General features: G+C 28.3%; 14 protein-coding genes across 25 annotated transcripts; 12 read left to right on the plus strand and 2 right to left on the minus strand.

The window, feature by feature from the left end:
• Positions 1 to 10,188: 10,188 nt before the first annotated feature.
• On the plus strand, positions 10,189 to 23,126 carry LOC123270270 (probable phosphorylase b kinase regulatory subunit alpha). 9 transcript variants are annotated; one of them, XM_044736258.1, is made up of 12 exons: positions 10,189 to 10,193; positions 15,117 to 15,632; positions 16,732 to 17,707; positions 17,762 to 17,871; positions 17,964 to 18,111; positions 18,559 to 18,737; positions 18,802 to 18,952; positions 19,026 to 19,052; positions 19,118 to 19,413; positions 20,513 to 20,726; positions 20,794 to 21,602; positions 22,824 to 23,126. In XM_044736258.1, the coding sequence occupies exons 2-12, from the start codon at positions 15,150 to 15,152 to the stop codon at positions 23,049 to 23,051; spliced, it is 3,621 nt and encodes a 1,206-aa protein (XP_044592193.1). In that variant the 5' UTR covers positions 10,189 to 10,193; positions 15,117 to 15,149; the 3' UTR covers positions 23,052 to 23,126. The 9 variants fall into 9 exon arrangements, with proteins under 9 accessions (XP_044592193.1, XP_044592192.1, XP_044592191.1 ...); XM_044736257.1 differs by lacking the exon at positions 10,189 to 10,193 and adding an exon at positions 14,895 to 15,068 and having other exon boundaries at positions 15,146 to 15,632; XM_044736256.1 differs by lacking the exon at positions 10,189 to 10,193 and adding an exon at positions 14,895 to 15,064 and having other exon boundaries at positions 15,122 to 15,632.
• A 27-nt stretch (positions 23,127 to 23,153) lies between these two features.
• LOC123270272 (39S ribosomal protein L28, mitochondrial) lies at positions 23,154 to 29,349 on the minus strand. Its single transcript, XM_044736263.1, has 5 exons — positions 29,238 to 29,349; positions 28,945 to 29,111; positions 24,542 to 24,800; positions 24,300 to 24,443; positions 23,154 to 23,450 (listed from the first exon to the last, which is right to left on the minus strand). Exons 1-5 carry the CDS (start codon positions 29,259 to 29,261, stop codon positions 23,211 to 23,213), a joined length of 834 nt encoding a protein of 277 aa, XP_044592198.1. The 5' UTR covers positions 29,262 to 29,349; the 3' UTR covers positions 23,154 to 23,210.
• Positions 29,350 to 34,625: 5,276 nt separating this feature from the next.
• Positions 34,626 to 35,886, plus strand: LOC123270331 (multiple epidermal growth factor-like domains protein 6). Its single transcript, XM_044736331.1, has 3 exons — positions 34,626 to 34,828; positions 35,393 to 35,760; positions 35,823 to 35,886. The coding sequence occupies exons 1-3, from the start codon at positions 34,696 to 34,698 to the stop codon at positions 35,877 to 35,879; spliced, it is 558 nt and encodes a 185-aa protein (XP_044592266.1). The 5' UTR covers positions 34,626 to 34,695; the 3' UTR covers positions 35,880 to 35,886.
• A 191-nt stretch (positions 35,887 to 36,077) lies between these two features.
• On the plus strand, positions 36,078 to 41,240 carry LOC123270330. The gene is made up of 4 exons (XM_044736330.1): positions 36,078 to 36,422; positions 39,197 to 39,367; positions 40,753 to 40,900; positions 40,978 to 41,240. The coding sequence occupies exons 1-4, from the start codon at positions 36,333 to 36,335 to the stop codon at positions 41,172 to 41,174; spliced, it is 606 nt and encodes a 201-aa protein (XP_044592265.1). The 5' UTR covers positions 36,078 to 36,332; the 3' UTR covers positions 41,175 to 41,240.
• Positions 41,241 to 46,877: 5,637 nt separating this feature from the next.
• LOC123270333 lies at positions 46,878 to 49,797 on the plus strand. Its single transcript, XM_044736332.1, has 4 exons — positions 46,878 to 47,094; positions 47,174 to 47,359; positions 49,350 to 49,500; positions 49,602 to 49,797. The coding sequence occupies exons 1-4, from the start codon at positions 47,017 to 47,019 to the stop codon at positions 49,733 to 49,735; spliced, it is 549 nt and encodes a 182-aa protein (XP_044592267.1). The 5' UTR covers positions 46,878 to 47,016; the 3' UTR covers positions 49,736 to 49,797.
• Positions 49,798 to 51,312: 1,515 nt separating this feature from the next.
• Positions 51,313 to 67,697, plus strand: LOC123270334. 3 transcript variants are annotated; one of them, XM_044736335.1, is made up of 4 exons: positions 51,313 to 51,547; positions 61,899 to 62,078; positions 62,157 to 62,307; positions 67,589 to 67,697. In XM_044736335.1, the coding sequence occupies exons 1-4, from the start codon at positions 51,470 to 51,472 to the stop codon at positions 67,672 to 67,674; spliced, it is 495 nt and encodes a 164-aa protein (XP_044592270.1). In that variant the 5' UTR covers positions 51,313 to 51,469; the 3' UTR covers positions 67,675 to 67,697. The 3 variants fall into 3 exon arrangements, with proteins under 3 accessions (XP_044592270.1, XP_044592268.1, XP_044592269.1); XM_044736333.1 differs by lacking the exons at positions 61,899 to 62,078; positions 62,157 to 62,307; positions 67,589 to 67,697 and adding exons at positions 51,619 to 51,798; positions 54,757 to 54,907; positions 55,006 to 55,344 and having other exon boundaries at positions 51,332 to 51,547; XM_044736334.1 differs by lacking the exon at positions 51,313 to 51,547 and adding an exon at positions 61,601 to 61,818.
• LOC123270329 lies at positions 63,451 to 65,437 on the plus strand. 2 transcript variants are annotated; one of them, XM_044736328.1, is made up of 2 exons: positions 63,451 to 64,680; positions 64,754 to 65,437. In XM_044736328.1, the coding sequence occupies exons 1-2, from the start codon at positions 64,146 to 64,148 to the stop codon at positions 65,230 to 65,232; spliced, it is 1,014 nt and encodes a 337-aa protein (XP_044592263.1). In that variant the 5' UTR covers positions 63,451 to 64,145; the 3' UTR covers positions 65,233 to 65,437. The 2 variants fall into 2 exon arrangements, with proteins under 2 accessions (XP_044592263.1, XP_044592264.1); XM_044736329.1 differs by having other exon boundaries at positions 64,778 to 65,437.
• Positions 67,698 to 69,575: 1,878 nt separating the features above from the next.
• On the plus strand, positions 69,576 to 72,300 carry LOC123270566. Its single transcript, XM_044736683.1, has 4 exons — positions 69,576 to 69,835; positions 69,915 to 70,094; positions 71,900 to 72,050; positions 72,158 to 72,300. The coding sequence occupies exons 1-4, from the start codon at positions 69,764 to 69,766 to the stop codon at positions 72,250 to 72,252; spliced, it is 498 nt and encodes a 165-aa protein (XP_044592618.1). The 5' UTR covers positions 69,576 to 69,763; the 3' UTR covers positions 72,253 to 72,300.
• A 5,081-nt stretch (positions 72,301 to 77,381) lies between these two features.
• LOC123270379 lies at positions 77,382 to 82,719 on the plus strand. Its single transcript, XM_044736396.1, has 4 exons — positions 77,382 to 77,541; positions 77,614 to 77,793; positions 81,928 to 82,078; positions 82,171 to 82,719. Exons 1-4 carry the CDS (start codon positions 77,464 to 77,466, stop codon positions 82,254 to 82,256), a joined length of 495 nt encoding a protein of 164 aa, XP_044592331.1. The 5' UTR covers positions 77,382 to 77,463; the 3' UTR covers positions 82,257 to 82,719.
• Positions 82,720 to 87,724: 5,005 nt separating this feature from the next.
• Positions 87,725 to 89,794, plus strand: LOC123270761. The gene is made up of 4 exons (XM_044736909.1): positions 87,725 to 88,006; positions 88,901 to 89,077; positions 89,156 to 89,306; positions 89,635 to 89,794. The coding sequence occupies exons 1-4, from the start codon at positions 87,926 to 87,928 to the stop codon at positions 89,715 to 89,717; spliced, it is 492 nt and encodes a 163-aa protein (XP_044592844.1). The 5' UTR covers positions 87,725 to 87,925; the 3' UTR covers positions 89,718 to 89,794.
• Positions 89,795 to 90,475: 681 nt separating this feature from the next.
• LOC123270715 (putative ankyrin repeat protein RF_0381) lies at positions 90,476 to 95,182 on the minus strand. Its single transcript, XM_044736871.1, has 2 exons — positions 94,180 to 95,182; positions 90,476 to 92,403 (listed from the first exon to the last, which is right to left on the minus strand). Exon 2 carries the CDS (start codon positions 92,399 to 92,401, stop codon positions 91,244 to 91,246), a length of 1,158 nt encoding a protein of 385 aa, XP_044592806.1. The 5' UTR covers positions 92,402 to 92,403; positions 94,180 to 95,182; the 3' UTR covers positions 90,476 to 91,243.
• Positions 95,183 to 97,989: 2,807 nt separating this feature from the next.
• LOC123270709 lies at positions 97,990 to 101,001 on the plus strand. The gene is made up of 6 exons (XM_044736867.1): positions 97,990 to 98,132; positions 98,190 to 98,476; positions 99,491 to 100,119; positions 100,174 to 100,278; positions 100,559 to 100,717; positions 100,789 to 101,001. The coding sequence occupies exons 1-6, from the start codon at positions 98,071 to 98,073 to the stop codon at positions 100,849 to 100,851; spliced, it is 1,305 nt and encodes a 434-aa protein (XP_044592802.1). The 5' UTR covers positions 97,990 to 98,070; the 3' UTR covers positions 100,852 to 101,001.
• A 1,596-nt stretch (positions 101,002 to 102,597) lies between these two features.
• LOC123270711 (odorant receptor 67c-like) lies at positions 102,598 to 106,607 on the plus strand. The gene is made up of 6 exons (XM_044736868.1): positions 102,598 to 102,927; positions 102,985 to 103,271; positions 105,128 to 105,756; positions 105,811 to 105,915; positions 106,199 to 106,357; positions 106,429 to 106,607. Exons 1-6 carry the CDS (start codon positions 102,866 to 102,868, stop codon positions 106,489 to 106,491), a joined length of 1,305 nt encoding a protein of 434 aa, XP_044592803.1. The 5' UTR covers positions 102,598 to 102,865; the 3' UTR covers positions 106,492 to 106,607.
• A 270-nt stretch (positions 106,608 to 106,877) lies between these two features.
• LOC123270652 (odorant receptor 13a-like) lies at positions 106,878 to 110,138 on the plus strand. Its single transcript, XM_044736790.1, has 6 exons — positions 106,878 to 107,116; positions 107,182 to 107,468; positions 108,225 to 108,853; positions 108,944 to 109,048; positions 109,113 to 109,271; positions 109,920 to 110,138. The coding sequence occupies exons 1-6, from the start codon at positions 107,055 to 107,057 to the stop codon at positions 109,980 to 109,982; spliced, it is 1,305 nt and encodes a 434-aa protein (XP_044592725.1). The 5' UTR covers positions 106,878 to 107,054; the 3' UTR covers positions 109,983 to 110,138.
• Positions 110,139 to 113,769: the final 3,631 nt, after the last annotated feature.

The following is a 113,769-nucleotide window of genomic DNA, read 5'->3' on the forward strand; positions in this document are numbered from 1 at the left end:
AAATATATCAAAAATGCATGTGGGTACTCAAATGAAAGCTCTTGATGAGTGTAACATCAAGATGAGCTTATATCTTTAAAAACATCGATATTTAAGAAAGTACAGTGCAATTTAGCAAACGTGACGGAAAAATTGCTAGTTATTATTAAGGCTGAAAAAAAAAAATTAATAATAATAACAATAAGTCAAAAATTATTATGATTTTTATTACATTGAAGATAATAATGACAAATGATTTTGTAACTTTTATTATTAAAAATATTTATAATTTAATTATAATATTTATAATAATACCAACGAAAAAATTAATAAAATTGTAGAACTGAAATATAAATACATCAATAGTTGTTGATATTATAAATATAATAACAAGGCAATTAATCATGTCGACATTTAAATTTGATAAATTGCTTGACGTGTGTTTTAAAATTAACCTTAAGTATAATATTAATGTCTGTTATAATTAAGACGTCACAAAAAAACCTACAAAAAAAATTTACGATGTCGTAAGCTTCAGAATCTTAAAACTGTATCTGTCACAAAATAGTTAAAAAAAAACCGACGTGGAAAATGTTATTGGTAATTAACAATGACGTAGTTTTCTAAAACACACGAAGGAAGAGTTAACTTAAAGAGTCAAGGGTTCTAAGTTTAAGTTTAAGGTTCTAAGTTCCAAGAGACTAGAGATAAATATACTCAAACATGTGTAACTAGTTTCCGGTCTCTCACTCCGCTCGTTATCTCCAGTGTGTTACATGTTACGTGTATAACATTTTCGGAGAGATAATAATGGATTGGAAGGAATTTAACACGGGAATTTAGTTATTTATTGTTATTATTTAAGTGTAAAATGTTAAATAGATAGATAAGAAATTGAAAGAATTATGTCGATTTTTTTTACCTTTTGGAATTGTTTCTCTGGCATCGATGACCAGCGAGCATATTTTACCTCGTTATAATTATAATATATTATAAAGAGGATGAATTTAACTAATTGTAAGGATTGGCCTGGCTAGACTTTAATTATTAGACCGTAACGTGAAAAAAAAATAAAATTGTTTTGTTCGGAACAATTTATGTGTAAAAATAGCAACTATTTAAATGAAAAAAATTTTTTATGAGTTCAGCGATTATTTTTTTTTTTCCTAACCACGTGCATTTTTTATCATTTATATGTACAGTATGACTATCACGTACAATTTAATTTGACAAAATGGTGAAATATCGATTTTCAAGCGATAATAGAGCATATTTTTGCGCTCGCGCTTAAAGCATGCCAAAATGGTAATAATAATAATAAAAGTTAAAAAATCATTTGTCATTATTATCTTCAATATAATAATAATCATAATAATTTTTAAATTATTATTATTATTAATTTTAGTTTTCAATCTCAATAATAATAAGTAGCAACCTTGCAGTCACTACGTGACTGCCGTGACTAGTGAATTGTAAATAAATAAAATTTTGCTTTATAAAATAATGACTTTTGTTAAATTGCACTGTACTTTCTTAATTATTGACATTTTTTAAGATATAAGCTCATCTTGATGTTACACTCATCAAGAGCTTTCATTTGAGTACCCACATGCATTTTTTATATATTTTTCATATATAAATATATGATATATATAAATATGAAAAATATATCAAAAATGCAAGTGGGTACTCAAATGAAAAGTATTGATGAGTGTAACATCAGGATGAGCTTATATCTTTAAAAATGTCAATATTTCACAAGATACAAGGTCATTTCTTAATTATTGCCATTTTTTAAGATATAAGCTCATCTTGATGTTACACTCATCAAGAGCTTTCATTTGAGTACCCACATGCATTTTTTATATATTTTTCATATATAAATATATATGATATATATATAAATATGAAAAATATATCAAAAATGCAAGTGGGTACTCAAATGAAAAGTATTGATGAGTGTAACATCAGGATGAGCCTATATCTTTAAAAATGTCAATATTTCACAAGATACAAGGTCATTTCTTAATTATTGCCATTTTTTAAGATATAAGCTCATCTTGATGTTACACTCATCAAGAGCTTTTATTTGAGTACCTACATGCATTTTTGATATATTTTTCATATATACTTATATATTAATATATATAAATATATAAAATATATGAAAAATTGATGTGGGTACTCAAATGAAAGGTCTTGATAACTCTAACATCAGGATGAGCCTATATCTTTAAAAATGTCAATAATTCAAAAGATATAAGGTCATTTCTTAATTATGTATCTAGAGATAATGCAGCCTAAATAATTATCATAATAAATTATCAAAAAAAATTTTTTTTTGATTAAATTTGTGCTGTATTCTTAATAAAAAAACAATCCAACCCCAGAGGATTGAAAAACAATTTTCGTTCTCTTCATTATTAACTTCTGTCCGAGAAGCCACGGTAAGTCCTGAAAATTGTAAAAGAAAATCATAAACTAGAAAACGAAACCTAAAACATTCAGCTGCCATCTCGAGTAATTTTTTTTTATTTTCATTTAATACGCAACATTATTATTATTATTATTATTATTATTATTATTATTATTATTATTATTGTTATTGTTATATCATTATCAGCCTTTACGACCATATTTCTATTTCTATATCTAATATTTTTATCTCCGTGTAACAAGACTGACAAGGGCTTGATCCTTGAGAGGATTCTAGATCCTAGAACACTTTTATTCTTCAGCTGAATAAGAACTGAATTTTTCGTCGCTGGTGATAGATAATATAGCGCAGATAGAGCAGGACTCTAAATCCCTAGGTCAGTGATCGAATCTGCACCCTCGGCTTGTATATTGTATATCGAGTCTCAGTTTCTGGGCAATGTACCCCAATAATCCGAACCGAACTCTACTTCAGCGATTCCCTTTGTAAATCTTCTGTTTCTATTTGCTGTTTTCGTCTCTAATTCGAGCTCGGTGATCGATACTGTCTTATATGCTGTCGCTGTCGCGTTCGATCCCCTATCGGAGGGGATGAAACGGAAGATTACTCACTATTTCAAGGGATTTAACTTTGAAAATGATCCACGTCAGCATGAGAACTAATCAGCTGCGCTACAGAGTACGGATTAGTATTTGATGCTCATTATCACTTGAATTAATTCTATAGCTAATTTTCTCTTCAGAGAGATTTGTTGAGAGGTTCATTTATCTCAAATTTTATTACTTAACGTTAGTTAATTGAAATAAAAAATGAAAATTCGTCAGACATGCTGAAAAAAATTTTTTAGTTTTATAATTTTTTTAAATTATTATCATTAAGAGAATAAAAAAAATTCTGTGTCCAAGATAGTCATATGATCTTGTATCTTGTAAACTATTGACATTTTTAACGATATAAGCTCATCCCGATGTTACACTCATCGAGACCTTTCATTTGAATACTCACATCAATTTTTTATATATTTATATATATTTGTATAAATGACCTTGTATCTTATGAAATATTGACATTTTTAAAGATATAAACTCATCCTTATGTTACATTCGTCGAGACCTTTCATTTGAGTACCCACATCAATTTTTCATATATTTTATATATTTTATATATGTATATATGAAAAATATATCAAAAATGCAAGTAGGTACTCAAATGAAATCTCTAGATGAATGTAACATCAGGATGAGCTTATATCTTTAAAAATATCAATAATTATGAAACTACCTTGTATTTTATGATATATTGACATTTTTAAAGATATAAGCTCACCCTGATGTTACACTCATCAAGATCTTTCATTTGAGTACCCACATCAATTTTTTATATATTTTATATATTTGTATAAATGACCTTGTATCTTATGAAATATTGACATTTTTAAAGATATAAACTCATCCTTATGTTACATTCGTCGAGACCTTTCATTTGAGTACCCACATCAATTTTTCATATATTTTATATATTTATATATATTTTATATATGTATATATGAAAAATATATCAAAAATGCAAGTAGGTACTCAAATGAAAGCTCTTGATGAGTGTAACATCGGGATGAGCTTATATCTTTAAAATATATATTATATATATTTATGTATATATGAGAAATATATCAAAAATGCATGTGGGTACTCAAATAAAAGCTCTTGATGAGTGTAACATCAAGATGGGCTTATATCTTTAAAAACGTCAATACTCAAAAAAGTACAGTGCAATTTAACAAAATTCATTATTTAACAAAGCAAAATTTTATTTATTTATAGTTCAGAAGTGACTGCAAGGTTGCCAGTTTGTATTGAATTATATTTTTAAAAAAAATTATTTTTCATAAAAATTATCAGTTAAAAAAATTCTTTTTTTAATCAAAAATATACTGTAAAAATAATTTTTTATTTTTTACCTAAAAAACAAAATTATTTAAAATTAAAATAAAAGAAATTTGAATAAAAAATGGATTATTCTTTTTCAATATAATAATTTTACTTCAAAAAAAAAATCATCTGCCTCGTTTATCAAATTTACACTAAAACCCATTTTGACGGATAATTACACGCCGACGCTTTCAAAAAGTAAACTTAATATTAAAAAAAAAAAAAAATATTTCCACCTGCCATTTAGCACCGGAATTTTTTAAACAATAATTACTCGCGTCTCTATACAGGTGAACGTCCTGCAACCTGTAATTAAATGAAGAAGACTAAGTGGACAGCTACTTAATTCAGAATAAGAATTACCAATGACTATTCCGTTTGAAGATTATTGTGCTTCTAAGCCTAAAAGGGGGCGGTAACAATCGATTATCAGCGAGATAGAACAAACCACTAAAATTATCTTTTATATATAATAATAAATAAATAAATAATTTAATAAATTAATTATAAATAATTCAGAGTAAAATATCAGAACAAGGACAGTGCAATAATTTTAGCCGGACTTATGACAGTGTACTTTATATTTATGGATAGGACGGGGAGTTTATATAAGTAAGTATATTTATGTTTAATATCGCACTGGAAGTAGAGAATGGAGACAAAAGTTTGTATTTTGTATTCAATTTCATTTTTTATTTTTATTTCTATTCTTTTTAAACTTTCGTTACATTGTCTTGTTATTTTTCCGCTCTTTTTTACTCCGATGTTCTAGTTATAGAAACTTTTGTATATTTTTGTAACTGAACCAAAGTTTTTCATCAGTTGTGTATAATAAAAATACAGGATAAGAATTAATGAAAAAAAAAAAAATAAATAAATAAATAAATAAGTTTAACAGTTTACTTTTTTCATTTTGTTAGATAACTATAAGTGGAAAATATTATATTATAGTTATTATTAAGAAAAAAAAACTTTTCTAAGTCACAATATGCCTTCAGCACTTTTAAATAAAAATTATCAATTAAAGTAAAAGTTATAATATAAGTATTATTTTTTATTCTAAGATTTAATTACAACTAGCAACTTTGCAGTCACTATGTGACTGCCGTGACTCGTGAATTTTAAATAAATAAAATTTTGCTTTATTAAATAATTACTTTTATTAAATTGCACTGTACACTGATAAAAAAATTAACTTGACTCAAGAGCCAAAATCTTGAACTAAGAATACCATTTTGAAGAAAATGATTTTCTTGAGTCAAGAGAATAAATTCTTGAGTCAAGAAGTGATTCTTGATTTAAGTAAATTTTTCTTGTCCCAAGAATTTATTCTCTTAACTAAAGAAAATCATTTTCTTCAAAATGGTATTCTTGATTCAAGATTTTGGCTCTTGAGTCAAGTTAATTTTTTTATCAGTGTACTTTTTTAAATATTGACGTTTTTAAAGATATAAGCTCATCCTGATGTTACTCTCATCAGGAGCTTTCATTTGAGTACCCGGATGCATTTTTGATATATTTTTTATATATACATATATGTAATATATACGCGGAAAAAAAATTGAAGGAATTTTTACTATTTCACTATCGTAATTTTTATTAAATTAAATAGTAACGGTGGACTGTACTTCTCATTTAGTAATTTTTACGATCTACTATTGTAAATTTTATTCAACAAATAACACTACCAACAGACTTAAAAAGTTCAATACTATAGAGCTAATTATACAAGATGTGTTATTGAACTTTACAATTAAACTATTGTAAAAATTGACACAAGGTTTTTTTTGAATCAATTTTAGAGAGGGAAAAGGTAGGAGGTTCGACGGATTGGTACCAATACAGTAACCGAAAAAAGAAATCGGAATTTTCGTCCTATCCGGGAATCGAACCCAGAACTCTTTGTTGGCAGCCAGAGACTCTCCCTCTATGCTATCTGAGGTAAACTAATATGCGTGTCCTTCAACATTTACATAAACTCGAAGTCTAGCGCTGTGCACGGTCATCGCTCACACTAATTGACAAACATTCCAATTCAACTATTGTAAAATTTGTTATAGTTCTATTGGAAAGATACAGAGGCAGCACTGGAAATTTTAATTCTTACTTTTTACAATAGTAATATCGTATTTTTTCTAATCGTAAATTGTAAAATTTCATGCATAAATAGTAAATTTTCTTCTAAAATATTTGAAAATTAATAGTAATGAAAGTATAGTCCAGCTTTACAATAGTTGTATCGTAAATTTTCCCAGAAATTTTTTTCCGTGTATAAATATATAAAATATATGAAAACTGATGTGGGTACTCAAATGAAAGGTCTTGATGAGTGTAACATCGGGATGAGCTTATTTCTTTAAAAATGTCAATAGTTCACGAGATACAAGGTCATTTCTTAATTATTGATATTTTTTAAGATGTAAGCTCATCCTGGCGTAACACGCATCAAGAGCTAGGCATATCAAGCTAGCAGTGACAGAGCCCATCTTGGACGGTCATTATTATTGACTTCTCGGAATCTAAACAAGCAACAATATTCTAAATAGAGCAACTAATTAGCAACAAAAAAGCAACAAATTTAGCACCTCAAATAAATTTTGTTGCTTGAATAATAAGTCAATACCTGATGGATGAGTCCATGCTAGCTTGATAGAGCTTCAAGAGCTTTCATTTGAGTACCCACATGCAATATGATATATTTTTTATATAAGGTACCCGCGGGTAATAAGGCCTGTCGGGTAATAAGGCCTAAGTGATGGAAATGCTATTTAAAATAACCGCTTCCGCTAAAGGCTTCTCTAGTAGAAGCGTCTAGCATAGAAATGTCGCTACAAGTTTATAGAGTCCCGATACAATGTTCCCTGTCTTCTATATTTCATCATCCGTCATTTGCTAAAGTAGCGCGGAAAAATTCCTAAAAAACGGTTTGAGTAAATGGTAAACATTTTTTATAATTTTATATTTAATAATTTAAAATTATTGTTCTAATTTTTATCAACATCTTAAGAAGTATTGTTGCTAAATTTAAGTGATGATTGATCTATAATACCAATTTTATTGATTTTCGTATAACTATTTCCAGTATGTTTAACCCGCAGGCCTTATTATTCTACCGTAGTAAAATAAGGCATATTCGCAAGGTTTTTGAAAAAATTCAATTTTGTGTTTGTTTATGGTGAAAATTACCATTACTTCATTATATTGTGTAGCTAATGTATTAATATAAAAATTAACGTTACATTTCAATAATTAAATGCAATATTTTCGATTATTTTCAAAATGTCCCTTAGCTAGGCCTTATTACCCGCCGGTACCTTATACATATATCTATATATATATATATATATATATATATATATATATATATATATATATATATATACAGGGTGTCCCAAAAGTCACGGATGCCATTGTAGCATCTGATGAAAAAATAATTCTGAGACGAAAAGTCCTTAGCCATTTTTCAATTAACCGCATAGATAATTAATTATTAATTAAAAATAACGTCTCTTTATTTGTTAGAGAGAGAGCGCCAGTGTCCAGTAAAGTATGTGCCAAACAAAGACACAACTAACTGTATGACTAACTAGTTTCTATAGCTAACGTAGTCACACATATTTACTTACACATTCACACGTGCAAGCGTCTTCGTTGGAACGCACTTGATTTGACACTAGTGCTCTCTCTCTAACGCATAAAAGGACGTTATTTTAATTAATAATTAATTATCTATGCGTCTGATTAAAAAATGGCTAAGGACTTTTCGTCTCAGAATTATTTTGTTTATCAGATGCTACAATGGCGTCCGTTACTTCTGGGACGCTCTGGGACACCCAATATAATATATATGGGTGATTCTTTGTAAGGACGTTTTTTGCTGTCCCAAGCATTTTTTTATTAGAAAAATTGTTATTTTGTTACTAAAAAAAATTTATTACGAAAGTAAAAAAACATTTCTATTTGGAGTATTGAAAACTAAAATGAAATAAATTTTGGTTTATTGCTATAAATTGGTAAACCACCTTAATAACAGTCCCCTGGGCTGTCCCATTCCCAAAATTAAAACTTTAAGATTCAATTTTAAGTTATTCGTCCATAATATATAATTTGGTTCATAATGTTTATAAACTTAATAAGTTAACTAACAATCTTCTTCAATAAAAAGTACCGAAAATTAATTTGTTTCATTAAATTCATTAAACCAAAGTTTGTCCCAGGCATTTTAAGAACAGTCCCCTGCCAGAAGTTCAAAGCCAAAAAAAAAATCCAGCGTGTTATTTTACCTTTTGTAAGGTTAATAAGGACCTAACTAGCCTTGAGTTAATAACCATAGGGCTGTTAGCGCTTTATCGGGGTTTTATTTAGTGTCAAAGCACCGTTTGTGCTGGAAATATGTGTTTGGGCCACTTCAAAACTCAGTCCCCTGGCAACTATTTTTATTTATAATTTATTTATAAAATTCGATCCATAAGTCTTAATATTATTCTAATTAATGTAAACATTGATTGAGAACTTGAAAAGTTGAATGCATTGAAATAGTTTGCTTGATTTTTCTCAATTTGATAAAAAAGAAACAGTCCCCTGTCATGTTATATGGCAAAAGATACATAAATATCGAAAAAGCAAAAATTAATTCGGCTGTTTATTTATTATGATTAAGCTGATAGTTTTGTAGCCCTTGTTAATTTTTTTTCTAATAAAATCAAAAATAATTTATTCGGACTATTTTGTACAGATTTAAGACGCCCTTACAGAGAATCACCTATATTTAAATAAAATTTTGCTTTATTAAATAGTGATTAAATAAATTTTAAAAATTAAATTAAAAAAATCAACCAAATGACTACTTACAATATTTATCTGCGGCTATTTATCGCCTCTAAAATAAAATAATTACCAAACCACGTGTGCGGAGGATTAGGAGTCTCGAATTACATAAAAAAAAACCAAAAGAAATATTTAACAGACCGCATCTCGCGTAGTAATCTCTTTAGTAGCTTCTTAGATTTCCTGAGGCATAAAAACCCGAGAAAAAGAAGAAAAATGTAATAAAAAAGTGTCAAGGGCTATTTCTAGTGTTGAGAAGCATATACATAGGCTTCTGCGCTAGTGTTGTGTATATATATTCTATTCATTGGAGGGTTAGAAAAATACTTTTAGTTCGGGAGTTAATTTATAACGTACGAACCTTTAGATTATCTATACTGGTCACTTTTGCATTTCCTGACGATATTTTTTATGAGCTACTAAGGAATAGAAATAGATTTTATCTTGTTACGTGGTTTTATTTTTTTAACACGTGTTCTGGAATTAAATTAATTAATTTAAATATTTCAAACTTTTAAAATATTATTGCCGTAAATAAAAAATATTTATTTTTAATTATTAATTTAAAAAAAAAAGATTTGAGCAATCAAGATGCAAAAAGAATAGCCTGTAGTTAAGTTTCAAATGGCGATTGAGCGCAAACAAAGCTTCAATTCTTTTCTTTTCTTAAAAAAAAAAATAAAAAATGGGCAAACAATGCGGAATAATAAGCGACAGTTGCAAGAATTTATATTGAAAGTATTCGAGCTATAAAGGTGATTAAAAATAAAAGGTTTGGTGAAATATGCCACGCCTAGATTATTTCTTCCGTCTGTTGTATTCTTCCTTTGAATTTTCATCCGTTTCGTATTTTTGAGTTTGTGTTTTATATTTATATTCTAAGCCCTACGGTCTAGAGAATTTTACTCACCAGACCTGCTTTACCCGCTCCTCCCATGGGGTTTTTAATAACAGGCTACGATTTTTGCCCGAAAATATCGTTAGATTTTTGAAAATAAATATTTTAAGTGATAAATAAAATTGTTAATTTTTTTTTAGAAGAAAAAAATAATTTGGGTTTGTAAAATGAATAATAATTACAATTTAAGTGTTTTTTTTATAAATAATTTTCTTTAAAATTTTTTTATCATCTGTATTAGTAAGAGAATAAGTAAAATGCTCTATCTCTAGATACATAAATAAAAAATGACCTTGTATCTTGGGAAATATTGACATTTTTAAAGATATAAGCTCACCCCGATTTTACACTCATCAAGAGCTTTCATTTGAGTACCCGCATCAATTTTTCATATATTTTATATATTTATATATTATATATATGTATACATGAAAAATATATCAAAAATGCAAGTAGGTACTCAAATGAAAGCTCTTGATGAGTGTAACATCGGGATGAGTTTATATCTTTAAAAATGTCAATATTTAAGAAAGTACAGTACAATTTAACATAATTAAGAAATGACCTTGTATCTTGAGAACTGTTGACATTTTTAAAGATATAAGCTCACCCCGATGTTATACTTATTGAGACCTTTCATTTGAGTACCTACATCAATTTTTCACATATTTTATATATTCATATATATTACATATATGTATATATGAAAAATATATCAAAAAAGCAAGTGGGTACTTAAATGAAAGCTCTTGATGAGTGTAATATCGGGATGAGCTTATATCTTTAAAAATGTAAATAATTAAAAAATGACCTTGTATCTTGTGAACTATTGCCATTTTTAAAGAGATAAGCTCGTTTTGATGTTACACTCATCGAGACCTTTCATTTGAGTACCCACATCAACTTTTCATAAATTTATATATATATTATATATATGTATATATGAAAAATATATCAAAAATGCAAGTGGGTACTCAAATGAAAGCTATTGATAAGTGTAACATTGGGATGAGCTTATATCTTCAAAAATGTCACTAATTAAGTAAGTACAGTGCAATTTAACATAATTAAGAAATGACCTTGTATCTTGAGAACTGTTGACATTTTTAAAGATATAAGCTCACCCCGATATTATACTTATTGAGACCTTTCATTTGAGTACCTACATCAATTTTTCATATATTTTATATATTTATATATAATACATCTATGTATATATGATAAATATTTAAAAAATAATGAGATTTTATGAGATTTGGCAAATTTTTATGAAATTTCAATTGCAAAATTTTCTAAAACAAAATTAAAATTTTTTACATTCAATTTAAAAAAAAATAAAAATTTCACATAATTTAATAAAATCCACAATATAAAAAAATTTATTCGATAATAATTCAATAATGTACAAGAAAAGTATACCCCGATGATATTTATAGTCAAACAGATGTATAATGACGAGGATTATTCGACTAACCGAGGAAATAGGTATGATTAGAGAGTGACTTAGTGACTACTTTATATTTTGAAAAATAGGATGTAACGATGGTTAGATCACGTAATGATGTTGTGTCCCGGGCTTGTTAATATTATAAGACGGTGATTTTTAGAAAACAGCTGGAAGCCGAATGTACGGGGGACTAACGTAGGTAGAAGAAAAGTTAACTTATAGACCTAGTGTATAGACTTATAGCCTACAGCCTACGCTAGAGATACAATAAAACCGAAGAAGCGCAATAAGAAGAAAAGCGACAGAAGATATAGAGGAGTGTTTTTGATGTTGTAGATCTGGTAGTTTTTAACTTCAGGCTTAACGTTTTAGGTCTAACTTTTAATTTCGAAGTAGGTGGGTCCAAATGTCTTGTAACATCTATAAAATTGATGTAGTACACCCGGTTTATTATTTATAGGTTAAATAATCATGGAGATTTTTGTTATTTATGTGAAAATCTTGGAACGTAGTCTTTACGGAACGTGATAAATAAATACGGTAATTAAAAGTTACAGGAGTTGATGGATATGTTACAGTATACATTTTCTTACGGTTTGAAAAGTTTTTTTTTTCGTTAAAAAATCAAAAAAAAATATTCAAATAAATTATCTATGTTATTAAGAGAATAAGAAAAATTTTGTGTAATAAGACACAAACACAAGACATTCAGAATAATTTAGAAACTACCTTGTATCTTGTGAACTATTGACATTTTTAAAGATATAAGCTCATCTTGATGTTACACTTGTCGAGACCTTTCATTTGAGTACCCACATCAATTTTTCATATATTTTATATATTTATATATGGGTGATTCTCTGTAAGGACATCTTAAATCTGTACAAAATTGTCCGACCAAATTATTTTTGATTTTATTAGAAAAAAAATTAACAAGGGCTACAAAACTATCAGTTGCTGTTACGTGAATGTGGAACGCTTCACGTAATAATTACCGTAACTCCTATTCTTTCCCGCTTCACAGCATTATTTACATTTATAAAAATGCTTACCGTAAGATGGACGGTGTGGCTTAATGTATATAGAATAAGCGAAAGGAAATTTAGTAAAGACCGGATAGCTCAAATGGTAGTGTAGCCGACATGTGTTCGGAAGGTTCTGGGTTCGAATCCCAGTCCGAGCTATCTAATAATTTTTTCTCGCATATTCTATAAACTCACATTAAGAAGATCCTCTCCACATTCCTTTCTCAATCCTTTCCTACCAATATCCTGTTACGTGAATGTGGAACGCATTACGTAATAATTACCGTAACTCCTATTCTTTCCCGCTTCACAGCATTATTTATATTTATATTAAATCTAATTGTAAACCTTTAATTAGTTAAGTAATCTTGTAACCTATGTAAACCAATGTAATTGAAATATTGATGGCTTTGAGGGAGCTTAGGTTCCAGAGCCAAATAAATTTTTTATCTATCTATGAGCTTAATCATAATAAATAAATAGCCGATTTAATTTTTGCTTTTTTGATATTCGTGTATCTTTTGCCATATAACATCACAGGGGACTGTTTGCCAGGAGACTGTTTTTTTCATCAAATTGAGAAAAATCAAGCAAACTATTTCAATGCATTCAACTTTTCAAGTTCTCAATCAATGTTTACATTAATTAGAATAATATTAAGACTTATGGATCGAATTTTATAAATAAATTATAAATAAAAATAGTTGCCAGGGGACTGAGTTTTGAAGTGGCCCAGAGACATATTTCCAGCACAAACGGTGCTTTGACACTAAATAAAATCCCGATAAAGCGCTAACAGCCCTATGGTTATAAACTCAAGGTTAGTTAGATCCTTATAAACTTTACAAAAGGTAAAATAACACGCTGGATTTTTTTTTGGCTTTGAACTTCTGGCAGGCGGCTGTTCTTAAAATGCCTGAGACAAATTTGGTTTAATGAATTTAATGAAACAAATTAATTTTCGGTACTTTTTATTGAAGAAGATTGTTAGTTAACTAATTAAGTTTATAAACATTATGGACCAAATTAGATATTTTGGACGAATGACTTAAAATTTAATCTTAAAGTTTTAATTTTGGGAATGGGACAGCCCCGGGGACTGTTATTAAGGTGGTTTACCAATTTATAGCAAAAAAATCAAAATTTATTTCATTTTAGTTTTCAATGCTCCAAATAGAAATGTTTTTTTACTTTCGTAATAAATTTTTTTTAGTAACAAAATAACAATTTTTCTAATAAAAAAATGCTTGGGACAGCAAAAAACATCCTTACAGAGAATCACCCATTTATTATATGTATGTATATATGAAAAATATATAAAAAATGCATGTCGGTATTCAAATGAAAGCTCTCAATGAGTGTAACATCGGGATGAGCTTATATCTTTAAAAATATCAATATTTAAGAAAGTACAGTGCAATTTAAAATTCCTTATTCAATAGCAATTCAATTGAACCTGTCACATCTCTTTAATATAAAATAATTAAAAAGCTATGTATAAATAATTACAACAATATCCCCTTGACGATAAGAGACTCATTTATAATAAATGCATTAACTTACTACTATCAAGAATGTAAAAGCATATTCTATGAAAAATGTACAAATACAAGATCTAAGTTACTAGTTCTACCAAAAATAAACAAAACTATTAGTACACAGAATGCTTATTATGTAGCAATTAAATATTATAACAAACTCCCTGCTGATATGAAAACTATAGACTGTAGTAAAAAATTGTAAAAAAAAAAGTTAAGTTACTGGATAAGAAACCTTAATGGTTAACATGCTTAAAAAATGTAATGGAAAATGCGAGTATTTGATTGGATATTTCTTTTTCTGATAATTATTTATAATTTTGTATTTCTTTCTCTCTAAATTTATTACTTTTTGTACTTATTATCTCTTTGCATTGTATTATCGACAAAAATTTTGTAAAAAGTACATGTACTATAAAATTGTTATTTTTGTACTGGTTCTATACACAGGTGCCTTTACACCTCGATAGAATTCCTTACCAGATAAATAAATAAATAAATAAATAAATAAAAATAAAGCAAAATTTTATTCATTCATAGTTCCCATAGTAACTGCGAGGTTGTTAGTAATTTATCATTTTTCTAACAAACTTGAACTATCTATTTTTAAATAAAAATTTTACATCAAAAAGATGCCTTAAATTTTCTTTCCTATTATCAAAATTAACAGATAATAAGAGTTCAAGCAGTCAGAAAGTAAAGAAATAAACTCCGTAGATATGGCTACTCACTTGTTAATCCTGGCGCCATCTTTGGAAAATTATCCACACTTTGTACCCAAATCTTCAGTTCGTTATCATTTATCTAAATAGAAACAAAACACTGTCTATTTATACGTAACATTTGACATTCGTTTAACATTGTCTGACAATAATAAAGATTTAGAAAAACAATAAGACGAGTTAGATTAATGTGTGGATTAACAATTAGATAGAAGAGTAACAAGTAACAAGTGTTGTGATGAGTGTGTAAATAATATTTCAAGGTAACCTATTAAATAAAGCAAATCTGTTCTGTAAATTTCCATCATAGTTTAGCGAAGTGTTTTGTCTATTTTAGTGATCAGAAAAATGCGTAGCAGAAGCGACTCAGGAGTCAGGCTGGATTACTACCAGCGGGTGATCCAGAAGGTGATAATGAACCACCAGAACCCGGTGACAGGTTTGTTTCCTTTGAGCGAAGACCTGGACCATGCTTGGATCCGGGACAACGTGTACTGCATCCTAGCGGTCTGGGGGCTGTCAATGGCTTACAAAAAGATCGCAGATGTTGATGAAGACCGGGCGAAGACTTACGAGCTGGAGCAAAGCTGCGTGAAGCTGATGCGAGGGCTTCTGATGGCGATGATGCAGCAGAAGGACAAGGTGGAGAAGTTCAAGATCACCCAGAATCCTTTAGACGCGATTCATGCTAAGTATTCTTCAACAACTGGTCAAGCTGTGGTGAGAGACAACGAGTGGGGACATCTGCAGATTGATGCTGTGTCTTTGTATCTGCTGATCTTAGCTCAGATGACAGCTTCAGGGTTGCAAATCATCTTCAACTTAGATGAGGTAAGGATCCTTTTGATAGATTGGTAACCGGTCAGAAAATGCAAGGCAATAATGTCCATGGTAATAATCTTTGAAAATAATATCCAATTGCAAGTAAATCCAAAGTAAAAATGTCCAAATGATGATGATCCAGATTCAGCTGCCCAATTTCAAAACACTGTAACTGACAATTTTAAGATTTTTAAAAATTTTTCTTGTTAAAAAAAAAAGCGCGCCTAGTTGATAAAAAATTTGATTTATGAATAAAAAATACTTGAATGTAAATATTATTAAGAAAAAATACTTGCCATTAAGGTCAAAAAGTTATTAAAAATGCAGCAATACTAAAAAAAGTCAGGTATAAAAAATTTGCAGTTACTGTGTTTTAAAATTGGACAGCCGAGATGATGATGATCATGATAATGATGATGATAATGATGATGATGATGATAAGGTTGATGATGATGATGTCCTAATGATGATGATAATGTTGATAATGATGATGATAATGATGATGATGATGATGATGATGATGTAATAATGATGATGATGATGATGAGAATGTTGATAATAATCATGATGATGATCATTATGATGATCATGATGATGATAATGATGATGACGATCATGATGATAATAATGATGATGACGATCATGGTGATGATTATGATAATCATGATGATGATGATGATGATGATCATGATGGTCATGAGTATGCAAAAAATTAGAGAGGGTCCAGGGGCAGGGCCCCGGTGGGGGTTAGGAGACGAAGCCTCCCAGTTAAAAAGTCAAAAGGCCGGTTGGGGAAAGAAAAAATAATTAGTGGTCCAAGGGCTTTGATATTAAAAATTATTAATAAATATTTTTTGATAGTATATATTGGAACGAGATGCTTTTACTATTGAATATTAATAATAAATATTTTTTAATTGGATATTTTTACTATTGAACATTCATAATAAATAATATTTTATTGAATATATTTGAATTGTATATTTTTACTATTGGACATTATTCAATTGGATAATTTTGCTGGATATTTTTTTATTGGATTTTATTACAATGGATATAATAACCTAGAACCGATAGATTGTCTGCCTTCTAACCAAATTTGCTCTAGGTCGCCTTCATCCAGAACTTGGTTTTCTACATAGAGTCCGCGTACTGCATTCCAGATTACGGAATTTGGGAGCGCGGTGACAAGACCAACCACGGACTGCCTGAGCTAAACGCCAGCAGCATCGGAATGGCCAAAGCAGCCATGGAAGCAATGAACGAACTGGACCTGTTTGGCGCCAGAGGCGGACCTACATCAGTGATCCACGTTCTAGCGGACGAAGCGCAGAAGTGCCAAGCTGTTTTACAATCAATGCTTCCAAGAGAATCCAATTCTAAAGAACTGGACAGTGGATTGCTCTGTATCATAAGCTACCCTGCGTTCGCCGTTGATGAACCAAATCTGATCCAACTGACCCGGGACACTATCACCAAGAAACTTCAAGGAAAATACGGATGCAAGAGGTTCCTCCGTGATGGCTACCGCACGCCTAAGGAAGATCCCAACAGGCTGTACTACGAACCTTGGGAATTGAGGATGTTTGAGAGTATCGAGTGTGAGTGGCCTTTGTTCTACTGCTACCTCATCTTAGATTACTGTTTTCAAGGAAACAATAGAGTGGTGACAGATTATATGAATTCTCTGGAGAAGATTCTGGTCAAAAAAGAAGATGGGATAAATTTGGTGCCAGAATTGTACGCAGTAGCGCCTGAAAATGTAGAAGCTGAATACGCTGAACCTGGAAGCCAGCCAAGGCTACCTTTAGGACGCTGTCCCTTCAAGTGGGCCCAATCCTTGTATATTCTGGGGAAGCTTCTGCAGGAAGGATTTTTAGCTGTTGGAGAACTGGATCCACTTAACAGAAGACTCTGCAGTGAAAAGAAGCCAGATGTTGTTGTCCAGGTTGTGATTCTTGCTGAAGATGATGATGTTAGGGAGAAGATTGCTCAGCATGATATCCATGTGCAAACTATTGCCGAAGTGGCGCCTATTGAGGTCCAGCCTGCTAAAGTTCTCAGCCATTTGTACACTTATTTAGGTAAGCGGTCAGATACCTAAAAGAGGTCTTAGTTCTGATGTTAGACTGTCCTAGGCCGCAATAAGAAGCTGGGTCTTTCTGGAAGGAAGTCCAGGGACGTTGGGATCCTCAGCACCAGCAAACTCTACTCACTCCAGGACAAGATCTTCGCGTTTACACCTCAGGTAGGTGCAAATTAGGTTGTAGATAGTCTTTTATAGGGCAATTGGGGAAAATTCGGTTGATGGATCTTTAAATTTACTTAATTGCTGAACAGTTAACCGATATGACACGTTTCTACATCGCATCAGACTACGAATTAATGATCGATATATTCAAAGGTGAAATAAACTTCTTGAAGTCTAGCTGGCAAAATATGTTAGGTCGACCACTTGTTGTAATGCCACTCAAGAATATCCATTTAGGTAAAGTAGGTCCAAATCTACCCCTTGTCCTAATGTATTATGTTTAACCAATTAGGTGTTTCATTGATCATCAGCATGATTGCTTCCGATTAGTTCAAATCTAAATAAATAATATCTAAATTTATAATAGTTACTCTTAATCGTTAATAGATCAATTAGTTAACAACCGAGTGTACTTTTTTGCATGAATCAGAATTTCGATGCGGAAGAATTTTACGTTACGAACGACGCCGATTTTTTAGCAAGTATTTTTACAACAAACTTGGCATTTCTCGCTATCAACTGGAGACAAATGCTTGGCAGACCGACAATAACCATTGTAGCTACTCATAATCACTTAGGTAATTCCGCAACTAATACACTTCCTAATGAGAATTTTTCAATAAGAATTGCTGTCAAGTTCATAAATCAAGCTTGCCTACAAAAATTAAAAAACTTTCATTCTAGATCATGGCAAAATCCCGCTAGCAATGATCACTACGATGAAGAAATTGAAGAGTGGTTACATCAACGGTACCCGAGTGTCATTGGGTAATCTCAATGACTTCTTGACCACTTCTTGCATCACCAATCTAAGTTTCTTAGGCAGCGCTGAAGACGGAAGACCAGACATACTAAATCCGCAGGTTCTTACCCAATTTTTGAATCAAAATCTTGAACAAGCTCTTCAACTTCCCTTTCCTGTTCCAGGTTCAAAAGTACCTAGACGAGCACCTGATGCGTGCCTTTCCTCACCGTTCAGGGCTTCTAGATCGTCCCGCTGTGCGCAGTGGCAAAAACTTACGCCGGAAAATGTCCTTCAAGGGAGCTATTAAGAAAACCCGATCAATTGCTGTCGAACGTAAGCTCTAATGATCAAATTAGTTCCTTATTCTAACCAAAATCTAATTTGCATGGGCATGCTTACTTACCAGCCGGTTTTCCGCTCGTTTTGTTGGAACGTAAGTTATCCTTAGCAACTTAGTGCATTAGAGACATAGATTAGAAAGAAACTGATCTTTTGTAGCTGAAATTTTTGGAATGGCAGGAGAAGATCGTAGACCTTCTACCGTGATGCCAGTTAGTCCTTTTATTGAAGTCACGGATACTGCTTCGACGTCTCTGCAAGCTGATGCAGAATCTAAGCCTGAGAAGAGGACGCCTTCACCAGAAATGCCAGCTACTGGCGATGTGCCCCCTAGGAAGCACAGAATTCGCACTCTAACAGAAACTCAGTATGCTGATACCGAAGTTGAGGAACTTATGGCGATGTTGCGGGAAACTGAGAGCTTGGAAGAGCAAGGAGACATTTTGCAGTATTTGGTAAGTTTGTTATTGGTCATTCCCAAGTAACATGTGCTTGAGCAAGATTTTGGTGCCAGTGTCTTGAGCAAAACCCCTAGTTGATAGTGTTTTTTTTTTCCATATGGGTCTTGCTCAAGTTTAGGGAAAAAGAACTGGTTCAAGATTTGTACATAACTAGCTCAATACATTTTGTGCAAGAATATGAGACAAGTTGTAGCAAGGTGCATTGAAAAACTCTCTGATGCATATTTTGTACTAGAAACTTACCCATAACTTGCTCAAGATCCTTAATTCTCAGAAATTTATTCATTTTTATAGCATTTGTAAATCAAAAACTAAAACCAAATTTTGAAGCGTGACTTGCTCAAGATTTATGGCGCATTTTATATCTTATAGCACTTTTTCCCTTCTATTACTTGAAGGTGTATTGTTTAAGTGGTGCTCATTTTAAAATATTATCTGTAATTTGTAATATTATCTGTTTTGTTCCTATATTTAAGCTTTGTAGTCACTTTTAAAACACTTTGATTTATAGTGATATATTTAGCATACTTCTGGTGTCAGCCTTTCTCAAGAATTGATAAAGTTAGTTTATCAATAAGCATGTTCAGATTTTCTCAATTTTCTTAGACAATTCTTGAGCTATAATCTGACCCAAAATTATTGTACAAGGCTTGTTCAAGATTTGTCAATTGAATTAGCTACAAGTATCTGGAGCAAGGTCCATAAGTAGAAAAAAAACACTAATAACTATTGAAATTGAGACCAAATTTGCTAAAGCCTTGAAAAAGATTGCTATGTGGGTTGTTATCATCCAGATACTTGATTAAGAATCTTCCCTGATAGCCAAATTGGTCGCAACTTTTCGGAATCTACTGCTGCAACTTTTTCACCAAATCGTCAGTAAAAACTACTTCAGAAACTTTTTCACATCAAATTGACAACAAGTTTCTTAAGAAATTTGGCAACATATTACGGCAGTAGATTTTGGTCTTATTTTTCTCAGAAATTTGTAGCCAATAATCACAATTCGGAACTTTACCGCAAGTTCTGACACCAACTTTGTTGGTCTGAAACACTGGCTATCAGGATTGAGCTATATTTCCACAATTGTTAGGTTGATACCCAAGGGCTGCAGTTCAATACAGGAATGATCGAAAACGGGCACCCTGTTTTGGTAAAAGATCTTCTAAAAGGTGTCTATGAGAAGGCTTGTCAGCAAAAAATGTGGGGAATTGTCCGACATACAGCGGGGATGTTAGGAAAGAGGGTAGAAGATCTAGCCAAAGCTGTTACTGATCTTCTGGTGCGTCAGAAGCAAGTTACAGTTGGTAAGGAACATTAAGCTTCAAAATAATGGATGTTTAGAATAAAAAACTTCTTACCTTTTTGTTCCAGGAATGCCACCGACAAATGAACACACAATTGTAGCACCTCTTCCAGAAAACGAGTTGCGTTCACTAATCCACCAGGCCTACGGCGACGACGAGTCAACAGCAATGTTGACCCAGGAACTCTTGGTCTACTTGGCGATGTTCATCCGAACGGAACCCCAGTTGTTCCACGAAATGCTGAGACTTCGCGTGGGTTTGATCATCCAGGTGATGGCGACTGAATTATCACGAACTCTAATTTGCAACGGCGAAGAAGCTTCTGAGCACCTGCTCAATCTCTCGCCTTTTGAGATGAAGAACTTGCTCCACCATATTATGAGCGGAAAGGAATTCGCAATTAGCAGCGTCGGTCGCGGAAATTTCTCGATAATCTCCTACAAGTCGAACCGGGTGAGCAAGAAGTCACAGATCGGAGGATTCTTGAACGATCAGACGGACGTCAATGAAGCGGAGCCTGATCGGCAAGGTCAGTGGTTAAGAAGAAGGCGCCTAGATGGTGCCTTGAATCGCGTGCCTAGAGATTTTTACCCAAGAGTCTGGCAAGTGCTGGAGCGCTGCCAGGGGCTGGTTATAGAAGGGAAAGTACTGCCTCAGCACCTCACCCAGGAGATGACTTCTGGGGAGCTGAAGTTTGCTCTAGCGGTTGAGACTGTTCTTAATACCATTCCCCAGCCGGAGTACAGACAATTGGTGGTAGAGGCGCTGATGGTTCTCACGCTGGTTACGGAGTATAATGTGGTGGCTTCTTTGGGGGGGATGATTGTTGTTGAACAGTTGGTGCATCAAGCTAACGCCATCTTTCTTGAAGATCAGGTAAATATCTTTAGATACATAATTAAGAAATGACCTTGTATCTTGTGAACTATTGACATTTTTGAAGATATAAGCTCATCCTGATGTTACACTCATTGAGACCTTTCATTTAAGTACCCACATCAATTTTTTATATATTTTATATATATATATATATGGGTGATTCTCTGTAAGGACGTCTTAAATCTGTACAAAATTGTCCGACCAAATTATTTTTGATTTTATTAGAAAAAAAATTAACAAGGGCTACAAAATTATCAGCTTAATCATAATAAATAAACAGCCGAATTAATTTTTGCTTTTTCGATATTTGTGTATCTTTTGCCATATAACATCACAGGAGACTGTTTGCCAGGGGACTGTTCTTTTCTTTTATCAAATTGAGAAAAATCAAGCAAACTATTTCAATGCATTCAACTTTTCAAGTTCTCAATCAATGTTTACATTATTTAGAATAATATTAAGACTTTTGGATCGAATTTTATAAATAAATTATAAATAAAAATAGTTGCCAGGGGACTGAGTTTTCCAGTGGCCCAGACACATATTTCCAGCACAAACGGTGCTTTGACACTAAATAAAATGCCGATAAAGCGCTTATAGCCCTATGGTTATTAACTCAAGGCTAGTTAGATCCTTATAAACCTTACGAAAGGTAAAATAACACGCTGGATTTTTTTTTTGGCTTTGAACTTCTGGCAGGCGGCTGTTCTTAAAATGCCTGGGACAAACTTTGGTTTAATGAATTTAATGAAACAAATTAATTTTCGGTACTTTTCATTGAAGAAGATTGTTAGTTAACTAATTAAGTTTATAAACATTATGGACCAAATTACATATTATGGACGAATAACTTAAAATTTAATCTTAAAGTTTTAATTTTGGGAATGGGACAGCCCGGGAGACTGTTATTTCAGTGGTTTACGAATTTATAGCAAAAAAAACCAAAATTTATTTCATTTTAGTTTTCAATGCTCCAAATAGAAATGATTTTTTACTTTCGTAATAAATTTTTTTTTTAGTAACAAAATAACAATTTTTCTAATAAAAAAATGCCTGGGACAGCAAAAAACATCCTTACAGAGAATTACTCAAATGAAAGGTCTTGAAGAGTGTAACATCAGAATGAGCTTATATCTTGAAAAACGTCAATAATTAAGAAAGTACAGTGCAATTTAACAAAAGTCATCATTTGATCAAGCAAAATTTCTTTTTTTAAAGATGAAAGTCGATGGAGACGCAACTTTATGCTGTGCAAAGCCCAAAAACCAGCGAGAAACAACGCCAATGGGAACTTTACTATGCGGCGGCGCTGCTTACATCTGCCAGCACTTCTACGACAGCGCTCCAAGCGGTAGTTTTGGAACAATGACCTATATAACGCGTGCCATAGCTTCTTATTTGAACTTTCTGCCGAAGGAGGGTGACCTTGAGTGCAGTATTTCTTGATACTTATTAAAAATTGTTATTGTAATTGTTATTAGTTAAATATATATTAAAAAAAAAATCCAGTACCTTGAAAAATTATCTAATTATAATTATATCGTACAATAAAAGTTGATAAATTTAGTACTTTATTGAAAATTTTAATAATTACACACTATATATTCAAGCTTTTGGACTTTTGGAAAAAGGGTTAACTTTATCGAGCCAGGAAGTGGTTTCAGGTTTTTCAACTTCTACATCTACGGCCTCAGCAATTTTTGCTTCTTTTAATTTAGCAATTAACTCAGATCGGTACTTTATTTTCAAAGGAGTGATTACTTCTTTACTTCGTTCGATTTCGAAGAATTTTTTTACTGCTTCTGCGTAAGTTAGTCCGTACCATTCAATTTCTTCTCTCGTGTACTGAAATAATAATAATAATAATAATAATAATAATAATAATAATAATAATAATAATAATAATAATAATAATAATAAAAATGATATTTTAGATAATTTAAAGCTATTATAATCATTATTATTATTAAAAAAGTTTGATGACGATGATGATGATAATAATAATAATAATAATAATAATAATAATGATATTTTTGATAATTTAAAGCTATTATAATCATTATTATTATTAAAAAAGTTTGATAATGATAATAATAATAATAATAATAATAATAATAATAATGATATTTTTGATAATTTAAAGCTACTAGAATTTGAATTTGCGCGCGCAAGCGCGCGCCTGACTATAGCATTTGCATATATTTTCATGCTTATGATATATTCGACCAATCACGTTACGAATAGTTTGATGCCACATACATTTCATCTCAATTTTATGTTAGGATTATAATCATTATTATTATTAAAAAAGTTTGATGACGATGATGATGATAATAATAATAATAATAATAATAATAATAATGATATTTTTGATAATTTAAAGCTATTAAAATCATTATTATTATTAAAAAAGTTTGATAATGATGATAATAATAATAATAATAATAATAATAATGATATTTTTGATAATTTAAAGCTATTATAATCATTATTATTATTAAAAAAGTTTGATGATGATAATAATAATAATAATAATAATAATAATAATAATAATGTTTTTGGTAATTTAAAGTTATTATAATCATTATTATTGAAAAATTTGATAATAATAATAATAATAATAATTTTTAATGAATATTGAAAATTGTCTTTTTAAACAAGCAAAAAATGAATAAAAAATTGAATCAAACTTACAGCAGTCAAGTATTCTTTGTACTGATTGTAAACTTCTTCACGTTTTTCAGAATCATCTGGATACAAAGTTTTGTCAGCTAAAGCTGTTAAAATGAGACGCTTGAGTTTGAGCGCTAATAAAGACCTCAAATCACATGCTGGTGTCTTAAATTGAATAAATAATTAATTAAGTACATAATCAAAATTTAATGGTATGCATTAAGCGACTAAAAAATTAATGATTATAAATTATAGAAAAGTACCTTTAACAAATAATGATCAAAACCATAATGCTCGTTAATTAAATCAATAGTGCGTGATGTAACGACTGTTCTTATATGTTTGTCTAGTACTTCGCTGTAGACTACAGATTTGTGTAATCTCGGGACCCAAAATTTGGCAACTCGCCTTTTTTTCTGGCTTTTCTTCAGGAACCCTTGGACCACAGCTTCCCCTCCCCAGATTCCTTTATCCAGTTCTTTTGGATACATCAACCGTAATGGGATATTTTGTACTCGAACTCTAGATATACCAGTAGTAAAAATTAGTTATATTTCGTAAGATTCGAATTAAGAAAAAATGGACTCTTTTAAAAAATGATTATGATGATTAAAAATATTTAAAACTTTTTAAATTTTGCACTTTAGTACCTAAATATCGGCCTAATAGTCATTTCATAATAAAAACATTATTATTTTTACCTTTTAAGTCATTTAAATGTATTATTTAATTATTTAATAATTAAGACATTAATTTTTTGGGACTAGAAATTATTTTACTTTTCAGTGCGAGAAGGAGACCCTGCATTATATTAATTTAAATAAATTGAATTTTACTCGACTACAATATTATTTTAATATCAATTATAATTGCTCTAATCAAGTCTAAATTCTTCTATAATTAATTTGAATAATATATTAATAAACAATCCGTTAATTATTACGGACTGTAAATATAAAAATGAAATAAAAAAATTTATTTGTAAATTAAAATGTCATACGCAGTAATTTTTTGTAAATTAAGGACTATGAGTTTTCATATTGTAAAATTTTAAGGTATTGATTAATTTATTTTTTAGATATTTGTATTGAGTTTTTGATTTTACGTGAAAATTGCTAAGGAGGCTCGAGGGTAACTAATGAGTCAAAATAATGTTAAAATTTTTTTTAAATTTTAGTCTTCCCAATATTCGTAAAAATTCTTTATTTCAATCTAAAATAATTTAAACAATTTAATAATTGATGATTTTTACTTATTTAATAAAGCAAAGTAATAAAATGACTTTGGTATTTATTACTTGCCGGAATAAATAAACAGATTTGGCAATAGCAAGCTTGATTTTACCCATAACCTGAGACGTGGATGAGTGTGTGAGTTAAACATTTCTCTCTCTGTAATTATATTTCTATCCTTTTGTTTTTTCTCAGCTGTTGACGCGATGTTGTCAAATCTTTATTCGAATAAATGGCTGACGATAAACCAGTTACAAACATAAAATTTGACTTTAAATATTTCAAAAATTATATCGGTAATGTATTATTATTAAATTGTTTTTATATTTTGCAATAATCCAAGTTTTTTGTGAATAATTTTTTATCCGTTAAAGTTGGGAGGTTAATATTGAGAAAAAATAATTAAAGTCTCGACAAAACGTTTGTCCGCCATAAGAGCCCGTGTATAAGGAGATAAAATATGTGATTTTTAAAATTTTATATCTAAGTAACTAAACGGTGAATCTTTTTTAAATTTTGGGATTAGATAAATTACGTATTTATTTATACGTATACTTAATTTCAAAGCTCAAAGTTGGAAATTATTTTTTACATTAGATTCGCTCGAACTTCCTTAAAGTACAAGCGTTGCACTTTTCAATGCGAAAAGGAGACCCTGTATTATATTAATTTAATTTTACTTACCCGTGTAAAAAAAAATCGTCTTAAATTTGTCGTTCGTTTAAGATCTTAAACGTGACACAAACCAAGACTTTTTTAAGACGCCAAAAAAAAAAAATTCCGAGAGCAGATTTTTGAAATTTTGGTTCTCGAATTTGTTGTTAAAATTAATTTTTAGACATTTTTTAGACGATTTTATGACTTTCTAACCTCAATATTTTTGAGTAAGATGTTTTTAAATTCAATTTAAAATTGTTAAAAAATTATCATCCGACAATTTTAAGAATTTTTTAATACGTTCCGTTTTAATGTTCCGGGGCTCTGTCGCTGTTAGCTCATCTTAAAATAGTCTCTAAATTTTTTTTTAAGACTAATTTAAGATCATTTTAAGACACTTTAAAAACGCTCCATAATAATTTTCCGGAGCTGTCATTGTGATATCTTAAAATAGCCTGGAAATTTTTTAATTATTTTTTTAAGACTATTTTAAGATTTTTTCAAGACTATTTTAAGATTTTTTAAAGTCTTAAAATTGTCGGATGATAATTTTTTAACAATTTTTAATTCCATTTAAAATTATCTTACTAAAAAATATTGCGGTTAGAAAGTCGTAAAATTAATTTTCACAACAAATTCGAGAACCAAAATTTCAAAAATCTGCTCTCGGAATTTTTAGTAGATTTTATTAAAATATAACTATTGCAGCCGTCCTCATGGCGCAACTTTTGAAAAATTTAGCCATTTTCTGACTTAGTTTGTCGAGCTGAGTCAGAAAATATATATAGTTCAAAAGTTTATATATGTATGTATTTATATATATATATATATATATATATATGTATATTTATATATATATATATATATATATATATATATATATATTTATACGATATAACGCGGCTTGTCAGCACGATAGCGTTTTCAATTTATGACCGATTCTTCTCAAACTCAGCATGCTTTATCTATCGATCAAGACCAAGGTTAAGTTCGAAGATGAGCTTAATCGGGCGAGTAATTTGGAAATGACAGGATTTTGAAATTTTGAAAATCGTAAAAATTGATGTTTTTACTACTTCAACTTGGTATAATTACTGAACTAGACAAAATATTGAAATTCGGTAAAATGCATCGTAAAGCTCTTTTAATAAGCTTCAATTTTCACTACTTAGAAGTGGTAGTAGCCTCAATATTACTCCTTTTAGAGTTCGTTTAATGGAACAGTTTTACTGTTGCAGCCGTTTTAAAATTATTGTCTACATCATAGCTTAATCATGATGTTAATTCAATAATTACGATATTGATCAGTCTTTTGTGTAATGTTTTCGGGTAGGTTGTCAGTAAATATGTCACAAATTAGTTCTAACCATTGTTTTCTTCAACTAAAATTTTATCCGGTCGCAAAATTCTGATTAACTTGAAAACTGTTGTTTCTCAGCAGTTACTTAAAATTTGGACATTTATAATTCAAATCTTATAATCTGTGCAATTCTTTGGTAAATATTTGAGAAACTTTTTTTTCACAAGATAATTTTTTTTCCAAAATTTGTTGTAAATAGTTTTAAATTTATTATTGAATTTTGTTTTTAATTCATGAATTAAGTTATACATTATCAGTGTTATTATATTATTTTATTAAAAATCAATTTTTAACTTCCCGCTAAGAAAATCGAAGATTTTCAAAAATCGGGAAGCTATTGTTTTCACCCCGTTTTGCAAAAATCGAGTTTTCATCAGATCTCGACGTTTGAAGGTCACAGGAAGCTTCCCTGACTATCCCCGTGAGGTTGTCACGGTGTCTGTGTGTATGTATGTGTGTGTGTGTGTGTGTGTGTGTGTGTGTGTGTGTGTGTGTGTGTGTGTGTGTGTGTGTGTGTGTGTGTGTGTGTGTGTGTGAAAGTATGTGAACCGCTTATAACTTTTGAACGGCTTGACCGATTTCATCGTGGTTGGTGCCATTCTAAAGGGCTTGACCAAACTTAGATTTTGAAAACTATTCGGACCGATTCAGATCAATAGATTTTGAGAAATCTTCAAAAAACTGAAAAAAAAATTTTTTTCAAATGTGGTTTTTTTGGAACAACTTTTAAACGGCTTTATGGTTCAATTCCAAAAACTAATCAGCTCTTAACCTTAAAAAACCACGTCGATCGCCACCAGTCCGGTCAAAATCGGTTGATTCGTTCGAGAGATATCGTGAACGAAAGAAAACCGAAAAAAGTGTTTTTTTCGGAATAACTCCGAAATTCCTAGCGCGATCAATTCAAAATTTAAGATTCTTTGTGAGGCTTGAAAAACTGCGTCGAATGCTGCCAACCGCGTGAAAATCGGTTTATTCATTCAACAGTTATTGCGGTTTAAAAATTCAAAAAATAGTGTCTTATCAAATCTCTATCAGACTTTTGAGCTCGAAGAGCTCAAAATAACCCATAAATTGTATTTTTAAGCTCGAAGAGCTCAAAAACATCATTGGTGCAATTTTAAGCGCCTAAGTATGGAATTAGCGGGAAGTTGCAGGGATGGCCTTCAGGGTCAACCGTTTTCCTAATTTTTTTTATTTGAAAAATCTACTTCCATTTCGGCTGCCGAATGGCCTTTTTTTTTTTTGGCGTCTTAAAAGAGTCTTAAAATAGTCTTGGTTTGTGTCACATTTAAGATCTTAAACGAACGACAATTTTAAGACAATTTTAAGACGATTTTTTTTTTTACACGAGTACCTTAAATATTATTTTAAAATTAATAATAATCTTAAATTTATTTTTTAATAAAATACTTACGGCATTCCAAGCTGTTCATCAAAATAATACTTCCTAGTATCAGGAATATAATGAACCGCTGCCGGTTGTTGATTTTTCCATTCACGCCAAAATTTTTTATACGCTTCCGGTAATGCTGCACCTACACCCTTTGACCATCGGGTTGGTTTTGGGAAATAATACAATCTCTAAAAAAATATAAAATATAAATATTAAAAAAATCTATTACAAAAAATTGTAATACTAAAAAAAAATACTATTTAATAATTTATTTTAATTAATATAATTATTTACTAAGATAATTAATAACTTACGTTAGTTATATTTGGAGTTGCCATCCTAGAATATTTTTAATTCACAATATTTAATAAAATAATTTTTTTCGCTCTCGCAATTTTGTTCCTCCTACTTTCTTTAGGTTATGTTTATGATTATAAATGAAAGCCGCAGGCATAAAAATGATATTCCACTCCCTTCACAGCTATTGGTTGATAAAAGGCGTTGCTATTAGAGTGAACGTTGATAGGATAGATTTTAGATGGTAAGTCTCTGTTTAATTCAATATGGCGCGAGGCGGGTTGTAGTAACGCGCATGCGCGATTTTTGAAAATTAACGCGCCGCTAGTTTCAATTTAAATAAAAAAAAAGAAAAAGTACAATTTTTTAATTTATTAATTTATAGAAGTAAATATTTTTTTTGTAATAAAATTAAGTGTTACTAATTGTAATAATTATTAATTAAGAGCCTGAAAAAATTTTTTCTTTTAATTTCATGGAATGTAAGCACTGATTTGTTTTTTTATTTTATTGAATTTATAAATAATAATATCAGGCGAATAATAAAATCCGCGAATTAAATCACATAAACCAAAACAAAATAGTATTTGGTTAAAAGTAATACATACACTGTAAAATATTTGCGGAGTAAACGCGGAGTGAATGATTTTTAATTGATTCACTCCCAGCGGGAGTGATATTTACTCCGAGAAGGAGTTAATTTTTATTGATAATAAAATTCACTCCGCATTCACTCCCAGAATGAATGAATTTAGTAATAAATAAATTTTTGTAAAGAAAATATTTTTATAAACCCTTTTTATATTTAATTATTAAAAATTTAATTTATTATTTTTAATAATATTTCATTTTAATTATTATTATAATGTTTTTATTTATTTTTTTTTATAAATTAACTATAATTAAAAATTGTAAAAAAATATGTAGATATATATATATATATATATATATATATATATATATATATATATATATATATATATATATATATAAGTTCCCCTTCTCCTCATAATATCGACTATATATTGAAATGGCAATTTTTACTGTTTGAAACTGTAATTTTTTAAGATGAAAGAGTCGTTATTTACTATAGTGAAAGCAACTAATCACTTATTTTGGATATTAAATTATAAATTGTGGCTTTTATACTTTCTACATTAAGTTCTGTAATATTTATATTTTTGCCACCTCGATGTCCGTTTTACTGTTTGAAACTATAAAAATTAACCGAAAAATTAACCGTCATTGTGTATTTCAATTTTTTTAAAGTCCTAGTAAATAAATTTTACGAATTTCATTAAAAGTAAAATATTTTGCAACCACGCACACTAAATACGTTCCAAAATTTTTTTTTAATTTTCAAATTTACAATAAAATTTTTTTTAATTTCCGAAAATCAAATACAATCATATCGGTTATTTGGATTTTTTAATTTTTTTATTTTATATCTTTTTGTAAAGAAATAAGGTATCGACTGAAATTATGTGAAATTATGTGAAATTATGTCAAGTTCTCTCTTGAACAAATCGACTGAAATTATGTGAAATTATGTGAAATTATGTGAAGTTATCTCTTGAACGAATCAACTGAAAATAAGACATGTTAGTACGCTGATAGAAGGATTTATTAACTATCAATAATTTAATTTATTCGAAGACAATTATTTAATTTATTAAATTTCAATAAATGTTTTTTAACATTTAATAAATATTTATTTGGACAGAAAGTACATTTATTAATAGTCAATAAGTATTTATTAATTGTTAACAGATATTTATTAATAGTTAATAAATATTTTGTTGAGTGAATTTGTTTGGCTTGCAATTTCATATGATATAAAGATTGCTTATAAACAAAAATCATCTTCATAAATTATTTGGATTAATTATATTACATTGTAATAACGTTTATTGTAAAATAGCAAATTCTATCACAGCTCATAATTATCTTTTATATTATTAAATATTAAAAATGTACATTTATTTAGTGAATTTAATTATTATCATGCATTCCAGCTGCAGAGTTATAAAAAGTGTCAAAAAAAAATTGCTATTTTTGCTTTTTATTTTAAGTAAATATTTTTTAACAGTTAACAAATTAACTTCATTAACCATTAATAAATATTTATTAACAGTTAATAAATTGTACTTAATAAATTACTTATTAAATGTTAATAGATATTTGTTAACTGTTAAAAAATATTGATTAACATTTAATAAATAATTTATCAACTGTTAATAAATATCTATTAAATTCTATGATGTTAAAAAATCATTTATTAACAGTTAATAAAGCTTATTAAATATAAACAAATCTGTCTATCAGTGTAGTTAACAAATCTTGCTTTAAATAAATCATAAGACGTTTGAGTCGCTACTAAAGCTAATTGAGTTATCATACACAGAAAGAAAAATTTCTTGACTGGAGAACAAAATTCTTGGCTGAAGAAAATTATCAGGTGCCTGAAGGAAGACCGAAGTTGTGTTGGCCGAAGTTGAAATTTTACAAAAAATTCTATTCTTGGTGAGTAATTTTTTCTTAATTCTATCATAAATACTTGATACAATAAATTTTTATATTTGATCAAGATTTTTAGATATTTTAGGTAAGCAGCGCCACTTGGAAAAAGTAAACTGTAATATTCACTCGGATTCCGGTTAATTTTTATAGTTTCAAACAGTAAAACGGACATCGAGGTGGCAAAAATATAAATATTACAGAACTTAATGTAGAAAGTATAAAAGCCACAATTTATAATTTAATATCCAAAATAAGTGATTAGTAGCTGTCACTATAGTAAATAACGACTCTTTGATCTTAAAAAATTACAGTTTCAAACAGTAAAAAGTACCATTTCAATATATAGTCGATATTATGAGGAGAAGGGGAACTCAGATGAAAGAGAAGGGGGTCTCACTCTGGGAGAATTTAACATTTGAAACAGTAAAAATTGTACTTTTAAAATATATATTTTACCAGTCCAAGCAAGTCAATTACAGTTTGATTTTTAGCGTTGCGTTTAAAATTTACCATTTTACTTTGTAAATATTGACGTTGCTTGTATTAGAAATTTACTAACTTTATTTTATACTTTTTACATATCATAAGATTATTTTTTAGGTACCAAATAATAAATATCAAAGTCTGAATTCTTAATTATTATACTTTAACATTTTAAACATTTACATAGCGGATATTACTGTTTGAAATAGTATTTTCTTTCATGTAAAGAGTAAATTGTAACTTTTAAATGGTAAATATTATAAAGTGAATAGTAAAATCACGATTGTACTGTTTGAAATGGTAATTTTTAGCAGTTGATAATTACTTATTATAAATCGACTGTTATTTATTACAGTTTACTTTTTTCCGTGCACCTACTTCAGCTGAGAGAATAATTTTCTCACCTCGAGAAAATTTTTCTCGAGAATATTTGATACCCTTTTTATATTATTTTACCGTGCAATTATACATATTGAATGAAAAAAAATGATGAAATATTATTTGATCTTCCCAATTGACATGTTAATCAATAAAAATATTAATGGAAATTAACTTCTATCTTTATATTTAATTTTTTGGAGCAAGAGAGAAATTTTCTCTCGACAAAAAAATTAACTTCTATCAAGAACTAAATTTTTTGGAGCTCGAGGCTGAATTTTCTCTTCACAACAAGATTTTCTTGACTTAAATAAATTTTCTTGGATCAAGATACGTATTTCTTAAAGCATGAAAATTAATTTTATTGGAATAAGTGAAATTTCTTATCAAAAAAAAAATTTTTTTGCTCAAAAAAATAATTAGGTAGAAAAATATTTTCTTGGCTCAAGTCAACCTTTTTTTCTGTATAGTTGTATAAATAAATATGAAATATATATATATATATATATATATATATATATATATATATATATATATCTTAATAATTGAATTCTTACCAAAGTTTTTCCTCCTATAAATAAAAAAAAAAAAAAAATTAATATTATATTTTTACGAGCACAATTTTACGTAAAAATAATTAACTAATAACAAAAGTAATAATCATTAATATTGCATTTATTATAAATTGTAATAGTCATTACGCATAGGCATTATCAATATAATGTACGCTTTAATTCACTAAAAAACTGTCCATTTTTTAAATTTCTATGTAATTTAATACCTAAGAAAAAATATTTTTAGATGGAATATTTTCAAAGTCGAAAAGTCAATGCCTTTAATAAAAATTATCTTGATTAGCCTTTTATTATCTTAATGATTTTTTTATTCCTGGTGCAGTAATTGCCATAATCGACATTGCTCCAGGCAATTATTCGGGTCTTAGATACCTTTTAAAAATAGTCATATACTAGGTATCATGCGAGTAAGTTACATAAAAAATATCGCACAATGATTATGATAATGATTAAATTCAAAATTATTTCTATTCTTTTTTTATTTTCTGCGGCTTCATCGATGAGTGTTGAACAGTGTATTCCATCTGGAGTAGAAGTAAGTTCAACAAAATAAATTTTTTTCTTAATTTTGGTACATTATAAAAATTTTTTTTACAGTGTAATTTGAAGGAAGATGACATAAATTGTTGTAATTCGGAAGAAAGATGTATAATGAAAGAAGAAATTAATAATGGAACGTCAGTATTCATTTGCTCATTACCCGGTAATTTTTTATAACTAATTTCAAGGCTATTTTCAATAGAAGTAATTAATTAAGTAATAACTATAGCAAGTTTGCAGTCACTATGTGACTGCAATGACTTGTGAACTATAAAAAATTAAAATTTTGCTTTATTAAATAATGAATTTTGTTAAATTGCACTGTACTTTATTAAATATTGACGTTTTTAAAGATATAAGCTCATCCCGATGTTACACTCATCAAGACCTTTCATTTGAGTACCCACATCAATTTTTCATATATTTTATATATTTATATATATATAAATATATGAAAAATATATCAAAAATGCAAGTGGGTACTCAAATGAAAGCTCTTGATGAGTGTAACATCGGGATGAGCTTATATCTTTAAAAACGTCAATAGTTAAGAAAGTACAGTGCAATTTAACAAAAGTTATTATTTAATAAAGCAAAAATTTTATTTTTTTATAGTTCACAAGTCACGGCAGTAACATAGTGACTGCAAGGTTGCTAGTAATAATTGATTGAATAATAATTAAGAACAAAAAAAAAAAATAATAAGCTTGAAAAAATTTTTAATTAAAAATTAATATGGTCGATAAAAATAGACTAGACAAAAATCCAAAAATAAATTTAATAACTCTTCCGTAAGAATCTTTAAAAGTAATTAATTTTATCAAAAAAATTGAAGCTATTAGAGATATTAATGGATTAATTATTGATTTTATTTCAATTATAAAAACGTTATTGTGCAATATATAATCATTAGTATTAATATTTTTCAGCCCTTAACTGTAAAAAAAATCACTTTGAAAAAAACAGGACATGCGTACCAATGATAGGAGCTAAGTGCAAAAAATCTCTGTGTCATGGTATCGATCATTTAGTCTGCAGAAATCGAAAATGTCGATGTAAAAGAAATTATTTTCCGTCGAAGGATAATAAAGCTTGTTTTCAATACGCATTAAGTAATTATTTAAATAATTAATCTTACATAGAAAAAAAAATTAATTTTAATCAAGAGAAAAATTCTTGAACCAAGAAAATAATTTTGTAGAATTGTATCTTCTTTAAACATTCTTGAATTAATTAATTAATTATTCTTGAATTAATTAATTAATTAATTATTTTTATTTCAAATTTTTAATTAAAACAATTTTTTTATTCATATTAAGAAGATCAAAATCTTTAAAATCACTTACTAGGGATTGAATAATAATTACGGAAAGTGTCTTAAATAGCTAAACCGGTAGAGCTTTTAACACGTATTTAAATGGTCCGGGTTCGAGTCCCGGTCTAGGCTTTCCGAATTATTTTTTCAGTCACGAAAAAATTCCCACTGACTAAGGTCCTTCTTTTTCACTCATCCCTTCTTTAATGACAAATTTAGCTAAAAATTATATTAATAATTACTTGATTCAGGAAATTTTTTTTTTCTGTATATAAAGATGAATTTTTTCCATTAATTTAGTGGAAAATTTTTATTTAGACTACCAAAATTACAACTTTATTACACAAAAATTATTTTACAGAAGTCGGAAATTTTTGCGCAAACGAAAAATCCTGCGAAAGGATCAAATTCTCCGAATGCAAAGAATCAAAATGCCAATGTCGTGATGGCTACTCATTAATAGGCGATAAATGCCTCCCAAAATTGCGAGGCGCACCATGTCATAGCGACGACGAATGTTCTCATGCAAATGGCCTTTGTATCTCCGGTACCTGCGATTGTTTCCACAGATACTCAAAATTTGACGATCGCTGTCCGCCGATAAATTTCAACAAATGCTCAGCCGAAGAACCTTGTACAATTAAGAACTCAAATTGCCACCCAATTGTCAAGATTTGTCTCTGCAATGAAGGTTACGTGTCTAATTTAAGAGGAGTAGCTTGCGAGAAGGTAAATTATATTAAAATTTCAAATTAAAATCCCTTTTTTACTGACTTTTATATTTTTTTCAGCGATTAAATTTCAAACCTTTGTATCATCGAGCAATGATCAATTCTGCCACGCTGTAGAATACAAATAATTGTAATTTATTTTGTAAATTTAAATTGAATAAATTAATTATCATTATTAGGTTTAAAATTAGAAAAATTTATTATTTTTGATGATTAAAAATAATGATCCAAAAAAAAAAAAACAAGAAAATTTACTTTTATTCTAATTAAAGTAATGTTAAAAATATTTTTTTTTTTTTTTAGATTTGTATCAAATCTAACGATACAAGATCTCCCCTATTTAAATTCACCCTTGTTAAGTCAAGAAATCAATAATTATACGGAAAACATTTGGTGAGTTTCCCAAATAAGTAAGTCCAAATTTAGGGCGACACATATAATAGAAAGATATAGAACGCGCGTGCGCTTTTCTCTGAGGGTATTCTTTAAAAGTTTTGTGTGTTATTAGTACGGATCTGTTGATCAAAAGTTCTAGTCATATTTGTAGTACTTTAAAAAAAAAATTCAAAAATGGTTGCGGTTGAAGATAATAGAATTGCCGATAGATTTTGTGGAATGAGTTTAAAAGTTTCATTGATTTTTTTTGGTGGCGTAAGAATTGTAAGTATGGAAACAATTTTTTTATTATACTGATATTCTTCCAAAAAAATTATTTTGAAGAGAACTAGTTGTCTTATTTCAAGAAATTCTTGTCTTGATTTAATGTTTCTACCCTGATAGCCACGCTTTGATTAAAAGTAGTTGCATTTCAGCAGTTACAGTTAACTTGACATCAAGTTTGCCGTAAATTTTTATAGTACAATAGTTGTAAACAAATTGAATGCAATCTACAGCCCCAATTTGAATACAAGTTAACACCGAACTTTTAGTTAAATTGTACTACAATTTTACTACAACTTGAATAAAATACTTGTACTGCAAGTCTTGACGTCAAATTGCACTGTAACTTGTAGACAACTTAAGTAAAAACGTTTGGTTTGCAACTTTTTTCATCAAGTTGGCTACAAATTTCGGCAGTAGATTGAATAAAAGTTTAAGTTAAGATGGCTATCAGGGTAGGAGTGAGAGATCTAATCACTTCGATCGATAAAATTTTTACGAGGTTCAAGACTATATTATCTTCGATCGATACAAGTCAATTCTTTATTCAAAAACGATTCTCTTCAATAAAGAATAATTTTATTTCATTTAAAGAATTATTGATTGTTGATTCAAGAACTAATTTTTTTATTTATAATGTTATAAGTTTAAGTCAGAAAAAAACTTTGAAGTTGAAAAATTTTTATTTCTCTATTTGCCGACAAAATATTTATTAATACAGAGAATAGCAAAAATACTTAAATTTATATGCTTAAAACAAGTAAAATAATATGTTAATTCTCAAGTGGCGCCATACTTGGAACAAGTCGGTAATATCTTGAACCATTGTTACCGTCTATCTTAATCCTCGAGAAAGAAATTCTTGGGCGATAGTTGTATATATCTTATTTTAAAACAACCAAGTTTCTTGATTCGAGAATCAATTTCTTAAGTTAAGAGAATTTAATTACTTAAAACAACAATGACATTTTAGAAATAAATTTTTTTTTAATCAAGTCAGTGCACGGAAAAAAGTAAACTGTGTACTTAAATTTTTTTTAAAAGTCCTAGTAGATAGATTTTAGGAATTTCATAAAAAGTGAAATATTTTGTAACCACGCACACTAAATACATTCCAAAATTGTTTCTTTTAATTTTTAAATTTACAAAAAAATTTTTTTTAATTTCCGAAAATCATATACAACCATATCGGTTACTTGGATTTTTTAATTTTTTATTTTATATCTTTTTATAAAGAAATAAAATTTTTTTTTCTTAATAGTCTTATGAACGTGGACTTGGCGTGATTTTTTTTACAGTGAAACTGTTTTTATTTGGATTATGTTAAGTTCTCTCTTGAACGAATCGACTGAAATTATGTGAAATTATGTGAAATTATGTCAAGTTCTCTCTTGAACGAATCGACTGAAATTATGTGAAGTTATCTCTTATTTATTTATAAACAGCCCTATTGCGTATATTCTGTTATTTTTGTCTGACGTCTTTTGCTGCACACGGAAAAAAGTAAACTGTAATAAATAACAGTCGATTTATAATAAGTAATGATCAACTGCTAAAAATTACCATTTCAAACAGTAAAATCGTGATTTTACTAGTCACTTTATAATATTTACCATTTAAACGTTACAATTTACTCTTTACATGAAAGAAAATACTATTTCAAACAGTAATATTCGCTATGTAAATGTCTAAAATGTTAAAGTATAATTACTAAAGGTGTTTTCATGACCGAATTGTATATATATAACGAGTGTTTTTTCATGCCGTCTAGGTCAAATAACTAGTAGATGTTGTTCAAGTCAAGAGATGGATACTTCCATCTTCCCTTATTGGTTGAGAGATATCCTCTCTGTATATAAGTTCGATGGAAATCCATCAAACTTGAATACTAGTAAAGCTGTAAGCTTGTAGTATCCATTCGAGTACTAAAGATGTTAATTAATTGAAAGAAATGAAAGAAATTATTTTGAATGAGAGTAAAGACAGACTTTCGAAAAAATAAATGGGGTTGGTTGCCAAGCCAGGAATCGAACCTGGATCTCCCTGATAACATGTCAGGAGCTCTACCAGTTAAGCTACCGGGCCCCTTCCACCATCCACCTTTCTCAGTCCATTCTTATACTCTCAATACTTACTTTACTATCCCTTCCCTTTTACCCGAGTTACGTACTATGATGGTAGTAGTACTTTTATTAAAGTATAATAATTAAGAATTCAAACTTTGATATTTATCATTTCGTACCTAAAAAATGATCTTATAATATGTAAAAAGTATAAAATAAAGTTAGTAAATTTCTAATACAAGCAACGTCAATATTTACAAAGTAAAATGATAAATTTTAAACGCAACGCTAAAAATCAAACTGTAATTATTAACTTGCTTGAACTGGTAAAATGTATATTTTAAAAGTATAATTTTTACTGTTTGAAATTTTAAATTCTCCCAGAGTGAGACCCCCTTCTCTTTCATCTAAGTTCCCCTTCTCCTCATAATATCGACTATATATTGAAATGGAAATTTTTACTGTTTGAAACTATAATTTTTTAAGATAAAAGAGTCGTTATTTACTATAGTGACAGCTACTAATCACTTATTTTAGATATTAAATTGTAAATTGCGGCTTTTATACTTTCTACATTAAGTTCTGTAATATTTATGTTTTTGGCATCCCGATCTCCGCTTTACTGTTTGAAACTATAAAAATTAACCGGACTCGGAGTGAATATTACAGTTTACTTTTTTCCGTGTGGATTTATAATAATTGTAATTACAGATAGGAGCTTTGGGACAACTAATAATACCTATAAGAAATCATATAGAATATTGCGATGTAAATACTGATACTACTTGTCGCGTAATTTCAAACAACGAATTTGCGGGTAATTTATCCATATCTGCCTTCGGAATCTTGTTGGTTTTCATGGCAATTTTCGGATCAATCATGGTAAGACTCTTCATTTTTAATTAATTAATTCTATTAATAGTATGATTAATTGCACGCCTCATAAGCGAAGCGTTGAGGTAGTGCTCTACACAGAAAGAAAGGTTCACTTGAGCTAAGAAAATATTTTTCTTCCTAATTATTTACTTGGGCGAAAAAAAAAATTTTTTTTGACGCAAGAAATTTCACTTAATTCAAAAAATCAATTCTCTTGCTTCAAGAAATACGTATCTTGATCCAAGTTAATTTATTTAAGTCAAGAAAATTTTCTTGTTTTGAGAAAATTTCTCTCTTGCTCCAAAAAATTAAGTTCTTGACAGAAGTAAATTTTCTTGTATTGAGAAAATTTTTCTCTTGCTCCAAAAAATTAAATATCTCGATAGTAAATTTTCATTAATATTTCTATTGACTAACATGTCAAATGGGAAGATCAAATAATATTGAATCATTTTTTTTTTTCATTTAATATGTATAATTGCGCGCTAAAATAATCTAAAATGGGTATCAAATATTCAAGAGAAAAATTTTCTCAAGATGAGAAAATTTTTTTCTCAGCTGAAGTAGGTGGCGCTGCTTCCCTAAAGTATCTAAAAATCTTAATCAAATCTAAAAATTTCTTGTATTAAGTATTTATGATAATTTGAATTAAGAAAAAATTACTTCCATCAAGAATAGAATTTCAAGAAAAATTTTTACTTCGGCCAAGACAATTTCGGTCTTCCTTCAAGCGACCGAAAATTTACTTGAGCCAAGAATTTTGTTCTCCAGTCAAGAAATTTTTCTTTCCGTGTACTCTCGACAAAAAAAAAGCAGTTTTCTCAAAACTGAAATTGGTTTCTTTTTACTTATATCGCACTTACAGGATAATATGAGTGGACTTATATCAAGTAAAATAATCTGTCAGGCACATAAAATATATTTCAATAACAATTATTTTGTTTAACATTAAAAATAAATAAAAATAATAACATTAAAAATAATCTTTCCTGGACGTCCGTGTGTCTGTATTTAAGGATCCGTGTATGTGCCAGGGAAGTTCCACGAAAACATCCTACCGGAATTATTTTTTTTTTATCATCTAAAGTAACACACTAAGGACTTTCTCAATTAATATCACCGTTCAATTCACTGTCATTTAATTATTATTTAAAAAAAAAACTAAAATACAACTGTGTATTTGTCTATTAATTTATAAATTTTACTATAGTATTTTTTTTCTTCACCTTAGAATTATGGCGCCACTAAATCATAGCAGAGTTTTCTGTTTTTTGTATTTTATTTTAATGAATTTTATTGTGAAAATGAGATTATGAGGCGTGCACTTTTGGATTTTCCAAACATTTTTTAAAAATTGTAACAATTATTATATAATTAATAAATTTTTTCAGAATAATAATAAATTTCTGATTGCATCACTTGCTATTGACGCGATCCAACTAATAATTTTGCCGTTTGTATCATGGTACATTTTGAGTAGTTACGAAAACCATGACTATGGTGCAGTTGTGGAGCCACTTGTAAATTATGCTTATATGGGTAAGTTTCCAAATTAATTAATTAATTAATTAGTTACTCAATTAAAATTAACTCACACTTTTTTGTATTTATTTTAGGTATCATTATGGTGTACATGATATTGGCAATCAGCCGGTATGAAGAAATAAAGTCTTCCAAGATGTACCCCCTTGCTGACGAAGCCGATGATCAAGAGCCGGGTGCTGAAAACGAAGACGAGAAAGATTTACCTAAGAACGGAAACGTCGAAGGAAGTTTTCGGGGAACACAAGAGGGAAAGCCAGAAAAGTTTTAAATTATAATTGTTAATTTAGGTGTTGATTGAATTATCAATTTGGATAAAATTGTAGTGTGGAAATTTATTTAACTTAAAGTCACAGGAAATTTATTGTAAAAAAAATTAAGTGTGAGATTTATAATTAATGAAAATCTAATGAAAGCGAAAGTTTAAATTTGGTGGCTAAATTTATTACAATTCATCCCAAAATTCAAATTTTTTAGTAATTATTTCTCAAAAAAATTTAATGAATTTGCACTAATATCAAAATTTGATATAATCCCGAGATTTCTAATTAATAAACAGTTCGGGTTATTAAAATTTATGGTAATAATTATTTTCGAAAAAATAATGAATTGAAATAACATAAGAAATTTAGTTTATTAACGAACAGAAAATTTTACGATAAATCAAATTAAATTCAATAAAACGAGAATTTAAATTTGTTGATTATTAAATTTAGTACGTCGTAAAAGTCAAATTTTGTTAGTAATTGTTTTGCAAAAATAATCACTCAATTACTTAAATATAACAAATTTTTCTGATTTAAAATTATTCTATAATTTTTTAAGACACATAATTTTTTTCTAAAAAAAAATCTAATATTAAATACAGTATAAACTCTATATAACAACACTGAAGGGACCGTGAATTTTTTGACGTTATAGAGAGTTGACATTAAATAGAGAGAAGAAAAATTAGAATTAGAAAAAAAAAAGTTTACTTTAGACCATATTGTTATTGTAGTTATGTGCATAGAAAACAATTTTATTTATTTATTTATCAACAGACTCGATAGAGTCTGGCGCCAAGTTCCGTTCTCAAGCCAGACTACTGAGTGAATAAAGTAGTCAGTACTTGTCTCGGATAGCTTAACTGGTAGAGCCCTTGGCGTGTAACCGAGAAATCTGGGTTCGATTCCCAGTCTGGGCTGTCTGATTATTTTTTCAATTACGGAAAAATTCCCACTGAGTAGGTCCCCTCCCTTTCCCCTATCCGTTCTTTCCCAACTCCCTTAAAATTTGCTTTAATATGGTATATACCGTAAGCAGAACGGTTTTTTGAGGTTACAAATTTTTTTTCAAATTTATTTTGATTTTTTTTTTTATATGATATTTTATAATAGTAGTTCATGCTTTTTATTACGCGTATTACTTGATTATTATCAATTATCTTTATAATTTCTATTTAAAATTATTAAAAATAATCAGCACAAACTATAGCGACCCAGATTTTTAGATTTTAACTTTTTTTTTATGTAAAAAGCGGACGGCCAGAGACTAAATAATATAAGAATGCATGCTAATCTTATAATAGATGGAAAACTACAGTGAAAAAAAGATATTTGACAGCTTGCAATTACACACGCCAGGCGGCGCAAGAATAACTTTTACATGAACTATAGCTTAAAGGGGATAGTTTGCCACCGGAAATGTATTAAATTAAAATTGTCAATTTTTATTATAATTACAAAAAATACTGAAATCCGAGCAAAAACAGTTTCATTGTAAAAAAATCGCGCCAAGTCCACGTTCATAAGACTATTAAGAAAAAAAAATTTTATTTCTTTACAAAAAGATATAAAATAAAAAATTAAAAAATCCAAGTTACCGATATGGTTGTATATGATTTTCGGAAATTAAAAAAATTTTTTTGTAAATTGAAAAATTAAAAGAAACAATTTTGGAACGTACTTGGTGTGCATGATTGTGTACTTTAATTTTTTTTAAAAGTCCTAGATAGATTTTAGGAATTTCATAAAAAGTGAAATATTTTGTAACCACGCACACTAAATACGTTCCAAAATTGTTTCTTTTAATTTTTAAATTTACAAAAAAATTTTTTTTAACTTCCGAAAATCATAGATAAATAGATAGATAGATAGACAATAATTTTATTAGATTCTGGAGCCTAGGCTCCCTCAGAATCATCATCAAATATACATTTATAATTAGTGTATGATGTACAGAGTTTTAGATACATAAAATAAAATGAAAATAAATATAGTAATTAACAGTAATAACATGTGAATCATGCTTATAAATAATACTTGTGTTATACACAGCTCAACAACCTTCAATAGCAGTAATTAACGTTCAATATAGCAGATCAATAATTTTGGAAATAATAATCATAGCACAGTCTACGGAATATTTCGAAATTTTCGGCTTTTGTAATTTCAGCTGGCAGCGCATTCCAGATACAACCATATCGGTTACTTGGATTTTTTAATTTTTTATTTTATATCTTTTTATAAAGAAATAAAACTTTTTTTTCTTAATCGTCTTATGAACGTGGACTTGGCGCGATTTTTTTACAGTGAAACTGTTTTTGCTCGGATTTATTTATTAATAGCCCTATTGCGTATATTCTGTTATTTTTGTCTGACGTCTTTTGCTGCACACGGAAAAAAGTAAACTGTAATAAATAACAGTCGATTTATAATAAGTAATGATCAACTGCTAAAAATTACCATTTTAAACAGTAAAATCGTGATTTTACTATTCACTATATAATATTTACCATTTAAACGTTACAATTTACTCTTTACATGAAAGAAAATACTATTTCAAACAGTAATATTCGCTATGTAAATATCTAAAATATTAAAGTATAATAATTAAGAATTCAGACTTTGATATTTATCATTCGGTACCTAAAAAATGATCTTATGATATGTAAAAAGTATAAAATAAAGTTAGTAAATCCACAGATTCGGTAGAATCTGGCGCCAAGCTCCGTTCAAATCCGTTGTAAACGGAGCGCCAGACTACTGACTGTGTTTACTGTAAGCATAACGGTATTTTGAGGTTGCAAAATTTTATTTAATTCTACGGTACTTCTTGTTCCTAAATTTTATATTATAACAGTAATTCATGCTTTATTTTACTGATATTAATTAATTATTTTTTTTATTTATTTATTTATTTATTTGGTGTAAATGCCAAGGCACAAAGCTGAATGGCAAAAATGATATACATAAAATTATAATTCACATAAGTACAGCTAATATATACATAATGGAAATATGAAATTTGCATGATAGTATAAAATATAGAATTTATATAATGTTCAAATGGACATAATGTTTTTAAACATATTAAACTTATTATATTCATTTCTTCATTGCGTGGTTGCAAAATATTTTACTTTTAATGAAATTCGTAAAATCTATTTACTAGGACTTTAAAAAAATTGAAATACACAATGACGCACACCAAGTACGTTCCAAAATTTTTTTTTAATTTTCAAATTTACGATAAAATTTTTTTTAATTTCCGAAAATCAAATACAATCATATCGGTTATTTGGATTTTTTAATTTTTTTATTTTATATCTTTTTGTAAAGAAATAAGAAATTTTTTTTTCTAATAGTCTTATGAACGTGGACTTGGCGTGATTTTTCTTACAGTGAAACTGTTTTTGTTCGGATTATGTTAAGTTCTCTCTTGAACGAATCGACTGAAATTATGTGAAATTATGTGAAATTATGTGAAATTATGTTAAGTTCTCTCTTGAACGAATCGACTGAAATTATGTGAAATTATGTGAAATCCACAGATTCGGTAGAATCTGGCGCCAAGCTCCGTTCAAATCCGTTGTAAACGGAGCGCCAGACTACTGACTGTGTTTACTGTAAGCAGAACGGTATTTTGAGGTTGCAAAATTTTATTTAATTCTACGGTACTTCTTGTTCCTAAATTTTATATTATAACAGTAATTCATGCTTTATTTTACTGATATTAATTAATTATATTCAATTATAATAATTAATCTACTTGAAATTATTAAATTTTATTAACACAAACTATAGCAAGCTCATAAATTTCGATCCTGAGTTTTTTTCTATGTAAAAAGTGACATGCCATAGACTAAATAATTCGAGAATGCATGGTAATCTTCCAATAGATGGGAAACTACAGTTAAAAAAATACATTTCACAGCTTGCATCGTCATTCGCCAGGGTGCGCTGGAATTGTTTTTACATAAACTGTAGCTTCAAAAGGATAGTTTGCTATAAAAATGCAGCCATCGCGAGATTTAAGTTGGTACCGATTGTAAATTTTTATTATAATTACAAATAATACTAAAATCCGAACAAAAACAGTTTCACTGTAAAAAAAAATCGCGCCAAGTCCACGTTCATAAGACTATTAAGAAAAAAAAATTTCTTATTTTTTTACAAAAAGATATAAAATAAAAAAATTAAAAAATCCAAATAACCGATATGATTGTATTTGATTTTCGGAAATTAAAAAAAATTTTATTGTAAATTTAAAAATTAAAAAAAAAATTTTGGAACGTACTTGGTGTGCGTCATTGTGTATTTCAATTTTTTTAAAGTCCTAGTAAATAGATTTTACGAATTTCATTAAAAGTAAAATATTTTGCAACCACGCACACTAAATACGTTCCAAAATTTTTTTTTAATTTTCAAATTTACAATAAAATTTTTTTTAATTTTCGAAAATCAAATACAATCATATCGGTTATTTGGATTTTTTAATTTTTTTATTTTATATCTTTTTGTAAAGAAATAAGAAATTTTTTTTTCCTAATAGTCTTATGAACGTGGACTTGGCGCGATTTTTTTTACAGTGAAACTGTTTTTCTTCGGATTTCTAATACAAGCAACGTCAATATTTACAAAGTAAAATGATCAATTTTAAACGCAACGCTAAAAATCAAACTGTAATTATTAACTTGCTTGAACTGGTAAAATGTATATTTTCAAAGTATAATTTTTACTGTTTCAAATGTTAAATTCTCCCCCCTTCTCTTTCATCTGAGTTCCCCTTCTCCTCATAATATCGACTATATATTGAAATGGCAATTTTTACTGTTTGAAACTGTAATTTTTGAAGATGAAAGAGTCGTTATTTACTATAGTGAAAGCAACTAATCACTTATTTTGGATATTAAATTATAAATTGTGGCTTTTATACTTTCTACATTAATTTCTGTAATATTTATATTTTTGCCATCCCGATGTCCGCTTTACTGTTTGAAACTATAAAAATTAACCGAAATCCGAGTGAATATTAGTTTACTTTTTTCCGTGCACCAATAATATTGTTGTATTTTTTTACATATCGACGGTCTAGTTAGCAATTGGTCTAACTCCTTATTTTGTAAAGGGTAATTTTTCAACATTTTAATCTAGCAACAGTCCAATTATAAATTATTTGAATGATCCAAACCAAAACATTATACCTCTATTAGATATTAAATGGTTTCTTTAAGTGATAATAAAATTTTCACAAATTGTTTCTTCAAACAAATGAATCGTTTATTTAAGAAACCCCACAAGTTATATGGAAATCCCATATGACTTATGGGGTTTCTCAAATAAACGATTCAAATGGAAGATTGTCTAAAATGGAGTTAAAAAATTTGTTAATTAGAACGTCGATATTTTTTTCATATCTTGCGATATTGAGGGATCTTGGTCATAAAGGAGATATTGTTCTAGTAATTTAGCTGAATTTCTTAAAAAGTTCGGAATGCATGATGCCACTTAATTGTTGTCGTTATTGAGAATAAGTATAATGCTATACAGAGTATTTTGCTTTAAATAAAAAGCTTGTAAGAATAAAAAGTCATACGTAAGCATAAACATTTATATTTACATCCACCAGAAAATTCAGTGGCATCTGATATTAGTCAGCGCGATAAAATAGAGCTCATGCGCACTGAGAATAAACTAACTCATACTGCAACTCTACAAAACAGAAACCAGCCGTCAGAACATTGTAAGTGACTCATTCGAGCAGTTATAAAGTGATTTTCATTTTAATCTAAGTAATATTCATAAAAAAAGTGAATCTGCTACTTATATTACCATTATTCAACAAGGAAAATGTCGGGCATTAAAGTCGGTGGTTGCTGTGGCCATGATTTAAGAACAGCGACTCTAGTTATTGGAATTCTATTTATCGTAAGTCTTATTTTGATCGAATGAATTGAATAAATTGAATAAATGTCTTGCAACGCTGACTTAAAAAGTATTTATTCAGGTTCTCAACATCGGAAACTTGATACGAACACCGATAGAATACACCCAAGCATGTAGCAGTGGTATGACATTTGAAGACAGTATCTTTTGTTCATGGACAAAAGATTCCTCGAACTTGGGATTAGCTATCAGCAGTTCTATTGTTGAAATTATTTTAGAGGCGCTTATGATCTATGGATCTGAAAAGGTAATTATTAAAATTGTTTATGCAATTAATAATAAATTACTTATCGCAATAGTTAGCGAATTATTTAGAGCGTCTATTTTTACTTCTTTGCTAATATAAGAGCTCAAGCTTAAAGTTTAAGTTTCTATTTCTTCTTACAATCAACAAGTTGATAATTAGTTTTTAGAACACAAAGAAAAAAAATTAATTGACTCACTAATTACTTATTTACTTTTTTTTTATCAAAATATTAATTAGTTAATGTAAATAGAGGATTATAAATAACTTATTAAATAGATCTAGTGCAATTGGATATATTTTTTGATCTCGTTACATATAATTGACGGCGTAACAATTGACCCGCAAATAGAAAATTTATTATTTTTTTATTCATTCCTGAGAATTATTAAACTATGAGTAAGTTATTTTTAGATATCCACCAAAAGTATTTTTTTTAAGAGGGGGTTTCACTCCCCTCTTCTAAACTATAAATAAATAAAATTATGCTTTATTAAATAATTACTTTTGTTAAATTGCGCTGTACTTTCTTAAATATTGACGTTTTTAAAGATATAAGCTCATCCTGATGTCACACTCATTAAGAGCTTTCATTTGAGTATCCACATCAATTTTTCATATATTTATATATATTGTATATATATACACTATATATAAATATATGAAAAATTGATGTGGGTACTCAAATGAAAGGTTTCGATGAGTGTAACATCGGGGTGAACTTGTATCTTTAAAAATGTCAATAGTTAATAAGATACAAGGTCGTTTTTTAATTATTGATATTTTTGAAGATATAAGCTCATCCTGATGTTACACTCATCAAGAGCTTTCATTTGAGTACCCACATGCATTTTTGATATATTTTTAATATTTATATATATATATATATATAATATATACAAATATATAAAATATATGAAAAATTGATGTGGGTATTCAAATAAAAGGTCTCGATGAGTGTAATCTCGGGTTGAACTTATATTTTAAAAAATGTTAATAGTTCACAAGATACAAGGTCATTTCTTAATTATTGATATTTTGAAGTTATAAGCTCATCCTGATGTTACACTCATCAAGAGCTTTCATTTGAGTACCCACATGCATTTTTGATATATTTTTCATATATACATATATATAATATATACAAATATATAAAATATATGAAAAATTGATGTGGGTATTCAAATAAAAGGTCTCGATGAGTGTAATCTCGGGTTGAACTTATATTTTAAAAAATGTTAATAGTTCACAAGATACAAGGTCATTTCTTAATTATTGATATTTTGAAGTTATAAGCTCATCCTGATGTTACACTCATCAAGAGCTTTCATTTGAGTACCCACATGCATTTTTGATATATTTTTCATATTTATATATATATAATATATAAATATATAAAATATATGAAAAATTAATGTGGGTATTCAAATGAAAGGTCTTGATAAGTGCAATCTCGGGTTAAACTTATATTTTAAAAAATGTTAATAGTTCACAAGATACAAGGTCATTTCTTAATTATTGAAATTTTCAAAGATGTAAGCTGATCCTGATATTACACTCATCAAGAGCTTTCATTTGAGTACCCACATGCATTTTTGATATATTTTTCATATATACATATATATAATATATACAAATATATAAAATATATGAAAAATTGATGTAGGTACTCAAATGAAAGGTCTTGATGAGTGTAACATCAGGATGAGCTTATATCTTCGAAAATGTCAATAGTTCACAAGACACAAAATTTTCCTTATTCTCTTATTAATATAGATTATCAAATAAATATTTTATTAAAATTTTTCTTGCTATTTTATTACCAAAATACCTTATTAATCCTTCATGTATATGAATCCTTAATCCATCCCAAAATAATTAATTTTTTTCATCAAAGATTAATTCTAGTATATTTAATATTTATACTTATCTATTTATAACTCTTGATTTTTAGCATAATATCTATGATGTTATTACAAAATAAATTTTCCAGGAAAAATACATGCTAATGCTACCATTGCTTGTAATCCATGCAATTGGACTAGGATTAACTTTTGGAGTTTTTTGGTTCATAATCACAGCAGTCGTTGATATTTCCATGGGAGCAAGAGTAATGATACTATTGATCGGTCATTTGATAATCGGTAAATTAAACTTCTTAAATATATATATATTTTTTTTTAATATAAGAGTCCTTTTTTTAACTCAATTGACTTAAATATTTGTAATTTCTTTTATTTAATAGCTATCGGTGTGTACTTATGGATGATTGTCTACAACAGATGCCAAGAAATCCGAAGAAATTCTTCAGTGGACCCCGAAAAACATCAACTTCCTCCCTATGAACAATTTGTACAGGATTATAAAGTTGCAATTTAATTATTTTTATTTTTTTTTTAAATAATCAGTAAAATTTATTATCATTAATAAATAATTAATCAATATTAATCAATATTATTTTTTAAACTTTTGTACATTAAAAGTTTTTTTCAATTTTAACAAATTTTTTTTCCTTACACCATTTTCCAAAAAAATTATTTTTTAAAATTTAGTATCACAAATTTTTGAATAAAAAAATTATTTTTCAAAAAAAAATAAAACAATTTTTTTTTAAATCTAAAAATTTTTTTTTTTTAATTTTTTTATCAAAAGCTCTGAAATTATTTAATATTAAAAAAATTTTTAATTTTATAATTATTATAAAATAATAAAAATTAAACAACTTTTTTTTTATCAATAAAGTTAAAAAAATTTTTTTTTTAATTTTTTTTATCAAAAGCTCTGAAATTATTTAATATTAAAAAAATTTTTAATTTTATAATTATTATAAAATATTAAAAATTAATTTATATTATTTTTAATATTATTAAATGTATGCACTATTAAACGGAAGAATATATAAATCATCCCGCGCGTAAATTAAATGTAAACAGATCACTGCTGACAAGGTCGTGACTGAGAAAAACGCTTGCGTCATCCGTCGGCTGATAATAAAAAAATCTATAATATTGTTAGTATAGTTTCAATATTAATATTTAATATAATTTCTACAATAAAATATTTTCCACAAAAAAATTAAAAAAAAAATTTTTAGAAAGAAAAAAAAATTTATTCTTGATAATAAAAAAAATCTATAATATTGTTAGTATAGTTTCAATAATAATATTTAATATAATTTCTACAATAAAATATTTTCCACAAAAAAATTAAAAAAAAAATTTTTAGAAAGAAAAAAAAATTTATTCTTGATAATAAAAAAATCTATAATATTGTTAGTATAGTTTCAATAATAATATTTAATATAATTTCTACAATAAAATATCTTCTTCCTATTTTCACAAAAAATAAAATTTTAGAAAAAAAAATTTATTCTCGTTAATTTTTGCTTAAAAATCAATCATTAAAATTTAAATCTACAATTTTAGAAAAAAAAATTTTTTTTTTTAATTTTACATCAAAATATATTTTAAATATATAAAATATATATAAAAATCGGCCAAAAGTTAGTTATTAAAAATATATATTTACAATAAATATTTTATAGATTTTTAATATATTTTTTTTACATTTTTTTTTCACCGGAGAAAGATTTAATTTTTATTCTATAATTTATTCTATAATTACATCGACTAAGATAACAAGCTGTTGAATAAAATTAAATTTTATTTGTACAGTGATAATGTGCAGCTTAAATTTTTTTATCGTAGAATTTCTTCTATTTAAAAATGATAAAAGAAAAAAAAATGTAGTTATAAAAAAGATGAATTTTAAATAAATTCTTTAGAAAATTTTAAGTTTTAAATAATTATCTCAATGTAATCAATAATATTGTACAAATACAAATGATAATTTTAATTAAAAGAAAATAGATATGAATGTTTATTAATATTGATGCCGCAGGTCATTATTTGCATTTACAAATAAAATTATGCAACATTAGTCTCCGCAATTTAATTTCTGTGTAGCTCATGCGCAGCAGAGCTCAGACGCGAGACATACTTTGAAGCGCAGATAGCTAATAATATTGTCAGTCAGCCGCATACGTTCGTTCTAAGCAATTTAATTTGTGAATTTTATCCAAATTTATTGTGAATTTTTAAAATAAAATTAAAAATGGCAATTAAAGTTCTGGAAAAGTGTTGTTGCTTTGATTTAAAGACTGCTGTGTTAATTATTGGAATTTTTTCTATTGTAAGTGATTAATAATTAATAGAATATTAAATTTTGTTGTTTTTTTATACGAAAATTGCGGATTTTTGCAGGTTGTTAGTGTGGGCGGATTAATAGAGGCGCCAGTAAGTTACAGCCAAGCATGTTCTGGTGGCGCAACGCCGCAAAATGACGCAAATTGTGCTGCGGCCAGTTCCAAATTGGGCGGATCGATAAGCAGTGAAGTTATTGGGATCATTTTGATGGGTCTTATGATTTACGGATCACAAAAGGTTACAGTTTTTGTATTTTAAACCTTTTTCACACAGAAAAAAAGGAGCCAAGAAAATATTTTTCTTCTTAATTATTTTCTTAAGCGAAAAAAATTTTTTTTTAACAAGAAATTTTACTTATTCTACCCAAAAAAAAAACAAATAAAATTATTTTTTTGGTTCAAGAATTTTTCTAAATTTTTTTTTCAGTGTAGCAAAAGACAAACTTTTAAAGAAAAAAATATTTTCATAAAAACAAAAATTCTTTATTGTCGAATAAATATTTTACTAAAATTTTTCTTGCTATTTTATCGTAAAAATATCTTATTAACCCTTCGTGTTATTTTTTTCGTGACAAAAAAAAACGAATAATTAAAAAGTTAATTCTACACAGAAAAAAAGGTTGACTTGAGCCAAGAAAATATTTTTCTTCCTAATTATTTTCTTGGATAACAAAAATTTTTTTTTGACGAAAAATTTCACTTATTCCATTAAAATTAATTCTCTTGCTTTAAAAAATATGTATCTTGACCCAAGAAAATTTATTTTCTTGTCAATTATTAAGATATATATATATATTTCATATTTATTTATACAACTATACAGAAAAAAAGGTTGACTTGAGCCAAGAAAATATTTTTCTACCTAATTATTTTTTTGAGCAAAAAAATTTTTTTTTTGATAAGAAATTTCACTTATTCCAATAAAATTAATTTTCTTGCTTTAAGAAATACGTATCTTGATCCAAGAAAATTTATTTAAGTCAAGAAAGTCTTGTTGTGAAGAGAAAATTCAGCCTCGAGCTCCAAAAAATTAAGTTCTTGATAGAAGTTAATTTTTTTGTCGAGAGAAAATTTCTCTCTTGCTCCAAAAAATTAAATATAAAGATAGAAGTTAATTTTCATTAATATTTTTATTGATTAACATGTCAATTGGGAAGATCAATATGTATAATTGCACGGTAAAATAATATAAAAAGGGTATCAAATATTCTCGAGAAAAATTTTCTCGAGATGAGAAAATTTTTTTCTCAGCTGAAGTAGGTGGCGCTGCTCCCCTAAAGTATCTAAAAATCTTGATCAAATATTAAAATTTATTGTATCAAGTATTTATGATAGAATTAAGAAAAAATGACTCACCAAAAATAGAATTTTTCGAAAAATTTTAACTTTGGCCAACACAACTTCGGTCTTCCTTCAAGCACCCGACAAATTTTCTTGAGCCAAGAATTTTGTTCTCCAGTCAAGAAAATTTTTTTTCTGTGTAGAGTTTGGAGGAATAGATGTTTGGATGTTGGATTGATGAGAAAAAATTGAAGGAATCCGTGAAAAATATTTTATAGTCTTCATGGTCTAGAATATATATGCCAAATGTTCTTCCGGAGTTTATTTTAAATTGCTTCAGTTAGGAGTTAAAAATACTATACGCTTATTCACGCTGGAATTTAGTAGATTAAAAACAAAATTACGATGTTTTATTGTACGGCTTGTGGGAGTATTGAATGTAGTGCATTCATTTAATATGATAAACTATTTTTGGGTATGGTGTAATATTTAAAGTATAAGTTTTTATACTTTAAATGTGGCTTTGAATTTTTATTTAGATCTTTGGTAATTGAGATTTTAAATTGAATTTAGGATACTTATTAAAAAATATATTATTTTTTTATCATAAATCTTTGCAGCTTCAATTCGAAATTTATTGTGATCATTTTTAACAATTAGTTTTTTATAAAACAACCTAAAAAATTGGTCCTACTTTAATTTGATATTTCAAACAATCTTAAATAATAATCTTATTATTAGGGATTAAAAAGCTTGATTAAATCTAAGCCCAATTCTTTGATCCAAATTTATAAATACATAAAATTTTGCTTTATTAAATAATGAATTTCATTAAATTGCACTGTACTTTTTTAACTATTGACGTTTTTAAAGATATAAGCTCATCCCGATGTTACATTCATCAAGAGCTTTCATTTAAGTACCTACATGCATTTTTGATATATTTTTCATATATACATATATATAATAAATATTTTAAAGATATAAGCTCATTTCGATGTTACACTCATCAAGAGCTTTCATTTGAGTACCCACATGCATTTTTATATATTTTTCATATATACATATATATAATATATATAAATATATAAAATATATGAAAAATTGATGTGGGTATTCAAATGAAAGGTCTTGATGAGTGTAACATCAGGATGAGCTTATATCTTTAAAAATGTCAATAGTTCACAAGATACAAGGTCATTTCTTAATTATTGACATTTTTAAAGATATAAGCTCATCCCGATGTTACACTCATCAAACGCTTTCATTTGAGTACTCTTGCATTTTTGATATATTTTCATGTATACATATATATATATATATATATATATATATATATATATATATAGCATATATATATATATATATATATATATATATATAATATATAAATATATGAAAAATTGATGTGGGTATTCAAATAAAAGGTCTCGATGAGTGTAACATCAGGATGAGCTTATATTTTTAAAAATGTCAATAGTTCACAAGATATAAGGTAATTTCTTAATTATGTATCTAGAGATAAAGCATTTTCGGAGCATTATTATTATTATTATTTAAGTTAAGTATAAACCTTTTTCTATTGAATTAGAATCTCCAATTGAAAGACTACTCAATTAACTGTGCAATTGAAAACTAAGGGACCTAATACTGATATACTATTATATTATTATTATACTACTATTTTATTATTACCAGCACCCTCAAGTGCACCTGTACTATTATTATTTTTAAAACCTCGTGGTTGTTAGGGGACAAAGTCCTACGATCAAATAATAAAGTATTACATTACATTATTATTATTGAACAAATCATAATTTTTTAATAATAATAAAAATTTTAAATTATTAACATCGTTATCAATATTATTAAATAAAAATTCAATTTTAAAAATAAAATATTTATTAATTAACAGGAAAGTTATGGATTAATGTTGCCAATAATTATCCTTCAAGCGATAGGAATCATCATTATATTCCTTTTCGTTTGGTACCTTACCATCGTCTTCTTTACGGTTTCCGTTGGAACCGGATTTCTATTCATGATTCTCGGCAATGCAATTGTCGGTAAGTTATGAGTCATAAAAATATTAACATTATTACTTTATAAGTAATTAAGTATCAACAATTAACAATTTTTCCTTTTGTTTTTTTTTTTTTTTTAGGTATTACTGTTTACTTTTGGCTAGTAATTTACAGCCGATGCCAAGAAATTAAAAACATGACATACACTTCGGCCAATACTGCATAAAAATTTTCTACCTAACAATATAGAATTATGTTAAGAATTTTATTACTCATATTTAATTTAATACTGATCTTTATTTTTGATATTATCAACTTTTAAACATGATTATCTTAATATACTTGGAACTGTTATCGCCACAATGATTAAGAATTTTTCAGAAAATTATTATGATGATTACCTATTCATTATAAATCTTTTGTTCGCTCAGCAGATTTTTACTTTATAATAATAATAATTATTTTTTTTTTTTAATTTAGAAGAATTTTAAAGACTTTTTTCTAAACTAAAAAATAAAAAATTTATTTTAAACAACCTTAATTACAAAAAATAACCTAAAGAACGAAGAAATATTCTTAGCATATCATCCAGTCGATAAAAAAAAAGTCTACTATGCCGACTGTTGAATGAAAAAGTGCTGTTATGATTATAATAACCTTAAAACAGTTATTAAAACTGTAAATAATAAATATTACAACTATTTTTCATTGTAAAAAAATTATAAGTATATTTATCTAACAGCAATTGATTTGCATTGATACACATGACATTAAATAACAGATTATATAATATATGTATACAATACTTAATATTTTTTTAAGATATACCAAATTTAGATTTTGTATTTTTTACAGATATAAATAAGTCTATGGGGATATTTATTATTATTATTGTAATAATAATTAACTAGCTTTAAAATTTAATGTCTTTAGCCTTGAGAGAAATCGTCTGTTTATTTAAATTCTTTACAGACTATTTTTATTACTACAATTTTTACTGTATTTACTGTAGTAAATTTATAATGGAAAAAAAACCAAACTATATTAAAAAATGTGATGTATGTCAAAAATTTTTGTATTTGTTTTGAATTTATATATTTTAATTTGAAAAAAAATGTTTTGAAATTTTGTATACTATTATTGAAAATTTTAAGAATATTCTAAACATATGAAAGTATTTACTGAAATAAATATATATTGTGAGTGGTTGAAAATAAATCATTAATTGAAAATGAAATCTGATTCCTTGTAAATGTATATTGTGTATTTTTTGTGGAAATATAATCAAAAAGTTTGGAAAATCCAAAAGTGCATGCCTCATAACGCTCATTCATTTTTTAAGAAAACAATTAATTGTGTAATTGATTAAAAAAAAAAAAAAAAAATTATAATTAAGTAATTTCTTGCAGAGTATTTTTTATTTTTTTTTTAAACATCGGCGCCCTTTTTTCTTGTCATATGCGCACGCAGTCTAAAAAAATCTAGCTTGATCAAGTGGCGCCATAGTTTTTACGTGACAAATAAGAAAAGTTCGTTTGGCTTTGTACGGTTGTATCGTAGTGAATTTTAATAAAAATTCAATTAAAAAAAAAATACGCAAACTAGGCCACTGATATGAAATACGGACCCAGTTCATCGAATTCTTAAACTAATAAAAAAGGTCCGGTCTTAAAATATCAATTTATTCGGGAGTAATCGTTGGTACATCCCAAATGGAGGGACATCCGGACGTCCACGTAAAATTTTTTTCAAAAAATTTTTTTTATTCAAAATAGCAACTTAAAATGATTTTAGAAAGTAAAAGATGGTTTAATTTAAGTGTTTTTTCGGTGTACATCTACTTATATTATTGTATAAGTGTAGTATTCTTGTGATAGAGGCATTTAAAGATCACAAAATTGCTTGAACTTGACGAGTCGAGTATAAAGCACAACCTCACGCGCTTCGCGCTATGAGGCGTGCAAAAGAACAAACTAAAAGTGATTTATGAATTTTTTTATCGTTGTTGGTAAAATTTAAAAATAAAAAAAAAATATCTTGATTAAAGAAAAATATTCTTGCTCCAAGAAAATTATTTTGAAGAGAACTAGTTGTCTTATTTCAAGAAATTCTTGTCTTAATTTAATGTTTCTAGGAGTGAGAGATCTAATCACTCCGATCGATAAAATTTTTACGAGGTTCAAGACTATATTATCTTCGATCGATACAAGTGAATTCTTTATTCAAAAACGATTCTCTTCAATAAAGAATAATTTTATTTCATTTAACAGGCGAGACCATCTTTTTCTCGTTTTGCTCTCACGGAGTTCAACGGAACTATCTCTGTCGCACTCCCAACAGCAGAGCAATCGCAGTTTCGATTGGTTTCACGAAACGAATGAAATTTTTGAAAAAAACGCTTTGTGGTGAAATAGTTTATTAAATTATCTATTATCTCTAAAAACGTTTTTTCAAAATTTCCATTCGTTTCGCTAAGCCGATTGAAACTGCAATCACTGGTCTTGGCTGTTAAAGAATTATTGATTGTTGATTCAAGAACATATTTTTTTATTTATAATGTTATAAGTTTAAGTGAGAAAAAAACTTTGAAGTTCAAAAATTTTTATTTCTCTATTTGCCGACAAAATATTTATTAATACAGCGAATAGCAAAAATATTAAAATTTTTATGCTTAAGAGCGGTTTATAGTTGATTTTCAAACGTGTTTTTCTCATGTATGTGATAAAATTTCGAAAAAAAACGCTTCGCTCTTCGATAGATAATTAAATTATCTATCGAAGAGCGAAGCGCTTTTTTGGAAAATTTTCATTTATTTATGCATAAAATGCGTTTTGAGATTCTATTTGTTGTACAAGTATGACAGAGATACTTTCGTTTGTCCAATAGAGGGCGAGAGAGAGAAAAAATGTAAACTCTTCTTTTAAAACAAGTAAAATAATATGTTAATTCTCGAGTAGCGCCATACTTGGAACAAGTCGGTAATATCTTGAACCAATTTTACCGTCTATCTTAATCCTCGAGAAAGAAATTCTTGGGCGACAGTTGTATATGGGTGATTCTCTGTAAAGACGTCTTAAATCTGTACAAAATTGTCCGACCAAATTATTATTGATTTTATTAGAAAAAAAATTAACAAGGGCTACAAAACTATCAGCTTAATCATAATAAATAAACAGCCGATTTAATTTTTGCTTTTTCGATATTTGTGTCTTTCGCTATATAACATGACAGGTGACTGTTTTTTTTTTTTTATCAAATTGAGAAAAATCAAGCAAACTATTTCAATGCATTCAACTTTTCAAGTTCTCAATCAATGTTTACATTAATTAGAATAATATTAAGACTTATGGATCGAATTTTATAAATAAATTATAAATAAAAATAGTTGCCAGGGGACTGATTTTTCAAGTGGCCCAGACACATATTTCCAGCACAAACGGTGCTTTGATACTAAATAAAATGCCGATAAAGCGCTAACAGCCCTATGGTTATTAACTCAAGGCTAGTTAGATCCTTATAAACCTTACAAAAGGTAAAATAACACGCTGGATTTTTTTTTTGGCTTTGAACTTCTGGCAGGCGGCTATTCTTAAAATGCCTGGGACAAACTTTGGTTTAATGAATTTAATGAAACAAATTAATTTTCGGTACTTTTTATTGAAGAAGATTGTTAGTTAACTAATTAAGTTTATAAACATTATGGCCCAAATTATATATTATGGACGAAAAACTTAAAATTTAATCTTAAAGTTTTAATTTTGAGAATGGGACAGCCCAGGGGACTGTTATTAATTTAAGGTGGTTTACCAATTTATAGCAAAAAAACCAAAATTTATTTCATTTTAGTTTTCAATGCTCCAAATAGAAATGTTTTTTCACTTTCGTAATAAATTTTTTTTAGTAACAAAATAACAATTTTTCTAATAAAAAAATGCCTGGGACAGCGAAAAACATCTTTACAGAGAATCACCCATATATCTTATTTTAAAACAACCAAGTTTCTTGATTCGAGAATCAATTTCTTAAGAGAATTTAATTACTTAAAACAACAATGACATTTTAAAGAAAACGTTTTTCTTTAATCAATTTATTTTTTTTATCAATGTCCAGCATTAATATATAGATTTCTTTTAATTATTTCTTGAAGTAACTTTATTCGGACACAACATAAAATTCTTCTATTATTAAAAATCAATTTTTTTCAACACATTTAGTTTGTAACCCATATTTATTATTAAATTTAAGAACATTTAGGACAGAGAATATTCAAATTTTGGACAAAATACTGAGACGCTTTTTGACCAAGTAATTTTTGAACAAAAAATCATTAAACTTGGCAGGAGTATGTTAATAATAAAAAAAATATAAATAAATAATAATAAAAAAATGATAAATAAATAGGCAGAGTTCGCGCGTAAAACTGCCTTATCTCCGGGCCCATCATATATTCAAGTAAATAAACTTTACTATAAAGAAATTACTCATAAACTTGCAACCAATATAATCTTTGAGATTGATTTAATTTTTTGGTTAATATTTACTTTAGTTTAGATTACTTATAAGACAGAATTATTAAAATGCAACTAGGTCTGAATAGAAAACTAATTATCAACAAAAAATTTCATTTACTATAGTAAAAGCCCCAATTATTGACGCGCTATAAGAGACAAAGTTATGATTTGATTTTTTAAGCAATCATAAATATCGTTGAAATAGTCTCTTAATGTTTTAACTAATCAATTTCTTTTTAAAATGATAAATCAGGTGATATTTACTAATTAATTTTAAATAATTAAATGAATAATCTGGATACACCAATTATTGACGGGTTAAAAACTGATTGATCTAAATATTGACTACCGTAACCCCCAATTATTGACGCCCCTACTGCGCATGCGTCGAATCATTTGGTTATATTTTTATTTATCAAAACTTGATATAAAGTAATCAATATTATTAAGGATTAGTAATAATAATTTCTATGAATGATTAACTATTATTAAAAATATAACAATTTATTTAAAAACTTATTTAACACCAAAACACGCCGAGTTATTTGACAGTTAAAGCCTTGTATATAATCGCGTAACGTATTTTTATACTTAAAAAGAAGCGTCATAGCGCTGTTGACTGGCTGTCAATATGGAGTTCACCATAAAAATTATGAACTAGTTATTGACTCCCATTATTTAAATATTATAAAGCACAATTAATTTCGATTATTCAATTTTATAAATATTTCATGTACTGTTAAAAAAAAAAAAAAATAGGTCATATAACTACATGAAAAAATTAATTTAAACTTAGTTAAAAAATCCGAACAAAACAGTTTCACTGTAAAAAATCGCGCCAAGTCCACGTTCATAAGACTATTAAGAAAAAATTTGTTTTTCTTTACAAAAATATATATAAATAAAAAATCCAAATAACCGATATGATTGTTTATGATTTTCGGAAATTAAAAAATTTTGTTATAAATTTAAAAATTAAAAAGTTTGGAACATTTAGTGTGCGCGGTTTGCAAAATTTGAAAAATTGAAATACACAATGACGCACACCAAGTACGTTCCAAAATTTTTTCTTAATTTTAACAAAATTTATAACAAAACCTTTCCGAAATCTGGTTCATTTGAATTTAAACACATATTTTGTAAAGAAAAAACAAAAAATTTCTTAAATCTTATAATTGTTTGTTTCAGCGAAACTCATCGGCACTTGTAATTATAATAAAATTTACAATTGGTACCAACTTAATTAAATCTCGCGTTGGTTGCATTTTTTATAGCAAACTATCATGAAACTACAGTTTATGTAAAAATAATTCCAGCGCACCTAGCGGGTGTAGATGCAAGCTGTGAAATATCTATTTTTAACTGTAGTTTCCCATCTAACTCGAAGGATTACTATGCATTCTCGAATTATTTAGTCTGTGGCAGAATCACTTTGCCCATCGAAAAAAAGTCAGGATCGAAATTTTTGCGTTGCTATAGTTTGTGCTGATTAAATTTAATAATTTCAAGTAGATTAATTGTTATAAGTGAATATAATTAATTAACAACAACGTCAAATAAAAGTATGAATTACTGTTATAATATACAATTTAGGAAAAAAAAAAGTACCGTAGAATTAAATAAAATTTTGCAACCTCAAAATACCGTTCTGCTACAGTAAAAAGCACAGTCGGTAGTCTGGCGCTCCGTTTACAGCAGATTTGAACGGAACTTAGCGCCAGATTCTACCGAATCTGTGGATGCTTTTCTAACCAAAGTTGTTAAGAAAATAGGCAGCTTGTAAGCTGATTTGATGAACTGGTGGTAACTTTATTTTTTAATAATTAATATTTAATATTTTGAACTGAAAGTGATTTTTTTTCAATTTTTAATTAATTAGAATTTAATAAAAATTTATTTGATCGTTATTCTTATTACAGATAATTTAATATATTTAAAAGATAATTTAGGGTGTCAATATTTAGACCCCGTCAATAATTGGGGCTTTTACCTTATAGTAAATAAACTATAGTTTAATTTTTTTGAACAGTGTTGGGAGTATTGACAGTCAGCCTGATAATCTTCAGTGCATTTTATGTGTTTCAAATAAACAATCCGATACATTCAATTGGCATTTGTTATCACTAGTCCAAACTGAATTACCGACAACAGACTGTATTACATGCTCTTAATTGCCATAGATCAATAATTGTATTTGCAAAAAAATATGCAACTCCAGTCCACACCATGAGTATCAAGCTCATGCGCAACCGATGCGAATCTTATTGCGAACTTGAGATAAATAATAATATCAGTCTGCAGCATAAGTTCAGCCTGATCATTGTAATTCCTATAAGAGATTTCTAACTTTAATAAAAAATTAAAATGGCGATTAAGATTCTAGAAAAGTGTTGTTGCTTTGATTTAAAAACGGGTGTGCTAGTTATCGGAATTTTATCCATTGTAAGTAATTAATGGATAATTAAGGAATATTTAATACTTGCTGCAATAATTTTTTATACTAAAATTATTGATTTTCACAGGCTGTTAGTATCGGTGGATTAATAGAGGCGCCTATAAGTTATAGCCAGGCGTGTTCGGGTACTCGAACGCCAGATAATGACGAGGAATGTGCTGCGGCTAGTTCAACATTGGGTGGATCAATAAGCAGTGAAGTTATTGGGATCATTTTGATGGGTCTTATGATCTATGGATCACAAAGAGTATATAAAGATCACAATATTTAGATAATTTAGTCAGAGGCTTTAAAAATTTAATAAAATTTCCATAATAATCAACAGGAAAGTTATCGATTAATGTTGCCAATTATTATCCTTCAAGCGATAGGAATATTTCTTATATTTCTCTTTGTATGGTACCTAACTATCATCTTCTTCATAGTTTCCTTCGGAAGCGGATTGCTTTTTATGATTCTTGGTAATGGAATTGTTGGTAAGTAATGTGTCGTAATAACATCTAATCTTTTGCGAAATTAACATAATTAATTAACAACTAGCAACCTTGCAGTCACTATGTGACTGCTGTGACTTGTGCACGGAAAAAAGTAAACTCTAATAAATAACAGTCGATTTATAATAAGTAATGTTCAACTGCTAAAAATTACCATTTCAAACAGTAAAATCGTGATTTTACTATTCACTTTATAATATTTACAATTTAAACGTTACAATTTACTCTTTACATGGAAGAAAATACTATTTCAAACAGTAATATTCGCTGTGTAAAAGTCTAAAATATTTAAGTATCATAATTAAGAATTCAGCCTGATATTTATCATTTCGCACCTAAAAAATGATCTTATGATATGTAAAAAATATAAATTAAAGTTAGTAAATTTCTAATACAAGCAACGTCAATATGTACAAAGTAAAATGGTAAATTTTAAACGCAACGCTGAAAATCAAACTGTAATTATTGACTTGCTTGGACTAGTAAAATGTATATTTTAAAAGTACAATTTTTACTGTTTCAAATGTTAAATTCTCCCAGAGTAAGACCCCCTTCTCTTTCATCTGAGTTCCCCTTCTCCTCATAATATGGACTATATATTGAAATGGCAATATTTACTGTTTGAAACTGTAATTTTTTAAGATGAAAGAGTCGTTATTTACTATAGTGACAGCTACTAATCACTTATTTTGGATATTAAATTATAAAATTGTGGCTTTTATACTTTCTACATTAAGTTCTGTAATATTTATGTTTTTGCCATCCCGATGTCCGCTTTACTGTTTAAAACTATAAAAATTAACCGGAATCCGAGTGAATATTACAGTTTACTTTTTTCCGTGTGAACTATAAATATATAAAATTTTGTTTTATTAAATAATGACTTTTGTTAAATTGCAACGTACTTTCTTAAATATTGACGTTTTTAAAGATATAAGCTCATCTTGATGTTACACTCATCAAGAGCTTTTATTTGAATACCCATATGCATTTTTATATATTTTTCATATATACATATAAAAAAAATTAATTACGAAAGTAAAAAAACATTTCTATTTGAAGCATTGAAAACTAAAATGAAATAAATTTTGGTTTTTTTGCTATAAATTGGTAAACCACCTTAAATTAATAACAGTCCCCTGAGCTGCCCCATTCTCAAAATTAAAACTTTAAGATTAAATTTTAAGTTATTCGTCCATAATATTCTCCATAACTCTCATATTCATTATAAGTTTAACTGAAAAATATATACCTGCGCCAGACAATAAGAAGGGTCGAATATGGTATGAGGGTACAATAATTCTTGTCCTCGAGTTATTGTAAACTGTACATCGATTCGAGCTCTGTTGGCCCACCGGAAGAATAGTCATGTTGTTGTCCTTGAACCTATGTTAGTCCCACCACTTTTTCAGAAGCTTGACTATAGCAGTTAGTTTCTGAATTTCGATACGAACAGACGTATTTGTGCAGTGAAATTTACTTTAAAAATTGTTTTATAATTTATAAAATGTCATCAAGCGAAGCCAGTTCTTCTCATGGAGATGAAAACACTCCTGAATCATCCTTACATAGTGATTTATCGAAGCAACGGCTAAAAGATGGAGTAGTGTATTATGAAGGTTTACTTCTTGAAAGTGATTTAATTGCAAAAACATCTTCTGACACTCTATCTGAAGATGCTATGTTGATTGGTAGAGAATTATATGATAATACGTTAGATATGTTAAATAAAAAAAAGTTCGTAAGCGATCAAGAATTGATTCATGCTCAAGAAGAATGCCCAGACGGAAATTTTGAAGCAGTAGAAGATAATTCAGTTGATGACTATGTTCCAGATGAAAAAAAAAAAACAAAAAATGATGGATTATATTCCTCTGGAATATAAAATTAAAGTTTTAAACATAGCAAAAGCTCACCCTTCATGGAAACTAGAGACATTACAAAAAAATGGATGTAGTCATTTGAAGAGAATGGATCATTTGAAAGTATGGGAAAAAGATGTTGAACATGGTGGAACTAAATTTGATAAATATCATGTGATTGATTCTTGGACGTATGACCGCTTCGTCGAGGCAAGACAAAATTATCAACAAGTGACTACACGAAATTTGCAGCAATGGGCTTTAGCTGCAGCCAGCCAGTTTCCTAATCTTCAATTTACAGCGTCCGACCCATGGGTAAAAAAATTTAAACAAAGACACAACATTCGTCAACGCAAAATTACAAAATTTGTAACAGACAAAGAAGTTCACACCATGTCAGAAATTATCGCCTCTGCAGAAATGTTTCGCATTCAAACAAAACAATTGATATCTAACTTCGATAGTGACTTCGTTATTAATACAGATCAAACAGGTATATAAATTTTCTAACGGTAAACTAATTATTTTTTATTCCATTATTAAATTTAATCGAAGTTAATCATTAGATTTTTTAAAATTCATATTTTCAGGATGTCAATACCAATCAACGTTTAATAGGACACTGACGGAAAAAGGAAGCAAAACAATGTTTGCAAAAGTACAAGACATGACCAAGGTCTCACACTCATATACTGCACAATATAGCATAACATTATCTGGAAAATTACTACCACATGTTTTTATTTGTTTGCAAGAGTCTACAGGTGATTTTGGGCCAAGAATAAAGAAAAACGTAGAAGAATATTTAAAAAAATACAAAAATGTTATTGTCACATCATCAAAATCAGGAAAACTGACAACTACTCTCTATAAAAATTTTCTAGAGAAATGTTTAATGCCATATGTTCAAAAAAATAAATTTCTTTTAATTATTGACTCGTGGACAGGACAAGTGAAGCCAGAATTATATGATGAAATATTTCAGGATGATAAAAAATGCCTACATGCACATTTAAAGTTATACCTCCAAAATGTACTCCGTTAGTTCAACCATGTGATGTCTATTTCTATAGACAAGTGAAAAATTTTATCAAACGATTGCAAAGTACCGCTGAACTTCTAGACAAGAATTATGAAATTCATTCCCGAGAGGATTGCATAAAAATTCATTCGATTATTCATCACCAATTGTCAGCGCCAATATTTCGAGACATGATGGAATATGCCTGGTTCGCCAGCGGGCTTTGTGACACAAGAAACATTTTTACTAATGTCAATGATGGGTGTTTCTCATTAGACCGTTTAAAAATACCGTGTCATTGTAAAAAAGCAGCATTTATTTGTTGTTCTTGGTGTAGAAAAACTTTTTGTTTTGAATGTTTTTATCATAAGTATCACTCAGGATCATGTAATAATATCTCATAATACGTAATTATAAAATATTGCTTTAATTAATTAAAAAAATGTATAATTTTCCATTTAATTTTCGACTTATTATTTGTTTGTACCACCGCAGATAATTTATAGAAATGAAGTTTAAAATTAAAAAATTTTTTATTAAAGAATAATTTAATGTATCAATTATTTACCTATTAATATATTATAGTGCTGGGTAAACTTTGAGTGCGTTTTTCTCAGCCATTTTTGAGTATTGCACTTTAGTATTTCAGAGGTAGTATACCCACATAGTGTACTACCACTACGTCAAAGATTATCAAAATCGGTTTCCCCAAGGTCGTATCCTCCCCTTGTCAGTCCCCTGGCAACTATTTTAATTTATAATTTATTTATAAAATTGGATCCATAAGTCTTAATATTATTCTAATTAATGTAAACATTGATTGAGAACTTGAAAAGTTTAATGCATTGAAATAGTTTGCTTGATTTTTCTCAGTTTGATAAAAAAAAACAGTCACCTGTCATGTTATATGGCAAAAGACACACAAATGTCGAAAAAGCAAAAATTAAATCGGCTGTTTATTTATTATGATTAAGCTGATAGTTTTGTAGCCCTTGTTGATTTTTTTTCTAATAAAATCAATAATAATTTGGTCGGACAATTTTGTACAGATTTAAGACGTCCTTACAGAGAATCACCCATATATATATATATATATATATATATATATATATATATATATATATATATATATATATATATATATATATATATATATATCGGAAAAGCATTATTAGGGGCGTTAGTACAGTCCATTGGATTCTTTTATTCAATTATTTATCAATTTAGAATAATTAAAATATAACACTGATCTAAATTTTGAAATATAATGTACGCTAACTTGTATAAACAATATTACGATTAATTATCCAAATATAATTAATATACAAGGTAAAAGCGCTAGGGAATGAGACCGAGAACGAATCCGGGGTCAGCAGGATATATTCGATGTCTTTACTTGATCAATGCTCATCGAGAACTACTCGTCTCAGTACCCTAAGTACTTCTTCTCTCAAAAAATATTTCGACAGCCCTCATTGTCTGTCGATATCTTTAACTGTATACTTTTTACTTCTATCCTGTGACCTCGGCTACGTTTGGTGACCATTGTCACTCCGGACTCAAGCCCATTGCCATAACCATAAGAATTATAATCGGCTTAAGTTATAAATAATTATTAAATATTCTATGCTTTACAATTTTGCTTAAAACTAACAGACAAACTAAAATATTGTATAAAATATTATAAAATATTGTAATAAAGTATTTCCGACACGGCCAACCTGACGATCACACGTCCTCGGGTGCATATCTAAATATTTTATTACAAGCCATGTCATATTTTTTTGAAGATATAACTTTTCTTTGTTTAGAGGCTAATTCAAGTGACAAAAACTTTCGATTATCAAATCAAATAAAATTAGTTTTTTTGAGGATGCCTTTTCAAAATTTCTATCATTGTCTATTCCAACGATAACATGCAAGCTATATTCACTACCACCCCAGGTATAGACCCTTAGCACTCACAATGGTCTGCAACTGTATACTTCATACAGCAAAACTGTGTACCCACATAGTAATCCAACTATGTACACCTCAAGCCCATTGCCATAACCATAAAATTATAATCGGCTTAAGTTATAAATAATTATTGAATATTCTATGCTTTACAATTTTGCTTAAAACTAACAGACAAACTAAAATATTGGGAATTTCCCTATCTATAGGAAAACCCAGCTCGATATTATCTCCGACATATATATATATATATGAAAAATTGATGTGGGTACTCAAATGAAAGGTCTCGATGAGTGTAACATCAGGATGAGCTTATATCTATAAAAATGTCAATATTTCACAAGATAAAATGTTATTTCGTTATTATTAAAACTTTTCTTATTCTCTTAATAATATAGATTAATAAATTATTGACTTTTTTTAGGTATTGCTGTCTACTTCTGGCTAGTTATTTACAGCCGCTGTCAAGAAATAAAAAATATGGCTTATACTGCAGCAGATATTGCATAAGCTTTTTACACTTAATAAGATTTGATTATTTTTTTTGTGTTTATGTCTATGAAATACTATAAAAAAGTAATTTTTCTATAAACTGAGCAGAAAATGTAATTAACGAAATGTCAATTATAAAAAATTGCAAAACGAAAATCTGAGCGATGAAGAAATATTCCTAAGGTGCCAAATAGTTGGTAAGAGAAACATCTAACATGCCGACTGTCGAATGAAACAATAATAAAACTCTTATTAATTTATATAACCTTAGCAACAGTTACTATAACTGACAAACTTTGTGACTATATTTTATACATTTTTTTTTTATAAATAAAACAGCGCTTTAAATTTTTGATCAATTAGTTCGCACAGAAAAACATGACAATAATAATAATAATAATAATAATAATAATAATAATAATAATGGATTATATATACAATATTTTATATTGATTTAAATTTAAATATGAATACACTTTTATAGTTTGTATATTTTACAGCTATAAATAAGTTGATAAGAACATTACTAATATTATTATTAAATAACTGATTAAATGGCCTTGAAATTAAGCGCCAGCTTTGAAAGTAATCGCCCGTTTATTTTTAAACTGTTTTACAAAATATTTTTATGACCAAAGTGTTTACTGTAGTAAAAAAAAAAATGAAAATTAAATTACTTCTACGATGTTACTTACTTTAGAATAATTTTCTCAATTTAAAATATGAAATATGTAATGTATTATATAAAAAATTGAAACAATAGTTTCAAGTTTAAATATTTCAATTAAAACAGCTGTTACAAATCTTATATATGCTATATTAAAAATTAACTCAATGAAAGTATTTACTGTAATAAATAAATATATATTGTAAAAATTAAGAACAAAATATTAATTAAAATTAAATTTCGAAAATTTGTTCGAGTGTTAAAGTATACTATGTATTTTGTCGAAATATAATTTCAAGAAATAAATATAAAATGTGTTTGGAATTTTTCAATCCTGTTTGTAAAATTAACACCTAAAATTTGGGATATTTTCTTTTAATTTATAAGAAATTTTTTTTTACACAGTAATCGTTAATTTTATAAAAGTTTTTTTCAAACAATCTGACATTAAAATTTACTACCGTACGTTTTTCATTTAAAGGAGTAAAAAATATATTTTATTAAAAATTAAAAATAAATTAAACCAACAATAATATTTAGCCATTTGACGAATTTTTATAGAAAATTTTTTTTACTCAAAGTAAATTCTAATTTATGCGCAATAACGCGAATTTAACTGCTTGGGAGTCTAAACCTCTTGTGAGAAGGAAAAGAAACACTCGCCATCTAGCGGCAAATTTGAAAAGCTTTGTTAAAAAAATAATTTTTATAAAATCAAAAACTTTTTGTTATTTAATTTATTGACATATTCTAAAATAAAAATAATAATAATTTGAAACGAAAAAAAAATTTTTTTTTAATTTTCGAAAATAATTTTTTTTTTTCCCAATTTTGACAAAATGAAATTTTTAACTCTCACAAGAAATTTTCTTTGGATTATCTTTAAATTAATTTTTACATTTTATAAGTAATTACACAGTAAAAAATTTCGCGTCAAAAAATTTTTATGTTAAATATTTAACACTTTTTTGTGTTGATTTAACAGAATAAATATTACAATTTACACATAAAAGTATTAAATGTTTAACACAAAATTTTCTGACACAATGAAGAAAAATTTTTTACTCCGTACGCAAAATATTAACCATCACAAAACCTAAGACCCTCAAAAATACACCATAATTTTTCTGTTTACATTTCATTCTGTCTCTCTCAGTTTATATTCAACTAAAAACTAAAATAAACCTCTTGCGCATGAGCACTAACCGATTCTTCAAACTGCTGCCCATCGAAAACAAAGATTAGACCAAAGACCTAGCCAGTCAAAACTTAAACCTTAATACTACGCATTATATATCTTTCGACAGCTGTATATATAGTTATATATTACCGGTCGTATGTGCGTTCGTAGTTGACCTACTAAACTATTTTTGCTATAAATTTTATTAAATAAATTTTACTTTTAATTATTAATACAAAAAGGTTCATTGAAGAGCAAGAATGCTTTTAAAAAATTGTTGTTTGTGCATAAGTTTAAGAGTAGGAGTTCTCGCGGCATGTGTTTTCAGTATTGTAAGTAAATGTAAAAAATTACTTTTAAAATTTCCAAATTTTTGAAAACTAATCTTGAAATATTTTTTGACTTGTTTAGGTCGTGTCTATTGTTGCGCTATTAAGCGCGCCAATCACCTATGGCTATGATTGTCAGGGTGTGAAGCACACGGATAACTACCCGACTTGCGAATGGGCGGATGTAAAATTAGGGTTGACTGTTGTTATTAGTATAATTAATATGATGATCAAAGCTCTTGTTATTTGCGCATCACAACAGGTAAGCTAGCAAGTATTTATAAGTATTAGTATTTAAACTAGCAATCTTGCAGTCACTATGTGACTGCCTTGATTTGTAAAATATAAATAAGTAAAATTTTGCTTTATTAAGGAAGTTCGAGCGAATCTAATGTAAAAAATAATTTCCAACTTTGAGCTTTGAAATTAAATATACGTATAAATAAATACGTAATTTATCTAATCCCAAAATTTAAAAAAGATTCACCGTTTAGTTACTTAGATATTAAATTTTAAAAATCACATATTTTATCTCCTTATACACGGGCTCTTATGGCGGACAAACGTTTTGTCGAGACTTTAATTATTTTTGTCAATATTAACCTCCCAACTTTAACGGATAAAAAACTATACACAAGAAACTTGGATTATTGCAAAATATAAAAACAATTTAATAATAATACATTACCGATATAATTTTTAAAATATTTAAAGTTAAATTTTATGTTTGTAACTGGTTTATCGTCAGCCATTTATTCGAATAAAAATTTGACAACATCGCGTCAGCAGCTGAGAAAAAACAAAAGGATAAAAATATAGTTACAGAGAAAGAAATGTTTAACTCACACACTCATCCACGTCTCTGTTATGGGTATAATAAAGCGCGCTGTTGCCAAATCTGTTTATTTATTCCGGCAATTAATAAATACCAAAGTCATTTTATTACTTTACTTTATTAAATAAGTAAAAATTATCAATTATTAAATTATTTAAATTATTTTAAATTTAAATAAAGAATTTTGACGGATATTGAGAAAACTAAAATTAAAAAAAAATTTTAACACTATTTTGACTCATTAGTTACGCTCGAACTTCCTTAAATAATGAATTTTGTTAAATTGCACTGTATTTTCTTAAATATTGACGTTTTTAAAGGTATAAGCTCATCTTGATATTACACTCATCAAGAGCTTTCATTTGAGTACCCACAAGCATTTTTGATATATTTTTCATATATATATATATATATACATATATATAGTATATATTTTAAAAATATAAGCTCATTCCGATGTTACAATTATCAAGAGCTTTCATTTGAGTACCCACATGCATTTTTTATATATTTTTCATATATAAATATATATAAATATATGAAATATATGAAAAATTGATGTGGGTACTCAAATTAAAGGTCTGGATGAGTGTAATGTCGAGATGAGCTTATATCTTAAAAAATGTCAATAGTTCACAAGATACAAGGTCATTTCTTAATTATTGATATTTTTAAAGATTTAAGCTCATCCTGATGTTACACTCATCAAAAGCTTTTATTTGAGTACCCACTTGCATTTTTGATATATTTTTCACATATACATATATATATAATATATATAAATATATGAAATATTGAAGATATAAGCTCATCTTGATGTTACACTCATCAAGAGCTTTCATTTGAGTACCCACTTGCATTTTTGATATATTTTTCATATATACATATGTATAATATATATAAATATATGAAATATATGAAAAATTGATGTGGGTACTCAAATGAAAGGTCTCGATGAGTGTAACATCGGGATGAGCTTATATCTTTAAAAATGTCAATAGTTTACGAGATACAAGGTCATTTCTTAATTATGTATCTAGAGATAGAGCATTTTTTAATGCAGCCTAAATATTTATCATCATAAATTGACTATTGGTAAGAATCGTATGAAATCTTGAAAAGGCACAACTCCAGGTCATTTTTTGGGAAATTAATTCTTAATAATATAGATTATTTAAATTATAAAAGAAGAAATATTTAGAAAAAAATTAAATATTAATTATTTTTTTCAGAATCTACACGAATTATTGCTAAAAACAATTATTATAGACATCTTTCTTTGGGGAGGTTGTATAACATATATCGTGTACTCGATAGCTATCATTTTATTGACAAATCTAAAACATCAACTACTTTGCCTTGCTGTTGTAGGTCCAATTATGGGTGAGTTTTAATAATATATATCATAATAATTAAAAAAAAAATTTCTTTGCTCTAAACTAAAATTCTTAATTTTATTTATAAATTATCAAAATTATTTTTTTTTTCAGCACTTTGTACATACATGTGGATAATTTTCTTCAGCCGCTATCAAGAAATAAGAAAATTGCAGTATGGAAGTAAAATGAAAATACTAGAAACTTAATTTATAAATATAGTGTTCATAATTTTCTGAGTGACTTTAAAGACACCATAATAATAATAATAATTATTATTATTAAAGTGAAAATTTTTTTAATTAATTTTCTAGTTCCTAAAAAAAATATTAAAAAAGACAAAAAATTTTTTTAAGAAACTTAAAAAGAAAAAAAATCAAAACTTATTTTTATTTGAAACTCAGGTATTAATCATTAGTACTACAGTGTTCAATTAAATTTAATACAATAGTATTAAATCATTTTGTTTAATTAATAATTGTAATTATTAATAATTAATAATTAAAAAAATAATAATAATAATACTCAATAAGTAAAAAATGTATTTTTTTACCAAGTAATTTTATTTAAAAAAAATTTACTGTATAAAAATAATATTTATAAATAAAAAATAATTAAATAATTTATTTTAGTGTTAAAAAAAAATTCATTTCCAATTTTTTGCATACAGAAAAAAGTTTTCTTAATTCAAGAATTTTTCTCTTGATTTAAATTAATTTTTTTAGAGTGTAATAATTAATAATTAATTTAATAAAATTATTTTTGTTGATTTTTTTAACTTCCGAATCAAATAAAATAACACCACAGTGATGTAAATTAAAATGAAGCTTTCATATTTGAATAATTCATATAATAATTATCAAAAGTGTGATACTGATTGTGAAACTGATTATAACAATGACCCTCAAGCATATGTTAGCCTCAAAAATAAAAAAATAATGACATCACGGGTTTTTTGTCCCTGAGGCATGGATCTTCGGATGTATAATATACATAGAAGTTTAGAAGTATGTGTAAATATATAGTTAGTATGTGACAATACTAAACATAAGCATAGAAAATAAAAAGGCCTGAACGTAATTCCAACAGCTGGTGTTATACTCGGAACTCAGAACCGGGAGTATCTATAATTTTATTTTTATAAATTTGTGTTAAAATTTGAACCATAGAAGAAAAGTAATTTAAAAAAAATTTTAAATAAGGAAGTTAAAATGTTTTTTTAATAATTTTGAATTTCTTCTTTTTTAAAGAATTAATATTGTCAATATTTTTTAATTATTTTCAAAAAGCAAGTAAAATTATCAAAATTACTAATAATTTCAAATGTTTCAAAGTAGTCATCAACAGACTCGATATAAATGCTGTATTTTTACCGTAATACTTCAGTTATTTTAGCCAGTTTTTTTGTCGAATTATTATGAAAAAATTACGAAATAAATTCAGAATATTTATGGCAATACAATAGAAAACTTACGGTATAATTACAGCATTTAAACCGTAAATATACCGCATATTTACTGTATATCTGCGGCATTATTGCAGCAAAAAACCGGAAAAGAAGATCCCTACTTTCTATTACCGGCAAAATACCAAAAATATGCTGCTTTACTACTATTATTCAATAGCTTGAAATTTTTTTTTATAATATTATAAATTATCGTGAATTATTTTTAAGAGGTTGATAAACTAATTTCTCAATTGTTATTATTATTAATAATTTTTTTTAGTCTAGACCGGGATTCGAACTCAGATCATTTAGTTACGCGCCGAAGGCTCTACCAGTTGAACTATCAGAGACACTATCCATACTTAATTACTCAGTCACCTAATAAGACTCACCGAGTAATAAACACAGCCGTCCATCTTACGGTAGAAAGCATTATATCTTTAATTATATCAGTATAAACGCGGCAAAATTATAGTATATCTTTGGTATTTTTACCGTAGAAATACGATTTTATTACTTTAAAATTATAGTTATATTATAGTTAATACATAGATTTTTTACGGTAAAAGTTCTAGAGTTTTACAGTAATTTTATAGTATTATTTCTGAACTTTGCAGCAAAAGTACGGTAGAAATGCTACACAACTATAGTAAAAAAACTGGCCAAAATGACCACAGAAATACCGTATTATTTCAGAATTATAACGGTAAATTTACAGTAAACGCATTAATACCAAAAATTTACGGTATTTTAAAAACCGCGAGGGTAGAGTCTGGCGCCAAGTTCCGTTCTCAAGCCAGACTACCGAGTATGTATATACCGTAAGCAGAACGGTTTTTTGAGGTTACAAATTTTTTTTCAAATTTATTTTGATTTTTTTTTTATATGATATTTTATAATAGTAGTTCATGCTTTTTATTACGCGTATTACTTGATTATTATCAATTATCTTTATAACTTCTATTTAAAATTATTAAAAATAATCAGCACAAACTATAGCGACCCAGATTTTTAGATTTTAACTTTTTTCTTATGTAAAAAGCGGACGGCCAGAGACTAAATAATATAAAGATGCATGCTAATCTTATAATAGATGGGAAACTAAAGTGAAAAAAAGATATTTGACAGCTTGCAATTACACACGCCAGGCGGCGCAAGAATAACTTTTACATGAACTATAGCTTAAAGGGGATAGTTTGCCACCGGAAATGTATTAAATTAAAATTGTCAATTTTTATTATAATTACAAAAAATACTGAAATCCGAGCAAAAACAGTTTCACTGTAAAAAAATCACGCCAAGCCCACGTTCATAAGACTATTAAGAAAAAAAAATTTTATTTCTTTACAAAAAGATATAAAATAAAAAATTAAAAAATCCAAGTAACCGATATGGTTGTATATGATTTTCGGAAATTAAAAAAAATTTTGTTGTAAATTTAAAAATTAAAAGAAACAATTTTGGAACGTACTTGGTGTGCATGATTGTGTACTTTAATTTTTTTTAAAAGTCCTAGTAGATAGATTTTAGGAATTTCATGAAAAGTAAAATTTTTCGTAACCACGCACACTAAATACGTTCCAAAATTGTTTCTTTTAATTTTTAAATTTACAACAAAATTTTTTTTAATTTCCGAAAATCATATACAACCATATCGGTCACTTGGATTTTTTAATTTTTTATTTTATATCTTTTTGTAAAGAAATAAAATTTTTTTTTCTTAATAGTCTTATGAACGTGGACTTGGCGTGATTTTTTTACAGTGAAACTGTTTTTGTTCGGATCGAAGTCACAAATAACTTGAATTGTAATGATAAATATCTCAATATTATTAGACATCATCACTATAATATTATGGGAAAATAGTTCCCATAATATTATAGGAATGCTTCCTATAATATTATAGAAACTATTCCTATATATTATGGGAAGCATTCCTATATCTTATGGGAATCATGTCGATATTACAGTTATAATTATAGGTATCGTTCCTATAATTATAGGAACCATTCCCATAATTATAGTAACATTTACCAAAAATTATGGGTACAATTCCCATAATTTAAGTAATCGTTCCTAAAATGGTATAGGAAAACATTTCATTAAAATTATAGGAATGACTTCCATATTTTCCTCTCCGTGTATAGTATAAGTTACAGTCACATAATTATATATGATTAATGGAATTCTAGAATCAAATATCCCACCAGTCACTATGGAATGCCATACTTATAATTTAAAAAATTTTTTCAAAATTAAATTAACCAGAGCATTTATTTTATTCGAATAAGTTCAAGCTTCTAAATTATAAATCCTTTAGTAAAAAGTTGATGTGACGTTTTCATTGTTGTCGCCTTTCCTTGCCATGGTAACCGTTACTATGGTAACCGTTGCTATGGTAACTGTTGCCATAGTAACCGTTGCTATGGTGAATTTTTTCCATGAAAATAATCATAACTTTTATTAAAAAGTTGATGTGACGTTTTCATTGTTGTCGATTTTCGTTGCCATGGTAACCGTTACTGTGGTAACAGTTACTATGGTAACCGTTGCTATGGTAACTGTTGCCATAGTAACCGTTGCTATGGTGAATTTTTTCTATGAAAATAATCATAACTTTTATTAAAAAGTTGATGTGACGTTTTCATTGTTGTCGCTTTTCGTTGCTATGGTGACCTTTTTTGACAATAATTATCATAGCAACGGTTACCATGGCAACGGTTAAATATCAATGAGTAAAATTTGTAAAAATATTGATTAATTAAATTGTCGATAATAAATATTTTGACAGAAGCGCGCAAAGCGCGTTCGATTTTCTAGTATATTAAATTGTTAATAATAAAGCTTTTATTGTTAATCTATATTGTTAAATAAATTTTGAAACATTGATTGTATGTGATACTTGATTTTACTTATCATAATACTATTAATTATGTTGATACTTGTGATTATTCCCTTGCTATGAGACTCTATACTCTTAAAGAAGCAATAAACTAATAAAAAAAAATGTTGGTTTAATTTTTATTACATATTTTCGTAGAATTGAATTACAGGTACACATTAATTTTATAAAAAAAAAAAAAGATATAAATTTCTTCCCGGAAATTTATCTAGAAAATTAAATTTTAATTTTTTATCTTAAGGGAGTATTATAACTGCGAAGAAAGTGGCAATTTCAATTGTCTTCGGTCCAGCGTGAATGTGCTTCGGAGCAAAAGTCCAAATTACAGTCAACGCTCTCTGTATTTGACTCGTCCTTGTCCATAAGAGCTGTGTAAAATCGTCAAATACAGAGGAAGAATGTGGTCAAATACAAAGAGGTCCAATACAGAGAGCGTCGACTGCAGCTGATAAACTTTCATAAATTGGTTTTATTACTTCTAAAACTTAGTCATTTAGAGAAGGATCTTTTCGGGAACGCCTACCGTCTTTTGTTAACTTGTAGCGGTCGGACCGGAACCGATGCCACGTCACTAAAACGGCTATAACTCATGAAATAATAGGAATTTTGAAAAATTCTTTTAATGACATATTTTTGAATATCTAAACTTTGAAAATATGAAAAAAAAAAAAAAATTTTCGATTTTTTCAAAATTCTACAGTAGAATACTCCCTTAAAAAAATTCCGTCAATTATTTTTTTGAAATTAATTTTATTTCCGGGGTGCATGTCCTCAATTATTTATAAATAAATAAATAATTCAACTTCCCAAAATTCCGATTAATAAATTACATATTAATTTAATCACAAAGCAAATAAAATGACACATAAAGCAAGTAAATATTATCCAAATATTAGGTTCGTTGTACATTTATATCCAACAAGCGTTGAAGAATCTTTGATCATGCGCATAGAAACTAAACGAATAAGAGATCCCTAGCTTTTATTTAAATGTTCCGAGCGTCAGTTTTCATTCCACGACGCACTTTGTCAGTTAGTTTCTATAGAAAGAAAAATTTTATTTGAACACAAAATGGGAATTAAGAAACTTGGGGGCTGTTGTTGCTTCGATTTGAAGACCGGAGTGCTTATAATTGGTATTTTAGGAATTGTAAGTTTTAGATTAATATTTAATTAGTGAATTATTATTAAATTTGAATGATATAATTGGTAATTAATTTAGATTGGAAGCGTTGTAAATCTAATAAAAGCGCCGTTAGAGTACAGCAGTGCGTGCAGCGATGGAAAAACCACGGCAAACAATGAAAATTGCGCGGTTGCTTCTTCAATATTGGGAGGATCAATTGCTTCTTCTGTTATTTTTCTTATTTTAACGGTTCTTATGATTTATGGATCGCAAAAGGTATTTTTTTTAAATTAAAGTTAAAAAATAATTCTTTGAAAGAAAAATTTTAATTGAAGAATTTTTTAGAAATTTTATTAAAATTTTAATTAAAGAATTTTTTAGAAATTTTATTCAAATTTTTAATAAAGAATTTTTCTAAAAATTTTTATGAATAGTTAAAAAATAATTATTGACAAAAAAAAAATTTTAATTAAAGAATTTTTATAAAAAAATTAGTTAGGGAAATTTTATAAAAATTTTAATTAAATAATTTTATAAAAATTTTAATTAAATAGTTTTTCTAGAAATTTTTATCAATAGTTAAAAAATAATTATTGACAAAAAAAAATTTTAATTAAAGAATTTTTTAGAAATTTTATAAAAATTTTAATTAAATAGTTTTTTAGAAATTTTTATTAATAATTAAAAAATAATTATCGGAAAGAAAAAAAAATTTTAATTAAAGAATTTTTCAGAAATTTTATAAAAAAATTAGTTAGGGAAATTTTTAGAAATTTTATAAAAATTTTAATTAAAGAATTTTTCTAAAAATTTTTATGAATAGTTAGAAAATAATTATTGACAAAAAAAAATTTTAATTAAAGAATTTTTTAGAAATTTTAATTAAATAGTTTTTCTAGAAATTTTTATTAAGGTAGTTAGGCCCAAAAAGCAAAAATTCAAGAAATCTCCCTAACTCCGTATATAGAAGTATTTAAATACATAATACACACGTTTTTAAAATTTAGAGACGATTTACCACGTCTAACCGAAAATAAGGGGGCGTCCATTAATTACGTGAGGTGTTCTAGGGGGGGAGTGGATCATGCTAAATCTTACCAAATCTCACTTAGGGGGAAGGGGGGGGATCTTAACAAATATCACGTAATTTTTTCTCTAGCAGAAAACAGTATAAAATTGCGTGAAAAAGTATTTCTATAATAAACTATGGCCAAATTTGACACAATAGTGTTTGTCGTATTCGTCTGAACCCTGCAGAGAAGAAAAAGTAGGGCTCGATTGTTTAATTTGATTATTGATCGATAGGATTCACTAATTTTTTAGGTACACGGTGAGAAATTTCCATTATTTTTTATTCTGCATGGATTTAAGATATTACAATGGTGCATATTTCTAGTGAACCTTATTGACTCAGAATAAAATTTTACAATGGCCCATAGTAATTTCCGAAACAAATGAAATCAGACATAGTAAATGGTAGAAATTGAAATGTACCATAGTGAAATGAAATATGCAATAATTTAAATTTCCGAATGTACTATAGCAAAAAAAATAAGAAAACGTTTGTAAAAAATAAAAAATTTTAGAGTAAAAAATGTTTTTAGCAATCAAAAAAAATATCAAACCAAACAAGATTTTTTTTGTTTGCAATAATTTTTAAAAATATTTTTTTAAAATATAGTTTTTTTTTCATTTTTAACAATGAACGTAGGATTTATTTCGGCAGTTAATTTTATTATGAATAATTATAAACACAATATATAACTTTTAAATTATTTTTTATTATTATTAGAAGTGTCGGTTGCAGTGTAACCATCAAATGTTTGTTTTCATTTAAATTTTTCACGGTAAATTATTAAATATTTTATTATTTATGAATCTTACAAATTTTCATTAACTATTCATGTGTTGATGGATTTATAAACTAATATTTATTTAAAACTTAATGTTTATTGCAATTTTCATAACACCGTTAACCACTACTGATAGCGTCTGTAGACTTATGTTGACAAAACAAAGCAGCACGAAAAAATGAAAGAGCGCGCGTCGCGACTGACGCGCATACGTTTACTATGGGACATTTGAAAATTTCATAGTCACAATTTTAAATTTAAACCGAGTACACGTGACTAAATGTGAAACTTTTTTATAAATTTTTATTGTCGACTGAGCAACAGAAATTTTACTATGGAACTATAATGAAAAGTTTTAAGCACACTAACAGTTTTTGTTCTGTCAGTTTACGAAAATTTTTTATATATGTTTATGTAACAGTTGCATGGTGAAATTTACTATGGTCCCTAGTAAATATTGATTGGTACAATATGATATTCTTAAATTTTTATGGTAATATTTTGAATTGAGTCATTAAGGTTCAGTCTTATTATGTATGCATAGTAAATTTCTACAGAAATTTCTCACCGTGTACTACTAAATATTATTCGGTGGAAACAAATATTTATTTTTATATAATAAGGCTTTATAAATAATATTTGTTAATGGTTAACAAATCATTTATTAGAGACCACTTTTTAATATTAAACAAATATTTCTTAGTATTTAAAATGATTTGTTTGTATTTAATAAATTTGATATTCATTTATTAAATATTAATAAATCTTTTTAAATACTAAGAAATATTTATTAAGAACTAAAAATTGGCCTCTAGTAAATGATTTTTTAAATATTAACATATATTTTTTAACTATAAACAAATCCTTCTATCAGTGTATGTATGCATAGTAAATTTCTACAAAAATTTCTCACCGTGTATAGATTTCTTTAGAAATCTATCGGTGGTAGCCGGTCTCATGTCGTAATTTCAATACAATTTTGTCATAATATGTTTAATTATCTTCAATTTAAACTATTGTTCGTCGACTTTTAATACTTTTTTCAATTTATTTCGTAGTTGAGAAAATTCAAAAAAAATCAATAATAAATTAAATTTTAGCTTTTATCATCAAATGACTTTTATATGTAAAAAATCATATTTTTTAGGTAGATTTCTTTAAATATCTATTTGCTGTAGTCAGTCTCATATCGTTATTTGCAAAAATATAATAAAAAATAAATTTTAGGACATTACGGCCTTTTAATAACGTGTTTTTTTCAATATTCAAACAAGAAATCTACCTATCCATGTCGGGTGTAGCCGAATGGCACTTTTTTTCTCAATAATCTAACCCGTTTACAGCCAAAACATAAATTTTGAATAATCTCGCGTGAGATTAGGGGAGGGGGGAGGGAGTTGAGGAAAATCTTACGAAATCTCATCAAGGGGGGAAGGGGGGTTTAAAAATTCTCAAAAATGCCTCACGTAATTTATGGACGCCCCCTAATTGCAATTGAAAATGACATTTTTTGCCCTCCGGGCGGAAAGTGACAACTTTCGTCCCGCTGCGCTAAACTAAGTTGCCGCTTTCCGCCTTCGTCGGACAAAATAGTATATTACACACCTAGGGAAGTAAAGTAAGAAATGTCTCAGATTACATGTAATTGTTGGCCGAGGCGAAGCCGAGGTCAACAAACATGTGATCTGAGGCTTTCTTATTTACTTCCCGAGGAGTGTATACTATTTTTTTGTCCGACGAAGGCGGAAAGCGGCAACTTAGTTTAGCGCAGCGGGACGAAAGTTGCCATTTTCCGCCCGGAGGGCAAAAAAAATAATATACACTCCACGGGAAGTAAATAAGAAAGCCTCAGATCACATGTTTGTTGACCTCGGCTTCGCCTCGGCCAACAATTACATGTGATCTGAGACATTTCTTACTTTACTTCCCTAGGTGTGTAATATACTATTTTACACAGACGGTACGGGAAAAGAGAGAGAAAACCGCAAAGTTTTATTATTTTTGTATTGAAAAAATTTTAAGAATTTCACGAAAAACTAATATTACTTAGATTAATACATGTATAATTACCCTACAAAATTCTGAAATTCCCTACCACATAGTTATTGAGAAATCATTGATAAACTAGTAAAGTAAACAAATAAAGTCATACGTGGAAGTAAGTGAGCGATAGCCCGTAAGAGGCGACACTAGCGAATGAAAGAGACAGCAGTAGCATAAACTATAGGTTGGGAAAGAACTACCTTAATAGTTAAAAAATAATTATTGGGAAAAAAAAATTTTAACTAAAGAATTTTTTAGAAATTTTATAAAAATTTCAAAAATTTTAATAAAAATGAATCTCTACCTCTTTATGTCGAATCAAAATCTGCCTAAGTCGAAATCCTCTATAACTCGAATTTTTTTGCCTCTCCCTTGGAGTTCGAGTTATAGAGGTTCTACTGTATTAAAAATTATATAAATTTTTATAATGAAGTATTAATGCTATTTATTAATTAATAAAATTTTTAACGATGTATATTTATAAAAAATACAATTTTTTTTTTATTTTTTACAGAACAGCCATCGATTTTTGCTGCCGATCCTTATATTAGAAGCTATTTCAATATTCCTTTTAGTGATATTGGTATGGTACTTGATTATTATCTTCTTTTCAGTATCCATTGGAATGGGATTCTTAGTATTGGTTATCGGACATGCAGTGATAGGTAAAATTTTTACTAAAAATATTTAAACTCAAAAATATTCATTAAATTTTTAATAGAAAATAAAAATATTATATTAATATATTTTTTTTTAGCGCTTACCATATACTTTTGGCTGGTTATCTACAGCCGCAGCGAAGAAATCAAGGAAGCTAATTTTTCATCAAGAGATTGCGCTTAAATATTTATTCAATAATTATAATGTTCAATTTATACCTTTAAATCAGTCTTAACATATCCAATTTTCAATCTATAAAATTTTATAAGTAATTTTTCTGTCAGTATTTTCTATACAGTATCTAAGTTACCTAATTATTCAATTCAGTACAAAACTTTATCGATATATCAACGAAAAATATTTTACACATTAGTTTGTTAATGCTTGTACGCGCACATCTACTACCCGTCCTAAAAACATTCACGAGATAAATACCTTTTTTTATAGGGGTAATGCTAGTGCACCTTTTTTTATTTATGATTTATATAATTAAAGAGTTAAGCATTTTTTATTTGTTTTCTATACTTTAAACTGATTTTTTTCTGTTTTTTCCAAATATAATTTTTCCGATTTTATGTTATTGAAAAAATAATTTTAGATAAGTACTAAAGTAAATTCTACCTCAATGTAAATTTATTATGTATATTTAACAAATAAAATCTATAGGTGTTTATAAAAAAAAATTAAGTTTATTTATTTTATTATTTTATTTCAATATAATATTTTAATCACTTAAAAAAAATTTAATAATAATAATAATAATAATAATAATAAATTTTTTATTATTATTATTATTATTATTATTATTATTATTATTATTTAAAGGTTTGAAAATTTTTAACTAATCATAATAATAATAATAATAATAATAATTGAAATTTGTTTTTATTGTTAAAATTTATGATAATACTATTTTTCTAAGTCATTCTGATGAGTCACACCCAAGTGATGTAACTCATATTATTATTATTATTATTTAAAGGTATTTAATATATATATTTGACTCGAAGATCGGTATTTATTGATAAAGATAGATAGTTATTATTATTATTCTAAGCCGAATTCTCCCGATCCAAATTCTTAAAGAATGACTAATTTTTGATTATTACTTCTTCACTATAATATTTTATCGGTATTAGGTCTCATACCATCAGAGAAAATTTAGGTGAAATTCACAATTAAAATTCGTGGAACTTAATAGTTAACTGGAAGGTAGCTACGGACAGTGTTTCAGATAGCTTAACTGGTAGAGCATTTGGCGCGTAACCAAAAGATCCAGGTTCGAGTCCTGGTCTGGGCTGCCTGAATTATTTTTTCAGTGACTGAAAAAGTTACACTGAGTAAAAATTACATCTTTCTCTAACAATAATTGTGTATAAACGAATTTTAATTGTGAATTTCACCTAAATTTTCTCTGATGGTACACTGATAGAAAAACAATCTTGATTCAAGAAACTTTTTTTCTTCAAAACTTGAACTTTTGAAACTAGATATAGATATATGTCTTTCAAGAATTTTTGTCTCTTGGTTCAAAATAGGCGATAACATTGATTCAAGATGTTACCGACTTGTGTTAAGAATAGCTTTTTTTTTTTTGTCATTAATTTACTTATTTCCACGAAATGAGTTATTTTCGGTATAACAATTAAAGACTATTTAGTTTTTGAAATATACTTTGATAAATTATTTTAAGTTTTTTAAACGATAATGTTATTTTGATTGAAATAACTTAAATGTATCGATTGAAGATAATATAGCCTTTAAGCCAAGAAAATCTAAATCAAGACAAGAAATTCTTAAAGCAAAATAATCATTTGTCTTCCAAAATAAATTCTTAGATCAAGAAAATATCTCTTGAGTCAACATAAATTTTCTATCAGTGTATGAGACCTCATACCGATAAAATATTATGATGACGAAGTAATAATTAAAAATTAGTCATTCTTCAAGAATTTGGATCGGGAGTATTCGGCTTAGAATAATAATAATAACTTTCTATCTTTATTATTATTATTATTAGTAATAGTAAGGTTCAAAAATGATAGAACCCATATATTATAAAAGCAAGGGCATTTAAGATAGTTTTATTAATTAAATAAAATAAAAATTCCAATAAAAAAAATGAAGGCTAAATTTTTGATAAAAAATACTAAACTTTAACAATTTTTTATATAAATTCAAACTTAATTATTTTAATATCCACATTTTAAACTCCATTTTTTTTTAATATAAACTTTGCATTTTTTATTTCATTATTTAAAAAATTATTATTGTAATTATTTTATTAAATTAATATTTTTTTTTAATATAATTTGGGAAGTAAGGGCGTTGATTATTTAAGTGAAGTGCAAGGAAATATTCTTACAATACTTTATTTAAAGAACTTAAATTTACACGCGTGTACGAGGTTGCTAAAATGCGGTATGAAGCTTAGGGGTCACTCGGTCGAACTCAATTTCTCAAAGTCTCCTTCTCGGTCTCCGACTTCTTAAAAGATAGGGGGTACTCGATGGAAGTATAGAAAAAATATTAAGGGTAGGAGTAGGTAGTTGTACGTAAGTATGGAAAATTGATATAAGTAAGTACATGTACAGGATAGATTCTCAAGGTACATACAAATTATAGAAGTAGAAGTATTTTAGTTAAAAGAGATAGATAGATAGATAGATAGAGAGAGAGAGAGAGAGAGAGAGAAAGAGAAATAGAGGTATAGGTATAGAGAGCAATTAGTGAGGTCTTGGGTCCGGTCGCTGGCCAGGCAACAAGAGTTTTTAATCCCTTAATTGCTCTTTAGAAAAAGGTACGTTATTGAGAATAATTTTACGGAATGTGGGAGTACTTTTCCACTCTCGGAAATTTTGCGTCAACCACCGTACTCTTTGGGCCATAAAATCCCTTCCCCGGCATTCAAGGGGCTCATGACGTCACGGGACCCCAAGACCAACGCTAAGTGTTAGCAAAGGCTAACACCCTCAAGAGTCAAGGGGCATGAGGCAGATTTTCCTCAGCCACTGAGATATACACACCTACGGTCTAGGACACATCCTATTTTCCTTTATTTCACGCATCGTATTATTGTAATCGCGAAGTACTATATTGACATTATTATTTATACACGAACTTTATCTATTGTATTGTTTTCTGATAACTATATTCTACGGGATTGATTATTTATTGTGAGATTTAATTAACTTCATCCGAATATTGTAAAGAGTATAGTTATAACTTGAATAAATTATAAAACGAAAGAAATAGATTACTACAGGAAATATTTGGGAAAAACCCTTAAGCTTCTTACAAACAAATTTTACATATTTTTAATCTTATTACAATAAATTTTATTAGGGTCTCGCCAGCTGCAAATGTGAATTTTACTACTTGCAATACAATTACAATAAAATAAAATTTTCCAAAATGTTCTTGTAGCAGAAGAGACTCTATCAGTTGTTTGGCATCACCAAGTAAATTATAATCCGGTATAATTTATGGTGATGCGACACAACTGAAACTTTTCTAACAAAATACCTTAATAGCGTTGTAGAAAATCTACAACTTAAATAATAACTATATTAATTAACTATTACTAATTAATAATAATAATAATTAACTAAATAATTATATGATAATAATAACAATGAAATAATATTAATAAACATAAATGATACTATTATTATTATTATGAGTTTTACTTGTATACCGATTTATGGTGTTTACAAGGCTAATTGTCTCAGCATCTCCGCATGTAGTCTCTTTTTCAACTCTTTATTATCAATATATGCTCCGCTCTATATTATCAACACAATCTTTCAACTCTTTTATTATCAACATATTCTCCACTCTTTTTATAATCAACAACATGTTCTCCACTTTTTATAATCAACATATAATTTCGCACATAACTTTATTCTCAATGCGGCTGTGGACCGACTTGTGCTTTCTGTACTGTATTCACCCTATTCCTCACCCCTTTCTATCGGTGTTGGAATAGTGGCGATGGGGAAACCACAGAGAAAACCCATGCCAGTACAGTTTGGCTACCGGAGCGAACCCCGACGGTTGGTGTTGGAACTATTCGAATAACCGTTGGGGCTCGAACCCTCGCCTCACGACATGATGCACGAACGAACTAACGGGATAATGACTTAGTCCGCTCGGCCATCATGCCACTTCCATAAATGATACTAATTAAATAATATAATTTATTTATTTATTTATTTCTTATACATAGACCCAACAGCACTAGCCATTAACAGGGTCATTCTAACAATATATACAGCGATACAGTGTAACAGTATGAGGTGCCATTAAGATATTTTTTAACATAAAAATATTAATACATAAATAACAAAAAAAAAAAAAAGAAAAATACACAGGAAAGAAAAATGAGTAAATACTATTGTCTCATAGACAAGAGAATTGACGCTAAAGCACTGGTCGTTATTGGTTGGTTAAATCCTAGGAGGTCAAGAGACTCAGCATTGTTTAAAAAGAAATTACAGATCTGCGCTATTCTGTAAATAGGGGCTGATTGCTCAAAGTTAGATCGCGCTAATGGTAGGTAACATGGTGTGTATGTTCTAGGAGCCCTCGATGGGACATTTATCGATAATTGTTCCAGCAGTTTAGGACAGTCTATAGAGTTACGTAAGAGTCCCTTGCCAAATAAAAAAGCAGCAATAACTCTCCTCTCCTCCAAGGACAGCATTCCCGTGGTTGCACACAGTTCTGTATAATCTGTCCCAACTGTTGGGTATTCACCATTTACTTTGTAGCACAGATACTTTAAAAATCTCCGTTGAACCTTCTCAATCTCGTTTATGCTTTTCCTGAATGATGGAGACCAAACTACTGAGGCATATTCAAGTTTCGGACGAACCAGAGATACGTATAGAACTTTGATTGCTTGTACGTTCGTAAAGTTTTTTGTGTTCCTTATTACGAAACCAAGTGTTTTGAGAGCACTATTTATTATACTTTTATAATGGTCTACAAAGGTTAAGCGAGAGTCAAAGCGAAAGATTACAAAGATAATAATACTAATGAAATAATATTAATAATTATAAATAATAATAATTAAATAATTATAAACAATTTAGTAATAATAATAATAATAAATAATTATAAATAATAATAATAATTAAATTATCAAGGAGTGGGTGGAAGATATGACCCCCACAATAATATAAATTTTACATTTTTTATTTCATTATTTAAAAAATTATTAATGTAATTATTTTATTAAATTAATATTTTTTTTTTAATATAATATAAATTTTACATTTTTTATTTCATTATTTAAAAAATTATTAATGTAATTATTTTATTAAATTAATATAAATTTTGCATTTTTTATTTCATTATTTAAAAAATTATTATTGTAATTATTATATTAAATTAATATTTTTTTTTTAATATAAATTTTGCATTTTTTAAAAAATTATTATTATAATTATTTTATTAAATTAATATTTTTTTTTCTTAATAGAAGTTTTAAAATTATTACATACAAGGATGAGTATAAAAATTACTATAGTTAATTATACGGATATATTATCATATTGCGTCCCTAGAGACTTACCTAAGAGATCACGCTGGTGGGTTTACCAGTATTTAAAACCTGTACTGGTCCCATACGAAATAAAATAAATAAAAAAAACATCTATGGTTTGATTAACGGTTTATGTTTACGACATTCGGAAGGTTGAAAGTTGAAGTGCGCTCAAATGCGCAGGAGAAACTAGATTTAATCAAATTTAAACCTTCAGTTTTTAGTTTACGGAACGTTTGTCAGGTAGCGCGTCTATTTCTGCGTTTTTTATTTTTTTTTATTTTTTTGTATATCTTTAATTAACATGGCGATTAAAATACTAAAGAGTTTTTGTGTTTGTTGTGATTTAAAATCCGGAGTACTTGTGCTGGGTTTTTTAGAGATTGTAAGTTTATTTTGGAAATTGTAACTTTAAATATTAATTTTTAATTACAAGAAAATTTAGGAATAATTTTTTTTTAACTACAAAATGTAAAAAAAAATTAATAATATTTTTTTTTTTTTAACAACAAAATTTTCAAAATTATTAATAAAATTTTTTTTTAATTACAAAATTTTCAAAAAAATTAATAATTTATTTTATTAATTAAAAAATTTTCAAAAAAATTAACAATTTATTTTTTTCAATTTAAAAATTTTTTTAAAAATTAATAATATTTCCTTAATTACAAAATTTTCAAAAAAATTAATAATATTTTTATTTAATTACAAAATATTCAAAATTATTAATAATATTTTTTTTAATCAACAAAATTTTCAAAATTATTAATAATATTTTTTTATAATCAACAAAATTTTCCAAATTATTAATAATATTTTTTTTTAATTACAAAATTAAAAAAAAATTAATAATATTTTTATTTAATTACGAAATTTTCAAAATTGTTAATAATATTTTTTTAAATTACAAAATTTTCAAAAAAATTAATAATTTATTTTTTTCAATTTTAAAATTTTTTAAAAAATTAATAATATTTTTATTTAATTACAAAATTTTCAAAAAAATTAATATTTTTTTTTTAATTACTAAATTTTTAAAAAAATTATCAATATTTTTTTTTAATTACTAAATTTTTTAAAAAATAAGTAATTTTTCGAATTTATTAATTTTTCGGAAAAAAAAAGAAGTGTATTTTTTCTAATTACTAATTTTTAACTTCCCGTTTAAAAAATAATAATCTTAATAATTAATATATTTAATTTTAATTTTAATAAGTGTATTTTTTTTTAATAATAAAATGTGTGTTTAATTTAAATAATAAAAAAATTTTTTTTCCAGTTAGGCAGCCTTGGAACTTTGCTAGTAGCGCCTATAATCTACCGTGAAGCTTGCACCAGAGGAAAAAGCCTTGGAAAAACAGAGTGTGCTGCCGCCTACACGAGAATGGGAGGATTAATTATTTCATCTGTGATAACTCTTGTTTTGACTTTGCTAATGATCTTCGGCTCTCAAATGGTTAATTAAAAAAATAGAAAATAATTAACTAACCTCGTCTTTCTATAAGATTATAAAAAAATAAGTTTAATTTTTCAGGAAAATCCTCTAATGATGCTGCCAATAATAATCCTCAAAGGAGTTTTGATCCTTGTAACATTTGTCGCTACTTGGTACCTATCAATTTACGCTTTTATATTTTCAAGTGCAAGTTTTTCGTCTATACTCTTCGCCGGCAATATTAGTGGTGGTAATTATAGAACTAACTTTATTTATTACATAAAAAATTATTAATAATTTTTATAATACGGCGCATAATTCCTACGGACCATATTAAAGCAAATTTTTTAAGGGAGTTGGGAAAGAACGGATAGGGGAAAGGGGGGACCTACTCAGTGGGAATTTTTCCGTAATTGAAAAAATAATCAGACAGCCCAGACTGGGAATCGAACCCAGATCTCTCGGTTACGCGCCAAGGGCTCTACCAGTTAAGCTATCCGAGACAAGTACTGACTACTTTATTCAGTCACGTATATAATAAGTTTCTTATTATTTACGGACCTTATTATTTTTTTCAGGAATCATGCTGTATATTTGGTTAGTAATTTGCAGCCGCAGGGAAGAAATCAAAAATAAAAGTGGTTCATCTAATTGCGCTTGAATTTTTATTAAATTCATACAATTTTAAATCAGATTTATATAAGAAACATGTTTTGTATTTTTATAAATAAATTATTTTTAAAAGAACTATTTTTGTTAATCAATAAATCATTTCTTAATATGTAACAAGTATTTTTAATTGTTAATAAATATATATTAAGATTGAAGATATATTTATTGAAATTTAATAAATTTATAGACCGACATATTTAAAGATACATTTTATTTATACAGCTAAATAATGTCAATAATTAAAATCACCATTATAAAATTAATTATTTTATTATAAACACACATCAACATTCTAAATAATTTAATTTGTAATTAAAAACAATTTTTAATAATAAACTATGGTGAAAAATAACATACAAACCATTTGATATTAAATAAATTTTTAATGGTTTTAGAAATAGGTAAAAATAAAATTGAATATCCTGTGGATCACTGGCTAGAGGTAATATTAATTAATGTAAGAATTATATGAGAATTAAATCCAAAAGTAGTGAATTTTTTATACGAAAAAAAAAAAATATTTCCTGTCAGATATAATGGAGGTACATAGACAGGCTAGTAGCCATCTACCGGCTGATTTTCTAATAAATATTTCTTAACTATTAAGAAATATTCTTTAACAGTAACAAATATTTTTTTCTATTAAAAAAGGCTTTGTTATCATTAAAAATATTTATTTAATATAAAAAAGTGACTTATTTGATTTTAATAAATCTTTTTAATTATTAAAAAATATATTTTGCTTCCAACAAAATCATTAAAAATAATTTTAAGAAATCGATTTCTTACTCCGTATAAAATTAAGATGACATATATGTGAAGCCAATTTATTCGTAACGTGATTGGTCAAATATATCATAAGCCTGAAAATATAGACAAACTATATTCACGCAATTTAAATTCTCGTGATAACTAAACATGATATAGATGAATTACCTTTTAACTCTACTTTAACTTCATCATTGCCCTTGACCATTACAAGCAAAAATCAAATTCCTAATATCATCATTATCCAAAAACTCCACAACCCCTCCCAAGCAATCAAACTCAATCTTCAATATCTCCCAATAACACTCTTGCAGCATCTCAATCAGCCTCCGTCTTCTTTCCCCTCTTCGACTGCAATCATCAAGCCAATCCCTAAAGTACCGAAACTTATCAAACCTCCCAATTCTATCAATCCTAACTTTGCGACTCCAGATCCCAAGCCTCCTGTCATCCATTTCCAGCAGCTCCCACCTAGAAACTCCCTCCAGCCTTTCACCCTTGATCTTCTTCAATTCCCAATGACAACCCTGCACTATATTATGACGTTCCCTCGTTCCATAACATTTAGTCAGCTCATCATACCGACTGTGTTCAAAGAATCCACAGCACTTCATTCTAATCAAATGATTCCTTAGCTGCCTATCAATCTTCCAACCTCCGGGTCTCTCCGTTTCCATCACCTGGATCATCCTCTCCAATCTAGAAAGGTACAACGCTCTTCTTGACCGAAAATGATAGAAGCCTCCGCTATAATTCAGCCGTGTTCAAGAAATCAAAGTTCCTTTGTTCAAACGCCAGGTCCCAGAAAGTTACACCTCTGGAATCAGTCAGGTCAACATCAGCTCCAGAGAATATCAATCCTCTGACGCCGTCATGCTTGTTATGCACAATGGCTGCTTCTAGAAGCCTCATGTTGGTCAAATCAGGCGCAAATCCATCAACATTTAAATTGTAGCTCTTATAGGATAAGACTTTCTTGATCAGAAGCACGCTATTCTCCATCACAGCTTCGTACAACAGTTTAGCACCCTCTGTACCAATTGTTGCATGCTTCTCCAGCAGCAGATCCAAGATAGGCTCGTTTTTCCGGTGAGCAGCGAAGAAAATCGCAAGTGAATTGCTTTCAGTCCGAGCTGAAGCATCAGCGCCATTCTGGAGCAAGAATTCAACAATTGGAAGGCTATTTGCAACTACTGCATGGTGCAATGGAGTATAGCACTTGTAAGAAGACACAAAATTGACATCAGCGCCGTTGAGGAGCATTAGTTGAAGCACGGAGACGTTTCCAGTATCAATAGCGCGAATTAGCGAATCATTCAGCAATCTAGGTGCGAATTTAAAGACTCCTTTGTTGATAAACAGCTCTATAAGCTCTAAATTCCCAGAATCTACTGCTAGACAAAATGGCGTCTCTTGGTTTGAGTTAATGGAGGTCATAGAAGCTCCGGAAGATAAGAGTAGGGCAGTTAGGGCGTAGTTCTCTTCTTTGACTGCAATGTGGAGGGGAGTGTTGAGTTCTGAGTCCTTGGAGAGTAAGTTTGCGTCCATTTTGAGTAGAAGTTCTGTTGCGAAAGTGTTGGAAGACAAGATCGCGGTGTTGAGGGGGGAGAAACCAGCCTGGAGGACGTTTAGTGACTGAAGATTGAGGTCAGCGCCCTCCTGGAGGAGGTAAGAGGTGATTGAGTCGTGGCCTTGGAGGATTGACTCGTGCAAAGCTGGACCTGAGAATCCTTGGGCGTTTATGTCCGCTTGGTGGGTGAGGAGGTCAAGAATTAGGGGCAAGTTTCCTTGGTGAGCCGCGTGGTAAAGAAGAGGGTCGCCGTCGGGGAGAGGAGAGTTGATGGATGGTAATGTAGAGAGCATCGCGGGGATGTTTGTGAGAGTTGACGGTGATGAGGTAGACATTCCTGGAATATTTATTAAATAATAATTGACGGATAATAATAAATAATAATGTCTTCTTCTATATTAAAACATATTATAGTGGTTATTATCATAACTAAGTTGAGTAATGTGTGTATGTAAGCTTACAATGAGATTTTTGCAAAGCAATTTTTTATTTATCATTTCAAAATTGTATTCTGGATGCCAGTTGGGGCATTTTAAGATTTGTATTGATGACAATTGTGGAGTAATTTTAAATTTTGGTTAGTATTTGAAAAAATGTTTGTTGAAATTAATAATTTTAAAGGTTAGATTTTATTGGAATTAATTATTGTTTATGTATTGACTGAGATATAAGAATTGTATTTATTATTTGACGTTTTTATAATATTGTTAATTTAATGTTATGTATTTTTCATTGTAGTGTTACGTCCCCACCTGCATTCGCAGATGTCTCTATAGCAAAGACGCGCGCTAATTTAAAACTCTAATAATTATATAATAATTTCATAAATATTCTATTTTATAAATAATAGTGTAAAATGATAAGTAAAGAATTCCAAATGTTAAATATTAAATACTAAATATTAGAAATAGAAAATGATAAGAAAAGTGATACTCAGCCAACACCTGAGTAAACAGAATATTTTTAAGTTTACATTAACATTTTCTCTCGAAGAATGTTAATGGAAAATCTAGATAGACAAATATGACTCATTGTAAGACAACTAGCGTTGAGTACAAAGGTATATTCGAGAATATTCAAGGAATGTTCTAAATAAACAAACGATAACGAACGCTTGCGTGTCCTGGACTTTGGAGTTGAGTCAGCGCGGGTCACCCGAGTGGGCCTTGGAAATGCCACGCGCATCAACTCAGGAGAACAGGACATTCGGGGCCCGATACGCAACCCTACTCCTCCTAGGGCGCGGCCCTTAGACGAGGAGATATAAGCAGGGTGCACGGGTAGTTCAAGGCTCTTCTTCTAAGGCTTTGCTTGATCTTAAAGTCACGAACTTAAGTCTCTTCATAATTTATACTCGTCGTGAGACGATTAATTCCGGTTACGAAATACCATTACGTACTTCACGGCAGTTGTCAAATCATATTAATTCCAAGTGTATTTTAAATAGTTAAATAAATTAATTTGTTAATTAAATTCACCGAAGTTAGTTATTTCGGAGTTAATTCGAGAACCTCTACTTACGACTCTGGAGGTCGTAACATCTTTATCTCCAGCTTTAGTTGTTCTACTGGTTACCTACAAACCCGTGAGGAAACCGGGACGTAACAGTAGAGCCCTGAAGAAGTCAGGAATTACTGACGAATGTTAGCGATGAAATAAAAAATAGTCCACAAGAGATTGAGTTCTTATTTCCCACTAAGAATTAAAGTATTAAAACAGATGAATTGAAAATAAGGGTAAAGTGAAATTAGTATCGAATTATCGCAAAAATATGGCCTCCGATTCCTTATTGGTTGAAAAATCAAGGCACGCGAAGCGCGTAATTTAAATTCCTACTTTTGATTAAAAATTATTATTAAATTTGGTTAATTAAATTGTGCTTGTTAGAAATAATTTATTTAAATTTAAAATTAATTAGAATAAAAAGTTTCCGCAGAGACAGAAATGATAAAAAGCACTTTTATTAACAAGTTGAATATAAAAAAAAAATTTATTTCACCATATTCTGAAATATAGTTTTTATTAAGATAGCTTATTGTAATTTTAACGATCTTATAAATGAGATTTATTTAAAAAAAAATGTATAATATTTTGATGTTATGATAGTACTTACTTTTGAACTATTAAAATTAACGCACTAAAACAATTATTTAGTAGAAAAAACGATAACTTAGTGTAATGTTTACAAATACTTGCAAGTGACTAAACAGCGGCACGTGTACTACTATTATGTATTGTATTGAGACAACTTGTTAGGGATGGTAAAATCGATTCCGATTCTACCCGAGAATCGATTCTGTGGTCAAAAAACTCGATTATTTAGACTCGATTTCCAGTTATCAGAATCGATCTAGAATCGATTCTTAGTGATCGAGTCTATAATTTATTTTAATGCCGGAGTAATAACACTATAGCATCAATATATTAAATAAAAAATGGCCCAAAGTAATTTTATATTTCATTATGAAAATATTTTAAATTTAGCGCTCTCTGTGCGTTCGCATTCAATCGGATTTCGTTCAATTCAAATATTTGAGAAAATTTTTATTTTCATTTGTATATGATTTTAATATGTTATTGAAATCTTGTCTGTATAGGTGAAATTTTGAAAAAAGAAATTAAGTCATCGAAAACTCTTGTGATTACCTGCGAAAATAATCTTACAGATCATCAACCATCTTCAGGTAGTAATGATCTGTGGGATTTTTTAGACGACGCTGTGCAACACAACATTCAAGTCGCTGACAGTGATGAAGCAGGCGGTCTGCCTATCGAACTTATGCAGTTTATTAATCGATCTACAGTAGACTGGAAAACTAATCCTAACCTGATTGTAACTTGGAAATCGCTCGAATCTGATTACCCTTATTTGTCGACTGTAGCTATAAAATACTTAAGTGTGGTTGCAACATCAACACCGTGTGAACGCTTATTTTCACACTCAAGGTGCAATTTCATGGTGACGCTCGACGCTGGCTTAGAGCGTCAAATGAGGTCACGTGGTATAATTTCGGCTGGAACTCCATCTTAAATTAATGTAGCGTCAAAGCTAAACATTGTTTAGCTTTTTAAAATTTAAAAATTTTATTGTTTTTTTTTCAGCGTTTCGAAGCTTGACGCTCCAATATTTAACGTTGCGTTAATTTAAAATGGCGCCATGGTCAAAATTGTACCACGTGACCACATTTGACGCTCTTAACCAGCGTCGAGCGTCAGCATGAAATTGCACCTTTAGGGTTGATTGCAAATCAGCTCAGAAGTACATTATCACCCAATCATTTGAATATGTTGGTTATCTTAAAATCTATCTTACAAATTCGTGGTTATCATAATAATATTTAATTAACTATTTGAGTAAAATACTAACTTTATTGTTTTCAAATGTTACTTTTTTAATAAAATGTAATAATATTTTTTAAATTTGAATTTTATTGTACCTTTTACCTTATTATGCTAGTTTTATTTCTTAAAATTAAAAAAATTAATGAAATTTTAATTGAAAAAAAATTTTACTCAGAATCGATTATTTAAAAGAATCGATTCTTGAAATTGATTAATCTAATCTGAGAATCGAAATTTCTGAAAAAAGAATCGGAATCGAGAATCGATCCTTCAGCTTATGTTTCCATCCCTACAACTTGTGCAATATGCGTTATTCATTTGTTACAAGCTGCGCGCGCACACTCGATTTTATCAGTGAGGTATAGTAGCTGCATGCTGCATGAGTTATTCTAATAGGCCTTTTAAGAGTATGCTCAGCGCAAGCGCGTCCGCCATGTTAAAAACGCGGCAATATGAAAGTATCGGGGACTTTTTATAAAAATGGCTGGGCAACAAGCATTATCACCTTTAATATCAGTGCAATTAAATGAAAAATTAATTGACGGAGCTTCGTTAGTGCATCCTACCGTAGAAGCCCAAAACTGTGTTCAGTTACGACGATGGTTGAAGTGCCATGGTCGTCCTCAAGGAGGAAATGAAGCCGAACTAGTTGAGAGGTTAGGATAGTAATAATTAAATAATAATGAGTAAAATTACTAGTACAATTCTAGCTAGAATTCAAATTTTTGCGCGCCTGAATATAGAGTTTGCATATATTTTCATGCTCATGATATATTTGACCAATCACGTTACGAATAGTTTGCTTACATAATATATTTTCATATTTTTCATCTTATTTATACTTTTGGAATTATAAACTAACCCTGGAAAAATAATTTTATAAATATTTATTTTTTAATATTGTTTTTCCTATAATTTTATTTCGTTTTGCAATTTTTATTTTAATACTTTTTGAAATATTAAAAAAAAAATTTCCTAAATAGAAACTGGGCCCATAACCTGAGATGCCAAACTCCCGAAAATTTAAACTGTCTCAAATATATGGAAATATATATGTTAAAAATCTCGAAATAAAATCAATAAAATACTTATAATTGTTATCTATTGATTGATATTGTTATCTTCCGATAGTCTCACTAATATAATCCCTTTACCCCGATAAAAGTTTACTTGAATATTTTCAATCCTCCATTTGTTAATTAAACTTCCTAGATGTCTTTGTTGGCTGAAAACAGTTTAGAAACTCACGTAATAAATGAGGTAAATTTTGAATTAATTATAATATTTACATTAATTAGTAATAAAAATAACCTATAATAATATTAATAATAGTTAATTAAATGGTGATTAGATCAGAAAAATAATCCGCAGAAAATGGGCTTCGATTGAAAAAACAACTAAATATGGTTGGATTACGGCGTACTTCCACAGTCATAATATAACCATACCAAATAGTCAAATTATTAAAAATTTATCGAAGAAAATTGGAGAAGAAAACAGCGAACTCGCTTTGAAGAAAATTGAAGAGCTTTCGAGGGTTATTAAAAATCCAATTGACATTCCTCGAGTTGCTGAAGAAGTTTTTGATCAATTTTATATTAATTATTTGATAAGGTAGTCAACTTATTATTATTATTTTTTTTAATGTTAATTTTTGATTTTTGGGTTTATTTAGAGCGAATTCGAAAAAAAACAAACTAAAATGGAAAAGTTATCCAGAGACGCAAGATATTTTTACAATTTCAGATAAATTGAATAAAACAAAAATAGGTTTAGTGATAAATTAAATTGAGTAATAATAAAGCAAATTAAATAAAAAATAACTTTACAAATAAATTGTAAAAATTGAATAATATTAAAAAAATTTTTTATTGTTTAAAAAACATTTTTATTTTAATATTCTTATTAAAATATTCAATCACTATAAAAAAATTAATACTTATTGATAAAATTTGAACAAAACTTACCTTTTATTAATCAATAAATTAATTTAAATTAAGATTAATTGCAACTGTTAATATAAAAATCTAAAGTCAGGTATATAATTTTTTCCAATATTCTTTAACAAATTTCCACTTCCTTAAAGCCTGAAACACAAAATAAAATTAATAAAGAATAAAAACACTTTTAAAACTTACTAAAATTTTGACATAAAATTAATTCATGCTTGATAACTCAGTAAGTAGCCTAAGAACTGACAGCAACGATGCCAATAATATTTCACCCTTCTATTGTACCCTTCTTTTCTTCTACTGCGCAGTCTGCTATTGATTAATATTAATAATTTTCACACGCAAAGATATTTTTTTCTTCGAACGCATTATCTTCAATTTCTTCCTTTTAGCTAATTTATTATGCAAATTATCTTCGCGTGTGAAGCAGCAACATCGATCCATTGTTCGTGAAAAGCAGAAAACTTTTATCAGACTCTACAACAAGTACAAAGAAAAAAAAAAGATTCTTACTAAGTCTGTTCTATACTTATAATTGAAGAAAATTGCTAAAACGTTTTCCGCATTGAGAAAAAATATTGCAGTTGCGCAAAAGTTTGATAGAAAAAAAAATAAATTGCAAGAGAAATTTTGTAGAAGAGTTGCGGGGTATTGATCAGTTGCAATAAATAAAACTAAAGTACTTTTGTTTTCTTCAGGGAATTACAGTGATGAGGAAATCACCGATAATATCACACCGTTCGACTCTCGACTGTTCATTGCGCTTAGCAAAGTATATTAACAACAATATAATTAAAAATTATAATTGAATTGTTGTTAAAAATTTCAGTTTTTTTGGGTTGTATGACGTCGACAATAAATCACCGGTCAAGTACATCGTATTCAGTATATTCCGTACGTTTAATTGGATTGTCGTGTCTCAGATGGTCGCTGCTAATATTGCAGATTTCTGCATTAACATTGACGATATTCTTGAAGTATCGTATAATCTAGGCTTTATACTAGCGTTAATAACGACTAATTTTAAAGCTGCGGCTCTTTACTATCAGCAAAATAAATTTCGACAGCTTATTGATGATGTTCATCGACCAATTTCGTTGTTAAAGTATTCGTCAGGTCAGTTGAAATTTATAAAAAAAAAAATTATATTTTTTTACCAAATTTACAAAATTCAGAAATGACCTTGTATCTTGTAAACTATTGACATTTTTTAAGATATAAGCTCATTCCGATGTTACACTCATCGAGACCTTTTATTTGAATACCCACATCAATTTTTCATATATTTATATATTTTATACATTTATATATGAAAAATAGATCAAAAATACATGTAGGTACTCAAATGAAAGCTCTTGATGAGTGTAACATCGGGTTGAGCTTATATTTTTAAAAATGTCAATAGTTAAGAAACTGCAATACAATTTACCATAATTAAGAAACGATCTTATATCTTGGGAATTATTGACATTCTTAAAGATATAAGCTCATCCCGATGTGACACTCATCGAGACCTTTCATTTGAATACCCACATCAATTTTTCATATATTTATATATTTTATATATATATATATATATATATATATATATATATATATATATATATATATATATATATATATATATATATGAAAAATGCAAGTGGGTACTCAAATAAAAGCTCTTAATGATTGTAACATCGGGATGAGCTTAAAAATATCAATAATTAAAAAATCACCTTGTATCTTATGAACTATTAATATTTTTAATGATATAAGCTCACCCCGACATTACACTCATCGAGACCTTTTATTTGAGTACCCACATGCATTTTTTCATATATTTTATATATTTATGTATATTATATATATGTATAAATGAAAAATATATCAAAAATGCATGTGGGTACTCAAATGAAAGCTCTTGATGAGTGTAATATCAGGATGAGCTTATATTTTTAAAATATGTATTATATATATGTATATATGAGAAATATATCAAAAATGCATGTGGGTACTCAAATGGAAGCTCTTGATGAGTGTAACATCAGGGTAAGCTTACATCTTTAAAAATGTCAATAATTAAAAAAATACAGTGCAATTTAACAAAATTTATTATTCAATAAAGCAAACATTTTATTTATTTTTCAGACCTCGGCGTATTGACAATAATCCGCACCGGTCTAGTATTCCAAAGATGCGACTACGGCGCTTATATATTCTCAGCAGCCTCGACAGTTGGTACCAACATCCTCCCGATGAAACTAGTCCTGAAAACACGTCAACTTCCTGTCCGGGGAGAATACCCCTTCAACGGAACAGTGAGTCCAAACTTCGAAATAATCTATGGCGCCCAAAGTTACGCGTTGCTAGTCGCTTGTTTGTGGGTCCTCGTGTTCGACACCACGCTTCTAGGGTTCATCCGCTGGATCAACGTGCAATTAGTAATTCTTCAAGCGAATTTCCGGCATTGCGATGACATTGCCACCGGGCGAGCCAGTTTCTCTATGTCAGACCGGAACTACCAGATCATCAAGGGCTTCAGCTTCTTCGGAGTCCCGGAGGAGCAAGAAGAGATCAGGTCCTTTATTCCGTTCACTGAAGAAGAGGCCAGCGTTGAGGACGATTCGTTCGTGATCAGATTCCGGTCTTGCGTAATGCACCATCGCCGGCTGATCAGTCATCTCAATGAATTCAATGATCTGTTCCATGTCGTGTTGTTTGGACAAATATTGACCAGCTGTACCCTGACCTGCGTTGGATTGTTCCAACTAGTTTTGGTGGGTATTCTCACGTTTATTATGTGATCGATTGGCTTGAAGGTTTATTTCCAGGCGTTGGAGAAAAAGAGAAATACTTTTAGAGCTGCTACATTGTTTGCACTAGGTTTGGTTCATTTGATTTACTGGTGCGCTAATGGTGATCGGATTATTGTTGAGGTGAGTTGCATTGTCTATATAGTTAAGGCCTCATATGGTCATATGTGTCCGTAAATAGTTTTTCCAACAAATTTAGTTTTAAAAACTTCCAACAGATGGCGCATGGTGAAATTTCTTCCTCTAACCTAGAGCGTTTATCTATTGATTTTTAGTTTAATCAATTTCCTAAACAAATTTTGGTCTGAAATAAAAATTGACGAAAAATTTTCTAGAAGATATATGACATAATATCAATTTATTTTTTTATAAACTGTATAATAATAATTAAAAATTTTTTTAGAATGACAAATTATCAGTTAGTATCTATCAAAGCGGATGGGAAAATAACATTTCTAAAGAAACAAAAGGACTAATATTAAACGGATTAATCCAAGGATTAATGCCTATGAAAATGAAAGCGGGTGCTTTTTTTATTTTTTCCATGAAAACTTATCTTACGGTAAATTATCATAATAAAAATAATCAACCCACTTATTTTTTAGTTCTACCACAAAAATTTTTATTTTTCAGGTTATCCGAACATCTTACTCGTACTTCGCAATACTCAGCACAACGACATCTAGCGATGACTAACTCTTGTTACTTCTTTCCTCAATGTTACTTCTCCGGCGGCTTATTAGATGGCGCAATCAGTAATATCTAAACTTTACCCTTGCAGATTTATATTTTGAAGAGAAGCTTTGTTAATATAGATATGTTGGAATTAAAATTATTAATAGACAATGCTAGAATTAACTATTTTTAATTTATTACATAATTTGTTAATTAATAAAAAAAAAAATAATTATATAGAACAGCAGAAAAATTTTTTTTTTTTAATTTTGGAAAGCTTAATAAAATTATACAATAGTTTATGATTTATTATATATTTTATGAATAATATTATATGGGTGATTCTCTGTAAGGACGTCTTAAATCTGTACAAAATTGTCCGACCAAATTATTTTTGATTTTATTAGAAAAAGAATTAACAAGGGCTACAAAACTATCAGCTTAATTATAATAAATAAACAGCTGATTTAATTTTTGCTTTTTCGATATTTTTGTATCTTTTGTCATATAACATCACAGGGAACTGTGTGCCAGAGGACTGTTTTTTTTTTTTTTATCAAATTGAGAAAAATCAAGCAAACTATTTCAATGCATTCAACTTTTCAAGTTCTCAATCAATGTTTACATTAATTAGAATAATATTAAGACTTATGGATCCAATTTTATAAATAAATTATAAATAAAAATAGTTGCCAGGGGACTGAGTTTTCAAGTGGCCCAGACACATATTTCCAGCACAAACGGTGCTTTGACACTAAATAAAATCCCGATAAAGCGCTAACAGCCCTATGGTTATTAACTCAAGGCTAGTTAGATCCTTATAAACCTTACAAAAGGTAAAATAACACGCTGGATTTTTTTTTTGGCTTTGAACTTTTGGCAGGGGACTGTTCTTAAAATGCCTGGGACAAACTTTGGTTTAATGAATTTAATGAAACAAATTAATTTTCGGTACTTTTTATTGAAGAAGATAGTTAGTTAACTAATTAAATTTATAAACATTATTGACTGTTATTAAGATGGTTTACGAATTTATAGTAAAAAAATCAAAATTTATTTCATTTTAGTTTTCAATGCTTCAAATAGAAATGTTTTTTTACTTTCGTCATTAATTTTTTTTAGTAACAAAATAACAATTTTTCTAATAAAAAAATGCCCGGGACAGCAAAAAATATTCTTACAGAGAATCACCCATATGATATTTTTTTAGCAACACCGTGCAACCCTCGACTGTGCATTGTATCAAACGAAGTACATTGAAAGAAATTAACTTACAAAAATAAGCTATTGATCCGAAGAATTATTTTTCTTTTCAGACGTGGCGATTACTTTGTTCAGAATATTCAACTGGATTGTAGTCACGCTTATTGTTGTGGCAAATGCTGCCGATTATTGTTTAAATATTGACGACTTTTTAGAATTATCTTATAAGTTGGGTAACAAACTTTTAATTTTTACGACTGAAACACAAAATAAAATTAATAAAGAATAAAAACACTTTTAAAACTTACTAAAATTTTGACATAAAATTAATTCATGCTTGATAACTCAGTAAGTAGCCTAAGAACTGACAGCAACGATGCCAATAATATTTCGCCCTTCTATTGTACCCTTCTTTTCTTCTACTGCGCAGTCTGTTAAGTATTAATATTAATAATTTTCACACGCAAAGTTATATTTTTCCTTCAAACGCATTATCTTCAATTTCTTCCTTTTAGCTAATTTATTATGCAAATTATCTTCGCGTGTGAAGCAGCAACATCGATCCATTGTTCGTGAAAAGCAGAAAACTTTTATCAGACTCTACAACAAGTACAAAGAAAAAAAAAAGATTCTTACTAAGTCTGTTCTATACTTATAATTGAAGAAAATTGCTAAAACGTTTTCCGCATTGAGAAAAAATATTGCAGTTGCGCAAAAGTTTGATAGAAAAAAAATAAATTGCAAGAGAAATTTTGTAGAAGAGTTGCGGGGTATTGATCAGTAGCAATAAATAAAACAAAAGTACTTTTGTTTTCTTCAGAGAATTACAGTGATGAGGAAATCACCGATAATATCACACCGTTCGACTCTCGACTGTTCATTGCGCTTAGCAAAGTATATTAACAACAATATAATTAAAAATTATAATTGAATTGTTGTTAAAAATTTCAGTTTTTTTGGATTGTATGACGTCGACAATAAATCACCAGTCAAGTACATCGTATTCAGTATATTCCGGATGTTTAATTGGATTGTCGTGTCTCAGATGCTGGTTGCTAATATTGCAGATTTCTTCGTTAACATTGACGATCTTCTTGAAGTGTCGTATAATCTAGGCTTTATATTTGCATTAATAACGACGAATTTTAAAGTTGCAGCTATTTACTATCAACGAACTAGATTTCAAAAGCTTATTGATGATATTCATCAACCGATTTCGTTGTTGAAGTATTCTTCAGGTCAGTTGTAGTTTATACTCTGATAGAAGGATTTGTTTACATTTAATAAGCTTTATTAACTGTTAATAAATGATTTTTAAACATCACAGAATTTAATAAATATTTATTAACAGTTAATAAATTATTTATTAAATGTTAATAAATATTAGTTAACAGTTGACAAATATTTATTAAGTACAATTTATTAACTGTTAATAAATATTTATTAATGGTTATTGAATATTTATTTAAAATAAAAAGCAAAAATAGCAATTTTCTTTTGACACTTTTTATAACTCTATCGCTGGAATTCATGATAATAATTAAATTCACTAAATAAATTAACGTTTTTAATATTTAAAAATATAAAAGATAATTATGAGCTGTGGTAGAATTTGATATTTTACAATAAACGTTTTTATAATGTTATATAATTAATCCAAATAATTTATAAAGATGATTTTTGTTTATAAGCAATTCTTGTATCATATTTTATTGCAAGCTAAACAAATTCACTCAACAAAATATTTATTAACTGTTAATAAATATTTGTTAACTATTAATAAATACTTATTAACTGTTAATAAATGTACTTGCCTCCCAAATAAATATTTATTAAATATTAAAAAATATTTATTAAAATTTAATAAATTATATAATTGTCTTCGAATAAATTAAATTATTAATAGTTAATAAATCCTTTTATCAGTGTAAAAAAAAATCTGATATTTTTTACCAAATTTACGTAATAAAGAAATAAACTTGTATCTTGTAAAATACTGACATTTTTAAAGATATAAGCTCATCCCGATGTTACACTCATCGAGACCTTTCATTTGAGTACCCACATCAATTTTTCATGTATTTATATATTTATATATATATATATATATATATATATATATATATATATATATATATATATATATTATATAAATGTATATATGAAAAATATATTAAAATGCATGTGGGTACGCAAATGAAAGCTCTTGATGAGTGTAACATCGGGATGAGCTTATATCTTTAATAAATAATAGTTTAAAAAAACTAAAAACACGCTTTTTATAGAAAACCAAACTAAAAAATAGAAAATAAATTTAAATTAAGAATAGTGTTAAAAATTTCAATAAATATAAATTAATAATAGTGTAAATAAAAAAAATGTATTTTATTTAAAAAAAAGCGTGAGGTGCATGGTGTCAATAGTTATAAATATTTTATTGACAGATATGAGTAGAGTGATTATCATTTTGATAACATCTTAAAAAGCACCCCACGCTTTTTTTTAAATAAAATACATTTTTTTTATTTACACTATTATTAATTTATATTTATTGAAATTTTTAACACTATTCTTAATTTAAATTTATTTTTTATTTTTTTGTTTGGTTTTTTATTAAAAGCGTGTTTTTAGTTTTTAAACTATTATTTATTTTACTTTTAGTTTGGTTTATTTATAAAAGCGTGATTTTTAGTTTTTAAACTATTATTTGTTGATTATCAAAAATATTCAGGCGCGCAAATTACCCACGGAGAGTTACATACTGACATACTGACATACTGACATACAAGTGAAGCTAATAAAAAATAATTATTTATAAATATTATAAATACGGGGAATCAGAGTTCGATTTCGGAGAGCGAGCCTGAGAAACGGCTACCAGAACCAAGGAAGGCCGCAGGCGCGCAGATTACCCACGGAGAGTTACATACTGACATACTGACAAACTGACATACAAGTGAAGCTAATATAAAGCGTGTAAAAACGTCAATAGTTAATGAATTACAGTGCAATTTTAGGAAATAAGTGCAATTAATAATAATAAAAATCTATTTTTCTGGCCTTATACTATTCTCTAAATCCATTTATTTCACAGACCTCGGCGTATTGACAATAATCCGCACAGGACTAGTATTTCAAAAATGCGATTACGGCTTCTATTTATTCTCAGCACTCACGGCCGCCGCTACCAATATCCTTCCAATGAAACTAGTCCTGAAAACACGTCAACTTCCCCTTCGGGGAGTATACCCATTCAACGGAACAGTGTATCCAAACTTCGAAATAATCTATGGCGTCCAAAATTACGCATTGCTAGTCGCCTGTGTGTGGGTCCTCATGTTCGACACTACACTGCTAGGGTTCATCCGCTGGATCAACGTGCAATTAGTAATTCTTCAAGCGAATTTCCGGTATTGCGATGACATTACCGTCGGGCGAGCCAATTTCTCTATGTCAGACCGGAACTACCAGATCATCAAGGGCTTCAGCTTCTTCGGAGTCCCGGAGGAGCAAGAAGAGATCAGGTCCTTTATTCCGTTCACTGAAGAAGAGGTCAACGTTGAGAACGATTCGTTCGTGATAAGATTCCGGTCTTGCGTGACGCACCATCGCCGGCTGATCAGTCATCTCAATGAATTCAATGATCTGTTTCATGTCGTGTTGTTTGGACAAATATTGACCAGCTGTACCATGACCTGCGTTGGAATGTTTCAACTAGTTTTGGTGAGTATTCTGACGTTTATTATGTGATCGAATGGCTTGAAGGTTTATTTTCAGGCGTTGGAGAAAAGGAGAAATACTGCAAGAGCTGTTACAGTGCTTACACTAGGTTTTATTCGCTTGCTTTACTGGTGCGTTTATGGTGAGCGGGTTATTATTGAGGTGAGTTGCTTTGTCTATATAGATAAGGCCTCATATAGTCATATGTGTCCGTGAATAGTTTTTCCAACAAATTTAGTTTTAAAAACTTCCAACAGATGGCGCATGGTGAAATTTCTTTCTCTAACCTAGAGCGTTTATCTATTGATTTTTAGTTTAATCAATTTCCTAAACAAATTTTTGTCTGAAATAAAAATTGACGAAAAATTTTCTAGAAGATATATAATAACACAATATCGATTTATTTTTTTATAAACTGTATAATAATAATTAAAAATTTTTTCAGAATGACAAATTATCAGTTAGTATCTATCACAGCGGATGGGAAAATAACATTTCTGAAGAAACAAAAGGACTAATATTAAACGAATTAATCCGAGCATTAATGCCTATAAAAATGAAAGCGGGTGCTTTTTTTATTTTTTCCATGAAAACTTATCTTTCGGTAAATTATTATAATAAAGATAATTAACCCACTTATTTTTTAGTTCCACCACGAAAATTTTTGTTTTTCAGATTATCCGAACATCTTACTCGTACTTCGCAATACTCAGCACAACGACATCTAGCGATGACTAACTCTTGTTACTTCTTTCCTCAATGTTACTTCTCCGGCGGCTTAGTAGATGGCGCAATCAGTAATATCTAAACTTTAACCTAGGAGATAGACAATGCTTGAATTAATTTTTTTTAATGCCTCGATTTTTTATTTATTACATAATTTGTTGATTGATAATAAAATAAAATATAAATTATAAAGCATAGCAGAAAAAAATTTTTTCTTTAATTTTGATAAGTTTTATAAAATTATATAATAGTTCACAAAATTTTATGAGAATTATATAAAAAATATATTCGAATCAATACTGACGATTTTTGCACCACTCGCAATTTTATGTGGCAACAATTTTCTTTAGCTTCCGTTTCTTTACACCGCAAATTATAGCTTCACACTCTGGAACAGTTGCTGATACATTATTCACGGAAAAAACTATTGCATATTAAATTTAGCAAAATTGATACAAAAAAACGAAGTAGAAGGATATAATTTTCTTCTATACTTTTAATTGAAGATAATATCACATTGTTTCTGTAATGTTCTGAGAAATAACAAAATATTATCGCGTGCGAAGATAAAAAATATGAAGAAGACTCCGATAATAACACACCGTGCAACCCTCGACTATACATTGTATCTTGCGAAGTAAATTGAAAGAAGTTAACTTACAAAAATAACCTATCGATTCTAAGAATTTTTTTATATTTCAGACTTCTCGGGTTGTTCGAAATCGACAAAGAGCCGCTTAGTAAGTACGTGGTGGTTACTTTGTTCAGAATATTCAATTGGATTGTAGTTATGCTTATTGTCGTGGCTAATGCTGCCGATTTTTGCATAAACATTGACAACTTTCATGAAGTGTCTTATAATTTGGGTTACATATTTCCGTTTGTGATGACGGAATTGAAGTCAGTGGTGATTTATCTTCAGCAAAATAAAATTCGACGGCTTATTAATGATATTCACGGGCCTATTTCATTGTTAAAGTATTCTTCAGGTGAATATAATATTTTATAAATTTTACTTTATTGTAATATTTGCTTAGAAATTTAGAACCAAGTATGCTTTAAATCGGATCATATACGGAAAGCAAATAGAAGGAATTTTTAATATTTCACTATCGTAATTTTAATTAAATAAAATAGTAACGGTGGACTATACTTGTAATTTAGTAATTTTTACGATCTACTATTGTAAATTTTATTCAACAAATAAGGCTACCAACAGACTTAAAAAGTCCAATACTATAGAGCTAATTATACAAGATGTGTTGGTGAACTTTACAATTAAACTATTGTAAAAATTGACACAAGGTTTTTTTTGAATAAATTTTAGGGAGGGAGAAGGTAGGAGGTTCGACTGATTGGTAACTTTGCAGTAACCGAACAAAACAAATCGGAATCTATCGTCCGGGAATCGAACCCAGAACTGTTTAGTTGGTAGCCACACGACTCTCCCTCTACGCTATCCGAGGTAAACTACTATTGATGTCCTTCAGCATTTACATAAACTCGCGAGTCTAGCGCTGTGCACGGCCAACACTCACACTAATTTAAAAACATTCCAATTAAACTATTGTAAAATTAGTTAGTTCTATTGGAAAGATCCAGAGGCAGCTCTGGAAAATTTTCGTCTAAAATATTTGAAAGTTACAGGTAATACAAGTATAGTCTAGCATTACGACAATTTTATTGGAAAATTTCGTAGAAATTTTCTTCCGTATGCTTCATACCCAACTAACAATTATTTATAGATTTAGGGGTCCTTACAATTATCAGAACTGCAATAGTGTTCCAAAACTTCGACTACACTATATTTGTCCTCGCATCGATCTCCGTACTAGGCCTAGGTGTCCTTCCAATAAAATTATTCCTAAACACCCGTGAATTCCCAGTCCGGGGATCATTTCCATTCAACGAAACCCAGAGCCCAATATTCGAAATAATTTTGGGCAGTCAATGCTACGGATTAGTCATCGCCTGTATGTGGATCCTCGTCTTCGACACATCGCTTCTAGGATTTATCCGATGGATCAACGTGCAATTGATTATCCTCCAAGCGAATTTCCGTCATTGCAATGACATCACCACATCTCGCGCCAGTCTTTCAGTATCTCAGCAAAACTACAACATCATCCAGGCTTACCAATTCTTAAAAGTCCCCGAGGAGCAAGAGGAAATCCTGTCCTTTGTGCCGTTTACTCTCGAAGAAGTTAACCTTCCAGCTGATTCATTTCTTCTGAGATTCCGAGCTTGTGTCATCAATCATCGACGGCTCATCGACAATCTCAACGACTGCAATAGCTTGTTCACCGTTGTGTTGTTTGGACAGATATTTTCAAGTTGTATTCTTATCTGCGTTGGACTTTTCGTCCTTGTTGTGGTAAGTATCTCTTCAACCTTCTTTACAGATAACTCGATATTTTTTATTGAATATAATTATAATAATAATAATTAAAATAATATTCTTTAGTCACTACACGAAAACAGAAACATCTTCAAAGATATTGTTATGTTGGGATGCGGATTGGTCCATTTATTTTACTGGTGCATCTACGGCGATCAACTGATGATTGAGGTTATTATTTCTAATTGTAATAGTCAATTGTACCTAACAAAATATTTATTTTATATTTCTTTAGAACGACAAATTATGGATCAGTATTTACGAATGTGGCTGGGAAAATCATTTATCTAGAAAATCTAAACGACTTATATTGAACGGTTTAACACAAGGATTGACTCCTATGAAAATGACCGCTGGAGCCTTTTTTGTCTTTTCTATGCAAACATACTTATCGGTAAGAACTCTTTTATTAATTTTCATTAACTCATTAATCTATGTTATTAAGAAAATAAGCAAAATTTTGTTACCAGTGTATTTGTATGATAAAATTGGTTTTTATGGTTAAATTTAGTATCGTTATAAAAGTCTTGAGCTGGAGTTGTGCCTTTTTGAGGTTTCATATTATTCTCACCAATAATCAATTTATTATAATAAGTATTTAGGCTGCATTCGAAAATGCTCTATCTCTAGATCCATAATTAAGAAATGACCTTGTATCTTGTGTACTATTGACATTTTTAAAGATATAAGCTCATCCCGATGTTACACTCATCAAGAGCTTTTATTTGAGTATCCATATCAATTTTTCGTATATTTATATATATTATATATATGTATATATGAAAAATATATCAAAAATGCATGTAGGTACTCAAATGAAAGCTCTTGATGAGTGTAGCATCAGGATGAGCTTATATCTTAAAAAATGTCAATAATTAAGAAAGTACAGTGTAATTTAACAAAATTCATTACTTAATATTGCAAAATTTTATTTATTTATAGTCTAAAAGTTACGACAATCACATAGTGACTGCAAGAAGTCTAAAAGTCTTTCAATATTGTTATTTATACTTGAAATATTATAACAACATCTTCTTTTAAGGTTATAAAAACTTCGTACTCCTATTTCGCACTTCTCACCAATACGGCGTCTAATGACCCCTGAGTTTACAATATCAGTTCTCCACCTGCTGGCCAGATGGCGTAAGTAGGCAATTCTCTACAGCTGATTGTAACTTATTATTTCTTCTATACTTAGTAAAATATTTTTCTATAATGTACAAAATTTGTTGGATCAGTAATAAAAGTTTATCTAATACATAATGTAAGCCAGAGCTTTTTGTAATTTTTTTTAATAAAAATTTACCTTACGGTTAATTATTTACAGTAAACTCTATAAACTTATACCTTTACTTACTTTCTTTTTAGATACTCGCCAAAGAAACTAAATATTTTTTATTTTTCAGGTCATTTGAATTTTTTTTACGACTATATTTTCACGTCTAACAATTTAAAGATGAATTTAATACAATTTAAAAAAGTATTTCTGTTCACAACTCAAATTTTTTTTATAATTATCTGAAAATAATCTTCAGGTGACTTTTTATAAAAATTTTCCGATCTTATTGGTGCATAAATGGCCAGAAAAAAAAACAAACACTCGTTAAAAAAAATAATAATAATTTATACAATCGTCATATGAGAGTTATAAAATAAAAGTATTCTGAAAATGCGATTAAATGTTTTAAAATTAATGGTTTGAAATAATTTAATTTATTTATTGGATGTCTGAAGGAAGCTTAGTTCGAGCGTATTTAATGTAAAAAATAATTTCCAACTTTGAGCTTTGAAATTAAGTATTCGTATAAATAAATACGTAATTTATTTAATCCCAAAATTTAAAAAAGATTCACCGTTTAGTTACTTAGATATTAAATTTTAAAAATCACATATTTTATCTCCTTATATACGTGCTCTTACGGCGGACAAACGTTTTGTCGAGACTTTAATTATTTTTTCTCAATATTAACCTCCCAACTTTAACGGATAAAAAATTATACACAAGAAACTTGGATTATTGCAAAATATAAAAACAATTTAATAATAATATATTACCGATATAATTTTTGAAATATTTAAAGTCAAATTTTATGTTTGTAACTGGTTTATCGTCAGCCATTTATTCGAATAAAGATTTGACAACATCGCGTCAACAGCTGAGAAAAAACAAAAGGATAGAAATATAATTACAGAGAGAGAAATGTTTAACTCACACACTCAACTACGTCTCAGGTTATGGGTAAAATCAAGCGCGCTATTGCCAAATCTGTTTATTTATTCCGGCAAGTAATAAATACCAAAGTCATTTTATTACTTTACTTTATTAAATAAGTAAAAATCATCAATTATTAAATTGTTTAAATTATTTTAAATTAAAATAAAGAATTTTTACGAATATTGGAAGGACTAAAATTTTGAAAAAATCGAAAATTTTTTTTTTTCATATTTTCAAAGTTTAGATATTCAAAAATATGTCATTAAAAGGATTTTTCAAAATTCCTATTATTTCATGAGTTATAGCCGTTTTAGTGACGTGGCATCGGTTCCGGTCCGACCGCTACAAGTTAATAAAGGTATTGGTGGCAAAGGCGCTGGTAAACTCACTGATAAGCTTATCAATGGATTGTCTTTATATTATGGTTTGGCAATTCGTCGAAATCCAGATTCTGTTGAAGACATGAAGAGAGATGTGTGGGCAACCTACTTTCATAAAATTTCAACTAACGAAAATCCTCAGCACATGAATTGTTCATCTAGTTGGTGCAAGTATCAGAAGGCAATAGAAGACGGCACTATTGACGAATTTGACCACAAAAATCCTCCTTTAAATGACAAAGTTTTAGAAGTAATAAAACCAATTTATGAAAGTTTATCAGCTAATTCTTTATTGGAACGATGTTTGGGTTCTGAAACCCAAAATAATAACGAATCTTTGAATTCGTTAATTTGGACTTTTGCTCCGAAGCACATTCACGCTGGACCGAAGACAATTGAAATTGCCACTTTCTTCGCAGTTAGTATTTTTAATGAAGGTTTTATACCTATACTAGCCATTACCCGCCCGCTTCGCGTGGCGTACAATATACGCCAGGCGCGAAAAATATTAATTTTGTTATCTAACTACGTAAGTAGTTATATCATAAATAAATTTTATGAAATTTACACACTCAGATAATAAATTAGGGCATTATAAATTTATATGAGTTAAAAATAATGATTGACACAGCTTTCCACATCACCATGGAGGTACTGTGTCATGCGATGCGTCCCCGTTATTTTACATGGCGGCATCCCCAGTAGGCCTACACCATGGATAGATGTGAGCATGAATGTCAGGGTTTGAAATATGTTATTCATATTCAATTTATAAAAATATAGATTAAATATGAAAAATTCAAACTCAGGCTATCATGTTCACGTCTATGAAAATTAATTTAGCAGATGTTTAATAATTTTAATAGCTTTTTAACAAATAAATTATGGCAAAAAAATTATTAAAAAAAATTAACATCTATAAATTTTAACAAATTAAAAATGCAGTTTTTTAAAAATAACTTTTTGGAATAAATTTGGCGGGTAACGGCTAGTATAGGTATACAAATACATAGAGTGATCATATAATGGTACATAATCATCTATTAGGGCTTTTACCTTATATAAAAATTTTTAATTTTTTTTATATTTAATGCCTTCTTATTACCCTTTAGGAATTGAATTTTATAATTTTTTAATTAACGCCCACGCAAGGATTTGTGAGGGTGGCATTTCATAAAATTCATTCTTTACAGCTCAAAAACTCCAAAAAAATCAATCTGGCCAAGTTTCAATCCTTTAGCTGCTATAGATTAAAAGGTACAATTTCTTTTAATTTTACGCCCACGCACGGACATGTGGGGGTAGAATTTAATGAAATTTATTCTTAACAGCTCAAAAACGCCAAAAAAGCATTCTGGCCATGTTTCAAAGTATTAATAGCTATAGATTGAAATTTACGAATTTTTTCTTAATTTGACGCCCACGCACGGGCACGCCAGGGGGGTGGAATGTCACAGAATTCGTTTTTAAAAAATTTCTAAATGTAATTTGAAACATTCTGACCAAGTTTTGAACTATTAAAAGCCATAATTGAAAAATATGAATTTTTTTTCGTGAACACCCCCGCAACCCCCCTTGTGGGTGGAATTTCGTGAAATCCGTTCTTAGCTGACCTCTACTTGGCAAAAGGAATATTCCTGCCAAATTTCAAGTCTCTAAGTCTTATAGTTCCAGAGATATCGTGATGAGTGACTATCTATATCTATAGAAAGTCTCCTATATATATATATATATAGATTAAAAATCTTAGATGTTATGGGAATCACGATTGGCCCAGAAGCTAATGCTTTTGCAGCAAGACGGGACGAAGCGCGTATCGAGCGCTCGGAACTCCGGACTTCAGAGGCGTCAAAGGAGGGTAGAACTGCACGTCTTCACAAGAGAACGGAGAATGAGCATTTTGAAGTAGAGGAAGGATTCTCATATGGAGCAGGAATCGCCGATTAAAAATATGTAAGTATTCTGTACCATTCTACAAGTAAAATTGTCGAAAACTTGTCTCAAAACTTTAAACGCGTTTTTCTCGGAACAACTTTTTTCGAGCTGGCGGTAAGGATATCTCGAGTTCTAATGAACTGATTTACTTCAAATTTGAAGAGGATGTTCTCTATACGTCGCTTTATCTCGTGAACCCTGCCCAAAACTATAACTTCTCATTTAGTATTTTTAAAAAATTCGGAATTGTTAAAAAAATATGAAAAAAAAAAAATTTTTTTTCAAACTGCCGCCATTTTAAAAAAAATTTTTTTTTTAACTTATCCGAAGGTTATACGATAGCGGCATCTATAATACTTAAG

The sequence above is a fragment of the Cotesia glomerata genome, linkage group LG8 (assembly GCF_020080835.1).
Source record: "Cotesia glomerata isolate CgM1 linkage group LG8, MPM_Cglom_v2.3, whole genome shotgun sequence".
NCBI lineage: Eukaryota > Metazoa > Arthropoda > Insecta > Hymenoptera > Braconidae > Cotesia > Cotesia glomerata.

Bases quoted from the DNA above. Each gene is read 5' to 3' on its own strand.
- LOC123270270 (XM_044736258.1), top strand. From the start codon at position 15,150: ATGCGTAGCAGAAGCGACTCAGGAGTCAGGCTGGATTACTACCAGCGG. The intron at 19,053-19,117 runs GTAAGTTATCCT...GATCTTTTGTAG, and splicing joins TCCGCTCGTTTTGTTGGAAC to CTGAAATTTTTGGAATGGCA. The intron at 20,727-20,793 runs GTAAGGAACATT...TTTTTGTTCCAG, and splicing joins TCAGAAGCAAGTTACAGTTG to GAATGCCACCGACAAATGAA.
- LOC123270272 (XM_044736263.1), bottom strand. From the start codon at position 29,261: ATGGCAACTCCAAATATAACTAAC. The intron at 24,801-28,944 runs GTAAGTATTTTA...TGGTATATCTAG, and splicing joins GATGAACAGCTTGGAATGCC to AGTTCGAGTACAAAATATCC. The intron at 23,451-24,299 runs GTAAGTTTGATT...TTATTATTTCAG, and splicing joins ACAAAGAATACTTGACTGCT to TACACGAGAGAAGAAATTGA.
- LOC123270331 (XM_044736331.1), top strand. From the start codon at position 34,696: ATGATAGGAGCTAAGTGCAAAAAATCTCTGTGTCATGGTATCGATCAT. The intron at 34,829-35,392 runs GTAATTATTTAA...ATTATTTTACAG, and splicing joins TTGTTTTCAATACGCATTAA to AAGTCGGAAATTTTTGCGCA. The intron at 35,761-35,822 runs GTAAATTATATT...TATTTTTTTCAG, and splicing joins GAGGAGTAGCTTGCGAGAAG to CGATTAAATTTCAAACCTTT.
- LOC123270330 (XM_044736330.1), top strand. From the start codon at position 36,333: ATGGTTGCGGTTGAAGATAATAGAATTGCCGATAGATTTTGTGGAATG. The intron at 39,368-40,752 runs GTAAGACTCTTC...AAATTTTTTCAG, and splicing joins CAATTTTCGGATCAATCATG to AATAATAATAAATTTCTGAT. The intron at 40,901-40,977 runs GTAAGTTTCCAA...TATTTATTTTAG, and splicing joins TGTAAATTATGCTTATATGG to GTATCATTATGGTGTACATG.
- LOC123270333 (XM_044736332.1), top strand. From the start codon at position 47,017: ATGTCGGGCATTAAAGTCGGTGGTTGCTGTGGCCATGATTTAAGAACA. The intron at 47,360-49,349 runs GTAATTATTAAA...TAAATTTTCCAG, and splicing joins TGATCTATGGATCTGAAAAG to GAAAAATACATGCTAATGCT. The intron at 49,501-49,601 runs GTAAATTAAACT...TTTATTTAATAG, and splicing joins GATCGGTCATTTGATAATCG to CTATCGGTGTGTACTTATGG.
- LOC123270334 (XM_044736335.1), top strand. From the start codon at position 51,470: ATGGCAATTAAAGTTCTGGAAAAGTGTTGTTGCTTTGATTTAAAGACT. The intron at 51,548-61,898 runs GTAAGTGATTAA...TGATTTTCACAG, and splicing joins TTATTGGAATTTTTTCTATT to GCTGTTAGTATCGGTGGATT. The intron at 62,308-67,588 runs GTAAGTAATGTG...GACTTTTTTTAG, and splicing joins TCTTGGTAATGGAATTGTTG to GTATTGCTGTCTACTTCTGG.
- LOC123270329 (XM_044736328.1), top strand. From the start codon at position 64,146: ATGACTATGTTCCAGATGAAAAAAAAAAAACAAAAAATGATGGATTAT. The intron at 64,681-64,753 runs GTATATAAATTT...GTTAATCATTAG, and splicing joins TATTAATACAGATCAAACAG to ATTTTTTAAAATTCATATTT.
- LOC123270566 (XM_044736683.1), top strand. From the start codon at position 69,764: ATGCTTTTAAAAAATTGTTGTTTGTGCATAAGTTTAAGAGTAGGAGTT. The intron at 69,836-69,914 runs GTAAGTAAATGT...TGACTTGTTTAG, and splicing joins CGGCATGTGTTTTCAGTATT to GTCGTGTCTATTGTTGCGCT. The intron at 72,051-72,157 runs GTGAGTTTTAAT...TTTTTTTTTCAG, and splicing joins TGTTGTAGGTCCAATTATGG to CACTTTGTACATACATGTGG.
- LOC123270379 (XM_044736396.1), top strand. From the start codon at position 77,464: ATGGGAATTAAGAAACTTGGGGGCTGTTGTTGCTTCGATTTGAAGACC. The intron at 77,794-81,927 runs GTATTTTTTTTA...TATTTTTTACAG, and splicing joins TGATTTATGGATCGCAAAAG to AACAGCCATCGATTTTTGCT. The intron at 82,079-82,170 runs GTAAAATTTTTA...ATTTTTTTTTAG, and splicing joins TATCGGACATGCAGTGATAG to CGCTTACCATATACTTTTGG.
- LOC123270761 (XM_044736909.1), top strand. From the start codon at position 87,926: ATGGCGATTAAAATACTAAAGAGTTTTTGTGTTTGTTGTGATTTAAAA. The intron at 88,007-88,900 runs GTAAGTTTATTT...TTTTTTTTCCAG, and splicing joins TGCTGGGTTTTTTAGAGATT to TTAGGCAGCCTTGGAACTTT. The intron at 89,307-89,634 runs GTAATTATAGAA...TATTTTTTTCAG, and splicing joins CGCCGGCAATATTAGTGGTG to GAATCATGCTGTATATTTGG.
- LOC123270715 (XM_044736871.1), bottom strand. From the start codon at position 92,401: ATGTCTACCTCATCACCGTCAACTCTCACAAACATCCCCGCGATGCTC.
- LOC123270709 (XM_044736867.1), top strand. From the start codon at position 98,071: ATGAGGAAATCACCGATAATATCACACCGTTCGACTCTCGACTGTTCA. The intron at 100,120-100,173 runs GTGGGTATTCTC...GTTTATTTCCAG, and splicing joins GATTGTTCCAACTAGTTTTG to GCGTTGGAGAAAAAGAGAAA. The intron at 100,718-100,788 runs GTAAATTATCAT...TTTATTTTTCAG, and splicing joins CCATGAAAACTTATCTTACG to GTTATCCGAACATCTTACTC.
- LOC123270711 (XM_044736868.1), top strand. From the start codon at position 102,866: ATGAGGAAATCACCGATAATATCACACCGTTCGACTCTCGACTGTTCA. The intron at 102,928-102,984 runs GTATATTAACAA...TAAAAATTTCAG, and splicing joins TGTTCATTGCGCTTAGCAAA to TTTTTTTGGATTGTATGACG. The intron at 103,272-105,127 runs GTCAGTTGTAGT...TTTATTTCACAG, and splicing joins GTTGTTGAAGTATTCTTCAG to ACCTCGGCGTATTGACAATA.
- LOC123270652 (XM_044736790.1), top strand. From the start codon at position 107,055: ATGAAGAAGACTCCGATAATAACACACCGTGCAACCCTCGACTATACA. The intron at 109,049-109,112 runs GTTATTATTTCT...ATATTTCTTTAG, and splicing joins GCGATCAACTGATGATTGAG to AACGACAAATTATGGATCAG. The intron at 109,272-109,919 runs GTAAGAACTCTT...TCTTCTTTTAAG, and splicing joins CTATGCAAACATACTTATCG to GTTATAAAAACTTCGTACTC.